General features: G+C 41.3%; 6 protein-coding genes across 7 annotated transcripts in view; 3 read left to right on the top strand and 3 right to left on the bottom strand.

The window, feature by feature from the left end:
* The window catches only part of znf469 (zinc finger protein 469), a gene marked incomplete at its 5' end in the record, with an annotated part of 12935 nt that extends 5705 nt beyond the window's left edge, over positions 1-7230 (top strand). The window contains one exon of the mRNA XM_079223221.1: positions 1-7230. This exon is cut by the window's left edge and continues 5705 nt beyond it. Coding sequence (XP_079079347.1) covers positions 1-6163 — 6163 coding nt within the window. The 3' untranslated portion in view covers positions 6164-7230.
* Positions 7231-26416: 19186 nt separating this feature from the next.
* kras (v-Ki-ras2 Kirsten rat sarcoma viral oncogene homolog) lies at positions 26417-36932 on the bottom strand. 2 transcript variants are annotated; one of them, XM_079223649.1, is made up of 6 exons: positions 36750-36932; positions 34358-34475; positions 33163-33341; positions 32563-32722; positions 31009-31133; positions 28775-28913 (listed from the first exon to the last, which is right to left on the bottom strand). In XM_079223649.1, exons 2-5 carry the CDS (start codon positions 34466-34468, stop codon positions 31014-31016), a joined length of 570 nt encoding a protein of 189 aa, XP_079079775.1. In that variant the 5' UTR covers positions 34469-34475; positions 36750-36932; the 3' UTR covers positions 28775-28913; positions 31009-31013. The 2 variants fall into 2 exon arrangements, with proteins under 2 accessions (XP_079079776.1, XP_079079775.1); XM_079223650.1 differs by lacking the exon at positions 31009-31133 and having other exon boundaries at positions 26417-28913.
* Positions 36933-40434: 3502 nt separating this feature from the next.
* Positions 40435-51906, top strand: rassf8a (Ras association domain family member 8a; the record flags this gene model as incomplete). The annotated part of the gene is made up of 6 exons (XM_079224045.1): positions 40435-40557; positions 45765-45966; positions 47878-48677; positions 48895-49092; positions 49723-49867; positions 51785-51906. Exons 2-6 carry the CDS (start codon positions 45864-45866, stop codon positions 51904-51906), a joined length of 1368 nt encoding a protein of 455 aa, XP_079080171.1. The 5' UTR covers positions 40435-40557; positions 45765-45863.
* A 4537-nt stretch (positions 51907-56443) lies between these two features.
* Positions 56444-58441, bottom strand: bhlhe41 (basic helix-loop-helix family, member e41; the record flags this gene model as incomplete). The annotated part of the gene is made up of 5 exons (XM_079223952.1): positions 58267-58441; positions 58106-58172; positions 57843-57950; positions 57630-57741; positions 56444-57396 (listed from the first exon to the last, which is right to left on the bottom strand). Exons 1-5 carry the CDS (start codon positions 58326-58328, stop codon positions 56444-56446), a joined length of 1302 nt encoding a protein of 433 aa, XP_079080078.1. The 5' UTR covers positions 58329-58441.
* Positions 58442-60050: 1609 nt separating this feature from the next.
* Positions 60051-67400, top strand: sspn (sarcospan (Kras oncogene-associated gene)). The gene is made up of 3 exons (XM_079223111.1): positions 60051-60389; positions 62348-62434; positions 64355-67400. The coding sequence occupies exons 1-3, from the start codon at positions 60189-60191 to the stop codon at positions 64712-64714; spliced, it is 648 nt and encodes a 215-aa protein (XP_079079237.1). The 5' UTR covers positions 60051-60188; the 3' UTR covers positions 64715-67400.
* A 1280-nt stretch (positions 67401-68680) lies between these two features.
* On the bottom strand, positions 68681-121489 carry itpr2 (inositol 1,4,5-trisphosphate receptor, type 2; the record flags this gene model as incomplete). Its single annotated transcript, XM_079223287.1, has 56 exons — positions 68681-69947; positions 71195-71356; positions 76836-76996; positions 77103-77268; positions 77450-77565; positions 79957-80227; positions 80346-80510; positions 80813-80988; positions 82416-82541; positions 82747-82939; positions 83055-83183; positions 84418-84537; positions 84650-84745; positions 85167-85277; positions 85560-85760; positions 85846-86099; positions 86820-87000; positions 87168-87355; positions 87733-87853; positions 98345-98474; positions 99096-99238; positions 99726-99907; positions 100056-100176; positions 100554-100682; positions 100860-100985; positions 101103-101354; positions 101449-101649; positions 101792-101914; positions 102040-102165; positions 102250-102336; positions 102828-102995; positions 103256-103421; positions 103574-103631; positions 103728-103851; positions 103947-104134; positions 104720-104867; positions 104982-105129; positions 105219-105470; positions 105623-105805; positions 106048-106167; positions 106580-106752; positions 107339-107497; positions 107766-107907; positions 108003-108163; positions 108341-108440; positions 108561-108712; positions 112444-112488; positions 113145-113240; positions 114077-114223; positions 114380-114463; positions 114685-114783; positions 115592-115750; positions 116702-116788; positions 116872-116990; positions 117109-117179; positions 121398-121489. The coding sequence occupies 56 exons, from the start codon at positions 121487-121489 to the stop codon at positions 69867-69869; spliced, it is 8079 nt and encodes a 2692-aa protein (XP_079079413.1). The 3' UTR covers positions 68681-69866.
* Between the last annotated feature and the right edge of the window lie 407 nt (positions 121490-121896).

Here is a 121896-nt window from a genome sequence, read left to right on the forward strand (position 1 = left end):
CTCGAACAGCACTGACCTCACAGTCGATGAAAACCAGCCAATTTCATCACAGCCAAGTGAACACACAGAAAACAGTGGCAGCGAGGCTGAGACGAAAGTCACATCAGAGGAGGAGATCACCAAGAATAGTAATTTGATCGAGTCTGCTCACTGCTCAACTGTGGTGACACATGACCCACATGTGGCTAAGGAGTCTGGCGGGAACAGTAAAGCAGCAGCAGAAGATGTAAATCAGTTATTTAAAAACAGTAGTGACGGTCCAGTACATTTAACCACCGCTGGCTATGAGGAAGCTGAGGCAGTGAAGGGAATCACTGGTCAGTCTGTCAGCCATCCTTTATCACCAACTCTACCCGACACCAGTCTAGAAGTTAGCGAGAAAAGTCTGGATGCAATTAAAACAGCAGTCGGAAAACGGTCACCTGATAACCATGTTAACCCTGAAGACATAGGTTCTTTACATGCTGAGGAAATACAATTGATGCTCTCAGACAGTGTAAACAAGGAAATAACTGTTGAAACAGCAAAACAGGATAATTTTATTGGACTATCTCCCTCTAAGAGCTGCAGCCCGGCTTACAGTACAGGTCCAACAACTGATCTGTCGGTGGAGATAGTCACCACAAACAAGCCCTGCAGTCCAATACTGATGGAAACCAATAGAGAGAGCACTAGTTGTTGCTCACCCTTCCGAGACACCCAGTCAGAGGGACAAAGTGATCTGCTGGTTCTCACCCAGTCTGATGGCATCATAGACGGTGATTCCTGCAAAGTTACTCCATTTAATAACTCGTTTAGTGACTCGGTTCTTGTCTTTCAGAAACAAGAAGAGATTTTAATTGTACAAGACATCAAAGAAGACCTTCCTGTTGATTTTATGGCAAGTCACCAAAACTCACCATGCAGAGAAGAGGTTGAACAGAGTCACTGTCTATTTCTACACACTGTCAAACCAACCAGTCATCTTTTACAAACCTCTCATCAAACACACATGCAGAAATGGAACATAGAAGAGGATTCATGTCAGTCACAAAGCAAATGTGATGATGTGTCTGTTAACCATGGCTCAATTAAACATATGCAATCCCCCATAAACGAGGAAGAAAACAGCAACGTTAAAGAAGCATTGAACAGTGAAGAACAACTGAACACCACAGACAAGATGGAGTATTCTTTGATGAACCCACCTCTCCTGGACTTGGGTATCATAGAGTGTGAAATCACCAGCTCTGAAACCTCCATTCCCTCTCCACTTCCAGTGACCAGCTCAGCAGAACCTCCAGAAGTGTCAGATGGTCTTGAAAAGAGAGATGCATTGTATGATTTGAAGCTCAGCCCTCTCAACTACAACAGCATTTCAGACGAACCTCCACAACTGAACCAATACAACTACATACCAATTTCACCTGCCGGTAAACCTGAAGAGCGTTCAGACATCAAGCAGAGTCCCAGAGATGACTGTGAACCGTGTGACCTGAGTGTTAATCCTGCACTGATTTTTAACAAAAGTGAAACAGACACAGCGCTATCACTAAACCCAGACCCTGCAGCTAAACTCAATTTATCAGATAAACAACTGGTCCTCCAGCAGAGTAGGAAATTCACATGTTTTTCATTGGGTCTCCCACCTGAAATAACAAGCAAAAATTCCTTAGGTGGTAATGTAAAGACAGACTTGGAGGTTTGCCATGATCCTGTTGGACCTGTTGAGCATTTGCGTATTCACACTGACCTGCTGAGAAAGGAGGAATCAGATAATTTAAATTCTCACGAGGCTTCTGCTGAGGACAGTACACTTATCAGAAAAGACACTTCAGATGGGCCGCCATCTCCTAAACCACTTGTCATCTGTGAAAATAAACAAATGCCTCTTCCACCACACCCATCAGAGAAGCAACCAACAATAGAGACTGGCCAGTGTTCAACAATGCAACAAATACACAACATAATATCCCAAAAAAAGACACAGAACAACGCTCAGCAGGGGAAAGAACTTTGTGAAATTTGCCTCATGTGTTTCAGGACCGTCCCTGGATTAAAGAGACATAAGGCCATGAAACATTTGGTCAGAAGTAAAAAGCACATTGGCTCGCAGAGCACAACATCAAGCCATCAGGGGACTATGGTTATTTATGAAGCATCACAAACTACAGAGAAAGAACATAAAGATGATTCAGAGACCTGTTACCCAAGTGAAATAAATGGGCTGCCGGAGACAAGTAGCACTCTCATATTTAAAGCAGCAGAGACTGAGTCAGTCCTGGAAGAAATGTCAACTAAGACCAATGTAGTGGCAGTGGGTGAAATAGGCCACCAAAACCCTCTGCTGCCAACAAAAGCAAAAAAGACCAACAAAGCTAGAAAGAACAAAAACAGTGAGGTAAACATAAAGCCAGATTCTTTCTCAGATGAGCTTCTAAATATATTAAAAACAGATATACTTCAAGCTATCACTCCCGAATTCAAAAATAGTGGACTACAAGATCTCCACAAATGTCCAACAGACCAGGTGAAAATCAATGACAAAACTGTTACTGACACAGATAAATTCCCTCACCTTATTACTTCAAACTCTGGCTCTGACAATACACCGCCATCTCCAACAAAACAGACAAATGTTCTGCAAACTGTGGAGCTAAATCAGATTACTGATCTGGAAGAAATGAAATGCACGAGCATGACAGAGATGGCAAATGGGGACGTTTGTACAGATAATAATGTCGAAAGTGCTATATCTGTAGACAAGGATATAATCAGGGAGTATGATGAGCCCAGAAAGAGTGTGTGCGCTGTGGAAGAGATGTGTGAACAGAAAGGATCAGAAGAGAGCCTTGCCAAAGAGAAACTTAGCAAAGTGGCAGCCGTCGGGATAAAATGTGAGGAAAACAGTGGCTCTTCAGATCAGGAACATCCTCTCTCCTATTTGAATTGTTCCCCTCTCAGTCCTTCCTACATAAGTCCAGAACCGAAGGCCTTACTTGACGACGACACCACATTCTCACTGCTGTTCCCCAGAGATGAGGAAGCAAAAAGGAAAAAGTGCCAGAGGGTGTACAAAAGAAACAAAAGACAGAAGCTATCGCCCAAATCAAATGTGACTGAGGACTACCCTCCCTCAGAGACGTTCATGCAAAGTAAAGATCAGTACATTAAAAACCAAGCAGAGCCAACGTTCACTGACAACCAAACTAAGCGCTGTGAATATGAGACGATATCAACCGATGATGCCATCATGTTGAATATGTGCCACAACAGCGCATTAAAGACTGGTGTTACCCAACGTGACCAGCAGGATGTTCATGAGAATGTAAAAGAGGTTGGCAACAGACCCTCAAATCCACACGAAAACACGGTTGATAAATCTTCAATTGATTGGAATTGCTCGAGTGGTTTCAGTAGCTTTGATTCAAGCTCAGCGGTGACCTCTGACCCCAGCACCTGTAAAGCAGAAGAGCCAACTGCACCTTGCCCTCTGCCCCCACCCTCGGCCCCCTTCACTGTAGAGCCATGTGTCACAAAGAGTGTTCAAACCTTCCACAGCATTGACATCCAAAACATCAAGACCACATTTCAACTTCCTGAGATTCAGTTCTTTGACTCCAAAAAAGATATTTCAGTGGCTCCTCCTACGGCAACTGTTGACGTGGAGAACAGAGATGATGAAAAGTCCAAGAAAGTGATGGAGCGGCGAGGCAGAAAACGTCAAGATTGTGGAATAAAGGTAAAAGATAAGCAGTACAAGTGCAAAGTGTGCTTCACTTGGTTCCTCACCCTGGGCGAGCTGAACTTTCACAAACTCTCTCACAACCCCTCTCCACCTCCAACCTGCTACATGTGTGTTCAGCGTAAGTTCAGCTCTAGGGAGCAACTGAGAGACCATCTGAGGGAGAAACATGCCAAGAACAAGACAGGTATCTGGACCTGTGGAATGTGCTTGAAGGAGATATCAGATGTGTGGATGTACAATGAACATTTACGAGAGCATGCCACTCAATTTGCCCGCAGGGGTCAGACTCAAGGCTCCATGTTAGGCATTTCAGGCTGCTTCATGCAGGAGACGGCTGTGAAGAACTTTATCACCTCGATCATGCAGCACCGCCCCAGCAAAGCCAACAGAGAACCCAACAAAGCCATTAAAGAACTGGAAAAGGCTGTTGTTGCAGACAACGCTGTGGTAGAAGGGAAAACCTCAGAGGGGGTAGAGCCAAAAGTTCACAAAACTAAAAGCAGCAGTGGAGCAAGTGGGAAGCAGAGCACATTTACCCCGCTTGAGGTCCTCCACAAAACAGAGACACCTAAAAGTGTGGAGATGCATCCCAACTGCAAAGACCCCTCGAGAGACTGCCACCACTGTGGGAAACAATTCCCCAAACCATTTAAACTCCAGAGACATTTAGTGGTTCACAATTTGGAAAAGATTTTCCTGTGTCACAAATGCCCTGTTTCTTATCAAGAGGCCCAGGAGCTAAAAGGCCATCTGAAGAGGGCCCATGAGGAGGTTGATGAGATAGATTCAAAACACACCACCCTCTACACCTGTGAGCTCTGTGCCGATGTCATGCATGTGATTAAAAAATCTTTCATCTGCAGCACCTGTAACTACACCTTCTCTAAAAAAGAGCAGTTTGATCGCCACATGGAAAAGCACCTGTCAGGGGGGAACAAAATATTTAAATTCCGAGGTGTTTTCAGACCTGTAAAAGCATTTGCCTCCAAAGAAGATGAATGTGATTCGCCTGCAAGTAAAAAGAGGAGAAACCTCTCTGACAATCTGCAAGAAAATAGCTCAGACAGTGGCATTGCCAGTGTAAGCTCTCTGCACTTAAATCCAAACTCCGAGACTTCAAAACCCTCTGTGTCCACAGTAGAGGACTCCACACAGACCATCGTGAATGAATACCACAGCGAGCCAAACAATACAAACGTGAAGACTGAGGACATTGCAGAGGACTACTCAGAACTACTTGTAGAGCTGGAGAACTCTATTAATATGGGCTCTTCAGAGTCTACTACACCAAAGAAAGAGGAAATTGACCCAGTCACCTCAGCTCTTCTCGATAAAGAAGGTAATAGAAAATCAATTACTGAACCATTTGACGTGAAAGAGGAGAATGAGTCACTCTGCATCAGAGCAGAGAAATCCTCTTGGTCAGCGTCTAAAGACAGTAGTAGTGGGGGAGAGGGGACTCTTAAGGCTGAGGAAGGCTCTGCTGAAGGTGCGATAGCTGAGACTGAAAAAACTGATTTACTTCCATCTTGTGAGGACTCTTTTGTTCGCCGAAGAGAAAGTCAAATCATTTCAAAGACATTTGAGTCAAAGCCTGAATTAGCTGCTGATGTGACGGACCAACAGAGGGATGATGAGCAGTGGCATCACTCATTAAAAGCTTCCAATAATGACAGCAAACAGTTGACTTTATCTCAAGGTGGGGAACAGGAAGGTAGCAGTCAGATGAAAGACAAAGTTACCTCGGCCAAAACAACTGACAACACTAAAAACGGCACTACAACGAGCAGCACGAAGGCTACAGAGTTCACGCCAGTCCTCCACTCCAAGGTTTCACTAAACGCTTCTGCCTCAAATGAGGACAAAGAATCTGTGAGACCACAGAAAAAGAAGAAAGACTCAAAATCCCCCCACAGCCTACAAAGGTTTTCCTCTCCAGCCACACAAGAGAACTATGGCGTTGACTCTCGGGCCAAAAAGAAATTCCGCTCCAGCAAGTGTGCAAATCCCTCTCTGCAAAGGAAGACCGATGGACCCAACGACTACCCTGTGCTGTCCTCTGTAAGGGACGACGTCGTTAGCAACAAAATAGTTTCCAAGTGCAAGACTTCAAACTTGGGTTTGCCGTCAAAAAGAAGCTTGCTTGATAGCTGCACACAAAAGAAAGCGGAGAGTGTGACTCCACTTAACGGGGATTACAAAGCCAAAAAGGGACCTCTGGGGCGGCCTTTGCATGCCCCTATTTCTAAAGTGTCTTCACTTCCCATGAACAATTCTTTGAATAAATCAAGGCCAAAAATGGGAGTTAGGTCAATGGAGAGCCATTCCTACAGGACAGCAGAGTCCCAGAACCACCTCTTAAGCCAGCTGTTTGGCCAAAAACTCACTAGCTTTAAGATTCCTTTAAGGAAGGACACATCAGAATCTATTAACTGAGTGGGGAGTGAGGGATCTGTGAATAGGAGACTGTACATTTCACAGTTATAAATGTTTAAGACAATTCCTTGTGGTGAATGAGATTGCACAGCTCTTTTCTGTGAAATGCTATCTTTAAATACTTACGTTGTCACTTTATGTCTTCTTTGTACATGTGTTTTTATTACACAAATGTGAGGACGAATGGAAGATATGAATTTTGGGTCAAAAATGAATAATGCTAGTTGGGAAAATCATTGGCCATCATTTTTTCTGCTTTTTCTTTGTTGGATATTATCTATTTCAGAGATTATATTTCATTTACCTAAAGGGCAGAGAAAAAAGAATACTTGAAAATACAGTAAAATATTTTCTTCTAAGAAATGCATGTTCATTTTGCATTGGATCTTATCAGTCTTATTCAGTCTTTCTGGAAAAGGACCAAATTCATAACTGACTTCGACTATTGTCTGTGCACCTTTCGTACATGCTTCCAACATATTCATTTTGTATACATTTTTTTTAACTTTACTGTACTGCATTGACATTCATCATATTAGCCTTCTGTATAAACATGGTGCTACATTGTGTTTTATTGTAATGTGAATGCAAATGTCCTCGGAAGGGAACATGAGATCTGTAGCAGTTACAACACATTCAACCAATTGTTTTTACTGGTTCTCTGTAGTTCATTAAAGTATTCAAGTACTTCATATGTAGGCTGATAAAACAAAAAATTAGGAAAGCTTCCATTGTTTCAACTCAGGTGCATACAAGGACATCACAGTCCCAAAACCTGTATTTGGAGTTCTTCCCATGCACTGATAATACCACACACAAATCAATCATCTGTGTCTGTTACTTCAACTGTCTAATTATGAATAGTATTTACTACTACAACAAAGGTGCTTTATCTTGTTTATACTGTACGTATCTTATATTGTATAATATTTTAGGTAGATTGTTTTGGTGCAATGCTTCATGTCAAAGTTTTATTTTAACAGAGTGAGAAGAAAGGGAAAAGCAAATGTAAAGTTGTTAAGTGGTTCACTAAGTGCCTCTTTTATAGTTGGTTAATAAAGATCTCCATTGTTCTCTACTTGCTCTTTTATTCTTTTGTTCATGACATGTTTTGCAAATGTTCAAACTTCCATCCCTGCGGACTGCAGCTGTCACCACGTGCATCAAACACTGCAAGCAATGGAAGCTGCTTGTGTCTGGAGGCAAAAACAGGTGCACACACACAACAAAGTTTGACAGATCAGCACTTAATTCACCACCTGAAAGTGGAGCATAGATCCGTGTTCCCTCTAAGCTGCGCGCGTTCGTGGCCGCGCAATAGATTTTTCAGACCGCGCACATTTCTCTGACGGCACAAACGATTTTTTTTCAGGGGTTAAAAATATTTTTTGCGCCAGTGTTTCTGAGATAGGAGTGAGACATCTCCGCAATAATAAGATCTTTGATGTGTCGAGTCTTCTTGGCCAATCAGCGTCCCGTTTCTCGACATGCGGTCTCTGTACCTCTGCTAGCGCCCCCCCCCCCCCCCCCCCCCCTGTCCTTCCCCGGGCGCCAGGAGTGAAGCTCGCCCAGAGCGCCACATGAGCTCGGGCCGGCGCTGTTTAGGCTCCTCTTGGCAGGCCCTGCTCCAGCAGTTATAGACTACCATGGCGAAAAGAAAGGCAGAGCAGGTGCCCCAGAAAAAGGTCTGCCTAACGTTCAAACATGAATGGCTAGATGAAAGTCCAAACGGACACAGGCCGGATGAAACTTTCAGACATATTTAAATATGAAGAATATGAAGTTATTAAATTGTTTATATAGGCTACCTTTAGGAAAAATGACACCATGTCAATTTAATAGGCCTATAATTATTGTTAAGCACTGCATTAGCATTTTTCTTTCAATGAAGTTCCACTTAAATGTTGTACCTGCTGAGAAATGACTAAACACTTTGATACTTTTATTTTTTTATATATATATCATTATCAGTCATAACCAGTGAACCAGTCATAACCTCCCCTTATTGAAGTTCAACAAAGATCCTTTAAGTTCAACTAAACTGACTGGTAAAACACCATCATTAAAATGTTCCCAAAGTCCAGCCATTAAAAAGGATATTGAATAAATATCAACCTTGTATACATATTGATGCATTTGCTGTCATCTCTTTGAATCCCCTATGGCTAACGCAGGCTTGTGGTCATTTTCGGCAGGTCGCGTGGTTGCGAATTGCTCACAGTGCTGAAATGTGCGCTCAGAAAAAAACATTTTTGCTCAGTGCTGAAAAAAATTAGAGGGAACATTGGCGTAGATGTATATTTACTACAGGGAAATGTTCAACAGTTACATTTATCCCCCCGTATGGAAGTCAGTACGAGAGCTGTTGAACAGGTGGCGAGGAGCGCTCTCTCTTCTGCCATGCTTTTGTCATGTTGCTCTCTCACCACGTGTAAAATGGCTTCTATTCCTACACGAATATGTTTCATCATCACATAGGAATAAAAAGCCATAGTACACAGTGGCATTCATGTAGAAACACATTGGGAGGAGCAATGTTTTCACACCGTTCACTGATTTATGATGGAACCTAAGAAAAAGCGATGTAAGACAAGAGGGGAGGATGATAGATTGGGGAAGAGAGTAAACGTGGACAGAGAGGGAAGAAAGAAGAGGTTATTTTATTTGCCAACAACTGAAGCTCAAGCCTTCAGCTATTGTTAATGAAATAGAAGGTGCAACTTTATCTTGGTAGGTAACTGTTGACTGACTGAAATTGCAAACACCAGCAGATTCTAATCAACAGGCTCAAAGTCATCAGTTTGAGTGTGAACATTCTTATTTATGGAAATGTGGCATTTTTCTTCTTCTAACATGCATAATGCATCTTAAGTCGCTGTAAGGTATCATAATGCATTAGGATGGCTTATACTACAGTATGTCCATAATATGTCACAGGGTCATAATCAACAATATTTCACTGGGGGTTTTAAAGTGCTATGAACATATTGGTGCTTTCTGTAAGAAGAATATATACATGAAAGAAATAATTCATGTGTTGATTCTGACACTATTGTGAGAGGCCTTGGCAGACGGAAGTGTGGAGAAAACAGAACCGCAGTGTTGTTGTTAAAATAACTTATCGAATTAATTTAGTAGGAATACTGGTTTGGCAGCACCCGCAGAGAGTATATTTTTGGACTCATTGATGACAACAGAAAATAATATGAAAATAACAGAAAACAGAAAATAGATAATAGAAAATGTCAGTGAATTACGGACCTGCATCCCTGTTACTTCTCTATTCCTCTCCACTCAGTAAGTCAACATTTCTCCAGCAGAATATAATTCAAATTCATGAAGGTATGCTTATGTGTTAAGTTGACCTTTGTTACAATGCATTAAAAGCAAAGATGTCAAATATGTAAATTCACCCTCAGTTTTCTTGACGTAGACAAGGAGGTATGATGAAGACATGTTGCCATTATAATAATTTTCCATTCATTATAATTTGTGAACAGAAATCACCTTAGTGTTCAGACAATTTCATAATCTTTTATTTATATAAATGGAATAAAGCACTTTTTTCACCATATCTAACATATACTGTTTTCAGATTTATTTTGGACTATTTAGATATGGGCTTCATAGATATACATATTGTTTCATGATTGACTGTACCATATTCTTGACTTAAAGATATATTACATCCCTAAATATTACTTACTGTCTGAGCGCCTACCATAAGTACCGTATATTAATACAAATGAGAGCAAATGTAGTCAATAATCACGTTACTAGTAGTTGGAATACACTGCCTATTGCAAGGTGTTTCAACACAGCAAGAGAGACCGAGGTGCCAAATCAAGTGCTGAAAAGTTAAATCAGCAGGGTATAAATTACTAATATTTTGCTGAACATTGTCAGATTGCTTGAAAATTCCTCACTGATACTCGCTGAAACATGCTGTGCTGCTATTAGTTGACATTCCTCTAGATATCTACATCTATATTTTTGAGAGTCACCATGGAAATATCAAAGTGGTTCACCAATTGATAAAATGTTTTGTGATTTTGGTGTAGTGCCTTCTTTTCATGTAAACCATTGAATGAAGAGAATTCCCTCACATTTGTAGAGTCACACTGCATAAACAAAATGAAAAGAGCCAGCGTGGGAATATGGATCACCATCTGTTGTTGTTGTTATCAAGAGTCCAACAATATACAAAAGGCTACAATGTTATTAGAGTTTTTATGCAAATATTGTAAAATGATCTCATTAAATATTCAGTTAGACAGAGGATGCATGGTTCAGATGCCAAACCGAGATTCCATTTGTTACACTGAAGGAGTCTTGCCCAGTCAGTAATTAATTGATGAGTGTGATGCTTGATTGAAGGTTGAATGAATAATGGCTTACAGGACGTTTGAGCCATCAAGACATGTAAATGAAATGCCTGCTGTGAATATGTCAAACAGAACAATCATAAGAGAAGCCCAAATAATGGTATTTTTAGTGTCCTTATAAAGATCTATTTTCCTCCTTGACTGAGCTGGTTTGTGTCACGTTGCGTTGGTAATTTATTACAAAGATGATGGCTTTATCCTTAAATGTACCTGGATTTTACCTGATCCTCTTTGGTGGGATTGGTCTCGCTGCACCTGTGAATCTCCCCCAGGTCTCCCGGTCAGCAGCTGTGTGTTGATTAAGACAAAATCAAAGCACAGAACTCAGTATGTTTTGTCACAGTTTAGCCCAGAATGTGTCGCACACAGAGTAAGAAGGAGCTCCACGCACCCTCCTGTCAGGCACCCGTTTATCATCTGATCTATGAGGAAATTCTCCTGAGGCACAGTCATACAGGAGCATGACAGGAACGCTTTGCACTTTGAAGTAGAGTGACATTATCAGTGAGTATGGTCTTAACATAGCATCTATTTTCTCTCCCTCTCACTCCGTCTATTTTCCTCTGCCTCCACCTTATTTCTCCTACTCTTCCTTTTCTCCCGCTTTTGTTCTCTCTGCTTCTGCCTCTCCCCATTTTTTTCTCTTTTATTCTCCTTCCCTTCTTGTTCACCTCACCTCATTCCTTCCCACTTTTTATCTTCCACCCTTCCCTGTTGTATTCTCAACTTTCCACCCACTCTCCTCCCTTGCTTTCCCTCCCTATCAATCTCCTCTCTCCCCTCACCTTTTGCCCTCCTCCCCCTGCTCCTCGCTGTGGAGCGTGCTGTTGTCTGCCTCTCAGGGAAGTCGGGAGATCAGGGGCAGATAGAAATGGGCTACTGGTCAGCGTTAATGACACACAGGTTGAGGGGCCACTGAGGTTGCCTCTTTTGGGAATGGGAGGTTTCAGTCATCACACAGAGAGAGAGATAAATAGATAGATAGATGGATGGGGAGGGATTTGTCGCATGAGGGGGAGGGAATGACTGAGCATCCCTCTGTGCACACACAGGGAGAGATCATGATCAATTTCCACTGGGATGATATCTGAAATCATTTGTGTTCGACAGTGAAAATGTGTATGAATAATTTAATATGAACACATCCCCCTGGTGTGAACAAAGAGGACAAAAAAATCTTTGAAATAAAGACATCAAACCAATTTTGTCCGACAACCATCAAAATATTGCCTACCCCCTTAAAATCCTCAAATGAGAAGTAAACCACACTCTCACAAGACTGGCACCTGAAATAGGAGTCAAAGGAAGTGGGGCAGTAGGCACACCAAAATGAATTACTAAGTAAATAAGCAGGTACAAATAAATCATAGTGAGGAGAAGATAATAAGGCAGACTAAACATTAAAGTAAAGTCAAGCAACCTTTGGATTTCCTAATTAATGGCCTCTCGGTAGGAAGTCGCGGTGCCTTACTGCCAACGTAGCCTTTATCTATTCAACCATTTGTCATTCCAGACGGCTCCAGAGAGGGAACAGGCTGTACACAATAGCTAAAAGTACCTGTTTGATGTTCCAGGTTTGCTGGAATAAATGGGGTCGCTCTGCAGGTTCTGTGCAAACAAATGAAAGCCTGCTGGTGTGTGTCTGCAGTGGCTGGAGCAATGCACCCAACAGCAGGTGTCTTCAGAGAGGCTGTCCTCACGGATGACACACAGCTGATTTTAAGGAGAGTTTGCTACACAGAGTTTGCAAGCTGTATTGGTTGTAACTGTATTTTTTCTAATTATACATGAGGTACCCAAAATAAATTCTATTTATACCTCTTTCCTACAGATCCATTCCACTTTGATATGCTGTGGAGTGAAATCCTTTCTTTCAATGACAGCCTACAGAGAAAATCAGCAGGTAAAAATATTTTGATAGCAATCTGCACTTCCTCGTGTGACATTTTGAAATCGACCAAACCACTTTCCAATATTGCTCATAGACCAACTTGGAGCACAAATTACCCTACATATATATATAAAGCAGGACCTGCTGGCCAGTAGGGATGCCTCTGATACTGTCTCCGTCCACCTACCCCTCCTTTCACTGCCTCTGATTACTTCTCCGCCAACCTTCATCCTCTTCCCCCTACACCTCTGCCTCCACTGTGCGTTCCCTGAGATTCTCCTCCCACTGTCTCTGTGGTTATCACAGAGAATCTGAAGGATCTACCCTGACATTTGATGTGGCACAAAATTGGATTTCCAATGTGATTCTCTACCCGAGCCCCTCATGGAGTGTAATCCACGCTGTGACTAATTGAGTGGCATGCCAACAGTCTGAGTGTGCAAATGGATGGCTGTGTCTGTGACCAGCTCTCTTTTTTGTTTGGTGGCCTGTGAGGCAAGGGCACACACACACACACACACACACGCACACGCACACACACACGCACACGCACACACACACACACACACACACACACACACACGCGCGCGCGCACGTCTCGGCTGTGCAGGATTCTCCAATACAAAGAGACATTTTACCCCTTGTCAATGTCACCTCTTGTTTGTGCCTTTTGGATGTGACCCTACATGTGCTGTTGTCTGTCAGCCTGTGAAGTTAATGACTAATCTGGCCAACGGAAAATCAATTTTTCTTGTATAACACAGAACATATCCTATAGACTGGCTTAACTTGAATGACGGTCAACAATGACATTAGTAAGAAAACCTGCAATCTTAAGTGAGAAATAAGGTGTCGCAGGTGCACATTTTACAAGATGACTCACCACAGCTATGTCACCTGTCTGACCACCACTATCCCAGAAGGCATTGCTTTACCCTGAAAAATCCCCTATGCAGAGAGGGAATAGGCTCTATAACAATGACGCCACAGACAGAAAAAAAGCTGTGCTTCTTTTCTCATGTATCTTCGCACAAAGCCCTTTACTCTAATCTCAAATCTCGGTCATGCCCTCTGCTCCGGGGACCCCAAATCTGATTTGTATTTGAATAATTTAAGCTGTTTTCCTCCCCTAGAGGACTCGATACAGCAGTTTCTTCTTCATTATAAACTTTCCACTGATGCTCCTGTGTGTGCATGTGCCCCCTCATTTGCATTGAGCCCTCTTCTTCCACAGCCCCGCAAAAATATACACACCCACACAAATTCACACAGACAGGCTGGGATGTAGAGGTCTACACTCAACACACACACACACACACACACACACACGGTTTGCTGTGACACGTTCTAAAAACAGGAAAATTACTTTGTACAAATGAGATGCCTGCAGTTATTTAAAGCGTAATAGCAGGCAGTACGAGACAAAAGGCACTAATGAATGAACTCAGAGATGGATGATAACATGGCATACGTACCTGCAGCATTTCATTCACCAGACTCTCCCTGCTTCTCTCCTCTGTCTGTCTCTCCCCCTGTCTCTCCCTCTTTGTGCCTGCCAGTGTGTTTCCAGAGGAGAGAGTCTTCACCATATCAAGTCGGGGACCGGGGCTCAGCTGCAGAGACTGACATCATCCCTTTCAGAAAAGAGGTTTTCCCCTCCCGCTATCTGCACCCTCTCTCTCTCTGTCTCTCTCTCTGTCTCTCTCTCTCTCTCTCTTTCTCTCTTTCTCTCTCTCTCTCTCTGTCTCGGTCTCCCTATCTCTCCCTCTCTCACCCAAACTTAACCACTCACTCACTCTGTACAGTAGTATACTCCTCCCATCTCTCCCTCCCCTGCTCCTGTTTTTTAATCTCTCCTCCTATTCTCTCTTACATTGGCTTCCACATATTGCTACTATTTTTTAAAGTCAACAGATGTGAAATATGTGAAAACTATGGCTCTATATACAGTAACAAGTGCTAAAGAAGTTACTATTCTCAGCAGCCAGGACTTGTAATGTATTTTACCCCTCATAATCAAGCATCTGAATCTGTCATCCCAGAGGAAACTTATCCACTCTGGGTTTTCATTAGAGGTTTTATAAATAGATGTGGTGGCCTGCAGGTCTTTCACAATTAGCGCCCCCTTTTCCTTTTTCTCCCTGCTCCTTCTTTCCATCCCTGTTTTAGATCAAGGATTGGAGGAGCACATCTGGACTGCAGCCTAATGGGGGGCTTGCTTTCACCTACCCAATTCTTTTAGATCTGCAGGAATGAAAAAGGCAAGGAGCTATGCAGAGGCAGCCTCTTTGAGTCTATTGAGATGGATGCCTGCTGTGGTGCCTGCGGTGGTGGAGATCTGTGTTGCTGTCCATGGTGCTGATTACGGCTGAAGGAGACATCACTACGGACAGCAGTGACCCTGCAGACCCACAGAAAATAGCCTTGAACAGAGCAGGGATGAAAAACCTGTTTCAGCATGCTGCAGAAACCTTAATAAATGCACATGCACAAGCTTCCACACGCACAGACACACACAAGCACACAAGTTCACACACAGGCAAACACAAACCACACATATAGAGACTTCCATCTACCTCCCAGCCTCCTCCTCTGGGTCCCTCGGGCATTTCTCTGCGTCTCAACTCATTTAGGCTTACATTCATCATTGTAAGGTAACAGTGGCAGGTGGGATTAAAATGGATTAGCCCTATTAAAGAAATGTGTGGTGCATATTACACCCAGACCCACATACACACATGCAATTGTCCAAAGAGCCACATGCATTCAAATATAGACACTGCACTATCTTCCGTCCTTAAAAACAAAGACAGCAGAGTATATTAAAATGCACATCCATGTCTGCACACAGACACAGATGACACAGTCTGGTAAAGGCACAAAGCAGTGAAGTAAAGGGCCAACAAAGCGGCTTGATGATGACATCCACGGCGGCAGAACAAGCGGGAGAAGTATAGATGTTGTGTATATTGCTGCTTTTCTGCCACTCACACTGTGGACTCCTTTTTGTTGTCTTAACTCTCGTCTCAAGAGGTAGCTTTTAGAATCTCGCCTCCTTGTTTCCATAGTGACACTTTCCCTCTTTTGTGCAAGAGAGTATGTGTGCATTTCAGAGACACACAGAGAGGGAAAAGACAGGCGTAGGGAGGGAGAAAGGAGGGGGATGACAGCGAGATAACTTGCTTCACTTACATTTATTCACTACAAAAGGAGAAAAGAAAAAAGAATCCACACAGCCAGTTTTCTGCATCAGGGAAAGCCTCCTCTGTTCACTTTTCATTGGCCGTCAGCAGTATGCTGTTTGACTTCTTTGACTAATGGCTCTGCAGCAGTTTGCCAAAAATAAAACTGTTGTTTCTATAACTGTCATATCATTGATAGTCCGTGCTCATTTTGTGTCTGAGTTCATTGCTCTGAATATTTGTGAGAATTTTTAATTGCAAATATGTGTTAATTGTAGGGGCTGCCAGTACTTCTGATCATTATAACAAAAGTATTTAATTGAAACCCATTTCTTTATTATCTTAACAGACTTTAAAAATATATATATTTGTGCCACTGAAATGTGGGTTTTGACTCAATTGTTGGCGCACATATTTGATGCTGTATTGTAGGCATCTGAAACCATCTGGCAATGTGCAATTATTTAATCAGAAAAAAGAATACCCTCATGTAACCCTAATTTTCTACCCAATAGTGTCATTCAGTCAAATTATCTGAAAGTTATTGCACAGCCGTATTGAATGTAAACTCCGGAAGCAATAATGAAAAACATCCAGAATGACCTTCAAGGGTACAACTATTACCTCCGCAGATAAAATATGGTTTGAACCTGCAGTGTGCTGTGTCTAATAAATTATTAATTATGGATATTAAATACCTGAATTTATCACTTTCACAACAACCTGGGTGGATTTAGGAGATTGATTACAGAAAAACAGGTGTAGGGGTGTGTGTGTGTGTGTGTGTGTGTGTGTGTGTGTGTGTGTGTGTGTGTGTGTGTACCCATTTGTAAGTGTATATCTATAACAGTTAAATCTCCTCTTGTCGCCCAGTTGGAATCGGCACAGAGAAAATACTTAGCCGATGGGCATATCCCTTCTTCCCACGTCTCTTTCCGCCAACAGCGTTCCACATCAGTAAATCAGTATCAGAGACAAGACGCTAGAGGCTCGGCTGAGACGCAGGGTTGACTACACATAAGAGGATTGTCTAAACTGAGACGTCTGCCGTCTTGAGCTGTCACAAGTCTTGTGTATATAAGGATACACCTGACAAACTTAATGAAATGACGGATGTGGTAAATGGAGCCTTTCAAGAAAGGATGAACTTTTGTTTGCCTTCTTAATCATTCACCAGCCTGCTAATGCAGCACAATTCAAACACGACCTGAAAGAGCACCTGCAAACTTTTTTTGTCTTCACAAAGTACCTCAACAGTTTTAAGTACAGTATCTACTCTCTCCTGTTTCTGAATGCCCCACAATAACTCACATGGCAGCAAAACATGATCTGAGTGCAATGGCAGGGTGGTATTAAATACATTGCAGCTGTTCCCCATGAGTGGTTGGAGGTAAGTGGTTCTTGACATTTTTTTCTGGTTTTGTAAGAAAGAGAGAAGAGCCAAAAGAGTAGCGAGGAAAGAAAGTGGTGAAATGAAACTGTTCATGTCAGCGGTGCTGACTGATGCTTGAGTGGCTCTGAACCGCTCTCAGCAGCAGGTTGAAGTCGTCTTACACCCAGTAATGTTCAGCTGCTCCATCAGCCCGGAGTTATCTCCATAAAAAAACTGTCTATCACCCTGACAGTGAGGCTGAGGCGGAGGTGTAGCACTCGATCCCTCACCATTTCAAATTACTGCAACCTACCTGCCACACACTTTACTGAGGCCGTGTTACCTTGTAAGGATTTGTTATCACCGAGATATTGAAGTTGCTCGTCCATGTGATTTCACATCTGTGTGTCTGAGTAAGAGTGTGTGTGACTCCAAGCAAGTGGTGCACGGACATAGAAGATACGACACTGTGTAGTCGTATCTTCGCTTTTCTATTTGGTCCTGAATCAATCCCCAGAGTGTAACAATACCTATTTCTCGCTGTATAATTGGACTGGATGACAGTCACATCTGAAGTCAGCGGATGAAAGCCTCTCCTGACAATGGTGTCTGGCCTGTGACATGACTTGAATGAGGAAGAGATAACGCTGCCACACACACACACACACACACACACACACACACACACACACACACACACACACACACACACACACACACACACACACACACACACACACACACACACACTGTAGGTGTCTAAGACATAGATAAGAAAAAAGGCACAAAACCTACAGTACACACAATTACTTACTCACTCATTCATCTCACAAATCAGACCAGCCAGTAAGCAGAGGTGATGGAATTATATAATTTGTACAATGATATGAAATCAGCCCTAAAGTAACTCTGTAAGTCGAAGATTGAATTTATTGCAGTGCATGCCACATATTTGCTTTGAAATTCTGCATTCTGCACGCTCTGCATAACGCTAGTGTGACAGACTGTAAGTTTGAATAGCTGCCAGTGAAACAAATTATTATTCCGTTTCCCCTGTATTCTGGTTTGCCTATTTTTATCTGCATGTGAGGGTGTGAATGTAATATCTTACCTCCTGATGCATATACGCCCACACACAAAAACATGTGAACAGGCTGTGAACAAAACATAGTGAATGCATCTCAATAAAGCACTCAAGGAGGTATTTGTAAAACCAGATGTCCAACTTGTGGCCCCAAAAGCACGACATGTCTACCCCTCTTAGTGTATTTGCTGTTCGCTTTGTTGCCACGGAAACCACCATTACCCAAACATCCCCACGCTGATGGTCACTTACATTAAAAGTGTCTTCCCCCCTCTCTCTCTGTTAAGCCCCTCACTTCCATCTCTCCCTCCCCTGACATCTTTTACACCGTCAGGTCAAGCAAGTAAACATCTCTAAGAAACTGTCACTCTTTTTGTGATAAGAACTGGATCCTAAAAAACTAACTAAAGCTCAGGCTAAAAAGGTCAAAGGAAAATAGAAATAATACTGAGAGTGTTCAAGACTTTTTGCACGACGAATTAAAGCCACTGATGGAACAGTATGTGATGCCAAAAATCAATAACGTTGCAAGGCCCAGAGTGAAATGATTTTCTGAGCAGAACATTGATTTATTGCCCCAACGTTGGCTATGTTCATACTCTAATGACACCCTCTGTGTCACATCATATACGATGACAAAGGTCTGTGCACGTGGATGTACAGAATAGGTAATGGAGTATAAAATAGCAGCCATAGATCAACATGACTCAATGTCTAAACGTGATTTTCCTTTTGCCCTTTAAATCCCCTTCACAGCGTGAACATGGCCTTAAAGAGGATGCATTCTCAACCCAAAGTGCAACACAACCCTAATTTAAAACAATGATTTATTTAAGTAAGAAAGTGTTGCAGCATGTGAGGAAAAGCCCTGCAGACTGGAGAGATGTGTATTAATAAATGAGAGTAACCTAAATCATGCACCAACGTAATCCAATAAACAGTGAGCAAAGTATTTTCCTCAAGCATAAGTTTGAGGTTTATCTTTTTACCAACAGCTTACTAATCACTGGTGCTGTGCACTCTGTGTCTGCAGCAGGTGGAAACATTATCTTGGGCAAGCACAATTTAATGAAACACAATACACCTGCAATAAATACTGAAGCTTATAAAGTTATGTTCATTTTGAGTATGATTCAATTATTTAGGAAGTGTTGAGGTTGCTGCATTACAATGGCCACAATTTGCTCTTACTGTATACAAACCAGGCAGGATATGAACATCTTGTTCTACATGCTTGTTATTGTCAAACACAGCTTCATTAAGATGTCTGAAGTTTATTTTTAGTCAGTCCAACATTCTGCACTGCTGGCATAAATACTCAGTAGCATCAAATGTGTATTAATCCACCACTGGAAATAGTCCCCAACACATGCACCATCTACTCCTGTTTAAGTAGCGCTTGCTAAAAACTACAGAGCCTCGCTATTTCAGGAAATGACTTAGCTCTTTGGAAAATAAAGGTATTTATTTGTAACCCATCAATCAGAATATTACGTAGATAATTATTACTTTACTCTGCAGTTCCCCTTAGGTTCAGCTCTCTGTTTTGTTGTTTCGTGCTGCAATTTATCGTTCCTAGTTTCCAGCTTCAGAAGACACCTGTATTTTCAACGAACAAGCTGCGATTAACCCATTGTATGTGACCTTCCCAGCACCAAATGGAAGATAGATACAATTAGCAGCTAGCTGGAGTCAAAAGCAGAGCTAAACAATGTAATCTAATCTCATGCTAATATTACTCTGTAGCTGCTGAATGTCTAAATGTCTAAATGTCTAAAGGCAAATGTTTGCTTACACATTTAACCGTCTACGGTGATAATGTGTCACAAGTGTTCTGGTTGTTCTGTTGCCCCCGACTTACGAATAATCAATGAATACAGTTTTCAAGATTTGAGCAGGAACCAGTGGACTTGTGTCCGAGTGCCTCCAACAGGGTGGGGCAGCCAGATGTTACTGAGAGACTAACAAATTGTTGGTTTTGTTTTTTTCATGATATACGCTAACAGTAAGACAAATACAGAATAGCACTGCTAAATTTCTGTTGTTTTGGTTTCCAGCTATATGAATTATAAGTATAATTTTCGAATGTGTCAATTCTTGATTTTTGGGGTAGATATTTGAGCTCAAACATGAACTTTTTCAGAAGTTAGAATACTAAAATAATTAGTGGTCATGCCACAAAACGCAGTATCCCATTTGATCTCTCACTTTATTGTTGATTGCAGAAAGCAATATACTGTATGATAATGATAATGAAAATGCTTTAATTTTGCATGATTTACAATCATTAATCCGCTGGCTGTGAACTCAGTTCTGATTGCTTATGGGGGCAGTTTTCCTATCTCTTAGCTAATGTTATGTTGGATCAAACTAGCTATTAATCTCTGCTTCTGCTCATCTATTTTCAGAAATCTCTTCACTGTGTGTGTATATCTGCATTTCAAAGCCATTTTCACATTTTCCCTCGAAAAGTAGTACATTTTGATGAATGGCTTGTTTAGACTAACAACAACAACAACAACAACAACATGTATTGCTCTTTATTCCGTCTGCAAAATGTATTAAGTTTGTGTGAGGAATGCGTCGGTGCATATACAATAACGTGAGTGCAAGGAAAACCATAACAAACACAAGACACAAAGCCAGAGAACCGGAGGTGAAGTAACAAGATGGGGCTTCGTTTCTCCAGAACCTACAAAACTATTAAAAGGTCGCAATTTAGTGTGTTCTTATTATAATAGTCAACGTGTAGTATGGCATTACAATTTAAACAAGTATGTTGTAGATGTCATACACAGTACCATTTATTTTACCTTTTAATGACATACTATTTACATTTTAATGATATACTGTAGTATAAACATTTTGTGACGTTTAAAAAAAAGTTTTAATTAAATTATTTGTATTACTTTTCTCACCATAATATACTATGACTTTTTATATACAATACTGAGATGTTCTTTTGACAAAGTATATGACTTTTTATTACTTTTTTAAACATACTATATCTTGCTTTTTTGTTTACTTTTTTCTACATATTATACTACTACTATTATTTACTTTTTTGACTTACTATACAATTACTTCTTTCATGAATTATTTTTTTAATAAAAAAAAAGCATAGTGTTGTATGTCATAAAATGTCACAGAACAGTCAAAACTAATGTGAAAACTATACTATACTATGTGTATTATATTATTAAGATGCCAATAAACATCACTAAAATGTCAAAGAATGCCATAGTATGATATACCATTGAGGTTCTAAAATGGTATAGTATTTTAAGTACTAAAGTCATTTAATAATATTTAATTAAAAAAGTAAATGTATATTGTTTGATCAAAATGTCATACAAGGTCGTAGAATAGAATGTCAGAAAACTGTATATATTTGTATATATACTGTATATATTTGTTTATATATAACTTTTTAGCAACATACTATACTGTGACTTTTTATGAAATTTTCATGACATACTATAATATGACTTTTTGTATGTCATACTATTACTTTTTGTGACATTTTAGTGGCATACACCAACCTTATCTTTTGAGAAATAATGCAATCCAAAAAATACAGTCTTCAAAATTACCAGAATTCACTCCCCACCTCTCTGAAATTGTAACAAGGCAGAATGTATTGCCGCTCTGATGTAGTGGGTTGCATTAGCCTGAAAAGGCTCATGCTATTGTATTCAGCGGAAGGGAAATTCAGTCCTGGGTTATGTATGTATTGGGTAGCATGTAAGTTATTTTTTAATGAAGTGAGCAGTGGGAATTATTTAATGATGTCAGTTTAGTGTATCCATCATGATATGCCCTCCTGACACATTGGTCAGCAGCAGCAGGAGGTATGATGTGGCTGAAGTGTAAGTGGCTCTCAGAATGCAGGATAGCCTGTCAGACAGAGGCCCTTAGGGGACCAACTTCACACTATGTCTGGTTGCAATAATGGCCTTTCCACACTCCCTTCTGTGTGTGTGTGTGTGTGTGTGTGTGTGTGTGTGTGTGTGTGTGTGTGTGTGTGTGTGTGTGTGTGTGTGTGTGTGTGTGTGTGTGTGTGTGTGTGTAGTCAACATAGAGGCTCATCTCTCTTGTTTTGTGTGTGTGGTAAAGCAAGAGAGGGAGAGGGTGTTGGTGCGTGGGTGTAAATCTCTGTCCGGCAGCACGTTGGGATGGGTGTTTGGGGACTGGTTGGAAAGCTGGCTCACAGGAGCTCAGATTGATGAAGTGATTGTGATAGATGGAGGTAATAAAGGCCTGGATGTCCTGTCTGTTGCCAGTGATGAGGCTGGTATGAATCACCCGTCTGGGGCTGCTGAACATGACGCTGCTCAATTCCCAGGCCTTTCACCCTGCCACCCCACTCCGTCCCTCCATCCCTTTATCTCTCTGCCTGTTGACTTACCATCATTATGAGAAGATTGCTGTCTGAATGGAACAAAGCTTCAACACTCAACATTATGCCATTACTGTATCAATCTGTGCTGATGCATACTTTGAAACATATTATGAAGCCTGTTTACCCATCCCGAAAAAAACAGCACGCACACAGTTCAAAGCGTTGCACGGTGTTCATTAATATTGTGCCCAAACATCACTTGTTGAGTGATTGCGATGCATGTGAGAGAAAAATCCAATCAACTCAGCCAGCCACTCCTCGTGAATAGGGTCATTTGACTAAAGAAGGGCATCTGAAATTGCAGTGTTTGTGTCAACATAACAAGTTAATGATCTCGGATGATAATTGGTAGTTGGATGCTGGGGCGCTGCGTTGTGGCCCGTGAGATTCAGTGGCAGGGACCTCCTGTGATAAAAGAAGCAGCATGAGGGCTTTTAAAGTGGCACGATGCTGTAGGCAACACAATTCATCACAGCCCCATGAATATTCATCCAGCTCTCTGTTTCCTCCAGGGCTGGTGAAAACACGTCTGTATTAAGTCTCTTCTATGTGCTTCGGTTTGAAGACACCTGAACCTTCTGGCCTCTCATTACCACACTACGCTCTCGCTGCCCCACACTCAGCTGCCTTGCCGGAGAGAAAAGCCATGCTTCATTAAAATAAAGAGGAAATTCTCTCGGTCTGTGCACTAACAAGGCAGAGGTCAGACAGTCAGATGATTGTGAATTCACCTCTCTGCACGCGTTCGCCGGGGTCAGAACTGATGATTGTGATTGAGATTGCTCTATAAAGTGTGCACAGGCCAAGCAGGAAGATGGATTTTCCAGTCTGGGACGTGTGGTTCCTGTCGGAGGCTTGTTGTTAGCAATTTAAGGACATTTTCCTTTTCCTCCCCCGCCCTTCTCGTTGACAGGAGCCCAGAGTGCCACCGATTGGTTTCTGGGGCATCTCTTCAGCGCTTTATCAGACCTGCAGGCTTCTCAGCATTGTCCCCAGATTACAGTTTAGGGATGGGGAGCTTGACTGACAGGCCTTGGCCTCGGCCGTCCCTGGGGGAGAAGGGAGGGGATCTGTAATGGCTGCACTGACTCGTACTTCTCTTACAATTTTCTCCAGGCTGGTTTCAGACTGTCAAGCTGAGCGAAAGCTCTCTCTGCATAATTCATTAGATCTCCTTTCTTTTTCACTCTCGGCTGCTATGTGGCAGGCAGCGTAGCCCCATTGTTTAAGAAGAAAGAGTAATAGAGCTTGTCGCAATATGTTAACATAGTTTATTATTCACAGCAACTGTTTGGAAACAATTTAACTTCTGCTTTTCCAGTGTAGAATAATGATGAAGGAAACAGAACATCCAGATGGCTACTAAGAAAAAACACTTATTTACTTGTACTTTTATTTTATCGACCAACAGCATAACATTTATTAATTAATGATCATCATAACTATGATAACAATAAACAAATTTGGCCAGTGAACTAAAACAGGAAACAGCTATACAGGTTGCTTTTACACAAAGCATTGTTTTGCAGCCAATTATCCCAGCATTGCCTGCATATGACACGTACACAGGCCTGTCCCTTTGAAGCATGTATACTGTCTCTGGCCGTGATCTAGCTGGCATTTATTTCTTGGAAATCTGCAAAGAAAAATATCTCATCGTTGATGCTACATGACGTTTCCCTTCAAAGAATATGACGAAACAAGCACATCCTCTCCCACACAACCCTGCATGTTGAAGCCAGAGGACAACTCCTGTCACTGTTGCATTAAAGAGCTCGTTGGAGGGACTTTATTAGAAACTGCCAATGCAGAGTTATGTTGCCCTCTAAAATGCCAAGCATGGATATAAAATGCCAAACACCTCCACAAATATCTTGACAATGTTGCTGTTCTGTGTATGAAACTAGGAATGGACATTGGATGGAAAATATAGAAATTGGACAAAAACAATGACCCAGAGAATGTATGCTTGTTAACGTGCATAAAATAGAAGCAAGAAATTGCACATTTATATAAAAGTGAACATAACTTATTTAAAGTTATAGACTAATATTAGTATTCTGATGCTACTTTGCAAAACACTCTTGACTTCTCATTTAAAGTTATGGAATTAAGAAGTCGCTGGAGCTGTTTTCTTTATTCTTTGTGCTGAATATGTTTGGCCAAACATATCTAAGCCATGTCCGTCATATCCCAAACAGAATTAAAGGGAAACATGAGGAATACAAATGAACTAAATTATACTTATTATTATTATACACTGCCTAACGAGCAGTGATAGTGTTAGCCTCACTATTTGACATCATGTCAAATGTAACTCAAAAAGGAATAAACCCGTAAATTTTCTCACTTTTACTACTTTTACAAGCTAACCATGTGTTTGACAGAGGATGCTGAGCTTGTGTTTCACGTTTTACATCGGCTGCTAAAATCCTGGTTGTCTGTAACTGTAGTAACGCCACACATCACCATTAAACCCAAGTAATCGAATATTGAGTTGGAGCCATTCCCAGCTGTCATTGGGCGAAGACAGGGCGTTCCCTCGCCTGGACAGGTCAGAACTGACACATAAAGAAAGACAACCATTCACATTCACAGGTTACTTAGAGTCATCAATTAACCTAATGATTATCCAATGTCACATTTCTTGGAGTGTGGGAAGAAGCCGGAGGAAACCCACACTGACACAGGGAGAACATGCAAACTCCACACAGAAGGGCTAGCAAACGCGGGATCAAAGCCAAGCCCCTCTTACTCACCACTACGCCAGCGTAAGTATGTTACAGCTGATAAGGTGTAGTCTGCCTACAGTGAACATGTGTCATGCAAGCATAAGAACATGTTCATAATGCAGAAGCTGTACTGCAAACACACATTCCAAAGGAGGACACAAGGTGTTTGGACATTGCCTTATAAGAAAGCGATGATATGTATAATTAAAGGTGCACAATTTCTGTGACGACGCTTCACAACATAAATATTCCATTAATGTCAAGGGTCATTTTTCTACCCCACCGCAAACTGACTTTTATTTTGAAGATTCCATTTTGTTCCATTCATTTCTCATTTGCATACAGGTTAAATATGTATTGTGAAAACCATGTGTAGGGCAGAGTTGTATGTTGTTCATTTAATGGACCATTTTTGGAACAATAGCAAGTGTGCACTTTAGCCTTTTGTCAGAATAATGCTTGTTAATGGAAATGTGAATAGTTTTTGTATGTTGATGTTTTTCTGTGCTTTTATATGCTGTATATTCCATACTCCACTCACAGGTACGCACATTGCCTCACCTCTACAACATTTAACTACAACACGGACCCCAATGGAAGTAAGTCTACTTTTGTGTTATACTTGCTGTTCTTTTTAACTGTTTATGTACATTGGGTTTGCAACCAGTTTTATGTAATCTGTACAAATATATGTTTAAGATGATAAGACGGACAGCCTCCTCAAGTTTAACAAGTCACCTTTGAGACCTGCAGTACTATGAGGAAATATTTATGACAAATAAGTGAATCAGGCTCATCATTTATGACATTTAAGCTCTTACCAACTTCAATGACAGTAATTAGATGATTTATTACCTAAATAATAGAGTATTTATCCGCCTTATTTTGATAGACAAGGAGTTATTCAATTACAATACATCACAAATACATACACTTTGAATACAACTCATTTCCTTCAAAACCTCAAAAATAATCAACGACAATGCATGCAAATAAGCATATTTGATCCTGGACTATTTTGGAAAATATACATTTTCAAAAACTAAATCTAGGCTCACTGAGCAGCTGGAAAAATAGCCCCTTTTGTAACCTGTCAAAATAAGTGAACAGTGCCATCTGCTGGGCAACATTGATATCATCTTAAAACATATAGAAATAATGAAACTGATAACTCATTCAAAATGTTGATTCACAATCTTATAATACTACATATTTAAAAAGAAAGACAAAGTTAAGTTCCTCTTTACTTTGTTCTTTATTACACATTAAATAGGAGTGGTGAGATTCGTGGCAAAAAATAGACTCATATGAGATCAGATCACCACTCTACACTGCCCACAACAGGTGTGTTGTAAAGTGGTCATTCATTCATCCTAGACCTGGACCCAGTCACACTCTCTAATCACATACACAGAGTGGAGTGAAACTCCATTAAAGCAACATTCATTAAGACACACCAACAAAATGAAGCACAATTTACAAAATATGCACCTTTCAGTATCACAACTATACAAAAGGTTGTTAAAATATGATCCAGGTATAATGATACATTTCAGAAATCAGCTGTTGGCACGCAATGAAGAGGAACATTTCAAACATTTCAGTAAAACTACTTTGAAACCGTATCGTTAACAAGAGGGTTCCATAATTAAAATTGCATCAACAGTTATTATCTACTTAATGGGAAAAGAGGTAATAATAAACTGGGTCAAAAATCATTAATCCCAAAAGAAAAAATGTATAATGTCTGGATTTTCTGTGTCAATAATTTTGCTCTCCTGGAACAGCATTTTGTCTATTTCTAGAGCACACACACAGGACAAAGTAAATGTTGGTTGGTCTCTTTCTACGGTCTAAATGTAGCACCTAATGCAAAAACAAAAAAAAGGCAAATAAAAATCCCCATGGGAACAGCTTGTAAATACGATGGAAATACAGGTTGACCTGGGAAAGAAACTAGGACTTTTAATATAAATTCAGACAATTTTCTTTAAAAACCAATTTTATGGCAATTATTGCCTCATTTACAAACATCAGTTCCAGTTACACCACCACAACACACAAGCTTTGTGAGAGAAAATGACAAATTACTTTGCTGGACAATCATTTCTGTTGAACGGCAGCCCACCAAACAATTTCAACACTTAAAAAAATGTATCCAAAAACTCTTTCAAACGCTCTGCAAAAAGGAAGAATCTGAAAATCCATTTGGACAACATTTTAAACAACCTCTGTGACTCCAAACCAAGAGAAATCTTCCTGAAAGCTGCATTCTGCTTTCTAGCCAGCCACAGACAAACGAGTCCACAGCTTAGGGAAATGTGCAAGGCAGGACACCTCTATGGCCAGTGACTGGAGAATCATGAATGCTCAAATTGAAAACCTAACAAACATTGAATAAAGAGCTCATAAACGGTCCTCATACTGTCACCTCAGTTGCGAGGATGTTGACAGCAGAACTCATGAACTGATTTAACAAATGGCAATGAACCGAATATTGTCAGGATAAATTAAACAATCCTGCTTTCGAGCCTCAGAGTAAATAACAGGCAATATTTGGCCAGTGAGGTCCAACAAGTTGCTCGATAGTAGCCATCGCGAGGCTTGAATCCCTGCAACATAAAATGACTCTGGCCAACACAAAACCTGGCTGCTAGTCTCGTTTTATCATCTAAAAACAGGTAAAAAATATGTAACTCTGAATTTGTCATTAATCAAGCTAAAACGGCTGATTTCTTACTCACAAAAGCAAGTAATAATTACTTTATATATGCCTAAAAAAACAAGACTGTATGATATCCACTTGAGTCAGAGTTCCTCATTGCTGGCTGTTAAATGCACCAAACAGAGGATGTTTGCAATACCCATGTCAGCTAGGACACACTGCATGCAAAGAAATAAAAGAAAAAAACAACATCTCATGAAGGCAAGAAATCACTCCCCACGCAGTACAAAGCATTGACAAATTAATTAATAGCTAATTAGGGTGTTAAAACATTAGGAAAAGTAAGAGTTTGCATGCATACTTATATCAGTGACATAACTAAGTCATACCCAGAGGAGGCAATTACACAGTGGCTGGGACATTTGGATCTCATCTGGCTGAATGTTGGTCTTTTCCTCATATCTGTTTCGTCTCAGAGAATCGGGATGAAAATTAATTCTTTGGCACCCCAAAATTAAAAAAGGGCATGACAGAATGTTTACAGGTCATGGCCTTTTAAGCAAGGGGGGGGGGGGGGGGGGGGGGGGGGGCTTGGTAATGAAAAATGTGTCAAATATGAGTTGTGATGCAATTAGCTTACAGCTCTATAGTTGTATCAAAATGATCCAAATCATCCTATAAAATCAAACTGTTGGACCAACACACATGGGAAACTGGCACTAAACTGAAAATAAAGCGTATTGGTGTCCAAGTAGCAAATAATAGAAAGGCAGAAAAGGGGCAGAAAAGGGTCAGGTTTAGTATTCAGTATGGTGGGTATTGAGAAAGAGGCTAATAATTTAGTGTAATGTACAAAATGTATTACTTTAACTGTTCAACATAGTTCTTTTTTTAGTCTGTCCTGAAAAGGGGGTGGTTATTCACATAAGTGTACACTTTGTCTTGGACTTCTTTTTCTTCTTTTTGCCCTCCTTGCTCATCTTCTCCTTATGCTTCCGGATTTCTCTCACTAATGTGTAAAAGGCATCATCAACTCCCTGGAAAAAGAAACAATAAAAAAAAATGTATTATTGAGTGTCAGGTTGTATTATTATACAGTCAGAAACCATTTAAAAGATTGACAGTGTTCTTTGATTCAGAGGTGATACATTTAAAAGCTGCTGAATTAAACAGTAATTCCACTCTTATTAAAACATTGGTCCAGATTAAACTCCAATCAATGCTCCAATCTTTAATATCAAACTGATGTGTAGCTTTGACTTGTATTTGTCCAAACATTTCCATATCTATGAAAGTTTCATTATTTTTTTCCCAATTCAAAACCAGAAGTTAATCTTAAAGCTCCAAAAATGATCTTGGATAATGTCAAAGTGTACATCAGCATGACACAGAGTGTTTTCTCAATCCATTTCAGGATGTGTGAGACACAGCTGAATAAAGTACAGATCAAATATAATTATTGCATTTCAGAGTGAATGTCAGTGTTCCCATTGACAACAACGCTGACAGTAGCTGCAGTTACATGAGCCAATTTCTTTACCACTGAATGTAATCGATCCAAATTGACAACTTCCACCGCATGTTTAAATGACCGCTAAAGTTGTCCCGTTTACATTTGCAATAATCTATGTGCAGTCCGCCAACACAAGCAAACTTAAAGAGTAACCTGCATCGAACGGTTGGCACCAATACTGGTTTAGTAGTGTGGGTTTGTACCGAAGCAAGAATTGTATAAAAATATTCTACCAACAAGAGTTATTGAACAGAAGGCGAGCATTTATCTCCCTGAAGCTAATAAACATAAAAAATAAAAAGTTCCCCTGGGAAAGATGCAACATTTAGAAAAACGGTAGAAAACTCAAAACAAAGAGAGTGGCACAACTTTCGCAGGTGATCAGCTTTGATTTAAGTCAAGTCAATTTATTCTGAGTGAGGTGTTAAAATGAGGCTTTTATATTCTTGCTGAGCTCTCATTTTGATAATTAGTGAATAAAAAGGCTCCATGTAAATCCAGCTAGTGTCTGTCGATGCCACGCAGAGAGGCAAGTGCGGGAATACTAGAACAGTTTGTTTAGTGCAATTAAAGTGATGACTCTGCAAGGAGCTGCACAGTAAAGAGCCTGAGATCACTTCAGGTTGGGAAAAAGACAGCAGGAAAGGAAAGACATGGGGATTTGTGACAGCAAAAAAAAAAAAATCAAACACACACACACAATTTCTGTTCACAACATGTCAGTTTTTTGGACCACATCCTTAGAACCATCAGAACATGATTTGATCCCAGATTTGCATAATCTCCTTCAATAACACACATTGGCTCCCCAACCACACCCCTTTCTTCATGTTGATTTCAGCAGCGTGGGACACTTTCACACCGATAGTTTAGTCTAAATCCGGGAGCAAGTCGCCTGGAAATGTGCCTTTTCTGAACATAGGTGCAGACCAAGTCAGCCTTAAGCCTAGTTTATGGTTCTCCGTCACGTCGACGGCATACCTACGCCGTCGACGTGACGCCGTTGTTGAGCATTCGAAGTTCTGCGTCGAGGGAACGCGTTGCCTGAAATACCTCACTGGTGTGCGCAGAGAATAACCAATTTTAGAGTAGTAGCAATAGTGTTCTGTTTATTTTACATTTTCAGACCGTTCTACTACTTCAATCATGCGCCACGTTAAAAACTGCCTGCTTGCACATCAGTATCCATTCGAAATGCTCATGGCCATAGTTTCCTTATGGAGCACCTTGATGAGGAAAGAATTACGCAACGTAGCCCCGGATCAGCACTAAAGTAAAAAGTGTGAAGGCAGACCAGCATGGTTAGGAGGAGGAGGGGGGCAGCAGTTGAACTCACGTTCAGACTCAAGTAAACCAAACCCAGTATGAAATCAGCCTCAGATAATAATCAGACACTGAAAAGGGGATAAATCATCAGCTGTTTCTGCCTTGTTAGAGCTCCACCACAGCCCCAGTAGAAACCAGCAGGTTGGCTTTGAGAACCATGAAGCAACAGCTCTCATTGCGTGTCCTCTCCCATTGCTTTCTCCACAATCCCCACACACAAACACACACACACACACACACACACACGCACACACACACACAGAGCTGATGGGCGCGTGGCTGCATACACTTACCCCTTTCACATCACAACACACTTTTTAAGCTTGACACAGCGCGGAGTCTTTTCTTCCTTGCTGAGCTTATTGAGCCGGTACAGCCTGATCTCCCGTACCAGATTGTAAAAGGCATCTTCCACTCTCTGCAGCATGAGACACAACTTCCCTCAATGTTGAGGAATACAGGAGGACATACTGTATGGGTGCATGTGTTACAGCTTACAGATACAAAAGGAGTGAGAAGACCAATGTTTTGAGGTGGGTCTCCCTGCAATGTCTGGCCTGCCTTATAAAGTGATACTCCGCCCAAACGTTATCTTCCAAAAACTCACCTCCTGTGACCAATTCATTTTCAAGCATGAAAAAATTCTGTTTACTTTCTTTGCGTTTAAAAATGTCAATGTTTTCATGGCAGGTAAACAAGTATCAAAGCGTCCCTTAAAATGTCCCACTCAGTAGCTTTCAAACAATCATAATTTTGCCAAAATGTCACTAAATACCCTTGTTTCCTCCCCCCCCCGTCATAGGAATCCATTTAAACTGAACTAAAATCAGACTGTAAACTTTAAAACAGACACCCTTTAAGCCTTCAGTGGCTGAGCGAGAGTGAAAAGATTGTGGTGGAGTATCACTTTACTGTCTCGCTTAATATAAAAGGAGAAGTGCATGCATTAGGAGCATATTTTGATTGTGCATCATATTGTAAGTGGGAGATTTCCCAGAGAAGTAAGAGGGAATCACAAAGACTTGGCAAACACTGGGTGGCTTTGAATGCAAGAGAATATTGCTGGTCCAACAGCAGCAACACAGTGTGGATAGTAAAATATTGGTATATTTGTGTAGCAATAGGTGAACGAGCTGTAAGAAATTAATCAGTGTGTCATTAATTTCCCAGAAGGAGCCGTGATTCACCCCAGGTCAGAGAGAGATCAGGAAAGGATGTGTTTACAGAGCACTCTGTCAGTCTGTCAGACACCTAAGGCCATGCACACGGCACACACCCTTTGATGAGACATGGCAAATCTTCCAAGAACACCCAGTCACAGTAACCAGTAAGTCATTAACCCCTGAGAAGTTACCGACAGTTTGTCCTTTCATGCTTTACACACATTTATTGATTATTTATAATTCAGGCTCCTCTGCAGACGGCCCTAATTATGTCATTTCATATATAGAGTATGTAAGACAAAGTTGCATGCAATCATTATATTATCACCCATAAATAAAAAAACATCTAATTAACCAAAGAAGATTTACAGTATAAAAAAGACCATTAGATGTGACACAAATCAACAGCACCACATGACTCAACTTTAATTTTTCTTGTGATCCAAGTGCAAAGTCAAGACTTTGCAAGGACACTCAAAATGACTATCAGCTTAATCTCTCTGGAAGAATAAAATGTGATTTCTTAGTGAAGTTTATAGGATCGCCTGTGCCAATCAAGCCAATACCCCGAGACCATATGCATTCAACTCTCCACAAACCCGTAGTTGAATACTCCCACAGTAAAACTGAAATGTTAAACTGTTTGAGTCTTGAGGACATGGCCGTCTTGAGCTGGACTCTCACCTGTCTGGTTTTGGCTGAGGTCTCGATAAAGGGAATGCCGTAGCTGCGTGCTAAGTCCTGAGCCTGCTTGGTGTCCACTGTCCGGGACGGGAGGTCACACTTGTTCCCCACCAACACCATTGGGACGTCCTCAGAGTCCTTCACCCGCTTAATCTGTTCTCTGGACATTGACAGAAACAATAGAAATACAATTAAATTAAAATTCCAACTGAGGCAATACTTCAATGGCAATATGAAAAAAAGCCCAAATAGAATTAGTTCATAATCAGAGTCAGAATATATTCATTATTGGCTTTTGCTCAATGCTGCAACCTATTACGACATTAGCTCCAATCTTAATAGTGTATAAAATGTTCTGCGCAGTTTTGCCATTTCTAGACAATGGGTAGTAGGCAAGAAATTAAGGGTTAGAGAGAAGGGGAATGACATACAATAAAGGTTGCCAGACTGACTCAAATCAGGGACATTGTGATTACATAATAAGCACTTTACACCCCTAGGCCACAAGGATGCCCTGAAATATCCTCTTGTTTAACTGCGATTAAAACCCTGCCTTCAAACCGAGTCCAAAGCCTGTAAACCTTTAGTCTCTTAGCTCACCTATAATGGTGAATGTCTTCAAAGGACTTGGTATTGTTGATGGCAAAGACACAGAGGAAGCCCTCTCCAGTCCTCATGTACTGATCCCTCATGGCGCTGTACTCCTCCTGACCTGCAGTGTCCAGGATGTCCAGCAGACACGTCTCTCCATCAATCACGACCTGCTTTCTGTAGGAGTCCTGAAGAGGAGGTCAGACAGCGATTAGAATTCTAGGGCCGAGATTTCCAAGACTCAACATACTTTGTATTAACCTTAGTTGTAATAATGGCTTGGGGATTAGAACAAAAATGAATATCACAAGTAATGTAGAGTCATACATAACATATAAGCAAGCTGTATCGTCTAAATGGCTTCATCATGCTGATAATATAAATTGTTATATTCTGTAGATATTCTTATGTCTATGACAGTTCAGGTTGTGCAAAGTCAGTTTAACAAATACTGTCTGGGAGAAGTGTCTGTGAGAAACTTTCCTCAAGGTTCCACGCTATGCACTACAACACTAACACCTGTTTATCAGCATGTTGACATTATGGAAGCAGACTGGTCGTTGCACCTCCCAGCCTTATGAGAAAAGATGAGGACACGATTCTCCTCCTTTTAGAAATGTTAGAGTCAATTAAATGTTAGATGTTCATGACGGAAAACCGTGTATTAAAGAGCCGAACTTCCGGCTGTTTGGTGTGTTTTGGACGGTCAACCTGCGTGTTGACTGGAAGACTCCCTGCTATTGCGATTGCAGCGCTTGTTACTTTGTTTGTGATCAAGGAAAATAAATTCCAAGAACGAGAGAACTTGTTTGGCTAAGTTCTTCCAGAGGCTACACTAGGCATCCAATAATTATTACGCGGCCAACAATGACATGATTGTATTGATGCGATTTTCCTTAAAGAAACCACAGAACTGAATTTAGGTGTGCCCTCTTCTAGCTGTAGTAGGTCACTCCATCTAACCTGCAACAGCCTATAAATAATGGATTTAAATCACAAGACTATGTTTACTTAACATGCATGGGAAGTTATTAAAAACCTGTTCTTATTAAAAACCTGTTCTTATTAAAAACCTGTTCTTTCAAGTCTTTCAAGGACTTGAACCTACTGCAAGGTTTTTCTCGTTGTTCTGCCCCCATACCGAAAAACATAGACACAGTACTGAACTAGAGAGAAAGCACGTTCACACATAAAGTTTCATTACCTCAATAGTGGGGTCATATTCATCCACAAAATGATTCTGGATGAGCTGAATAGTAAGTGCGCTCTTGCCAACGCCACCAGCTCCCACCACTACCAGCTTGTATTCTGTCATGATTCACCTGTGGGACCAAAAAATAAAAATCACATTATTTCCACAGACAGTCATCTGGCACAGCATCAATTCATCTGGGGCACCCTCAAATCAAAAGTGTAAAAGTGAATTACTCGGATGTGTAAACCTCTCTGCACTAAGATGTTATGTTATGGATGGTGAAATTAAACTCAAGTAGTAGGTTAAAAATATTTTGGCAATTAAATCTATTTGCTGCTCTTCATTTCTGTCTGACAAGCTACCAGCTCACTGGGAAATCTGCATCCTCCGGACTGGCAAACCGTTGATGTATCAACACAACTTCCAGAGTGTAACTAATACCGCCTTGTGTGGGAAAAAAAAAAAGTATTTTAATAACACTGCCGATTCACTGGAAAATAGATTTCATGGCAGTGTTTATTTTGCTTTTCATTTAGAAAATGCCCATCTAAAAATTCCACAAGAAGCTTGCAGAAGAAACGACCACAACACACAGAATATTAAAGTTTATGTGCAAGAGATTATGTGGAACTAAGGGAATATAAACACTGAAACTGCTACTAAATTCCAGAAATGTTGCCATATAGAGATCATCACAAGCAAATCCCTTAAAACTGTTTCTATGTTACAGATTATCAGGTGCTGAAGTAAAAATAAATATATATAGTTATGAATACACAATAAAATGCCTGGATCCAGCAACACATTCAGTGGTATTTTCTGAGTGGCAGAAACACAACAGAAACTAACCACAGGCAGAAATCCATGACGTTACATTAAGGGTCCCAAATTGACAAGCAACTGAGAGGCTCTCTACTGTCTTACGGCTTTGTGGTACAGCACCCATCAATAGTGGCAGCTGGCCTTTTCAGAAGTTACAGTACACACTGCTCAGAGCTCTGCACAGCCTGCAGTCAGGGAGGAGTTCCACTGAATAGCATTGGCCTTTTCTATACAAACAAAACCGAGAATGTGGTTTGATAGGTATTTGGCTGACATGGGTATACTTTTACTACACCTAAAATGCTTTCTGTATAAGAGATAGTCTGCCCAAAACCACCTGTGATTTACACATATTCAGCAAGGCTGTTCAGTGCATTAAGAAACCATCTTATCGTTGCATAAACAGATAAGCCAACTGACAATGTGACAGACCCTTTCAGAAACACTTGAAAGTTGTCGGCCTCATGCTTGCGATGCCTGTTGAACTATCATAACGTATCATGGCATTAGGCAGTGCAGGTGGCGTTGAATGACTGAATGTCACAGTTCATGTGTAGTAAAGTCTTGGCAGCGACTAACTGGGACGTAATGGAGGATACCGATTGTTTAAGGTCCAATAATAAGTTAATTCATTATTCAAATACGTTGATATATGCAGAATGTAGCTTGCAGTTATGCCTCAAACTGTGGGATAGTTATGATGCTGTAATGGAGAAAACAAATATTTCCTGAAAATATGACCGCCCCTGTCAATGTCGTTGTTTGCTTTGTGAAAACACCATCTGGATGGCACTGTATATACCGCTAGCCTTTAATTAAAACACATTAACAAGTTAATCCCAATAGAGGAGTGAAACAATATCACTCCATGATAATCACCAACACGGTGAGGACCAACGTCAACAGAGAAAGCGTGACGCCAATTAGCGGCTATGAATTTATAGCAGGCTACTTTGTACCAGTTCATCACCTAATGTGAATGAACCGAGGATAAAGCAGGCCCTTCCTTCAATAAAAGCTTCTGCGTGGTGTCCACGCAGGCAACAACACCCGCAGCAGGCTTAAAAGTCGAAAGGAATTTGATTTAAATCCACCGGTCTGTGCCCGCAGGTTTTTTTTTTGCCAGATTTGGTTGTGTGAGAAAACCTCTGAGCACTGTTTAAATAACCAGGCTGCTAGCTTAGCATTTGAGCTCGCCCACAGCCTCAAGAAATACGCTACCTGACGTTAGCCTCTGTGAGCTAACCTCATGTGATATACAAAGAGTAATTCGTTAATGCAGCATTGCCTGCACCGTGTGTGCTCGGACTAACTCGGTACCATTCATTCAAAGAGAAAGGGTGGCGAATCTGAATCCGCCATTGACAGGCTAGCCCAAAGGTCTGCATTGCAGGGCCAGACGTTAGGTTAACAATTGGGCGTAGTTTGCACTACCAGCGAAAACGAATACTCCCACTATAATGGTATTTTTCAGTAGTTACATGGCAGACAAACTGGCCCACGTACTAAATCCGTGAATACAATGTTGCAACGAAGCTCAAAGCGACACACATGCATTAATTGTATCCATTTGTTTTACCTTTTAGCGAGTAGAGTTCCGCGTCCGAAGTAGCGACCAAACAAGTCAAGCTGATAATCCTCTCGTTTCACACGATCTCTGCATTTCCTATTTCACACCGAAACGCCCGCATTTAAGTCAGTCTACCTCGTATCAGAAGCCAGCGCGAACATGCAGGGAAAAAGTGGGCAAATTAATCGATTGAACTTTCCATTTGATCCAGCGTCCGGCCTTGCTGCTCAGGTTGGCCTCCTTTAGCGAATATGGGCGGATACCGGGGCGCACTTTACCCAGAAAGCATAGCTGGAGATTTCAACCGGTTTGGGTCATATCCCTCGACTTTGTGTCGCAATGTGGGAAACAATACTCTTTCTTGTGTTCTCTGTAAATATATGATTGGTGTTTTGTACAGGTTTTGAATTAAAACAGTATATTTATGTAAACCCTGGTGGCCTCTGTTGTTAATGTGCAAGTTGTGTATGCTATATGCAAACGTTACGATGTTTTTCAAATGAAATCTCATTGGAAACCAGACAGAGTGATTCACATTTATGCTTCAAAGATCACAAACAATATCGTAACTATATAGGTTACATGGTGTCGCTTTCAGGACGTCTCCTCTCGGTATCGTGATCCCTTGCTGCTGCCTGCTGCAGAGTCAACAAAGCCTAGGGGGCGACTCCACTATATATAGGCTCTAAATATAACTGAGTTGTGCTGGAGGGACGTCATTCCCAGGCAAGGAAATGATTTGGCAATCCCTTGTCAGTTTTCCAAAGTGTTCACTAGGCTACCTCCTGCGCACTTGATGCGCATAAGAAACGCATGGCTCAAAACCAAAAAACGGGAATAAGGCCGCTGTGGGCAAAGCATACATTTAATTTACATTATATCCAGTTAGTAGATACGTAATTATTACACTACGAGGTTTTTTTCGAGGGAATGTCTATTTTAAAAGTCAATGAAATGCTACGATTTGTATTGGGTACTATCCGTGAAATGTAATAGCCTGCAGCAGCAATACAGAAAATAAAACGGGTGTAAAAGAGAAGAAAAGACAAGAGACACTAGAGGTCATTAAACTTGTCTGGCAGTTCTCCACGTCGTACAGACTCTATTACAACCACAACTATGTTTCAGATTGTAAAAATAATTATATTTATGTATGTCTTTTATTTTAATTTTACTTTTTTACAATTTTGGCTATAACGAACACCTATTGTATGCAGAGATTATGTATTATTGTATAATTTTTTTAGACTGGAATTTAATATTGATATTCCTATTTTGTGAGAGGGTCTTTTATCTTAATCTCAAATAGATGCACTGTGCTGACTGTATCTACGTGTAGTTAGATGCTAAACAAAAACAATGAATACATAAAAATAATAGGACATGACACATTGTTAGAGATGCCCAACGAGAATGCAACAGTATGTGAAATACAATGTACATAAATGCAGTGGCGGGCCATCAGGTCCTGCTAAGCCTTCTCTGTTGGCCTAAACAGAACCCCAAAGTTATATCTATTTTATAATTTAATTTTTGTATTTTATAATTAAAGGTTATATCTATTTTATAGAACAGCTGATCCACTGAAGGCCCAGGTAACACATGAACAAGAATAGAGGGTTTACCTGTTGGTACAATAGATAAACACAACTTGCAAGCAGTCAATATATATATATATATATATATATATATATATATATATATATATATATATATATATATATATATATATATATATCCAGCACAGAATATCCTTAGAAGAATTGTATTTGTATAAAATCACTAAAAAAGCAAGAGTAATTTAATTATTTATTTTGACAGATAATATAATATACATGATAAACTATTTATCTAACAAAAGTAACTTTTGTATGCAGCAGACAAAGATGTACCAGATAACAATAGTGATGGCTGCATTTCATTTTCGGCATGGTGAGCCACAGGAATAGCCATCGTTAACGTCATTAGTTAGGCTTGTGATTTCCTGCTGCTAAAATGTCTGCCGTGAAAAGGCTCTATAATGGCACAGTTTTGAGAATGATTAAAATGGCAGTTATCAAAGTGTTTTTTTCACTTGCATGAAATGCCCGTCTGTGAATTGAATAATATATATTTCAACCACAAGAAGAGACTTCCTGTCCAATGAATACAATCTTGATCTTGACCAAGGCCAATAGTCCTGCAGACTTAATGACTAAAGACCACTAAAACCTGCTGCGGTGATTACACCGCTCATAAACCGACCACATAGATGATAAAAGAAAATATTTAAAGACTTGACACATCCAGCTGACATATTTTAAAACAGGAAAGTCTATTCGTCACAAGAGGGCAGTATGTTTCCACTCGTCAAAGGTCCATCAGCTGCTCCAGTTTTAATTCATCTATATCTTTTGAAAAAAGTTTATGCAAGTATTTTCAGGTGGGAATATAATTATTTACACACACACACACACACACACACACACACACACACACACACACACACACACACACACACACACACACACACATATATATATATATATATATATATATATATATATTTATACTAGTGTAAGTCTGGTTTTTAGTCCAGTAGGGTCTAAATATGGTGTGTTTTACATCACTTATTTTCATGATGTGTAACAAAAAACATGTTACTAAATGTGGCTATTTCATATCACCATCCAATACATGCATCATGAAAGTGTGTGCTCTTCCATTTCACTTGGATCGTATCGTACTTAATGGTATCCCTATATTATTTAAAACATGCTCCTGCCTTTTCAACTGCATAGTATTTTTCGTCATTTGAATTTTAAATTCATGTGTTGCAATTGTATGATATGACATTAGTATAGTTGTAGAGCCTGTAATTCTGCAGTGCCTTTAAAAGAATGCAATGCACAACTTTATTTAAGCTGAAAACAGATTATGAACCACTTCTACTCAATCTGTATACACTCTTAGTTATATCCTCCAGGACTCTCAACACCTCTTGTTCATTAACAGATGGCCAGAGAACATCCAGAAAGCACTCAAGCACTCGATACATGTTGTATATACATATTTCTATACTTGATATATTTGTAACAACGCATAGTGCACCTTATACAGTGAAACTGATTGTGCAATACTGTTGTCATATGTGTGTGCCTTATTTTATACATTTCTTATGCTATTAGCATTTACAGCAATGTTTTGTTCTACTCTTATTTCTAATTATATTTTTTTAACCTTAAGTTTATTGTAATTCTGTGGGTATGGAGGACGTAGCAAAATAAGTTTTTCATTGTACGGAGTAATTGTCTGTTATCTGTGCATATGACAATAAAATATCTTAAATCCTTGAATCTTCTATTCAAATCTAAGTTTCATCCTATATGAGACCTTCTGATCATGGGATCCCCCTCACCCCACAATCCCTCTCCCCTTCAGAGTGTATTGCAGCTTTAAACAGTCCACAATGCCTTGCGGTGTCCCAGTTCCAATGCGATGTATTTACCAGCAGGAGTAATGAAACGAGTAGAGGGTTATTTTCCGCAGCTTATTGGCGAGACCGCAAAAGACTGACGCACAGAGGGGACAGACACAAACTTTCGGATGTAGGACCGTATAGCGTCAATTATCTATTTTTCGAAGCGTCCGCAGCTTTATGTTGAGTTATTTTGTCTGGCAGCCAAACGGTACTTTGTCGCAGTTCTCTGGAAGTGATTTACTGGGCAATGGTGAAGAAGGACACATTTAGCGGAATTGAAGCCTTTACCTGTGTTTTCCGCCTAAACTTCAATTTCGGCTCGGGAACACTGAGGTGAATCCTATTTGCGCTTTAAAGGTAAGACCATTACACAGACCTAATAATAGCTAAATGTGCTGCAGCGGGTCCTGCTGTACTTGTGAGGCTGAGATAACGGAAACATTTATGTAGTAGAATAGTTAGGCTACTCTCTGAGCCCACAACAGCCCATTATCGCCATTTCTCCAGCCTCAACACCAACAATATGAGCCAGAGGTGCGTTGGCACTTAATGCTCAAAGATGCTAATGCGTGATGTCTTCCAGGATGTTAGATGCCGAGATATCAAGCGAATACTGCTGTGAATGTTGTCTGTATCTGATGGGGAGAAGTTTAAGATTAGTTCAAGGATGATTCGGACTTTATCATCTTGTAGTAGGCCTGTTGTAGTTATGAGCATGCTTAGATGTGAAACCTTCACTTAACAATGTTGCTTAATGTTGCCTTGACCTTCACACATTGCTGTCTCTCATAAGGTTCAACATCTTCTGTAAATATTACGAGCTCTCCTGGTTTCAAAAAATGTCCACACATCAGTAATCATAACATAATGTAGTTTAAAATCACTTATTCTACGTGAAGTTCCAGTGCTTAACGGGTGTAGCAGAGCCAACCTGTGGAGTTGTGGCACTCAGTCAAGGTTTTATATCTTACACTTCTGATCTAAGAGGATAGCTTTAGACCAGGCTGCAAAGACGTACCTAGAGACTGGACAAAAAAGTTTCAGCTGCTGCTGTAAAACCATTTCAGTTCTATAAATGTGTGTATGCAAGAGTGTGATTTAGCACCAGATGATGTTTTGCAAACCACTGGAACATGTAAACCTTGGCTCGAGGCCCCCTGTTGCCCCATGAAGGAGCCTGCTGCCTGCCCGGCTGGCTCTTCAAAGCTGGCTAGTGAGCAGTGAATATGGCAAGGGAACAAAGGCAGCATTATTGCTGGCCGAACGTGCCTTCCAGATGTTCATGATTCTGCCAGCACTGACCTCCCAAATGGGGGAGGCTGCTCCAGCGCCTAATAGTTTAATATCAGCCAGGCACAGGGAGAAAGAAGCAGGCTTGCTCCAGGGCAGGGGCCACTGGAGACCTCTCAGGAGCTGTGGGTGTTGCTTGCAAAGCGACTGGATATGGGTTTAATCCCAAACACCCGGGCTTTCAGATTGGAGCTTGAGGAAACATTTTGAGTTGGAGCTAAAGATTATGAGGAAGTGCTGAGCAATGTCTCCGTCTTTGTGTATATCGTGGGGTTTTGGTGCTTTAGGTAGTGGGGCCACAACACGTCCTTTTAGAAAATTTCAGACAAGAATGAAGAACCTCTATAAACCGATCTATGTCTATTTTTGTTTTTCAGATATGTCCACTTAAGGTTTTCAATTGTTCAGAATGTTACAAACTCAAGCTTTTAATATTCATCCAGGTTAAACTCACTTTAGTTTGAATGCAGTGTGTTGAAGTGTCATTGCATAGCTGCGGCCGGTTGCATCGCCATCAAGATCGCAGAGCGGACAGACGCATAGCTTTCTTGTCTCTTAGTCATGGCCCGTTGCATTCTCATAGCCCAGGAATGCATACCCTGGATGTTATCAGTTTCCACTCTCCAGGATCAAGGCCTGTCTCCTGCAACAGTCTTGGCCCTACTCTATAATGTCTTATAGTACACACTCCACACTGGCAAACGGATAATGACAAAGAGCTTCTTTCTCTGGATCACACTGCGAGACCCTAGCCTTTAACCACAGAGGTCCCATCTTGCCACAGTGTCTTACATTTATGTTATACTGTTGCCTCCCCAATTTGTCTTAGGTATCGTGATTATACCGGGATTTAGCACTTGATGACAATCTAGAGGAATTGAAAGCCAGGAAATACATTTATCCTGTTGGTTCCAACCGATTTACCACCAGTGCCTCCGCAATAAACCAGCATCTGTCTTTGGTGGCTCACAGAGATGTATTCCACAACTGATCTGTTACCAATTACAGCAAAGTATAAATTTCTATTAATTGCATGTTGCTCTACAGGGAGTGCAATTTGAATTAAAGTTTGGTTGGCAATAAGCAAGGAGGTTTAAGTACTAAAACAGACTGCTGTCTCTTCGGTCTGCAAGAAGTATCCCATTGTCTTTAATTAACGTCAGTGTGGGGGGAGGGTTGCATGTCAGAAACCTTCTCAAATGAATTAGTTACTTGTTTTAATTAGCCAATTAAATATATATATATATATATATATATATATATATATATATATATATATATATATATATATATATATATATATATATATATATATATATTCTTTCAATTGCAATTCATGAGTGAACAATGGCCAGCAACAATAGAATAGGAACAAGTTTGCAAAAGGTAATACTTGGAACGTTGGTGTTTTCCCGGGATTTTGCTCAACGAGGTTCCATTGCTGCCCTGCAGGCTTTCTCCTGAGTTGAGCTCAGCCTTTGTGTTGAATGCCCATTTTGTTTTCCTCAAATACCCCCTTGTTCAGCAATTTGCTAAACTGCACGAGGCACTTTGTGATGCCAGACATACTGTAAATCCCCAAAAGAAGCTCCTACAACTCCTACAGTATTGCTTCATTGTGCCTGTTGCAGCAGTGTAGTGGTCGTGATGGAACACCCACATTAGCATATGGTAGGTTGTTTACACCAGCAGCCAGTTGGAGGCCTTTTCCTGCCAGCTCAGTGGGCTCCTGTAGGCCTGGAGAATTGTCATCAGCAGCCGAGCGGGCAGGCTGCTCAATGCTGCTCACACACCTCACTGATCTGAGTCAACACTACTGAACCATTACAAGACTGAAACAAACATGCTCTGGAGTCATGAGGAGTTTGATGTTTTTGCTGCATTTGATCGACTCTCAACTGAGCTTTAATAGAATTCACAGGAATGTAAGCCCTCCTCTGTCTCATGAAATGCCTCTCTGGCATAAGATGAGCTGCACAGATCAGGGAGCGGGCATCTCCCCAGGCTGTGGCTTTGACGGGCCAGAGGAGTGGAGCTTGCAGAGCTCAGGATGGCACTCTGCCCCACACCGCTGTGCCTGCATCGTCAGTTGGGTTTTCTGTGTTAATGTTAACGAATAGAAATGCCACGAATCTGGACCAGAGCAAGTGACATTTATAAATGCCCCGCTGAGTCTTGTTGAGCTTGCGCAAAAAAGAGGTATCGAATCAGCCAGTTTATTTGTCTTTACTGCACATGAAATGCAGTGTTTTGTTTGAATAGTTGTCTCTTCTGTGTGGAGGGAGGGGGGAGAGGAAAACCATTTATGCTGTGGTCCTTGTAAATCCATCTGACTCAGTGTTTTTTATACTGTAGGATTCTTAAGCACCTTCCCCTTCCCCCTCCAGTATATCCAAATCGCCTCCCTGGCTGATCCACTATGCCTGCTTTTCATCAAGACCCACTCAAGTCTCTATTACTGTTTCCACATCCCGCTGTAAAAAGGGTTAAAGAAAATGGTGACAGTGTTTTGGGTCCCTGCCGATTTTTTTTTTTGATTTTTTTGTTGCAGCATGTGTGTGTGTGACTATTTTCCTGTTCCTCTCCATCCTTCTGCCCCTAATGCCATTTAAGGGCAGAAGGATGAAGACAAAAGCGCTTTCCAACTAGTGTGAATACGCCAAGAAAAGAGTGATCAAGAGTCCAGGCCGCAGACAAAGGTGACATGCATACAAACACACAGATATTGAATGTATTGGATTCAAACTAGTTGAGACCCATACAGTACATTTACATTTAACACACACTTGCATCTACAACTATACATTTTTTTTATACCTACCTGAGGTTTTATTTTGTTTGTTAGTTTATAAACTTTATTAATTTGATAATGATCCTGGTCATTTTACAAGCAAACATGCTGTTTTAACTTTCTCAAATGTGAGGAGTTGCTGCTTTATGTAACACTTTGGGATTTTGGACTGTTGTTTGTCCGGCCAAACAAGCAATTTGGCGATGTCACCCTGAATGGGAATTTTTGAAATAAGAAAAGAAAAAAGTAAACAATTCATCAATCAACTGAAAATAAAGATATAATAATCAATAGTAAAAAGAATCATTAGTTGCAGCTTCATCTCTTCTTCTAACTCTACAAATGTTACCTTGCAGCACTTCCTATGTCTTTACTATAGTCAGAAAAGCAATTTGTGGTGCATAGGACAGGCTGGTGTGGATGACTTTGTGGATGTGGATAAGGACTACGTGGGCTGGGGGAGGAGTAATTGGTGGGGGGTTGGTGAACAAAAGGACCTTTTGACACACTAGTGTAGGTGCAGTGAAGGTTAGATCCATGGAGAGTGATACAGATCTGGGGAAATGCCATTCATTCTTTCTCAGTTACCCTTAAAGAACATCTTGAAGGATCTCTCACCCTTAATGGGTATTTCATATACTGTGTTATGTCAGTAGTTGTTCAACACCTTTTTAATATATTCTTTGTGAATCTGATAATGAAACAATTTTCTATCTATCTATCTATCTATCTACCAGCTGATTCTGTGAATCTTTATAATGCAGTCAATCAGTCAGTAGCTTATCACATCACACAAGCTTTATGAAGAAAGTGCATCTCTAATATGTTGTTAATGTTGTACTTGTAGCATAGTATTAACTGCTCTTCTAATAACTCAGTAAGGAATAAAGGACATAACTATATTACATATGTTACAGAGCACTGAACACACCTGTGACATCAAATATAAAACCCTACTCTACTCCCTCTTGGGAAGTTATGATTAATCTGGCTCTCCCTTTTTCCTTTTTAATTATATTTTAATCCCTTCTCTGTTTCACTCTCTGTTCCTGTCCTCTTTGTGTCACTGAGTCAATCTTCCTGCTCTGTCTTTGCTGTTTTATGTAATTCATTGTACAAAAGCAGGAACTGGGCTTGGGAATGTGCTGGCAGCCTCTTCCTGCACCCCTAACAGACATGTACCTATTCATAGAGAAGAACAAAACAGGCGCGTTATGGCCAGCTGGTCCTGGCATGCCTGGCTGTACAGGTCCATTCTGAACTAGACTATCCTTTTACCATAAGCCACTGCTAAAATAGTTGGTCTCTCCCTTGTATTTTCTGCTTATTTGACTGCGTGTGTAGAAGCAATACCACAAGTGGAACTGTCTGCATTTCTGTGTGTCTGTTAAGACTTTATCCTTTAAGGCAACTGAAGATTATAACTGTGGCCTTGAGCACATCCTGACTAACCGCTTCCTGTTTTCCTGTGTTTCCTCCCCAGTGAAGTAGCCAGAGGGGCTTCAGCTGCCCTGCACCACTGGAGCCTTCAATAATGTCGGGGCAAACACACCACAACCGGCCCCATCGCTTCTGACCCAACATGGAGCTCAAGGTCTGGGTGGATGGAGTCCAGAGGGTCGTCTGCGGGGTCACTGAGGCAACCACCTGCCAAGAAGTGGTGATTGCTCTGGCACAGGCCATAGGTAGATACTTTTCTACTATAAAACCACACCTGAGATACAAACACAAACAGACCTGTTATCTCTACTGAGTTGCATATTTGGGTTGACTGGGTTTTTAGGATAATTAAATTAAACAGCCTACTGAATATTACATTCACAAACTACTTCTTAGTTGTTGGACTTTTTTGTTTGTACATGAAAGCTCTTGAGTCTTTTTTGATTTAAAAGATTCAGAATATTTATGTATGTTGTAAAACCTTGTGTCCTGAAGATGCACTTTTGGGTTTTTAATTCAAATGTAGCTAATTGAGTGTAAAAGGGAAGAGTTCCCTCTCTAGCATCGCCACCAGCTGGTCGTTTGGGTTTATCATTAAACTTGTTTTTGTGTTGGCATACATATTCTCTACTATCTCAGGTTCAAACTGCACCATCTTTTCATTAAATACATTTGAGAAGTTGAGAATGTTCCTCGATTTGGGTCGCAGCTTGTCATCCAGGGGTGATGGTGGGTCCCAGAGCCAGACTAGTTGATAACCATTGTATTAGATGACAATGGGGTGGTGGTTTTGCCAGGAACATTACATGACAACTTCCGCATCTGCATTGCTGAATTCCTGATACAAAGCCACTTTTGTCACATAGTGATGTATAGTTCTGTTGAGCTGCTTCTCCACATCACACTCATGAGGTGCTGGTGAAATCCGGCAATGTATTTTGTTAGAAAAGACAATATAGGCTGTTGGCATACTCTAACCAGAGCATAGCTCCTGTTGCTAACCCTAGCTTCTGTGTGCTGCCTTTCCAGCATGGACACAATCTGCTTCCCGTTGGTTACAGGTTGATCTGACTGTGTACCTAAGCTATGGTCTTACAAGATAGATCACTAAGTGCTAATCCAAACATTTTAATTTTCTTTGTTAGTTAACATGGAATTCACTTTCATGGTATTCTGGTAAACCTTTACAGTTTTCTTTACACTTTGAAGGTGCAGAACTAAAAAGTAGTCTGTTTATAACCCACAACTGTAATCTGAGTGTAAAGCTCACCAAAAATGTAAAATTGCCATTTGTTAAATTTTTGTAGTATTTGAGTCTCTTTGCCTACACACACGCTACGATACAGTTGGTCATAGTTAGAGGCTTTATTGGTAAACTTTCTTGGATCTCAGCACCCCCTTTCCCATATGGCTCCTCCAGGAACGGGGGCACTTCAGCAGGCTGTATTGACATCACTGCTCACAAAGAGCAGGGGAGGAGGAGGGAAAGTCTGACTCATCTCTCAGTCTCCTGCCAAACTGAGAAAGCAGCACTTCTGAGCCCCCTCCACTGCATCATTTTTTTACATTAGAAATGTATAAACCATTTTAAGTGATCAGACATCAATATTGATTTAGAACTTTGCCATTTTACAAGTGTTTCTGTATACACGCTACGTGTTGTGTTTAGGTTTCCTCTAAACTGCTCTAAGCAGTTTATTCCTTATAAACATGACATCTTATGTAATGTGAAAAGGTTGCTTGTGGTGCTGAAGCCACTGTTTTCCAGCTTGCATTTTTATGGCATGGTTGAGACTTAAGGCTCTTATCTCCCTTTTATAAAGACACTGAGCTGTTGTCAGAAGCCACACTCGGACAAACTGGTTGAAATGTTGAGTGTTTCAAATGTTAGGTGACCAGAAACATGACTCCGTCAGGATTACAATGTTGCTCTGTGTCTGTTCAATGTGTAAGACATTTTTGCTAAAATGTTATCTTTACAGCTAGATAAGATTCCAGTATATCATGGTTGCATTTCAGTAAGTTTGTTTTGCAATCTGTTACCACTTTAGAGGTCAAATTAGCGTTTAGCAGCTTCAGATGAAAGTAATAATCCTTGCAACTTGGCATAACCATCTACCAACATAAGAATTTGTTACAATTTATGTTTTTTACAGGTCGCACTGGGAGATACACTCTGGTAGAAAAATGGCGTGACACAGAGCGCCACCTAGCCCCTCACGAGAGCCCTGTGGCTTCTCTGAACACCTGGGGCCAGTATGCTGGGGATGTCCAGCTGATCCTGCATCGAACGGGCCCCTCCTTGACTGAACGACCTCCCTCAGAAGGACCCCCTCTCAGGGGGCCTGAACGTGGGCTGCACCGGCAGAGCCTACCTCCCCTCGCAAAGCTTCGATATCCCAATGATCGCTCCCTCCGCCGCCGTGAACCGCGGCGTAAGTCTCTGACCTTCACCGGTGCACCCAGAGGCCTCAGGGAGATATTGAGCGGAGGCCGAATCGGCGAGGCCGAGGCAAAACGAAGACTCCTCCTGGGAAATGGTGGGAATCACCACCATGTAAGACCAACCATCGGGACTGCATCGCCTGGCCTGTGGGCCTGTCGCATGGAAGATCTGGTCCGACTGGTCGGTCTACAGAGAGAGACTCTCAACGTGCTGGAGAAAAAGCTGGAGGCCTATGAGGCTGAGCTCCAGGCATGGGCTGAAGGCCGAGGGGAGCGAGGTGGAGGGTGCATTGGGGAGCCAGGTGGTGGAGGAGGGCTGATAGAGGAGATCCTGAGGTTGGAGAAGCATCTGAGGAAGAATGACGTGGAGATGGAAGAGGAAGAGTTTTGGGCCACTGAGCTGCAGATTGAGCTCGAGAGTGAGAGACAGCTGGAGGAAAGACTGCAGGAACTAAGTGGACGCCTGCAGGGCTGTGAAGTGGAGATTGAAGAAAAGATGTCAATGGTACAGGTGTGCTATGTGTGGGGAGATATTGAATATATAAATCCTGTATTTTAGTAGCAACTTGTGGGGAAATATTAAATTAACCAGCTACAAATCAAGAATAAGAATTTGGTTAAATTTCAACATAGTTGTTTATCTTCAACCAGTCGTTCTAGGGATGTTTATATATTATAGTCAGTGCCTTGCCTCTTTTTTCCTTATCTGTTTAACCCTGCCCCACCAGAGTGTTGAGGCCGGCCTGGAAGAGGAGCGGCTGCAGAGGCAGCGGCAGGAGACCCAGTGGGTCAGTGAGGCAGAGGCTCGGTCTCAGGCGCTCAGAGCCAAAGCAGAGCTGAAAGTCCAGGAGAGACAGGCTGTCCAGCTGGAGAGCAGCTGCAGAGCAGTGGACAGGTCTCTTGGACAAAGCACCAAGAAACTGCAGGTAAGACGTATGCACTCATTCAAGTACTTATTTTTCACATAAACAAAATAGTGCTGCAGGTTGATAAAGACCATCCATCAGTAAGAATGCATTTCAGCATCTGTCCACCTGAATCGTCCCTCACAGTGATGCTGAATCCATGCCAGGTTTTTTTTACACTTCAAAGTTTACAGGTCTTTGGGAGTACTACTGCATATGTAAAAATAGTTATATGAAGCCATCTGTGACTACAGAGGGAGCTGTCTGAAATTGTATAAATTGTCCTAAGCAATGTCACTTTAATGTAAATTTAACTGAGATTGACAAAGTTTGTTCTCATCGTATCGTTTTATTGTTTCATCTAATGTACTGTTTTATCAGGGTTTAAATGGGACCTTAGTTTGTCTTGCTTTGTTGGGCCTCACTGTGAAGCTTTTTGTTTTATTGCCTGGCTTTGTCTTGCAAAGCACTTTGAACTCTGTTTGTGTTATATAAATCAAGTTATTCATATTATTATAAAGGACTTGGAGATTTAAATGAACATTGCCACCCAGTGTCTGAACATCATAATACTGTAACGCGCGCTCATACGTATAATCTGTATAGTTGGTAACGCTCATGTTTGACTCTTCTCCTGCTGTTTCTTTGAAGGATATGCAGCACGAGCTGGAACAGCTGACTAAGGAGCTGAGGCAGGTTAACCTGCAGCAGTTCATTAAGCAGACCGGCACCAAGGTCACGGTGCTGCCTGCTGAACCCAGTGAGGATGAAAGTACTCACAGCAGTCATGGCATAGGTAATATCGTTTTCTTATAAACATTCAATGGGTGGACTTTTGTTCTCTTGAGGAATATTGGAGTTAAAAATTTAACTCGTGCCACAGGACATGTTTAAAGTACAGGAGTACAGTCACACATAGTGTAATGTACTGTATGCCTCAGCATAACTTGCTCTTGATTTTAAATGACTGAGTGAGAAAGTAGGAAACTGACCTTGTAGATACAGTGTGTAGTCTGTGGCATTGGGGCCAGATAAGCTTCACCAAAGTTATACTTGTTCGTCCATGTTTATACAAGGGTCCAGTCAGGGCTGCGTAGCGTAGGCTCTGTGCGGACGTACTGTCCAGACCGCGATGTCCGCAGTAGTCCGTGTACGCGTCTGTTAGGGTGTACAATCGAGGCTGAACTGATCTAAACTAGTCTGACCCGAGATAAGCATGGCAACTTAATTGTATGGTAAAGTGCGTGCTGTCTAATTCTGCATTCTGGTTACCTTTTCAGATTGATGAAACTTATTTTTTATTAAAGTTTTATGAAGTGAGTTAGTAAAGTCATTCTCTGCCGTCTATGCATTCTTGTTTTTCTACAGCCTGCTGAGAGAAAATGACTCAGCTTAGTGTTCAGGTGTGAGAATGTGTGAGAGATTGTGATAGAGTAAATGGGGAGTGGGTAGTGGAGAGAACAGTTTTAGTTTTTACCTACTCCAGTGGCAATTATAGTCTCCATGCCAACAGCTGCCTGGATACAGGCAGACCTGCCGTCATTCATTCACCTACGTTCTCCGTCTAACCCTCAATTCTTCAATCACGCTGTCACTCTATCACATGCGCAGCAGTTTCTGTGATGGGCTCTTTGGACCAAAGCGCTGTCTACAGCAGACGAGCAGAGATCGCACACAGAAACTAAGAAACACTGAATCATGGGATAACTGTCACCAGCTGGTTATTTCAAACTTCACAATTATATAGTAGCAATAACATAATTAGTGAGTAATAGTAATTAAGACTGACTTTCAGGAGAAAGTTTGAGGTCAGACTTGAGCGGTGCATTATGTGTTGCTACTATGTACACAACCATTAAGAGCTGCATATCCAACTTGCAAAACAAAGTTTATCAAGGGACACTTTTGTACAACATGTACAAACTTTAAAAAAACAAGCCTACAAGCGCATAAATTAATGTATACATGAAAATGTACACCCATAAATATTAAGTTAAACCTCCCACAATACCTATGAATTATGTTGTATTCCACATGCCCAATATCTTAAAATCGCATGTTAAGGAATAAAAAGTCATAATTGTGTCTGTAAATGCTGCATATGGGATTTCATGCTGAACTTAAATCTGTGAGGAAAAAACAAATCCATCCAGTCTCCTCTTAAATGGATTGCATGGTTGTGTGAAACATGGAGAAGTGGTAGTAGTGCCAGTGATGGTTAAAAGTTTACACACACTTGATTTGATTTTGGTTCAAATCTGTTACACAGCTAACACAATCTTAACTGGAATGTGTCACCTCACCAAAGAGACCATTTTTATTTTATTTTTGTGATTGCATGACATATACTTTGTGATTGCATAATTTATCGCAGTGGGTCTCGTTATTAAACTTAACAGTGATGGATTTCAATTATGAAACGCAATGAATTGAGTGATCGTGTCCTTGCAGTAACCTTCCGATTCATGTGTGTAAAATCAGCAAGGGCTTTTGTGGCTGGCCATAAAATTCACTGCATCTGCTGATTCTCTGCATGGCTCGGTACTGCCCCCTGGTGGCACCACAGCAGAGCTATCATGTAGCGTCCACAGGACTTTGTTGTTGTTTCTTTTGAAAATGCGACTATATATCTTTAGCAACAAACCTTTTGAAATAATCTTTTAAATAGGTTGTGTGTTTTAATTTTCTCTTCATATGATTTATTATTTCTAAGATTTAGTTCCCCTTTCTGGCTCCCTGAAGCGTCCGGTGTCGTCACACCCTATGTCCAGTCACCTCCGGATCCTCCACAACCCTCTCACTTCCGGCCTGAATCCAGAAGGGATCTACGTGTGAGACAGCTCACACGTAGAGTGAGCTGTCTCCTTTCCAGAGGCCATTTCACCTCAGAACACATTTGTAAGTGGATATCTTTGTACAGGATACCTCAGTAGCACACTACTATGCACTGTTGTCTCAATCACCTGAAGGCAACCTCGAGTGTGAAGACTCAAAAAGTGAAGGAACAATGTTGATCTTGAAATGCAAGCCGTGGGCACTTGGTGGGAATGAAAGATGGTTGGAAGGAAGGACACAGAAAAACACAGCAGCAGCAGCAACAAGTCCATGGTGCACAGTCTCTGGAGATATTAGGACTTTCTCAACATCAGGCTGTTGTGGACTTCCTTTATAAACATATCCACTTAATGTACTTTAGTAACTGCTGAATGATTTGTATTGTTTTCTCACTAGCATCATGATTCAAAACTATTGCCTTTTAAATAATAATCCTGAGAATCTTGGGATGTGAATTCATTAAATATATCTCTAAAATCATATGTAATTTCTGTAGTGAATATGTTTTAGCTGGCATGACGCCTGGTTCTTGTATAAGTAATGAAGGATCCACGTGTGTCTACTATAGTAAACCTGTCTAGAATCTATTGTTTTGCATATCCAAATGTATTTCTGTTGCTCTGACTCTCTGTTCATGTTACAACTATGCACAAATGGTAATAGTTTTGTTACTGAAGAATGTTCCTGTGTGTATGTACCAAAATGATTGCTTACTGTAAATGTTTTCTTACTTTACAGCTTTATTTAGTGAATTATTATATTTTATTACAAAGTTATAAAAATGCAGTGCCCTCCTTCCTGCAGTAATACCTGCATACTGAGACAGTGTAAATTACCCTCTTAAACTGATTTTTGTTGTTGAGATGACGACAAAGTATATTTTTGCCAAATCTATTATGCTTGTTTCTTTCTGTGTGTGTGTGTGTGTGTGTGTGTGTGTGTGTGTGTGTCAGAATAGCCAAGGTATAAAGCCCCTCTTAGGCCGATGTTCAGCTGCTAATCACATCAAAGTGCCTTATATTCATTCCACAGTTGGGTGTATTCAAATAATGTACAGTAAAGCTTTAGTAGACCCATTGAAGCAACGATCGTAGTCAGTTTAGATCAGCTGTTACTAGATGTATTAGTGCCACATTGCTGCACAGAGATAAATGGCAATGCCACAGCTTCAAAGAGGAAACTATGTTTTATCTGTCAGTATTTTGTAGAAATGGCAATGGAAAGAACAATATCTATAGGGCGTTCCACTCTGCTACTGTATTATTGTCCACCATAATACTATATGCTGTAAAATGCATTCACATTTATTCTGATTTATTTCATCATGCAACACATACTCTATACTTTATTCACCAGTTTATATTAGCACTGTCACACAGGAATAAACAAGTGTGATACAGAAGAGAAGTCCACCCACAAAAAACACAACAAAGTACATCATCACACCAGTGTGTCTCTCTGCTTTTTAGTTAAAGGAGGTCAAATTATTAGTCTATGGTAGTCTATATATTGGAGCGGATTTTCCCTTTAAGAAACCACTTGTGTGCTTTTTACACCCGGGGATGAGACGTATCTGTAGTCACTGTTTACAACCATGTCTGTTGAAAACTCTTAAGATGTCGACTGTACATAACCTGTTTTTATTTTTCCCTGCCTTAATATACTGCAAAGCGTTGACACATGTCTGGATGTAACTGGCTGCTGATATAACATGAATTGCATGATTCAATAAACCATCTGAAAAAATGAAATGTGTCACAAATAACTCTTTGCCAGTGGATGCAAATGAGGAACTTGCACTGTATCCTACAGTAGATGCTCCACATGTTTTTCAAACTTTCTGCCAGTAGATGGAGACATTTACTCAGTATTGTTGGAGACATTGGCACAACATGGCTGGGAGAGAATTATGAGAGAAGCCTGAAATGATAGGAAATGTTGTCAGTGTATAAAATGTATATTAATACAATTAAACAATGCTACTTTGATTGATAGGTGGTTTATTAATGAAGGGTGTCTGGTAAAAAAAAGGCATGAATGCATTTGCTTCAACTTTCAAAGATTAGCGAATATACTGACAGACATAATGAAGTTTGTAAACAGAAGAAAAAGGAATACTAAATAAAATGAGGAGAGTTGTGGCATCACAACATGTAACTTATTGAAAAAGGATCAACAACCTAAGGCAACATGCATGTTCTTTCTAACCCTTGAAATGCATTAGTTGGCAGTAATTGGACTTCATTGTTGCCAAGATCACTAGAAGGCATAAAGTCAGACACTTACATTGTAAGGCTGTTGAAATTATGCATAAGGATTAAATTATATTGCTCTAAATTGGTTAATGGGAACAACAAAGTCTGGATCTGATCCGTCTTAAAGCCTCTGACAAGTTGGGAGGAGGCCCCTTGTTTTTCATCAGCCTGTACAGACTGAGTGTAATCTCACTTCATCATCACATGACATGTGTTTAAAGCCGTAGCTTACTGTACACTGTACATTCCTCTGCTGTGACCTGTCAGCTGATTAGAGTCTTAGTAACAATGCATCCACTGAACTTTCACTATTGTTTATTCATAAAACTGTAAAGTGTTGTCCTGTGCATGCATTACTTGGTGTCTTAGAGTGTGTATTGTTTCATATGACCCAAACATTACATACGTAGGCATTTGTTGGAACAGTGTAAAAAATACTCACTGAACTTGTCTTGCATTTGCTAACCTGTTAGACTGTTGGCACGAACATAAGTGGTAAAAAATAAATTAAAAAAAGAAGACGCCTGCAGATTTAGTTTTGATATTTATTTTACAACTCATCAGCAATAATTTATAACAGCATATGTGTAAAGCATTAACAAAATGTGCAACAGTTGCTCAGTTAAATCTTAAAAAAAATCCATAGACTTTTACAACATTGACATAAACATGTATACTTTATGGTATATTCACAAAAAAATATTTACAGACACACATGCCACTTTATATAACAGTTGATAACAGATTGGAGGCAAAACCAGCTGAAGTAAACTACAAAAGCAATGTCATGTATGCAAAATGCAATGAAAATCATCTGTTTATTCGGTCACATGTGAAACTTAAAAAAAAGCTGAATATAACTATACTTGCAGGAATTAATCTCATAGAAAACAGACCAAGATAAAGTTAAAAGTTCCTAAAACGCCAATGATCAAGTGATGGTCACTTGAGCGCAGCTTTGTAAAATATTTGAAAAGCAAGGTTTTACATAATCATAGCATATATCACAGAATCTGGGATAGTCTGGTGTGTCATGGGGTGCAGGGTTTTCAAATCTGATTATGATTTGAATCATTTAGCTTTGAAAGAGCCAGAAATAAGTAGTGTTTTGTCAAATCAGGCAAATGACTTAATGACCACTTTACTGCATGAAATCATCACAAAGCATGTGGTATCTCTGCCCTCTTTTTTTATGAAATCATCTTTTTTATTATTATTTCAAGACAACTCAACACAATAAAAAGGTTCTAATATCACTACAGTGATTGACTCTCAAAATTATGAGGTGACTGTTTCGGAGAGTAAGAGCAGAAAAAGTGCACTTTACGCCTCAAAGAGTAAAGATCATCCTACATACAAACTTTAACAGCTGGGAAAATACAGGTACATTCAATATCAAAGATCTATAAGGTGCTATCCTACAATGTTTCTTGGAGGAACAGGAGGTCACCGCATCTCGGTGTTGAAATGCCTCATTCAGGGGACGTACAATATCAGGTCAAGGAGCCCCTTGTGAATGAAGGGTTTCTTCTTTTCATTATTCTGAATGATTGTTTTTTTTTCTTTCCTCACAAGAACAAACAAGTAAATGAAACCAGAGTATACTCTGTAAATGTGTCGAATGAGTTGAGGGCAACCAGGCATAATACCTTTCCCATAATTCGCCATTTATTATCTTTATTATGTGTAAAGTAGCTGTTCTTTGTATGTATTGTTAATGATGGAGATACCATTAATTTCTTCTCAGGAGGGACAGTCATGTGCCTCCCATTCAGCCTACCCCATGCAAAGTTGAGGATGAGGTACTGGGGGCGTTCCACTTCCGGGGGCACTTTTATAGCCTCATTTACATGTTAATGAATCAGACTGTCTTCCAGGTAATAATATGTACAGTCAGAGTCAGTCATAATAACCTTGGCAGAGGTCAGTTGCAACTTCATACATCCAAAGAGACACTCTGATTGGGATATTGCGCACTGTTGTAGTACTCAAAGGTTTGGCACCAATGCTGCCACTTCAAAATATTTTATCAAAGAGGATAAAAAACTAACTCCAGCACAACACTGCCGTGTATTTGTTTCAATCATTGTCGATAATCATTTAGTTTGACTTAATCTAGCATCAGTGCAAAAGGCACACTCAGTCACAACTGTCCCCTGTTTAGCCAATATATTGTACATGAGAAACTCTTCTGTGAAACCTCGTTTTGTAGCCTAACTTTAAAAAAGGAAATACATAAACTCCTCAGCAGAATGCACGGAAAGGTAAGACGGACAAAGAAATTAGCTCGTTTGACAAGCAGCAAACTGATCATGAGGACTGTTCTTGCTCTCTTGGGACGTTTCCGCTACGTCATCCTCCTCCCCGTAGTCACTCGCGGGACTATCCGCGCGCTCCTCTGGTGAACCCAACTCAGCCTCGCGTGACTCGTCGCTGTCTGGACTGTGGAAGTCCTTGGACTGAGCAGAGGCTCCAACGTGCACAGACAAGCCAGGGAAAGCGGCAGCAGCCGCTGCGGCCGCCGCCGCTGACGCGTGTGCGGGATATAGCCAGGGGAAAGGGGACGCCAGGGCGGCCGCCGCGGGGTACACGTACTTTTCAATGTTGCTTTTGTCGAAAAAAGGCATATAATTCGCCGCGGCCGAGGGGTTGATGAAGTAGAAAGGCATGCAAATGGGTGTCTGCTGTCCCACACCGCTTATTCCCATCAGAGAGTTCATAAACGCCAGATCGGGCCTCGTGGGGTCTGTGCCCCCTAACCCGTTCCCAGGCCAGTTCATCTTTGTTTTTTTGGCAGCGCGGTCGTCTCCGAACTCTTGCTTGATCTTCACGGCCTTCGGTCCCAGCGCCTTATTGCGCTCACATTCTTTATCTTTGACGTCGCTCTTTTCGGCTTCGCCCCCGTATCCACTGTCCGTGTCTGTGTCATTCTCGTTGAGCTCCCCACCTTGGGTCCTCTGGATGACCGGGACACAATTAGCTTGGCTGTCGGCTTTCTGCCCGTCCTGTGCGTCCCCGGCGGGTAGCTGCTGCTGCTGCTGGAGCGGCGGCGCGCCGGACTGGAACTGCGCCAGCACCTTGTGAAGGTGGTTGATCAGCTGCGCGCACCTCTGCTCTCTTGTCGTCCAGTTCTCAAACTGACTCAGGTACTGCAGGACCTCTTTGGCACAGGCCTGGAACCCAGAGTGGAACGCATCCAGATCTGCATGAATGGAAGATTTCATCGACCGGTCCCCTGTGAAAACGTGCAGTTAAAAGATCATTATTCTGTAAATTGCAGCACATCATAAGCCAACGAGCAGATAAAATGGGCGCCTGTCAATGGTACGTTATACAATGTGGTTGTGGTACTTTCAAAATGCGCATTATCCTCTATATAGCTTTTTTTTCTATTTGCGTACATTTACGTACTCTTTCTAAAAGTTCCATACAAAACGTTTCTATTAACTTCGGGTTTGTTCAGCTTACCATTCTGCAGAGCAATGATCTTCTGGTGCTGCTGCTCAGTGACAGCAGTCAGCGCGTTCAAATGTTTCAACGTTAACTCCAGGACAACTGCTTTCTCCAAGTGCCCCAGCGTCTGTGGAGAAAAACAAAGGTTCAGTTGGTTTACGACTTGTCTTCTCATGTAAAACCACGGTCGGTACGCGCGTAAAACGTTTTGTAGTGTCATAAACTGACCGACAGCTTCAGATGTTCGGGTAACAAATCCTTTAGCTGGCCGATACATTCGTTGATTCTGTCTCTCCTCTTCTTCTCTATCAACCGGTGTGGTAACTTGTATGCGTCCTGCTGGCAGAAATACAGTACATTGTATTGAAACACAAATATATAAGTAACAAGTATGTGCATATTCCGATGAGCTTCATGCACACAAAGAGGTTGGTTAATGAAAATAACAAACTAAATATTGAAATTGCCGTAGTATAATAACACACACGCACCTTCCCACCATCCTCTCGTTTTATTCCTCTTTTGGATTTGCACATGTAGAGAGAGGGGTAATCCACCCTAAAGCACAGAGCAAAGTGTCCGGTTATTCACCAGGTTGTCATAACAGTTTACCAGACAGACTTTGACAGAGTTTGCCCAAAGCGACACTCACCCTAAGAAATCTGCGTGCTCCATGAACTGCCTGTCCTGTAAATGCGGTATTCTTTCATCCATCACTTCTCCGCTGCTGGTTATCCGCTGTCGAGCTTCTTTGGGGAACGGTTGTTATTTCCGCGACCCACACACACGGACGGCTGAGGGAGATGATGCACAGTGCGTGTCCTCCACTGGAGCTGCGCTTTAGACTGCTGTCTATAGTTCCCTGAGCTGCCACTTTGCAAAGCCGTCGGTGCTGTGGTTAGAGCGCACGCGCGCCCTCGGTGGGGAACAGCTTCCGACTCACGTGTAGCCTGCACCAGCACAAAGTCCGGTAATTAGAGGTGCTCTGTGTTATAGCAGCTATCGCCGCTGTTCGTATAGCTATGTACCTATGTAGTCCGAACACTTTTCACCTGGTTGCTGAAACGTGATTCGAGCGCACAGGCGTAAGGAGACAAACAAAGCTACATCATTATCAGTTCACTAACGTTGATGCATCGAGTATAATAATGTGGGTCTCGAGTCGTATAAGCTGATAAGTGACCGGATAGGCTGTAAAGTCGAATGTGATCGACAATTAAACAGAAATCGCAAAACTATTCAGCACACATTCACAGTGTAGAGGTCCCAAATGCTTCTCTATCATTAAAATAAATACATATATATATATATTCTATTTTTCTCCTGTTGTTAATTATAAAAACAAAATTTCAACAAGGAAATTCCTGATCTCACCAAAAGAGAATGTGATGCATGCTAGTATACACTGAAAACATAGAGGTTAATGTGAAGTAAATACAGTCAGAGCGTAAACAAATACTGTGTGCGCGTGCGCGCCGTGCGCGTCCGTCCCTCTGTGTTGTTGCCCGGAGCAGGGCAGGGTAACCTATTCATACCATTCAAAGCTGCGTTGTCAGTAACCATGGCACCGACCCAACTGTGTGCTCAAACACGTGCGTCGAGGCTCTTTATTAATCTCAGCATGGATGCTGCTCTCCCACCTTCATCTGAGTGTCTTTGTGGAATAAAATAATACGAATCATAATTTGACAAAGATCAGCGAGATAATTGCTAAATGAGGTTTTGTGACTTTGACTTTTTGATTTGTCTGATCTCCCAAAACTATTATTATCCAAAGAAACATCAAATGTCTCAAATATAAATAAAAGTCACTCAATCTGTGTTGTTATTGATATATTTACGAGTGATACAAAAGAAAGCAAGGTTCAGAACTATCCATTAAAATGTATTTTTCGAAATTATGAAAGTTTGATAAATGACTCCAGGAAGTTAATCTGATTGTCAGTGACACCTGTTCCTCTGTTGAGAACATTTAAGTGCTCAAAAACACTCAAATATGAGCCCCCGTAATGCCCTCACATGCCTTATGATTACATTACCTCTTTCTGTAAGTCATGTGACTCTTTCTGGCTGGCAGCATATGGCTCTCTTGTGTAACACTGCTGACAAAGAATGATCCAATCACTTCGGCTCTCAGATGAAGTGTGACCTCCTCTGTGCTGGCTTTTCATTAACTCATACCTGCTGATTTGCCTCTGCATTTTCCCTTTCTTGGCTTTAATGTATAAGTACAAGAGAAATCGTCTCACAGTCGTCTGTTGGAATCCCCCTTTGTGACTTTCTGCCCCCCTTCTCTCCTCTTCCTTTCCTCCACAGTATGCTGCCTGCTCTATATGTGGCACTGGAATCCAGTCCAAATGTTTTCCATATTAGTTCAGAGCCTTCTCTGTTTCCAAATAGCAGCTAGGCTGGGCTCTGGTGAGAGGAGGCCTTGGCAGCGAGGGGAAGGAACGGAGAGAGAGAGAGAGAGAGAGAGAGAGAGAGAGACAGCAGGCAGGCTCATCCACCCAAACACTGCAACAGTAAAAGGCGAGAGTACAGGAAAAGGAAAAGAGTGTGAAGAAAAGTGGAGAAATGGGGCAAGGGCAGAAGAAGAAGAGAGATGAAAGCCCAGCGCCAGATGACGGAAAAAAATGCAGAGTCTGCCGCTTCCCTCTGCTCGTCGCCCTGCTCCAGCTGCTGTTGGGGGTGGCCGTCACAGTGGTGGCCTTCCTTATGTTGGCCATCAGCCCCTCACTCCTGGCCAGGGAGACGCCATACTGGGCTGGAATCATTGTAAGCTCCGTCCTTACGCTCTAACATCAGCCACTACATTCACATGTTTGCATGGACCCCGAGTCTATAATTTCTGATACTTCTGCATGATTCTCCATTTCCCTCAATGTGTTGTCCAATGTTCACCACACTGCATGTCAACAGTGGCCTTTACCACCTGCGGCCAGACAGTCACTATAGGCATGGGAAGCACCAGTATTGTCATGTTCTAATAAGTCTACATATTCACCTGGATGGATACACCTCAATCTACAATCCGTCTCAGTCACAATAGCCTGCTTGCACCTGTTGTTGTTTAATGTCCAATGCTGAACCTGTCTCATCTGGCCTGATGAGACAAACCAGCAAACCACAGCATGTCCTATTGTGAAATGCAATGTTCATTCTGTACTTTCTTCCACCCCATCACCTCAACATGTAAACTCTTTGCATGATAATTATTGTATGGAAGTTGCAGTTTAAGTTGATACATTTAAAGTAATAATTTAGAAGATTCCGAGCCTTGAAGTCTTTAGACTGTGTTGTCTCGATGGGTACATTTGCATACAACTGCTGTACCAACATACAATGACAGACACCAGTACAGGTCTACCTTGAGGCCCGGATCTTCTCAAAGATAGCCCATCTGCACATTAGTGTTCCGTACCTGTCCCTACATGGTGGAAGTAGGTGGAGGTGGTGATTGACATAATGGTATATTCTTGCCAAAATATTGTTATTTACATGTTATTTTCACCCAAAACAGCAGATGTCCGTTACTTACAGTTTTGCAGTACAGCCTGGGCTGACAGGAAGTCACAGTGAGCCTCTGCCTTTTGGGGGAGTCAGCAGCCATTTTAATCAAGTTTGACTGACTTGTACTGGTAATAGTTATGTTTGTGGACACCTGTAACCAGTAAACATGGCCAAAACACGGATGGATGATATGGTATTCCTGACTCATGTCATTTATTTGTATTATTCTTTCTGGCGACTAGGGCCTAAGTTGAGGTTAAATAGCGGCCTATAGCCAAATGAGGTTACACAATGGTAATTAAACCTAAGGCCCACCAATAGACCTTGCATTAGTATTAAAACTTTGATTGATAAATAGCACTATAGGTGAGAACAAAAATAGGATTTGGGGATTTTGGCATGAAGTCCCTTTAAACAAATTGTTGAGGAGCTGAAGCGTTAGAGGAGAAGTAAACTGAAATGTCTTAGACAGAATGTCAGTGAACATGTCTCTGTGAAATGTGTAATATAAAACAACAAAAACGTACATTTTACATTTAATTTAAGGTCACATTTGGGTTATAGAGAAAAATGTGTTGCTCCTATTTGGATCCTATCCTAGCTTATCACAGACGCCATCTGCTCTCGAAAACATCCCTGGACACAACACATCACGAGGTACATCCTCACGAGATTCAGCCAAGTGGAAAACACTGAGGTCATCAAGAAGTTTCCAGAGAATCCTGAGTGCTTAAAACCTGAGAAAAACATTTAAATAAGATGCTGCACGCCAGTCACAAGACTCCAATTGCTCTGAAGAGATAGCGTGAGTGTGTCTGTGTGAGAGAGAGAGAGAGAAAGGAGAGAGAGGGACAGAGAGAGAGGTAAGGAAAGAGAGGGAGAGAGAGGAGGGAGAGAGAAAGAGATGGAAGGGGAGAGAGAGAATGATAGAGAGAAAGAGAGAGAGAGAGAGATAGTAATGTAATCGGATGACTCCTTAGGGCTGAATCATGCAATATTGAGAGACACCCCGGAGAACCTGGCTACAAAATACTTTCTGGAACAAGATTCTTGTTTCTATACTGTGTCTACCATAAATACTGTGCAACATACAGTAGATATGTATATAATAGCAACAAGGGACAAATGCAAGTGCATGGGGTGATTGCAAGTATTGTGTTGATATTTTCATCGTCCAGATATGAGTGACTCTAATCAAACTGTTTTCTGATGTGTTGTTGCAGCTGTGTTTAGTTTCCATCCTGGGCTTTATCCTGTACTGCATCACCTACCTCCCTGACGAGAGAACGACTGGTCAATTCATTGGCAAGGTTAGTCCACGCACCCTATTTGACACATTGTGTGAACCAAGTGAACCAATCAGTTTGTGAAAGACAATCAGTCATGCCATGTATGGCGTCAAATCAGGTTCCTCCATTATGGCACAATATGTCTCTTTGACTTTGATAACATGTATATAATATCTTAGTTGCTGTGAAGGCATGATGATATGGGTCAGTGTATTTTCAAGACAGAAAAGACCTTTGCAGAGGTGCAATGTTTTACTCACCGAGATACTGTACTTGTTAGATGGCTGCAACTGTAAATGGCAAAGAGAGAAATACTATTAACTGCATGATTGTTAAGAGCTCTGTGGGGATCCCTGTGAGTGAACGAGTGCATGAATTATTCCAACTTGATTGTATAGCTTTATTAGAAGCACATCAGAACATATGCAGTTGGAATTTCAAGGCAATTAAAATCAGTTCTCCATTGTTAGTTTTTTTTTTCTGTCTGGCTCGCGTGTGCATACCAGGTTCCATGCATACCATGAAGATCGGGTTTCAAAACTCTTCAATTGCATTTTGCTTTGAAGTGCAGGTAATTTACTAAATGGTCTTTGCAGAAATGCATGATACAAATATCTGTGTATGTATTCTGCAGTTTTAAATACTACCAGACTGTTTGACTCACCAACATAACAGGGGTTTTCTTCAGTTACTTCTTAATATACAAAGCAGACTTTGGTAATGGTGCATATGTCTTTTTTTGTTGAAATATGACAGTCGATCTGTTGCACTGGACTTTTCCTAATTTCCTCATCCATACGGTTGTATAAAATAATAAAGTCAAATAAAATACTTCTTTAGAAATATGTATGAACAGCTGCAATTAGTCTGTAGTGTCTCTTTCTCTAGTCCTGAAAGCAAATGTGCTTTAATTTAATAATGCTATTCATTTGAATAGCTCAATGATCAAATGGGTTTACTATATTTTTCTTTAGTTTAAGAATGTATGGCTCTACAGTCAGTTTATTAATTTTTTTAAATACCATTGGCGCAAACAAGTCAAGTTATTATGTTATGTAACTAGAGACATTTGGAAGTTAAGTGTTACTCTGTTGCCAGATAAAGGTCCTGGCTCTCTGATAACACTTTTAAATTAATATAAGTTTTTTTAAGATGCTCAGTTGAGTTTATAGGCACTCACTGAAAAATATTCCAGGACAACATGTGAACTATAAACAACAACAATATGGTTGTTGACTCCTTTCAGTTTCAACCTACTTTGGTGTTTCAGATCAGTAGATGATGTTCAACACAGTGCTTGTCGATTGCTCTTGCTGTCCATCCGTTTCTCTGTAACCAACCATACTCCAGATTTCATAGCGCTTTCAAAATTAACATTAATGCCATTTCAAATTAAGCACCGCTCATCACTTGCATAATGCCATAAGAACCATGTTACTAACAGCAAAATACACCAGTGAATGAGAGCTCCTGTTATATAAGCGAAGGATTAAGATAAAGGTTTAGTGCTATTGAGATTGTGCAATTGCATAAACAACATAAAGCCTCTGTCACATTTTTACCAGTGTATTTTTAGACGTTGTCTGTTGTTCAGCATGCTCACAGGTCGTGCACTAAAGGTGGGAAGCAGCTGTAGCTGTAGGGCAGCTTTGCATGTGCCATGTCTCCTCTGTGCTAAGAGCTGGGCTGCTCCTCTAAGGGTCAGGCCTGGCCTTGTAGCATTGTGGGTAATCTCTTTGAATCCAACTTGCCATAGGCACTGAGCCAGCATGTCTGTCTCTAAGCTACAGTTTTGGCACTGGGTTAATCATGAGACAACAGACTAAAGCAGGAGCCAGAGTTGTAGTATAAGAAACACGAGTGGAAGACAAGAAAAGGTGTTCTGATCAAAGCTTTGGAGGTAAAGTGCTTGACCTCTGACTTGTCCTCTGCCCTCTACAGATCCTGTACTTTGTCCTGTGTACAATCGGCCTGGTCATATCCGTTCTGGCTATGTCGTTTGCTGGACACCACTACTCACAGACCAGTGGCTTCAGCTGTGAGCAGGTGGGAATGGACTGTGTGTGCAAACTGGATCAAAATGACCCAATAGCGCGCACCTTCACCTACGAGGGAGTCAGCGACTGTGCTGGAATCACTGGGACGCTCCCACTCTACTTCCTGCTCCAGATCGTGCTGAACCTGGTCCAAGCTCTCGTGTGTGCCGCCGGTGCCTTCATCATGTGGAAGCACCGTTACCAGGTCTTTTTCGCCGGCCTTCAGATTGGCTCTCCCTCTTCCCAGCAGTGGCAGAAGGTTTAACACTGTGATCAAAGAGTTGACGGGATGACTCTGATCACTAAGATCAGGTTGGAGGGTGACGCCAGCAGTGCAATTACACTCTGAGGGACGGGAACATTTGCCTTTGTGGTGTGTGCCAAAGTGTCTTTTCTTTGATGTCAGTTTATATTAACCCTTTGTGGTTTTTGTTTTATAATGGCTTTTTGCACACATTTTGTATACCATATATATATTTCCATTTTCAGATGTCATAAAAGACAACTTGAATAAGATGAATAAGAGCAAAACAACTGTTTTCTGTGTGTAGCACGATAATGAATTTTTCACAATGTTTCTAGTTCTCTTGACATTTGCTCTTGTGACATATAGCTCATAATCAGAAGCACAACACCAAAACCAAAATAGCTGATTTGTTATGCACTTAACTACCAAAATGTAAACAGTCTTTCCTTTGGTTTGGATGACTGAGATTTAATGATCACGATTAGTTGCTCCAGTGATACTTCAGCTGGCATAGTGCATAATCATGTTGTCAAGATATGCTTTGCAAATAGTAAATGACACTGCCTCATGCTTTGTTTTCCTTTTTCACACAATACAACTTTCAAAAATGATCTAAATGCAGTAGCAAATATTACTTAGAGGATTTAAACAATACATTTAAGTTTGTGACTGTAATTTGCAGCTGCCTGCTTAACTTATTTTCAGTGTTTGACACTAAAAGAAACTAGGTAGATTAATCCCACAAGTTTGGTTTCTTTTGCTATTATACAAAGTTATGGAGCTCTGTAAATATTGCATAAAATACTTAAAGAAAAACAAAAGTTAAGTATTTTTCAGGTGATAAAAGTAACCTCTGCAATATTTCAAACAGTCCAATAATATGCGCTTAAAACAGCTCCCGACAGCAGTAACACAAGCTGGGCATGAGACTGGATCCAGACTGAGCGGGGCTGTGGCGTGTGAGGGTGGAGGCCAGGCCAGTAGCCAGCATGACTCAAACAGCCTGTTCGGAGTCACAAAGGGAGGGAGGAAGGGGTCGGGTGAGGGAAGGGGGACTCAGACAGGCAGCTGGATGGAGGTAACTAAATCATCTCACTGTGTTTACTGCGTTCATTTCACTCAGATAGGACAGAGCAAATGAGGTGACATTTGTTTTTCTTTTTTCAAATGCTTTTCCCTATGCACAAGTTCAGCTTTATTTTATTCTTACTCTCATCAGGTGCTGACAGCCGTCTATAGGCCTACATGCTGAGCAGGGAATGGTAAACGTGAGGCAGTTTCCGCATTAGATGAACCATGTGCCCAGAGAGGAGGCTGTAATTAATGCGCAATCTTTGTGATTGATGGAAAAAAGGTTGATTGAGCGGGGATGATGTAAAAATATTGTTTATTTTTTGCGAATATGGTGTTTCGTAAAAGAACATTTCATTTGGGTGAAAACAAGAAGCCTGTCTTTCAATATCTGTTTGTGGTTACAAATACAAACCGTTGTTTTTTAATGTTTTTAATGTTAACAGTCAATTGTTATTCAAATTAATTGATTTGCTTTTGTGGTGAGCAACATTATTATTAGTAAAGAGTGAAAACTGAGAATCACTGAGCATCTCTTAACTATGCATCATAACCATTTTATATCTAAAGGTAAGGCCTGCATAAAGAATGAATTCGTCATCCATATTAACAACTGTATTGTTCTTAAAGTTATGGCAGAGTTCAAACGTATGACTAATACGTGACATCATAAAGAGACAACGGCGTCTCTGTCTGAGCTTGTTGTGATCATATTATACAAGCTAACTGTGACTGCTCAAAGTGATTAACTGATAGGTGTCAAGGATCGCTCTCTCATGACAATTCTTTTTTTAATTTTTTGTTTACTTGAGCAAAATCATGACAATTTATTTTTTCCAGTGAGGATGGAGCGTAGTTGTATAACAATCAGGAGAGAATCACCAGGATATTAAAATAAGTAATGTATTATTGTGTGAATTATTTATTAATTCTATTTAATAATGCATTTATCACACTGTAGAAGCTCACACTGTATATGTAGTATGAGCTTCTACAGTGTCATAACCATTATGTATGTATACTGCATCTGCGTGATGGAGGGATGTTGATACATCATGTGACTACAAAAGGCTCAATCTCGCAGCCAGACACAGGAAGTCACATGCCAGTCATCACGGGGGCATGTTTATTTATAAAAAAATGACAGTGAGAAGGGACCTTCCACCCTCCTCCTGATAAACCGCTTTCTGTTTAGTCAATGGATCTTTCAAGGCAAAAAAAACCCCAGAATGCTATCTGGTGAGCACTGACTCTTCTGTGAGTTATTAGAAGAGACTGCAGAAGACAGAAGATCAATATGTGTATTGACAGTAACGACAACAACTTTTCACAAATACTGCATGTGAGATACAGTATTTTAACTATGCAACTAACAACTTAAATTGTATATATTTTGTTTATATCCAATTAAAAATATATTTTAGTTTAAATTCAAAGTTTGAACGTTCATGAATGTTCCTGCTTGATGTCCTTTTGGTCCGGTCTTCTCAGTGCATCTAAGTCAGATCGCCTGACTCACTCAGGGTAAAGCCTGCCTTCAGCCACAGAGGTGTTTAGGACATTGCCTTGTGTTTATTGACCTTCTCTGGGTGCTTTCTCACTCCCACTTCTACATACACACAGTGACGCACGTGACTCCTGACTGTGGTTTGCAAAGAGATTAAAAATGATGACCAAAATGATCCAAATGTGTCAGAGGTTGTGCCGCCCCAAAGTACAAAGTTTAACGTTTTGTCTCCATGATCAAATGGTCTGTTCAAGAAGCGATGCTGAAACGAAGCAGTGCCTGTTTGTTTAGCATCACACTTCGGCAATAAGACTTTCGCCAGACAGTAATGATGGTCCTGGTATTACCCTCTCTTCCTTCTCGGAGTCCAATACATTCCAGTAATACTGCCCTTTACCCTCCTTGTCTATGCAGTGACAGCTGCTCGCCATTATGGCACTGCGTGAGCTAATTTTAATGGCTGTCACAGGCAGCAGGAGAAAATACAGGCCTGCCAGCGTAAACAGCAAGCTGAAGCCAAGAAGGATGGGCTTCTCTGTAGAGGGTAAATGGCAGGACGGGATAAAAGATGGGTTGAGGCCTCTCTAGTGATTCGTTTATGATCTCAAATATGTTACACAAGCGCAAACATACAGACAATCAACCAGCCACAGCGTTGAATGATCCATTTCAAAACAATTACCGAATGCTAAATGACCTACGTTGTGAACGGATGTACGTACGACAGGCTTAAATATAACACGTTTCGCACCTAAAAAGAGAACTTCATTTCTTTAAGAGTTTACACAGTGCATCGCACACTTACTTTTTCACATCTTCTAGAACAGTGGTTTCCAACCGGTTTCGTCGCATTTGTACAACTACCACTTATAGGGCAGAAGCTGGATGCATCATTTAACTACCAATTACATATATCTATTTAAGCCATTTATTTCTTTACTTTCAGCCATGGTACAAATAACCCTGACGGGGAATGGCTGTTCCAGAAAACAAGCCTGCGCTCTGATTCTGTATTTTGATGAATTTTATTTCAGAAAACAGTATCATACTATAACAGCAAAACCCAGAGTGCTGGACTGATGTAAGAATGCAATCTTAATTCCAGTCTGGTCTAGTATCTCTATCAGCTGTTAATTAGCTGCAACAAAATGTAAAGATGAGCATAAATGAGCAGTGACAGCAACTTTGAATTCATTGTACGATGACTACCCCTGATGCACAAGTTCAAATATGATCATGTCTCCAGAAGACAGGTCTTTTCCTCCGTCATGAAACACTACAAGTACACCGAGTGTGGGTGGGTGCAGAGGGGCTTAGGTTGAACGATCATTCATCCCCAAAAACAGAGACTGAGGCTCAACTCTGTTAGAAAGCTGCTGACTCAAAGCACGCAGATAAGTCTTGTTACAAATTTATTACAACATCTGATCACATAAAACACAATTTTCTATACACTTTGTTAAAACAGAATGACAGTTAACATTGAGTGCATGCACTTATAATCTGCCATTAGTTTGTGCAAGTTTAAAACACAAGGTCGGATTTACCAATCAATTGCAGCCAAAGAGAGACTATGATTTACACTTATAAAATTAAACTTTAAGAAACAGTGGAAGATGAAGATGGTATGAGCAGATGCAGTAAATATTACAGTATTGGCATCTCTATAAACATGATATTTATATTCTAACAAATAACTGTAATCTTACCATCTTCAGTCTACTACATTATGTACCGATATAATATTTAGATTTAAAAGAAATGTCAAGTAAGTTCTGCACAGGTAATCATTTTTTATTCACATTTCTGTTATTTATATACTCTGTATAAATTTATTTAAAAAAAAAAGAGAAATGGTGCAGCGAATGCATTTATAAACATAACACAAAGCAGGCAAAAATAATACCCCAACTAACCAATGTTTCCAGTTACAGGCTTAAATTTTTGTACTTTAAAAAAAAGTGCACTTTCAGCAGTTGCAATGTACTGTTTAGAAAAGTTAATGAGTAAGGCAGCATGGCACCAAAATAATACTCCAGCTAGGAACCGCACATTTTGTCATAAATACCATCCGACATCTAAAAAGGTAAAAGGGGAGAATCTTCCCCCTGGAGACCAAAAGCCCCGAACTTCTCAAACACTGCCAATCACGACCTTTGTGTCCGCTCTCGTGACGTGACCGTCCGCAGACTTGACAGCACTTAAACATTAACCTCACCTTAACATTTCCCTCGACCTCTGTCTGGCACACTAACGCTACACTGGCAGATGTGTGCCGTGCCTGGCCAATCATTCACAGAGATGAGGTTCTTGGTATGAGGGTGTGTCCAGGCGGCAAGTAAAGCATACTTCTAGTGGCTGAAAGAGCACATAAGGCACAGTTTGAGTCCCATAACGCAGTGATTGTGTCATAGAAAAGGCACAATGTCAAACATTTGCGTCAACCCTTGCTGAACTCTTTCATTGAAGTGAAAGTATGGCCATGTATTGTTCTTAAGGCTGTAGTTTGCGTGTCTGCATTCCTAGCTTGTTTCTACTGTAAGCCTGCAGTTGAGTTGCCCATCACTGTGTCATGGTTGAGCCTTGAGATCCTCAGTGGGCCGAGCTGAGATGGTTGGGCTGCGGAGGACCCAGGAATCCAAGCCTCTGCTTGTTCTTCCTCTGTTCCGTCATCTGTGGAGGACGCAGAGAGGGAAACAAACATGAGACTGAGATATTACAAAAGAGATATTTCCTCATGTTGTATGCAAATCGCTTTGTTTAACCGCTGTTATGACTGGAAACTCCCTGGGAAACTTCATTAGCGGACCTTGTCATGTGTTGTGCAGAACAGTTACCTGCAAGTGTGGCAGAGAAGTTTTATGAATCAGATTAGATGGTGAGATGGTACCATTACATTTGCCCTGTTTTCAGTCTCATAAAAACGTCACAAATGAAGGCCACTGATTTCGTAAACCCATAAACTGTAAATGCAGATTAAAGGAAATAGAGTATGCAGTGCAAAACTCTAAAAACCCCACACACACACAAAGAGCAGCACACACACATACACAATCTGAGTCGTGATAGTGTAAAGCGCCGAGGTCAGCAGAGGTGGTAATGAGGAAGGAGCTGCAGGAGCACTTTCCACCAAGTCAGAAACGGTTGAGTTGCGCTGGTGTGAGACCTGCAGGCCTCTCCCTTGTGACTGCAGAGCTGTGGTTTGGTCTGCATGAAATCACTCGCATCTCAAAGTTTCTGTTTATCACAAAGGTGGAGCGACATCCTCGCAAACCCCATGACTCCATATTAATCACTGTCGACTACTAAAGCTTTATTGTAGTTTTGGTCAACAGCAGGTCACGTATTATTCCAGATTCAGAGATAAGGCATCTGTGTTTTGCTCAAGGGCACTTCAACAAACAGGGAGGGAGATGTTGATTGAATTGCTTCGTGAGGTTGAGAGAGGTTGTTTTTTTTTGTTTATCGGAGTGTGATCCTTCCCCAGTAGGAGTTGTTTTCACACGCCTGGCAGAAGAGGAACAAGGACAGGCCTGTGACTGGAATCACATGCAGGGGAGGCAGGTGATGAGAGTGATCAGTCACACTGCAGCAGCATAGCTAGTCATCCAGACAGCCAGAGGCTCACTGGCGGCAATCAGTCGCGTTGATCGGTGATGCGATAGTCACCTATCGTGCTGTGTTCAGGAGCACCAAAGATCTAATATAATTAATCTATGTTATTGAACTCAGTAAAGAGATGGATAGCAAAATGAGACTGCTGACGGCACCTGCTTTGTGTGACCTCTTGGTGTTTTTAGGGGAAAGGATTTTTTTTTTGCTTTAGCTTAGTCATCAGGCATTCAGTTCAAACTACCACAGTATTCAGACCAGAGCTTTTCCCACCACCGTATGAAACATGTCCTGAAGTGGCACTGTACCTGATCCTTGAGCTCAGACAGCTGGCCACACAGCTGAGCCACCAGAGTGACAGTGCCGTCCAGTTTGTCCTGCAAAGAGCGGATCTCATTCTGCTCGTTGTCTCCCTCGCTGCTCAGCAGAGACATGGCTCTCATACGGGGGAACCACTCCAAGTTCTTCTCCTGGGAGGAAAGATGGGATGTGAGAGACGCAGTGAGAAAGGTGAAAGGCATAAAAGGCTAAAATAAAGCTGACTCAGGAGGTCAGACAGACGGCCGCAACACTATGTTGGCACAAACAACGGCAAGGCGGATTTGCATAGACGTGCACAGAGTATTACAGAGCTAAAGCCAGACGGAGAGTAGACAGAGAGGTATTGGTAATTGGAAACAGGCGTGGAGGTGTAATATTAAACATTCAATCAGAATGGAAGCGGCTCTCCATTTTATGCTCGACAGTGTAAAATGTTTTAATTGCACTGGTGTCTCTTGGATACTGTGGATAGCAATTATACACTAAATGAACAGTAACTGGCGTTTACATTCTCACCCACTCCATAGGCACACTGTTGATGTGGGAATGAGTCACTGTCGTCTATCAAGAACACAACCGGGAGTATAGTTATCAATATGTGTGTGTGTGTGTGTGTGTGTGTGTGTGTGTGTGTGTGTGTGTGTGCATGCGCTCATGCAAACTGAGATATTTAGTTTATCATGTGTTTTTCCAACAGCGCAGTGGACAGAGCAGAGTAAGCAAAACGAACCTATGGGCATTATGTAATGGACTTAAGTGCGTTTGTGTTTGTATATGTGTGGGTGTGTGTACTGTTGCCGTGCATCTGCATGGATATGTACATAGCAGACTGAGAGCAAGAGTGTGTGTTTTACAACACGCATGCTCTTGAAAGGGAGATAGGTTTCACAGAGACAGATTGCCATCAGCTGATCTTATGTAATATTCCTCTGCCAGTTCTTCTGATAAAAATGACTTAAAGGTGCCGAGAGTGGGTTTTGACTGGCACCACATTCAGTCCAGTGGGGGGAGTGAGGTATTCTCCCACCTACTCTTATATAAGAATACACTATAGCGACAGAAAAACTGATCTGCGTGTGAGACAATGAGGACATGGAGTGAGAAGAGTCCCAGGGTGGAGAGGACAGTGTGGCTTATTGGTTTGTGTTCCCTTCATTATTACGTTCATCACACTTTTCTAAGTGTGACACTAATGGCCCCGACATATCATGGGACTGATGCTTCTAACCTAAACTCCCTGTGAAATACCATTAACATACCATTGCTTAATTGTAATATTTAAGTCAGTCAAAATCTGGAAATTGTTGTAAATTCTGCTCTTGTCTATAAAATGCATGGCATGTAGGCATATTTTAAAAATAAATACCATTCACAAGAACAGAAAGGCACAGTAAAGCAACTTTTATCAGTAAGTTCAGGTTAAACATTTTGCTGTTCAGCTCAAAGTTGAGGACTGGAAGTGGAGGTGAAAACTAACGGATTACAAATACACATGGTGTTCTCTACCACTTCTGCATCTGTCTTTTGACATGTCCAGGCCATCTTTACATTGATGACGCAACTCTTTTAACTGCAAAATAAGTGGCTGCCACTTCTAACAACATTACTGAATTGAAGAAAGGTCGTCAGTGGGGTATATTTATGTTGAAAGTTCATAGTCAGGATGCCCCGGTTGGCCCTTTTGCAGTTATCAAATGTAACCAAGTAAATGTAAACATGTATTTCTGACTGATTGCTTTGCAAAAAAAGTCATGTCTTAACTACATTTGTATTTTGGTTGTTTAACACTTGGACTACTTTGTACTTTTGATTAGAAAACTTTTTCCATCCCCGACTACAGAGGAAGCAGTTCGACTGATTAAGTATGACTGCTGAGCTACACAGTATGAATCAAGTCTTCCTATAAGAGCTTGCGTGAGAATCTCGGGCTAATTTGGGCCTCAGGCATCAAGGGGCCAATAAATAAAAAAAAGAATGGTTTCCTTTCTCACAGCTTAAGAAACACAGTGAAGGCTCTGTGAGCTCAAAGACCAAACTGAAGCATCACTGTAACTGAGGACTATCTGATGCTTGTTTTATCAAGTCATCCATAACTGATGGATTGGGTAACCACCAAGATTCAATAAAAGAGACCTAAGAGACGTTATTAAGGGTGGACACAATATCCTGTTTGAACGTAGTCTGTCATGTTGGTTGAAGCATCATCTACAGATCAATGGTATAAAGTTAAGCAGTGACTGTGCAGAATCTGAACTACCACAATCACATCTCACTGCCGGTCATTAGACTGTACAGTAGTCCACTGTGTGCTGAATGAGTCAAAGCTTTAGTGTTGCTTCACTGATCCATTTAAACACCTCAGTGAGCATGAATTTACAGACATTCATGTGCTTCTCACTCTGCCTGCCGTCGCCATACCGCTGATGAGTTTCACCACGTACATGCACGCTGTGCAGAGAGCTAGAAGGTCAACCAGAGAAGTTAGGTTTCTGCTGTAAACATACTGGAGGAACAGCTGTAGTCACCAATGTCAGAAACTCGAGTCCAATTCCAGCAAGCTTGAAAAATGTGTGTTCCTGTTGTAGGCGTTATTCTTTACTGCTACTACTATTGCCACTATACAACTACTTTTTTAAAATGTCCCCCCAATTTTCTCACATTTAGAGATGAGAGCAAATGCAACCCTGAGACAATACTTGGTTAATGTAGATGTGGAAAAGATTCATCTACACATTTTCTATAAAACCTCAAACGGCGAATTTTGTGAAATGAAGGGTTGAACGAATATAATTTATAGTTTTGAGTAATTTATAAAAAAAACAACCCTATTTGATGGATGCAATTTCAAAACTGTGAGGATTTGTTTGATACATACATTTTCAAATTCAATACCTTTGGGTTTTTTCCTGTGTCAGAAAATAAAATACATTTGAATAGATTTCAATGGACTGCGAAAATACTTATTTATTGGTAAATAAACTAAAAGAATAAATAAATAAATAATGAAATTTGATGTAGCTATAGCGGAATCAATGTTATGCTCACTGTATACATTTTTAAATGTTTATTGGGATATAGATTACACATCACTGTATCTTTTTGGGCTGTGTTAGAGAGTAATATACATTATTTATTACCTTGCATGAAGTAATGCACACTTTGGTCAGGAATTTAAGCTTAAAGTAGAGTGTCCAGAGATACAATGATACAGCACACAGTGAGTGTACCAGACGAGTCTGCAGATAGTATCACTTACCACAGACAGACACACACAAACAAACAAACTCTTCAGCTGAGTAGTTTCTAAAGAGCAGCTGCTACTGCAACTACAATTACAAGTACCTTTTCCACTACTTTTGTTACAGATAACGTATTTTTATGTGTGTTGTAAATTAGATGAAGGACTGATGACGGGGGACTATGTCTGTGTTAGCGAGAGAAAAGGACAGGAGAGCACGTGCCAGCCAGGGCTGAGCTATTAGCAGGCCACTTGAGATGGGTTATATAACAGCGATGTGGCTGCTGCAATACCTGCTAGGCCTGTAGTCGCTGTCATGATTTTGCACACAACCACCCGCACACTAATTCCCATCCACACGCACAACACACCAACAGAACAGACACTCAGTGTAACACGATCCTACTCTTTTGCTTCGCACCACATCACTCTACCCAACCAGGTGCACTCATTATGATGTTCATTGTGCGTGTGTGTGTGTGTGTTTGAGGTCATTGGGTTTCAACTCTTTTTCCCAACAACCTCAAACGCACACACTTATTTCTATCTAAACATCAAGTCAAACTCTGGGCTACGGCGTTGAGAGGGCAGATGGAGCCGTCTCCTGCAGAGCCAACATGATCACAGACTTCAATACTTTTTAATTCATCTGTTTTTTCATTACAGCTTCTGTCATTGCACCACTGCTCTCTCTCTCTCATCCAGAGAGACGTACTGTGTGAGCAGATTATTCTTGACTATCAATTTAGTATTACACTTTCATAAAGTTGCTGAAATGTTCACTTTTGTCACATTTCTTTCATGTTATGTCACCTTTTTCACATGGAATAAATAGATTCTGAGGAGCCACCTCTACGTTTTTGGAAGTGTGCGCAGGCATTTCTTCCTATAATTTGGAACATACATACATTTGTCTGAGATAGTCTGCCCACTGGTAGGGCCCTAACCTTTTAGTTCCTGTATATATGATTGGTTGTTTTTCATCCATAATCATCATATTTTAAAGTTATTTGTAAACAGTCACATGTTGATTATGATGGAGGCCACAAGCAAATACATGTTAGTCTGACCATCAAGACTACTTTCCCTTCTTCATGAACCATACTAGTTGTGTCAGAAACCCTCATTCTAATATCTGTCCTGCAACAGGAACGCCTCTTTCATTTTCATTTTTAAAAGACTCTGGAAATAAATGTTCTCAAACAGCTTCTTCTTATAAGTTACAGGGTCTTAGATGAAGTCGGCCACAGTTAGATTTGGCCTGTTGAGTTTGTGACTGTTAACCTTAATAAATAATGACAATGGATGCTTTTTCTTTCCCAAACTAAATGTAAATGTTCCTTATTGAGACAACATACAAAACCATTGATAAAAACAAAAACTTAGCAGGGGAAATTATTCCACCATTTCATGGGAATCATGAAAGAATATTATAAAACACACGAGTGCTAAAGTGTGTGTTTTTCCCCCTGAGAGTATTTCTGCTCCTGTTAGGAGGTGTTAATATAAATTCCTGACTCATCATTACCTCATCACAGAGATATACCATGGCCTCGCATCAGAGCGTCGACCTGTTGGAAGACCTGCTGATGCATATTAATTCAATGTCTTTCACCTGTTTATAATGCAAATTGTTCATTATAATGCCACCATTCTTATGCCCATCATGGCCAAATGTTAATCACAAAATGTGCCATTGCGCTCCGAGGCTTCATTTGAATCCATTAACCTAACGGCAACACCTTTAGTTGCCCTTACATCCTTCAACTTCTTGTCTGTGTGTCAGTGCAGCAAGTTGGTGCATTGATGATAATAGACCTGGACTGGGTTTAATTACTATTTAACCACACTGTGGCCCAGCAGGTTAGGAGCTCAGAATAGTGAAGACTACCTGAGAACAGAGACCCATCTCTCTCCAGCAGCGAGAGGGAAGGAGAATAAATTGAAATGCCTGGCACAGGCCTAGAGGCTCAGTCTCATTTTTCGATCGCTCGTCTGCTGTAGAGTCACACGCTTCTCTGGCACACTGTGCAAGTCTGCAAAGTAAGGAAGGCTGCAAAACTTTAAGACTCCAACACTGAGACATCTGTATGCTGTCTGGTACGGCTCGCCAACAAAATATGAATTAGGGGGTGAAATGAATATGCTTGTTTGTCCACATATTCCTGGAATAATAAACAACATCTCAGTGGCTTTGGTGTGTCATATTAAAAAGAAGTTGCCTTCCTTTGAATACCTTGCAAACACACAATTAAAGAGCTTCACTGTAACTTAAGCTACAGTATTTCTGATGATAGAGCAGCTTGTGTGGTGCATAAAACTGCATTGCAAAAGGTACTTAGGGACTATTTCCTGTGTGTGTGCGCAGTATGTAGGTTTGATCTACTGACCCCAATCATCTGGGCCACGTAGCTCTCAGGGCCGGTGTATTCGGTCGGATCCTTCACCCTCACAAGAACCAGGAAGTAGAGGTAATGCCACATGTTGTGCTCAGATTTTATGTGTTCCTCGAAGGACACCGTCTTGTTGTCAAATTTGTCCCTCTCCAACCCTGCAAGACATGAGCTTTAGTTAACATTAGTTCTTCTAAACATACTGTTCTTTCACTTCGCTATCATTTGCATACAGTATTAGGTCAACCATATAGCCGTACACACCACAGATGAAACAGGTGGTTTTCAGGATCTCCTCCTTCCTTTGTTTCTCACTTCTCAAGTCAGCGAAGGTGTCGATGATAACACCAAAGATGAGGTTAAGAACGATGATGATAACGATGAAGAAGAACAGAAGGTCGTAAACCACTCGGGCCGCAAACAGAGGCTCCTGGATGGTTCAGTTATAGTAAAAATATGGAGAAAATGCATAATTTAACTTTTACCATCCCTATAATTGTTAAAACAGATCCTAAAGCAGCTCAAATTAAATGTATTTATACTTCAAGTTATTACAAACAGACATTAAGTAAAAAGAAACTCAGCAATAAGTGAACACAACCCCGCCAAACCTCTTTGGAGGGTCTCCGGAGAATGTCTCCCACACCTCCTCCATTGCGTAGTCCCTGGTTCAAAACCGTGATTATACACATGAGCAGAGTGTCACACACCCGCTCTGTCCCATCGTCTATAACCAGACACACATAATGGGAAATGCATAAAACAGTAGACAAAGGATACATTTGCAGAATTGGCTTCAATTTAAATTAGTATCTACATTTGTGTTATAATATATACAACACTTTTTTATATAGTACCTTTGTTCTCCTCATTTGAAGATTTTAAAGGATCAACTAAATGTATATACAACTCATAATCAGAACATCTGACTAAATCAAGTCAAATCATACAACACAAATGTAACCACTTGTCATAGGAACAGCTGATTATGCTGTGACTAAAGATCAAATGGATACTTTAAATTCGCCTCCTCAAATGAGAGAATGAAACAGAAAAAAAATGATTCATATCTCAACTGTAATGTACATATACTGAAAATAGATGGAGGGGAAGGATGTGGATGAGATCACGTTGTGTGCCCCTATGGTGCAGGTGATCGAGGGAGATGCACGGACACAAAGAGGAGTGTGAGTCACCCCCTCTGCCTCATCAAGTTTCTTTGTGCGCACGCCTGTGTATGTGTGTGCGTGTGTCTCTCAGTGTGTGTTTATGTGTGCGTAACCTTTCAGGAACTGACTACTGACAGAAAGGTAACAGATACACCTCGGTCTAACCACTAAATTGTAAAACTTGTCCACGAAGCAAGTTAATAATAGAAAATTAATTAATTAATTTAAATAAAACTTACCAGGAACATTTTTAGGTGTTGAAACAGGACAGCTATCTTTTATACATGAGTCAGCAACTCCTTTGTTACTCAATAAATCCCCTTTTCCTTTTGAAGAAAAAAAAAAGAAAAAAGGGAAATTATTTGAGATTGATTAATGATAACAGTACGATAATTTACAAAGAAGACGATTAAATTGTGTTCTGACATTAAAACTCCTTCCCGCTAATTCTCATCAGCACCGGTAAAATCAGCAAGAAAGATTTAGTCAGACGTTATGTAAACTGAGGCAGCAGCTGCTGGGTGGGCGGTGAAGTGCTGCTGAAAGAACCTGAACAAATCATTTGCACATCGGTAAAGCCAGAGCGTCAGAGAAGCTGCGCTTGAGTGTGATAGGCTCAGGCAGACGGGCAGAAGAATAACTGTTCACCTGGGCCAGAGTGTCTCCAAAAGGCCTTTGTCCCTAACAGGACAGAGAACAGAGGGCAGGGCTAGGAGACCAGCAGCAGAGGAAGAAGAAGAAGAAGAAGAGGACGAGTGGAGGGGACAGGGAGGCTGAGGCGGGGCACAGGGGCCACAGCCCCGAGGCAGCACAAGTGTGGACGCTCCTCAGCTCTGATGGAGCTCCGGTTGTGCCTCAGCAAACAGACAGACAGGCGTGAACCCAGCTGGTTACATAACCCACCACTGCTCCGCTGTGTCTGCTGCGCTCTATTCAGCAAAACACAGGATGGCGCGGCCACCAGGTTATGCAACAGGTGCACATGTGCTAGCAGGTTGTCTTCCTGAGTCTCGGTGCACTGTGCCGGAGCTCATTAGCACACCTACACTATCCAGTGTTTCAAAGCATGTGCCTCTATGTATACACAGTATACTATATATGTCCTAACATTTTTATGTGGAGATTGTGTGTGTGTGTGTGTGTGTGTGTGTGTGTGTGTGTGTGTGTGTGTATATATACATACATACATACATACATACATACATACATACATACATACATACATACATATATATATATATATATATATATATACACATACATACATACATACATATATATATATATATATATATATATATATATATATATATATATATATATACACATACATACATACATACATACATACATATATATATATATATATATATATATACATACATACATACATATATATATATATATACATACATATATATATATATATATACACACATATATATATATATGTGTTTATACAGTTGTTATTGATAACAAATAATACTTTTGATTATTGTCCAGATAGTTCAGAGGTTAGTGTCAACAATGTTAAAGTTTCTGATATACTGCACGTGGAGCCGCCAACTGACTTATCGGATATTTAGTTCAAGGTTTGAAATTCATTATCTTCTATGATGTACTATCTTTGAGTTATTGATAAGTTTAAAGCAGAAAAAGAACAACACATAGATGTTTATAAGCGCACTGTAAAATATGTCAGGTTTAGGACATGTTTTAAGGCAAATTATTATAATTAATTATTTAAAAAACATATCTTAGGAACAATTAATGCAGTATATGCCTGACAGTAAACAAGGAGGGAAATGGGAGATGACATGCAACAGAAGCTCAAACTAGGGAAATTGCAATTATACATGCAGCGTCTTAGAGCACTACGCCTTGTGAATAATCATCATTTATTTTGCCAAGACAGGAGTCTACTTGTGTCTACTTTACATTGTAGAAACTGTTCGAGATGCAGGGTCTAGTCCCTTCACTTTGCATGGCGCAGTAAAAAAGAAAGAAAGTGTTTAAACAGGTTAAGAAGTTCTGACCTGCTGCAGGAAGGCGGTCCACCTCCATTCGGAAGTCGTCCTTGAGGAAGAGGAAGCCAATGATAGAGAAGAAGTAAACGAGGAAGATGGCCAGAACAGCAGTCAGAATAATCGAGCGGCCATTTCTCGTCACGCTCTTTATCACATTGAGCAACGTCTCCTCTCGGATCACTAGGTCAAACAACTGTGGAGGGAGAAAAACATCAGTGAGTAGTCAGCAATTGAACAATCAGAATGTTTATCTCTAAACTAATCAACCAGTCGAACTGTCATGGAAATTAAGTGTGTGAGAGATTTCTTACCAAAAAGCTGTAGAAGAACTCGTGCACAAAGAGGCCCAGGACGCAGATGATGGCATAGCCCAAATGGTAGATGAAGAGCATGTCCATAACAACTGCTTTGTAGCCTCGAGTGAATGTCCCCTGGTTGCCCACAAAGCTTACAAGAAAGACCAACTTGTTGAACAGCTGAAAGAGAAGAAAACAAGGTTCAGGGATAAAAAAATAAATAGCCAATAGCTCTGATAAGATAAGATAATGCTTGATTAGTCCTGCAGTGGGGACATTTGCAAGGTTATAGGGGACAAAAAAGGGGGCATAGTAAAAAAAACATTTTAAATTTGGAAATAATACAAATAATAAACAGTAATAAATAAAAAAAAGTTAAGAATATTATTATATATACACAGGCAGAATCAATATAACTATAACGATGTGTGAAGAGGCAAGATGTCCCCCAATAACACAGGCTCAAATCTTCCATTACTTACATTGACAGCACCCAGCAACAACAGGGCAGGAGCGAGGCCCATAGTGTAGATGGCACGTAGAATGAGGGAGACCAGGAAGAACAAGATGCCCAACGGCTTGGGTAAGACAGGAAGTAGTGCGGTGAACACCCCCAACGCCACCCACAGCGAGATATTCCAGAAGGGCGACAAGGTGCCTGGATAGAAGAATAAAGCTTAAATCAAGGTACCAGTGCACAAGGTCAGTGCTCTGAGGCGTTGTGGCATTCCTCTAATGAATTATTCACCTGAGCTAAAAGCGTCACTTAGCACAATACAATCAAAGGCAACACTTTGTAATGACAAACATTGGTCTGTTGGCCTCAACTTCACTCAAACCAGCTTCTTCAGCCTGCACTGTAAATCCCACAACTGACGCTCACCATTCTATAGGAAACTGCAGTGTACTGATGATTTATTGATTAAAGAGGCTTCCAGTAAAACACTTTGAGTGTTTCACCAGTAAAGCGGAAATAAACAACATCTGATCACACTATGAAGAACAACAGAACAATACAATATTATATCACTGCTCCATCTTGAGCACAATATGTCTGACTATAACTACATGCGTTGTATTCTGTTAAGTTAATGTGTTGCTTGGATGCTTTCTTATTCATTCAGCTGCACTCAAGCAGTGAGAAATGGACTTGGGCGCAAATACAAAATGTATATAAACATTATTCTAAGCAGTAAGAAGATTTCCTTCCATAACTTATAATCACCTACAGCATACATAAAAGTAACACTGCATCCAATCTGTGATTGTAAAACACGACTACGACATGTCACACTGCAACACACAGCTCTAGGAGCTGACAAACATTAGTGAATATAGGATCTATAATTATTTTTTTGGTCAGGGTTGCAGTTGAAATAAGGCTTGAATATTGTCACACACACCATGATATTACATCCTTAACACAGTCAGATATATTGTGCTCTAGATGAGAGAGTCAACGATTATTTCCCATCAGTCTTATTTGCATGTGACCGTTTAAACTGTGTTGACTTTTCTTTGTATTTTTGTAATATGAATAAATGATCTACGTACTGAGCTCTGATTGGTCAGTGGGTGGTGCTTCTATACAAGTTGATCTCATATCTCCTGTGTTAGGAGCAAAAGTAAACCTCCGTTGGGGAATTGAAAACCCAGTTAACCCTGACGTTACCCGCTAACCCCACATCCTGCTTTGTAGTGCAGGCCCCAGGTGCAACTAGAACGTGAGGGAGTGTTCAATGACGCACATTTTGTTCAAGAAAACCCTATCCTGACAAGTATGATCCTCGAGATGCTCCGAGCTGAGTTTTTCAGTCCCGATGCCGATATCAATACCTTTGCTTTGGGCATCGGTTCATCCGATCAGTGTTTAATCAATATGCCTCACTGTGTGGAAGTGACTGGGATCATTCTTTTATGTGTTCATCATCAGGCTTAACTTGACTTGTCATAGTTGGGGAAGCAGAGTTACCAAAATAATAACAATGTATGTCCCAATAAGGCAGTGAGCTACCAGCACCCTAAGCAGCTTTTTGAACTCTTTAAAACATAAATAAATAAAAAGAATAAATAAGAAATTCTTACCCTCATCACCATCATCGCCAAAGGGGTAGAATACAGCCACAGCGATATTGAGCAGACAGGCTAGGTAGAAGGAGATGCTCCCCCAAACAGAGATGTGTCGTGAGAACCAGAACAGAGTCTTGTTTTCTGCACAAACAGAACAGGAAGCATAAGCATGGGGACACAAACTCAGCACACAAACAAATGAAGATGCGGCAGGCCTTTCAATTTATTCTGGAAATAACAATAACCAGACACTCAGGGTGATCATCATGATTTACCATCCTGCAGCCCACGTCTGCTGCCACCATCATTATTTTGCAAGCGCTGTATTCAGAATGTAAAGACTTACTGCGGATCTTCTTCTGCCAACTCATCTCGTTGTAGAGGTTGTCAAACTGCTGGAAGAAGTCGTTAACCTTGCTGCCCTGGTCGTCTCTCTCGGTGGTGGTGAACACACGCACCATGGACTCTTCCGTGAGGTACTCGCAGATGTTAGGGACCGGAAACACTATCTGCTCCATGGTGCGGTCGTCACGCACAATCTGGCAAAAAAAGATATCCAGCAAATCCTCATTACGGGTTTATATAGGAAAAATGTGATGTGATTAAGTTGTAGAGATTCAGACGATAAATTGAGGAAGCGATGATGAAGTTTACCTCTATCTGAGCTGTGTGATTGGCATAGTAATGGAGTGCGTTATCCTTCTCATTGTCGGGGTCCACCCCTAAACACGGGCCCAACCCCGGCCTCAGGCTCTGCTGCAGGATCTTATTGTGCCGGGCCAGCTAGGATCCAAAAACAAAATGTGACTGTTTTATGTGCATGCCACACTCAAGACAAGATCTGCGTCAACACCATTATCAACAAGATTGTGACGTAAGGCTTTAAATGTGTACACATCATACAACGCAATAGAGTAAAAACAAGAGGTTGCAACTTGGAATGGCGATGGGAAAACAGAAGAGCAAAAAGCCAAATAACGGAGGAATTATTATGCTCCCTGACAGGATAAACTAACAGTATATATTTGCAGATATCGGGTCAAGGTAAATAGAGTACATTACACTATAAAAACAAGACTTTACTTGAAGACAATTATGTTACTTATCCTTATTGCCCTTCCTCTCAGTTATATGTACATATGTATTGTTGGTACAGTATTTTGGTTGCTTAAACCTGGAATAATCGATTTTCTTGGCTACTTGGGAGCAGCAGCAAAAAGGTGTGACACTGGCATACCACCACTTTTATTTATAAATAATTTCCAAAAGAGGATAACAGAAACAGAGTTTTTGTCATGCTTTGTGTAAATCACATGGTTGCCAGTAAAAAAAAAAAATCTCACACACCGATTACAATGAATGGCAGCTGCAAATACCAGATACTATCTTCAAAAAAGATGCTTGATAAGCTCAATTCTAAGTGTGTGTGTGTGTGTGTGTGTGTGTGTGTGTGTGTGTGTGTGTGTGTGTGTGTGTGTGTGTGTGTGTGTGTGTGTGTGTGTGTGTGTGTGTTCAATTTGGGAAGTAAAAAAAATATATATATAAACAATGTCAACAGTCAAAAAAAACTCCTTGTCATGATAAAAACTAGTTTGCCGATTGGACAAAAACACCCGGTTTGACACTTGGCTCTAAAGAGGCCGAAGTGAAAACCAGCTGGACCTGGTCTGCTCTCGCCGGCTGACATAAACTGTAGAGAAAGGCAGACACAAGATCAAACGACTTTCTCAAAAGGCAAAACGCACCCGTCTCATTTCTTTACTGCCGCTACCCTCGACGAGGAAAAGCACATTTGTTTAGTAATACAGTGACGACTGCCTGCTTCAGTGAACACCTACAGTCTACCTGTCTGCACATCCGTCACATCCTTTAAGCTAATTTTAGAAACTGGCAGAGCATTTCATTCATAGAAGAGCAGTTTCCATCATTTAGTGCCGAGGATACACTCAAATAGGAGTCCTGAGGAAGACAGACAAAGAGAGAGGAAATGCAGTCATGCCATTGGCATTTTCCTTGCCTGGTGGGCCAGGATGTAAATGTTGTGTCCGACGTCTCTGGGTTTGATCTGGTCTCCAACACTTTCCTCGTCCTCCCCGCTCTCTAGACCCTGGGCGTAGGCTTCCTTCAATACATCCACCTGATGCATGCAAGTTAGGAAAGGTTACTGCTACTTAAAGTTACTGGTCAACCAGTTTTACATACTAGCTATGTATGCTTGTGTGTTTACATGCTGCCACACACACACTCACCAGTTCGGTAGGTCTCATCTTGTAGAGAATCTTCTCTGCGTTCTCGCTGTCATGGCGACTCTCCATGATGGCCAATAGGAGTTTGGAGGCATTGTTCTGCAACACAAAGCTTTACCAATGAGCCTTTACATTTTGATCAACTACAACCTACAGAGGCAAGTCATTCAGGAATTAATGACATGATGGATGCAAATTTTAGCAGAATTAAACCATTTGAATGTTGTAAGATTGCAATGTTCAGCAGTCTAACAGCTAGATACAATTTGAAGCCAACAAACAGCATAGCCGTCACATTTAACTTTTTCTAAAGAATAACAGTCCGGTTTTGCCATATTGGTCTTTTAAACACTGAGGATTTGGTCAAACTACCTCTGATTATCTTGTTCCCGTTCTCTTGCACTCTAAGGTAATTACTACTATAAAAGCAAACCATAAGTATTGCTACAGTAATGGCTTTCAATGCCAGTGCGTCATAGCGAGCCGCCTCTCAGGGCTCTTGGAGGCACCTGCTGCTCACCTTGAGCACCAGCACGAGGTCCAGCCGATGCTTCCCCAGGGGATTGATGGAGTTGACAATCAGTGCTATGATTATGTCAATGCCATTTGACTCATGCTTGGCTATACAGCTCTGGAAAAATAAGAGAAGTATAGTGAATGTACATTAAATAAAAACAAAATACATCAGAAGAAGATGTGCCTGTTTGACACACACACACACACACACACACACACACACACACACACACACACACACACACACACACACACACACGAAAAGAATAGCGTTCGATCAATAGTAAAACACAACGGGCACGATATCGTATTTGGGAATACCAGCCAACATATTGTTTGTAAAAAATGTAACTAAACTAATAATCGGCAACGACAAACTAAACAATCCTCCACCTACCTGGTTTTCATGGCAGGGTCCTTGAGAGTACTCTGTGATAGTTTCCAGGGTTTGGCGAACCAAGTCCACATTACTTTCATTAATGTAAAGGCCCAGTAGCCCGAGGCCTCCAGTGGTGCTTCCACAAATACAGTCCAAGAATTGAAGAGTCTCACACACCAGATTGTAGTTTGTCTTGTTGGCTTGGTTGCGCAGAAAGTTCTGGAGCAGAAAAACAGTCGATCAGCAGTCAATTTAAGAGAGCGCTCGGACCTCAAGGTTCTTTCTCAATAAAGAGGGCCAGTACCTGCAGGTCTGTATTGTGGTTCTCACAGAGCAGCTGAAGGTAGCGTAGGATTGGTTTCATGATGGTGATGGCTTGACTCATCTGAGTTACTTCTAAAACTTCTTCTGCCCCAAGTATCTCACTGTTCTGGCCGAGGCCTTCGAGGTCGGGATCCAGCTCCTTTCTGAAGGCGCAGAAGGCCTTTGAAGTGACTGAGGAGGCCTCCTTCAGCTGCCCTCGCATGTCCTCCCTCATATGAAGCCCCGATTCGTTCCCTAGAGCGAAGCATGTCGGCATAAAGAGATATAAAAGACTTGACTCTGTGTTTAATTATTCCACAAGACAGACACATTTGAAAGAAGACGTGTCTTTGTAAACTGATAGACAAAAACAATCAACATGCAAAAGGTTACCATTTCAGAAAATGATCAATGTCAGACTTCTTTGACGTTCTAGACATACTAAAAAAGAAGTGGGCGACTATTGACTGGGGTTCTGTAGCATGAAAGTACCCAACATTGATACAATGGCCTTTCGATAGGCTTGTGATGTGGGCCGTCACATGGCCCCTGACATGTGACTGCAGGAACTGGCAACAACAGTCAGTCAGCAGAGCAACACAAATCATTCTGTATTCATCCACCACTATTGTTGAAACCTGTAAAAGCATTATGGTTTTAAAATGTATATTTGAGCCTTTTAACTCAGTCCAGTCCAGGCCAGTTTCTATAGGAATGCTTAAACTGTTGTACTTGGTTGTACTCGAGACGTGACGGTTAAATGTGTATTTACCAGGTACATCCAGCATTATTATCCAGGTGGTTCACTTTATATAAACTGTACTTTCAGCCTCAATTTGACACAGCGGTTTGTTGCATTTTCCAGACAGCGGAGGCGACAAAATAAGTTTTGGCCACACTCGAGAGTAAAGCCAAGGAGTCGTGGTGTGTTAGTTATAATTCCAAAGGATAAAATGCATCAATACTAGACTCTACCTTTCTTCAACCTGATGTTACTGACGTCAGTGTCATCATCCCTTTTTCTGCAGCTGAGCTCAAACATGTTGACGGACACGGTGGCTCGGATCTCTTGCTGGGCCAAACGCATGCGGTCGTAAAAAACTTTGAAGAACCTTTCGGACTTCTTCTGCTTGTACAGTTGGTTATAGAAGGAGTTCTGGGTGGGAGGCAGAGTAGCAATTAACAGGAATCTCAAATCGGAATTTGTGAGTGTGTGTGTTCTGGGTTTTCGATGATTAATGTGGACGTAAATAATTCAAGAGAAGAAATATATATATATATATATATATATATACTAAATGATGGAGTGTCTGTGTTACTCACCTGTATCTGTGTGTTTCCGCCCTGGAGAAGGGCGATGCCCAACAGGATGCTCTCCTCAAACACCCGATCATTCTTGGTGTTGACGATGAGATCAATCACCAGCTCTGATGCCCCAACGCTGTCCAAGAGACACTGGATCTCCACCACACTACTGCCTGGCTTGTCAGAGTCCAGAATGGGAGAACCTCCTGCAGAGATTAAATATAAACATTTAACATAACTGTGCTCCAAACAGATATTACTGCACACATTGATACTCTTTTTATTCTAATCTATATTCCACGGCTATTTGTACATGTATGTTATTCTATCCATCTATAGACAAAGAGAGAGAGGGAGAGAGAGAGAGAGAGAGAGAGAGAGAGAGAGAGAGAGAGAGAGAGAGAGAGAGAGAGTTATTTTTTCATCTATATGGTTCTTTAGGAATCACTTTTAGCCAGATTCAAAGCCTGCCAGCAATTGTCAAGCAGCACCTCTCCTAAGAAGCTGTCATGTTAGCTGCAGTTGTTTCCTCCGCAGTGAGCAGTTATGCAGTGTCTACTGGGTTTATTTGGGGTTTCACTACCTCCGGATGACGACTTGACAAAGCTGCCAGATGAGCCATTTCCACTCCCGAGCTCTGACTTGGAGAGAAGCTTTTGATTTCCATAGTAGCGTGTGAGGAGGATCTTTCTTAACTCGTTTCCCTGTGGAGAGAAAAATCATGATGTTAAAACCATATCACAGTCTGAGAAGGTACCAGCCTCAAACTAGAGAATTCACATTTTGGTCACATTTTTTTTTTAAAAATTGCATTTTCGTTCTCGAAATGATGGACATGTTAGCGAATGTCCCATCCAACAGAACATTTATGGTGTATTCACTGGCATGAAATCCACTCAATCACTAAAACAAGAGCGCTGAGCAGATTTCATCTTTCACCTAATAGGAAGGATCACCGTCGGCCAACGATGCTTTTCTTTCTTGATGGGAGCAATGGCTTCCAGGAGGAAGAAATTGAAGCCTCTCATTGAGGAGCATGACAACAATAGCTAGCCAATAACTCGATTCTAAAGAAGCATTTAGGAAACATTCTGGCAGTCAAGACAGAGAAACTGTATGGGAACGTTTTTTAGCCTACAGTATATTACAATTTGTGATAGATAGTCTTTTCTGAACTCTTATATCAATGCTTTTCTTGATCAAGAGGACCACGATGAGAAAGTTTGACTTTTTTTTAAACAAACATACAAAAAATATACAATAAAGAGCTACTTCAACAACTGAGATATCTGTGAGTGTTAACATTGCATTCAGTGATTGGACAAAGAACATCAGTGAAACTCTGACAAAATGAATACCAATTGAAAAAATGCACAATATCACACACACATGCTTGTGGCTTGTGTGTGATGATGTTTTATCTGCATTATCTACATAAAACCAGAACCAGTTTCCTTCTAGCTAAACGTTTATTTAAGGGCTGTATTCTTTTCTCTCACAAACATCTTTGTGCATCTCTTGTGACATTTGACACAGATAAGCAGAAATGAGATTAAAGGATTCATGGAGATAATCTCCCCAGATTGGTGGTTGTGTAATCGAAGTGCAAGAGTGATTGACAGGTGGATGACATACATTGTGCTCGTCACCACGCAAATGGCCTTGTTTGATGACGCCGCAATACCATCATTATTGATCAACAGACAGGAAGGATGGATGAATAGTTGGACAAACAGATCAATGGATGGGTGGAGCAAAAGGATAAATGGAGCCACCTGTGGTCTCCATTGAAACATGTTAGTAGGACAATCAGCCTTCCCCTAAGATACAGGTGGTGGACAAAATAATCAAAACACAAGCATCCAAGAAATTATCCTAAAAAAAATGTTTCATTGTAAATCAAATTCAAAGTCATCTTGGGCTATTGTCTTCTGACATTTTATACACTAAATGATTTATTGAAAATGTAACATGCAGTTTTCCTGTGTCATTAAGTCTGAAACCCTTTTTCTTAGATTGCATTACACCATCTTGAATGCGTTTGCGTGTGACGCACAATTCAGGCAGCGATCTTCTGGCCTCTTTGTCCCTTAGCAAGTTTCCTTACTGTGATCCTCACACCTCCATTCAAGCTGAAACATACTGCTAATTGGTATTCAGCCTAATGTGACTCAATTGTGTATCTGCCGTTGTTGTTTACAGTTGTTGCTTGTCTATTGCAAACCGTGTGAATCTATAATGTGGCACAGGAGGGTAAAAGTCTCTGCTTAACACTGAAACTGAATTATCAGAGAGAGATATTGGTCACTATGGATGGTATATTTTCAACAACACACAAAACTGCATTATGAGTCAAATGAGGCACCTCCATGCTTCGCCCAAAGGCTGCCCGGTTACAGTCCAGCTGAAGAGCCTCAAACTAAGTGCACTGAGGAGTGAAGGATTGTGGAGGAGCACGTGCGGCTGATGCTCCCTGTGTCAGTAAACACTCCATCTCATCTGCAGTCAGCAGAGACACTTGTCTGCCTGCACTGTCTGGCTGAGCTGTCTCAAACACACACACACACACACTTCTCGAGTTGAAGGTGAGGATTCATTGAGCTAGCCTCTCTAATTCCCACACAGTAATGCATGGACACAATCCCAGTGCAACTACAAACTCTAGTACTACGCTCTGTCGGTCAGCGCATCCAAATGCACGCTCTTAGACTGATTGCAGAATGTATCATGTTTGACTTAACATTTCCTTTTTCTGACAGAGGACGTGATGGTTTTAAACCACACTCAGACACCAGTGAAAGAAACACTCCACGGGGGAAGTTGATACTAGAGTTGGGGTGACAGGTTTTTGCTCTTGTTCGCCTCCCTTCTGGGCGATGCAGTCTGCTGGCTAGGTTGCGCGCGCGCACACACACACACACACACACACACACACACACACACACACACACACACACACACACACACACACACACACAGAGAGACAGAGAGACAGAGAGACAGAGAGAGAGAGAGAGGATGGTGGAAGAGGAGTCAGCCCAGCCTGACTCATCTGCTTGCTGCTGCATTGACGAGAAAAAACTCCAGTCAGGTGATGTAAGAGCCACGAGAGCAAAAGAAAGAGAGTTAGAATTAGAGGTAGAAGAACTGACAGAAGTAAGAGGAGGAGGGAGGGGAAGTGGGGGGTGAGGGAGAGGAGGAGAGGAACAAACAAAACCCAGCGAGGAGCAGACAGTCATGGTATTTTAAAATGTGCACCGGCACGCCACACTGCGGCTCTGGTGTCCAAGCTGGGGATGAGCTGCCGATCCCCACCTCGGGCATCCTCAAACCCCCTCTTCGCCCCTCCCTCCCCCGGCCACCTCACGGCTCGGCTGTCTGCAGATCTCTCTGACTCCGGAGAGATGCATTGAGAAAAAGACAAAGACAAAGCCTGCCCTATGCTTCTTTAGGGGGTCTAATAACTCTCACAGGCAGCGGAGGGCAGCACCGGCTGTGAACCAAGACGGGCACTGCCAGGAACGGATGGGGGAGGCTTGAGCCGCTCAGGTCAGACAAGGTTGATTATAGCAGAGACTCAGGACATAGAGGAGAATGTTACCCAAACAATCAGGGGTGGGGGGGTAATAGTTTTCTTTTCTGTGTTACTTTTTCGCACAACAGACACCTGAGAGGACTCTGGGTGTGTGCCTTTTGTAAATAGTGGGGAACACTGATCAAGTACACTGTGACAGAGTACAAAAAGAGTTTCGCCGAAGGCCATTTGAAGGCCGAACAACAGCCAGCAACACCCAGCAACTTTATCATCCAGAAGCAACATTTAGGTCCCAGCAGAATATGCAGTCAACACACTTTGTTCCGGAGTGTTAAAGTGAAGCGCGATCATCTATTGTTGTTGTAATTAGCACATGATACTTAAAATTAAACGGAAACTATCTGATCAAGCACAGTATAAAAGCATGTGTTGCATGTTATCTAACAAAGACTTCATATGTCTCTCAGGAGTCTGTGAGCTCCTCCACAGCTTGGAACTGGAGGGAAAATAAAAAGCTTAAAGTGGGAGCCGTCTGTAATATAATACATATCCATATCAATGTGGCTTTGCAGGCTTTCTCACCAGGGGAGTTATTTCATGAATAGGACAAAATCAGGAAATCAAGACACATACACATCCTGCTGTTTTAGCACAGGCACTTTGGGAACATGAAGAGAGAGAGAGTGAGAACACAGGCAGAGCTGTAGCTGCTATTGATGATAGTTAGGTCATGTCATCTGTATTTTTCTGGGAATTAGTTGGTTGTTTTTTTTTGCCGTATTGCGGGAGATTTTTCAGGCAGATTTCAGTGTTTTTAGACCCACCTTTTTATTTACTCATTTAATATTTTTCCACCAGAATTTCACACCTGACAGCATAAAGAGGACTTTAAAACAGGATTTAGACATTCATATTTTACTAGGGGAGTCCCCAAGTATGCAATCGGGTACTATTATACGGAAAATGGAGAAAGAGTTCAGAGGTAGTATTGTAGTTAAGAGTTTATATTTTAAGCAGTTATTGTTTTCATCGATTTCCCCGAAAGAACCGCTCCATTTAAATGTATTTTGCTGAAAATATAATTGAATGTGTGGTGGTGGTTTTTAAACTCATGATTTCTAGAATTATGGCTACGTCCAGGGTGAGTTTTATGGTGCTACTGTTAATAACAAAGTTAATTATTCTTAATGCACTTTAATGCTGGTTTGTGCCAAGCGATGCCGCTCAATTAAATTAGAGTTAGGCAAACAGAAACATTTTATGTCTCTGCTCTTCCTCGATCCAATTATCTCCCTTTCTGCAGGATATGAACCGTTTCCCGGCCCACAGTGACTACAGGTAGCTCTGCAGCAAAAGGCTCTTGCATGCTATACGCGTCTGATAAAACTCTGTCAGTGACACTCGTGCACCGAGACATGCGCCAAGTGGCGCCATAATTTCAAGCTGCAATTCCACAGCACATCAAATGTTTTCAGCAAGCAAACAAGCATATCAGGAAAAACAAATTAAGCCCACATGTGAGAGCAATTGGTCAGACTGGTTCAGGGAAATACAAGACCAGCAGCGTAAACAACGGTCATTGGACTGTTAGCTTGCGGGTTCATTGTGGAAGTGTCATGTGATTCAGTAACATTGTTAAGTGCAGATTGTGTTGTTTGTTAAGAAGATTGTAATGTTGGAGATGGGTTAGCTGATAAGGTAAAAGCGAGGGTTGTTTGTTTTGTATGCCTCACTGGTACCCATGCATGTATACAAGGTGAACAACAATAAAAAAATAGCCAAGGTGTGTTCATGTTCATGTCTCCCAAAGGATGAATTGTAATAATATAGTAAAATAATAGCATCTGGTGCCATTATGAACATCTTTATTTGCCTAGTACTTCGGTTAATGACCAAATTATAGCAACGCTTGTTGTACTCGTGTTTAGTGCTGATTAGCAAATGGTGACCTTGGTAAACGTTATACCTGCTAAACATTAGCATGTTATCATTGTCATTCTGGGCACGTCAGTATGCTCACATAAGCATTTCGCTCAAGAAGTACAGCCTCACAGAGCCCCTCGTGCGGCTGTAGACTCTTTAGAGTCTTTTTCATTTGAGATGTTGAATCATCTCCGTAGTCTGGAGTTTGTTTTACCATCAGAGTCTGAGAGCATCCACTCCTGATTACTGGCATATGTTGTCATTATGCAAGACTTTTTCTACATTACATAATTTTCCGGTGTTTATGCAACGTCAATTCATAATTAAATGGTCTAAATAAGTGAGTCAAATACAAATTTACAGCTTTAATAGCGACGTCACTAATTTCTTTATTTTCTTCTTCCTTTTTTTTGCCCAGTGGAAAATCTTTCAAAGGGAATTCTCTTATCTTGGCGTTTGAGGTGATATTGGGTCACTGAAAATAAAAATAAATGTTCAAATATTTCTTTAACTAAAATGTGCATCACATCCTGTCACGTCAAGCAGCTTCCCCTGCAGGTGCTACTCGTGATTCACAGAGCCCCGCCCTCGCTAAACTATCAACAGAGAAAGGTAGTTTAATTCTGACATTCGGACGTATTAATTAGCTTTCACTGCCAACAATGCTGCTGACCTGTATGCTTGATATGTGGCGAGGAGTTAGCCAACAACAAAACATTTAATGTTGAAAGACTCTTCCAGAACAAGCACACAGCATCTGATGAACAGTATCAAGCTGGAGAAGAGCGATTTCTCAACTGCTGCAGCAAACTGAGCAAAGTAGATATACTTTCAGGAAGTGGATCAAGTCTCCAAACTCCACTATTGCTGCTGGTTCTGTGGCAGCTCATGAGACACTGAGGCTAGTAAAAACGGATCTGTCCTCCTCCGTGATAATATAAATCGTTAGATTCTGTAGATATTCTGCATTTCATTATTCTTATGTCTATTAGAGTTCAGGTTGTGCGAGGTCAATTTAACAAATACTTTCTGTGAGAAGTTTCTGTGAGAACAGTCCGGTTGTCTGTTCCTCAAGGTTCCACGCTTTGCACTACAACGCTTACACCTGTTTATCAGTATATTGACATTAGAGAAGCAGACTGGTCGTTGCACGTTCCAGCCTTGTGAGAAAAGATGAAGAAACGATTCTCTTCCTCTTAGACAAGTTAGAGCCAATAGAAATGATAGATGTTCATGACGGAAAACCGTGTATTAAAGAGCCGAACTTCCGGCTGTTCGGGTGTTTTTGGACGGTCAACCTGCGTGTTGACTGGACGATTCCATGCTATCAAGATTGCAGCGCTTGTTACCTTACTTGTGATCAAGGAAAATAAATTATATTATTATAATTTCATAAATACAACAAACTATAGTTTTGTGTACATATAATATAACTATATAAACAACTTCATAAGCTTTGATATCAAATAGCTTTTGCATCTCCAGACACTTTTTTTTTTGGTGGAAATAAAGGGCAAAATGGCTCTTTGGATAGAAAAGGTTGCTGACCCCTGGGCTAGTGCGGGAGATACAAACATTTCTAAATCATGTAATGTGGAAAGGGGAAAAGTCTCAAACTGATGATGATGTACAGCAAATGTCAAAAGCAGGAAAATTGTGTTGGCAAAGAGGAACAATAGTCACAAGTAGATATTAGAATATAAAATTACCTTCACTAAGTTACACATCATATCATTCATTCTGTCCCCGTCATGTGCCTCCATGAGCACAAATAACCCAACTCACACGCAATCAGATTCAAATAACGCACTATGAACTGTAACAAAACACTGTTAACAATGACAACTAATCTCATTCATAGAGGCCACAGATGCATGAGGCCCTGAAGTCAAGGACTATCACAATTTCACGGGTGTTTTTTACAGGGCGTCTCTTTTCTCCGCGGCTGAGGCAGGCAACGTGCTCCTGGTCTGAGGGCATTTCTACACAGGGTACATCGACTTCCCGTGCCCAGTCACGGCCAGACCAGACAGACAAACAACAATGTGCTAATCCCTCGTCGTCATGGAAACCAAAACATAATACTCAACTAACAGACACCTGACTGATGGAAGTGAGGGCCAGAGTGAAGGAAGGAGGGTAGAAAGGAACGGCGGTAAAATATTTTCATGACAAATTTTCTAAATAGACAAATTATTATTATCTTTGGCATTAGATAAATATTTATGAAAATGTAAGGCATTCAGGTTCCAGATCAAGATTACCTAACTTCAACTGTCTGACCGTGTCAGCCTGAATCCAGCCAAAGGTCAAACCATAAGAGTATCCGTGAGCTCATCCAGTCTCTGTCCGCCTGCCTGACCCGCTCCATGTGGATGAACCTAAGCCGTGTTCCACTACTCCCATCAGTAGACAGAGAACACGGGAAAACCCTGCAGGATGAGCTCACGCAGGGACAGCCAGCATGGCATTGCATGCCTAGAAGTGTGTGTGCATGTGTGTGTATGTGTGTGTATCTGAGTGAGGCTTTCCGTCTACATGCATCTGTGTGATGCGCTTAGTATCAAGAGGGTGGTAATCTGTAAATCTGCTTTGCCTTGGGCAGGTGGTGTGAAACTTGACAAGCAAGGCAGAAAGAGAGGGACAGGAAGAGAAAGAAGGACAGACAGAGAGCGTGTAAATGACAGGGATGAGTGCGAAAGAGAGGGAGGAGAGTGTGAGAGTGAAAAATTAGTTATGTAATGTAAATCAATCATCTGTGAACAAGAAGACACTGACATGCAGATACACATGACAGCACACCATGCATTCATGTGTTCACGGAAAACAACATCTAAAATAAGCACGAGATTAAAAAAATAATTAATTAAAAAACAGGATAAATCTAGAGGGATTCTATATTTTCTTATTGTCAACAAAAAGTACTGTCAGGGTATCTAAACTCTGATGTAACATATTGGCCTATGCTATGAATCATCAATTTTGTCCAAAAAGGACAACAATAAAAGTGACCGTTATTATGATGAACACGAGTAGTGCATTTCATTTGGAGTGCGTATATCGAGTCAATGTTGTCCACAGCATACACATTGACATACAAAGTGCTAGTGGCATTTCTTAAGTATTTTGGGGGGCACTTTGAGTTCCTGAATCAAACTGGGGACATTGCAAACATAGCATATTGTAAGCGTCTTAGCCACTAGAGCACCATGGTGGCATTTTCATCTACACAATTAATTTCCTTGAATCTGGCCGCTTTAAATACTTAGTAGTGCATCAAACATGTATTAATCCACAGCGGAAAATCGTCCCCAATAAATGTATAATTCAGTCCTGTTTGACTAACATTTGTGAAATACTACAGTGTCTATGTGATTTAAGAAATTAATTGGACGCTTTTCTTTTTATATACTATTGCACTAGTATGTACATAGTACTGATGTACTGATATACTATGTATTTGTGACACACTTTTAAAGATTTACATCTTCAGTGGCAACAAATGTGCTTGCGGCCGAGTAGCACAGACAAGGTAGGGAAGTCAGAAGTATTGATAGACAAATGGTTGCCTTGTTGGTTTTTCATGCGATTTGAAGTATAGAATAACACCAGCGTTATTCTATAAGTGCCAAATTGCATTAGATGAGAAAATATAAAAAATCTAAGTCTATAATGGTACTTTATGCATATTCTCTCCAATGTACATATTTATGATAGAGTATCCTTTTTCAGGTCTATTATCCTGAAAAAAACTGTCACCAAAGACATCTTGAGGGCAAGTGGGAGCAAACACATTTATGGATATGCCGTTATCTGAAAGCCAATAAAGTGCAGTGCAGCAGTAAGAGCTAACACATCTTTATACTGTGGCCGCTGTGGATCTTCCCACCGCTGCCCGACCAGCGCTCCTGGCATGACCCAGGCAAACAGAGAGCAGAGCCTGGGTGGGACTGGAGGGAAGCGAGATAGAAAATAACTCAGGCGGGCAGACAGAATGCGATGGACTGAGACAAAGCATGGAGGGGGCAAAGGAGGAAGAGGGAGGCAGCGAGCGGACAGAAGAGTGAGAGTAAGGAGGGAGGGAGGGAGAACGTGATGGTCCACGTGACGCTGGCTCAGGCACTGCAGGCTGTTACGTAACTGCACCCCCTGCCCTGTCTCCTCATGGACTGAGCAGACTCCGCTTCTCTCCAATCCCTCACCCTGCAGCCGCTGCCCACTTTTTTTTTTCCCTTCCACTCACATGGCTCCTCACATGGCTGCCTCCCTCCCTCCCTCCCTTATTCACTCTCCCTCCATCTCTTTCTCTCACTCTCCTCCACCCACTCACTGCACCCCAGGGGAGCCACCAACCTCTGCTGCCGATGCTGTCACTCTGTCTCTCTCTCCCTCCGTTTTTGTCTGTCTGCCTCTCCCTCTCTCATTATTTCCATCAATCGTTTTCTCCCACTCTCTCCCTCTCTCTCTCTTGCTCTCTCTCTCTCTTGCTCTCTCTCTCTCTCCTGTGCAGTGAGGCTGCAGCTCCACGCTCAGGGCTACAGGGATATGACAAAGAGAGGCCACAAATACATGCTTGAGCACACTCACACACACCTACACAAACTGACATTTCACATATCGTTACCGCACTGTCTGGCTGCTCGAATGCGCCCAGCCACCTTTTAAAAAAGTGATTGTTTTTCCACTTTAAATTCCTCCGTCTTATTCCACAAAACTGTTGCATCATTTGCCTTTCGGAAGAAAAAAACCCAGCTTGGCTGACTGGCACAAGATGCAAACACAAGAAGGGAAAACAAAACTCTGACTCCTCAAGAAGCTGTGAGTGACACTGGCTGGCAGATACTATATTGAGAAAGGTAGTCTTGACAATATTACTAATGCGAGAGGGTAAAGGAGCATACATACATATGTTCTAACAAGTGATGTTGTGGTGCAGAAAAAAAAGCCTTTAAGACAGCATTGTCGGTAAATAATCATGTTGCATCAAATCCCACATTCTCAGAGGACAGCAACACGCGCTTTCACCCAGTTCACTTCAGGACAACATTTAGTTTAATAAACCGAGTTGTAATAAATTCTAAACAACAGGGATGTTTTGGGGTGGTTGTTGTCCGAATTGAGCAGCTCATTTTGTGCTGTGCGAGTTGCACAGTCACCTCCTCTCACCACACAGCTGAAACAAACTCTCCTAAACCTTCCAAAGGTGATTACAGATCTGACTTTTTTGGCCCTCACCCTCCAGCCCCTCCATGTGCACAAACATACACACAACCACCTCCTTCAGTCTCCTCTACCAACTCTTGTCATTCACGTTCCAGGCCTCTGGCTAAGCAGCAGAATATGTCCCCACCCCCCATACTCGCTGCAGTATTGATTTGTTTGTTTGGTGCATGCCCCCCTCCTCTTCCTCCTCCTCTTACTCCTCCTCTTCATTCCCTTACTTCCTCCCACCTATTCTCCCTCTGTGCGAATGTGTCCTCAAGTGCCTTCCTGTCTTATGCAACATAGAAAGACCCACAGCATACTGATGAAGGGGAGTCTGGGCTCTGGGCCGACAGACCTGGGAGAAAACAGGGCTACACCGCACTGGTGATGGTACAGCAATGCTGTAGAAGATTGGGCTTCATCAACAGACAATGTTAATTTTTTTCTACGCAACAGGGAGATTGTGAGAAACTAATACATTTTGTTTGGGAATTCTGAATAATAATTACAACCATATTTCCTGTGACATTCCCATGCAGGGGCAAGTACTCACAGCCTCCTGAAAGCATTCCTTCTTGTCCATCATCTCTCGGAGTGTTTGCAGGATCTTGATACAAAGCTTCTCCTCTTTGTCCATGAGCTTCTTGGTGTGTTTGATCAGTCTGACAGAGTGAAAATATAGGTACTGTATCATTTAAAGTTTAGTCCTACCAATGCACTCACTGATTCCCAATTCAAAAGATATATTGAGGTAAAGATATATTGAGGTGTAATCTCGTTTTTCTGCTCTTCAGGGAGGTCACACAGCAGAAGCAGAGCAACAGCACCCCTGGAGGTTTGATGTATCAAACTATATATTTCAATATCCAACATGTTAATTTGAGTAGTTTACTGACACGGACAGAATAAATTAACTTTTTTTTCCTTATATATTTATTATTGTTTATTTTAAAGCTAAATATTGGTATTTGTAATGTTCCATTTATAATTTCAAATATATATATTTGAAATATTCTTGAATTTCCAAAGCCTCCACAATTACTAAATACATAATAGTAGCTAATTAGTGAAGGTTATAGCTAATCCTACCGACCTGCCAATCTTCAACTTGGCAACAAATAAAGCAATAAATAACAGCTATCAGCAACTTCTGTCAAGAATCCTAAATGTCGACCATGCTGTCGCTCTTCTCTGTAGCTACACTCACACTTTAAATGAGTCCTCCAGGCTTTCAAAAAGTGAGGAATGTGCTCTTTGTTCCTGTCACAGGTTGTGTGACTTACTTGGACATGAAAGCTCCGCTCTCACAGCGTAGGCGAGCGGCCTCTGGAAACAGCAGCTCTGGGCTATGGAGAACATCCACCAGCACAGAAAACTCTGCCTGAACCTTCGGACTGAACTGCTCCTCCAGAAGGGACACGACCCCCTGTGCATCACAGACAGACACACAGAAGGGCTCAATCAAATGCTCCCCTGTAGAGAATGATTCTGCCAAAGAAACTTTTAGAAAAGCCCTCAAACTACTACATTTAGACACTCCTGTATTTTCTTCAGCCTCACTAGCTTTAGGGATGGTAGTCCACCATCTCAACAATTGCTTGCTGGATTGCCATGAATGGCCAGAGGATGTGACCTAGTAACTTGACGTTTTCTCTATTGCCAGTGTGAGGTTGACAATTGTAGTTGTGAAGGGAAATGCTAATATTGGATGGATTGACATACAATCCATGTCTTCTTCAAGATGATCATAATAATTGAATGATCCTGAACTTTATATCTAGCACCACCATGAGGTCAAAATGTAATTTGTCCACTTTAGCATTAAGCTCAACACTCTGCTGTGCCTTTGTGAAGTCTCAGAGACGCTAGTGTGGCTGTAGACTCCGTGTCTTGTTTAAAAAAAAAAATAGCACCTGGAGCTTCTCAATGATGTTCTTGTAGTCAGGGCCACCTAGATTCTCCTTACGGGGGCGTGTGCGGGCAGAGATCCTCCAGTCCTTGGCTGCTCGCTGCACCATGTTCCTGTGGACCTTCAGAGACAAAGTGTTGACCTGACTGTCCAGGTCCACTGGGATGGCTATGGCCCGTGCCTTAGCTGGGGAAGAACACAAAGGGTTGGATGTCGGTGTGATTTTGTGTACAAAATCAACACAATAAATACATTTACTGCATTTTATTCAATATGTCAATGCCTCTTTGTTTGTCATTGGTGAAAGACTGGACAGCAGAGTAGCAACACTCACCAACGTCAGCCAGCGTTTTGATACAGCTCTCAATATTAGCCTTCTGAGCCGAGTTGATCCAGGTGCAGTTGTAGATCCTGAAAGAAGACTGAAGCAGCTTGATGAAGACAGACTGGTTTGTCTGTTTAATGGAGAGAGAGAGAGAGAGAGAGAGAGAGAGAGAGAGAGAGAGAGAGAGAGAGAGAGAGAGAGAGAATGAATATTGTCTTTGTTTTTAAAGTGGCATGAGTGTAGAGAAAGACAGAGATAATCCTGACGGGAACACTTCAATATTGTGTCTGATAGGAGACATCAGTACAGACTTCAGCGTAAAGCACCTCAAGCATCTGCTGTATACAAATGTCTGCAATAAGACAAGACAGTCCCAGGTGATGGTGCAGTAAAAGTGGTAGTCTGCTATCAAATAATTTTACAGTAAATTTTACAGTTAAGTAAAAGAAAAGGATTTGGACATGCCTCTGCATATTTCACCTGCTAGTCAGAGGTGAAAAACAGTACCTGCAGGTTGGAGTGGTTGACAGAGAAAGGTGAGCTGAAGAAACCCCTGACAATGGCCATCACCGTCTCCGTCACATACTTCTCCAGGGCCAGATCTGCATGGTTACGGTCTGTGGTAGTGTTGCACACCTTAAATACAAAAACCACATCGAGTACATTTCTGAACACACTCATCCTAACGTCACACCGCTATCTTTTTCTCTGCACATGCAGTGAGGGAATGGATTTAGAAAATGAGTACGCCTCAATGTATCTATGACACATACAACGCCTCATTAGAAAAGTAGCACTCTGACGGAGCCTTACACTGGACATGTCCACCAGGAAGTTGTCAAAGAGCTTCCAGATATGGTTGGAGGTGTAGATCTCCTTCATCTCTACCTCTGTGTCCACGTAGCAGTGATTCACAAAGTTCACATAAGCAGTTTTGACCTAGGGGATAAGAAACAATAAGATGCTTGGTTACTTTCAGATAAAAGAGAGTAAACAATGTTCCCAAAGATGCAACAAAACAAAAAGTACCTCCACCATTAACTCGTCTAGCCTTACCTCTGGTATACAGTGGACATCAGTGACAACTTTGACAATGTCGTCCAGCGGTAACAGAGAGTTGCATTTCAGCTCAGTGTAGACATTCTTGCCCTCGGTGCAGGCAGCCAGTAGCTCCACAAGCATGTTGTGGTAGGCCAGAGCTCCATCTTCATCGGTCCGCTCTCGCTCGGAGCCCATCATCTGCAGCAACACTGAGAACGAGGAGCGGTCGTTGTAGAACACCAGCACATCTTCGCCTCCGTTCACCAGCTGGACACACAAACAGAGACCCAAAGAAAAGTGTTGTTATACTAACTAATGAATAAACGTACAAACGCTTTCTTTTGAAAACCCCTGATCTCACCTCTGTCATGACTTTGTCCTGACATTTCTTCACATACTTCCCATCTGCTTTCACAATGGTTTGCAGGAACTTGAGGTACTGAACGTGTCTTCCGTGTGTTTCAATGCAGTGGACAAAATGATGGACCACGCGGTCGCTGATCTCATGGCACAGCTGGTAGTTGTTCATAAAGATGTGATGCATTGTCTCAGCTTCAAGCAACTGGTTAAATATAGGAGATATGATTCAGTCGTTTAGAGGAAGATCACCTTCATAACAGTATATTGATTAATTTGTATGACAGGAAAAGATCTAACATCATCAACAACAACAACAAGGGAAATGTACAGCAAAGTCTATATACCCCTGGAGTGAGGAAGAGGTTCAGGTGTTTATGGAGCAGAACTTGGTTCTGATGATTTCCTCTGCAGAAGTTTTGCAGAAACGTATGTGCCAGTGTCATGATTTCATTCATCTTCTCATCACTCTGTGCATAAGCAGAACCAAGCAAATAAAATTAAAGATTATAAAACAGAATATAATAAACAACAAGAAACAATGATGTGCAAGTAACATCAAGTTTAACGAGTCATTCATTTGGCTGTTACTCACCTTCTCATAGGGGATCTGCAGCAGGTCCAGTACCACCGTATGGGCCCCCATGTTCTTCAGCAGCCTCTGCTGCTGCACACGACTCTTCTTACTGGGATAGCATAGCTTACTGAGTCTCAGTAGGATCTAAATATCAGACACCCACATGTATTACAGTTGCACTGCAGAACAAAGAGATGAATAAACTGGATCTAAAGACATGGAACCCACCTCTTTGACAATGTTGTAGTTGTTTGCTTTGTTGCCGTCAATTTGAGGTTTATTATCTCCATCCTGTACTGGGCTCAGGACAACCTCCTGACAAGACACATACATGAAGAAAAGCCTTAATAAGGGGTTAAGGGTTAGGGTTAAACAGTTCAATTGTCGTAGGTTTATGCCACAGTTAACTAAAGCTCCACAATTCTTGCGTTCACTCCAAACGGTTTACCTTTGGCTGCAACAACCGTCACATCCTGTCAGTGGTGGGAAAAGTCCCTACACTGATCATTATCATTGCCACCGCTGCATTATTGTAACAATAATGACGTAAAAACACACTACATTATACAGGCCTGACTAATAAAAACATTACTATTTATTATTACTTCACACTTAGCCAACAAAACAGCTTTCCCTCAGCTTTGATTAACAATAACAACAAACAAAGAAGCCATTTGTAGTGCAGCTGGATGACTGATGGGAGGTTTAAGATAAATATAGGAACTTCCTGTGGAGAAATAAATATCACACTAAAATGATATTTTTTGCTTTTTGATGCCAAATAGCATTAAATGATGGAACAGCACCTCGATGTTCTGTTCTTGGACCTGCCTGACCCCCAGGTCTTCGCTGCTGTAGACTCCGCTTTTCTCCACCCACAGCTCTGACTTCTCAACAGTCAGACGCAGCTGGTCCAGGTCGGTCTTGATCTGCTTGTAGTTATCGACATCCTGCTCTGACACTAATAACTGGACCTGAATAACACACAGACACGTACACACTAAATGAGAAATAAACCAGACATAGAGATATTAAAAGAACAAATGTGTGTGAGAGCATATCTCTGCCAAGAAGTCTCAGCGCGCCACTTTAGAAAGTCTGCTTGTTGTTAAAATGCGAGCTAGATTCAGGTTGAGGAAGCTCTCGGTGAGACAGTTTACAACCACTGCTGTTTGGCCCTTTGGAGAACCCCCCAATCCAAACGGATGCTGGAGTTTAACTGCTGTGTCGCTACCTGTTTGAAGGCCTGCAGGACCTCGGCTCTCTGACTGAAGTGTTTAAAGATGAGCTGCAGCGAGCCAGACACCAGTGGGGGGTAATCTTGCATGATGAGATGGATCAGAACCCTCAAAAACGTCCTGCCCCCCTCATCGTCCAGCTCCACGGCACTTAATTCTGAGCTGAAATCCCAACAAAGCTTAGATAGGAGTTTTTAAGCTGATTTAAGCAAAGAGACTACAGAACCAGGTATTTCAAAAATAAATCAACTTTATATCTTTAATTCATTTCTCTGTGTGAATGTTTGGTTATATTCAAGCACAGCGTCACCTACCTCCCTGCAAACATGCTCTCTGCTTTGGTTGCAATCTCATCTATGTCTGGTTCAGAAGCTGGAGACAAAAGAAGGTGAACAACAGGACAGTGAACACATTTAGAACGTACAAATAATATTTTAGTATTTGGATTAAGAGAAAATAAAGTCTCACGTGTCATTGGGATCAAATCATTCACAGAAGAAGAGCTGTCAATTACGCTCTTATCCCCAAATTCTTTCTTGTAGATGGACAACAAGTATGTGATCCTATAATCCAACCTCACACTGAGGATGAACTGACAGGGGGGAAAAAAATAGATTTTTTTATAATGCCACATTTCACCAGAAATTACTTTAAATTAATTAAGTACATGCAGTGGGTGGCGCTTACTTGCAGGATCTCAATGATCTTCAGCTTGGTGTCCATCACCACGACATCCTCATTGTCCGGCAGGAAGTGTCCTCTCCCGTAGCGCAGGGATGGAGAGGTGTCAGGGAGGCTGTGCGGCACACCTCGACTCATCATAATCTGAGTCATCATTTCCCCAACTCCGTGGATCGTACGCAGGACATTGTTGCCTAGAGGAAACAATCATCTTCACACATTTTGCATTGTGTGTGTATATATGTGTGTGTGTGTGTGTGTGTGTGTGTGTGTGTGTGTATGGCCTACCATTTTCATCCATTTACATCGTTGACATATTGCAGCTCAAGCCTGTGAAAGCTCAAGCCTGTGAAACTTCCATTATACCTTACCACTCTTTTTATTTACCACCTGGTCCACCTATATTTTTTACTTTGATTAGCAGATTTGTTCTTACTTTTTCTGATTTGTAGAAGTCTTTGACCTCAAAATTATAGGTTTTTATTTCTGTAACTTCATGTAGCAGTTCCACTGCCACCCAGGGTCTTTATCAGGTTTAAAAAACAAAAGTTTAATACTAAACTCCAATGCTTTCATGCATAGCCTTGCTCTTGCATACATTTGTTAACTGCTTCCATATTGTCTATCTAGAAACGTGAGGACATTGATCCCCGTTCAATTATCTTAGTCCCTGAACTAAGTTCAATTTGACTAATTAGCTTAAAACTTTCTAACTATTGTTGAAATCGCTACGTAAAACTCAATGGAATAATGCCCTTGTGCTGTGTAACTGCACTGACCAGTCTCTGGGCTCTTGTCGAGCTTGTTCATGAAGGTCAGTGGGTGCTGGACAATATCCAGGATGGCCAGCAGAGTGCGTGTGAGACGCAGCAGCTCACTAAAGCTATAGAAACCAAAGTAAACCAGGTTACGAGCGAGATTCACCACCTGGAAGACAGAAGTCAATCATCATAAGGATTTAAAAAAAAAAAAAAAAAAATAGCCTTTACAATGGCACATAAAAACACATACATTATGCACAATTTTAGACTTAATTTGTACCTCTAGCGTGAGTTCATTCTTGTGTTTATCTCCAAATGGAAAAGGCTGGCTGACCACATCTTTAAGATATTCTTCAACAAACTCCATGGTGTGAGCAAACTTTCTCTTCATCTCTTCTCTTGACGTGTCAGTGGACTCATACTCAAACCTATGGGAAAGCACAATCACAATATACATGTGGTGACTGGTGAAATATGTCTGTACATAACACACATAACCTCACAGATGGACACTCACTCATGGATGGTGATCTTGGAGGGGATCTCGGTCCAGAGGCGGGCATACCGTACAGGCACCACGGCCTCCTGTGGGTCACGGTCCACATGCATATGCAGCATGAGACGGCAGAAGGAGGCTCGGAGGTTGTAGGGCAGGCATTCGTCAAACATGCAGCGCAGGATCAGATCCACAGGTAGCTGACAAGTGATCTGGTTGATGGCTAGGTACTGACGGTCCAGACACATTTTAGCAAAGAGGTTCAACTGATCCCTACAGAGGAGGCAAGGGACATGTTTTTGTTTTGGACATGGGAAGTCGAGGGGGAAAATATACAGTCTTGCTTGTTTGTTTCAGCTATTTTTGTGTTCCTGAAATAAGGTGTAGCACACAGGGGGAACTAAAACCAACAATGCCACCGTCACCTGTAATAGTTGATAATGTCTACATCCATCTTGTGGTTGCCCTTGGCATCCTGGGCCAGGTGGCGAATGAATTTGCCGTGAGGCTCCTTGTGGCTGTCGATCCAGTAGAGCCAAACCTCCTTCTCCTCCACCTCCTCCTGCAGCAGAGAGGACTCCAGGGTGGTCTCTGTGTTCGGGATTAGTCTGGGCGGGGGGGAGAAAGGAGGGCGAGGGAGGAAGTGTGACAAAAAGCAGTTAGTGGAAAAATTGCACACATTACATTCTGACGTAGAACTGCGGCTGCTGAAAATATCTATTTCACAAGGAGGAAGCAGCTTTAGAGCGTACTGAATGTGCATGCTTGTACATGTTTAAAAATGAAGGACTGAAATATGACAGGATCAACTTGAATGTTTTAAATATAGATACCACAGGGTGTGACTCACTTGGTCTGGATGAGGATATCTGCGTTGGTGGGGTTCAGCATAAATTTACAGATAAGCTCCTGTGTGACGGGGATGGCAGTCTTGTTGGACACGCAGAGATCAGACAGATAATCCAGGAATCTAGAAGAGTAGCACAGACATGAATCACCACGTTTTACACGCAAGGTTTCAGAAAAGGAACACATGAATTGAAGTGTGTGCGTTCCTGCCTGTACATAACATATCTTTCTTCCCCATTTTTCCATGTAAAAAATATTATCTTGCTTTATATGGACAGATAATCACCTTTTAATATCAATTTGGCACTCACCACAAAATATGGTGTCACACTGACCATATGGGGAAGGTTAGAAATTAATTTCTAATAAAAACTGAATTTTAAAATTTCACAAAAGTAGGGTTAACTAAGTAAGATTCACATATTGTATTGTAAGTCTTAAGACTACCCATGTCACATGTCAGACAGTCCTATATTTAATGTAATGAAATAGTTCCCCTGAGTCATCTACTCTTCTGGAGGTGCTCGTCGGACCTGGGCTCTCTGTTGCGCCTCAGGAGGCTGACGAAGGTCTCGATCTCTCTGGCTGTGATGTGTTTTTCCAGCAGCTTGCGGTTGTTGTGCAGCAGGGCAGTGATTGTGTCCTCAGCCAGGATCTCATAGCCAATCTGAGACTGCATGATTGTGAACTTTTTGGCTATATATTCCTATATGGCACAAAAGACATATGGTTATAAACACTTTGGGATGGTTTTGATGAAGCATGGGTAACCATTGTTACCGGTCATAACTGCAATTGATGAGTTAAATGTAACAACGCCCAAGTGAGATTATGCAATAACTTAGTTTGCTTGATGAACACAAAATTAACTAAAACATTAAATGTATGATATCCAATAAAAATAAATAAAAAAGATGTGACTTGAAAATATTTAGCAATTTTACTAGATAGCATTTCTTTATAACCTTGGCTGACTATGGCCTCAAGTGGTGGTCATGGCATAACAGCATATTAAATGGCCCCATTCATGGATTTTCCTCAGTTGGATGAATATATTTATAATAATAAGTGAGATCACACAACCAAAGAGCACTGCTACTTTCTTGATTAAGGGCATCATTACAGCAGCTGTGGTCTGAAAGTCTGGCAGAATCTATACGGATATGCTCCCAATCCACATCCATCTCTCCATGCTTAAACTCCCCCACATCTCTGTTATAATTAGCATGTTAACGAGCCTGATGACAAACTCACTGAGTACTCAATATTAGACTGTAGAAGACGGAACATGCCTGGTTCTTGCGATAGTCCTCTTGGGAGTGGCGTAGCACCCTGTAGCAGAGTCTCAACATGTACTTGAAGTGAGCATAGCGCTGGTCTCCCAAATCCTCCAACTTGAGCATCGGACCGTCACCCTGATCTGTGAATGGAGCCTTCAGGATGCCAAAGATCTGGAGCAACATAATCCCACACACAAAGATGAAGAACCAACCGAGCGTCTACGAACTATAGCAGGGGGATACTTTGATGAATACACTTCTTGAGTCTAATCAGTGGTTGTAAAATATAACACTAATGGCAATACAACACAATTTAAAATCATACAATCCTGGGCCTTGTCTTAAGTTCTGATCAATATGTGTGTGAGTGAGAGTGAGAGTGTGTGTGTGTGTGTGTGTGTGTGTGTGTGTGTGTGTGTGTGTGTGTGTGTGTGCTGACCTGTGCAAGGATGTTCTGTTCCCTCATGAGTTTCTGCCTCTCTCGGTTGGGTGTGGAGGTGACCACAGACAAAACATCCTGGCCATTGTTTGGTACCACACATACAAAGAACACAAGGTCCTCCAGGAGTTTAGTCACAAACCTGAAAAACATATATGAAGGCAAAAAATAAGCTGAAAACATCAAACACGCACACCACCTTGTGCCACCTATGTCGTCATGCTCAGGCATCTGTACCTCCTCTCATTCTGAGCTATGTTGCCGTACTGAAGCTTCCTCACAGTGGACTCCAGGACCTTGCTGGCATCATTGGCAAAGTCCAAGTCTCTGACCTCCGACAGGGGAACAGATACGATGGCGAAAGCTTCTTTGTCCTCTTTAGTGGGACAGGTGCCAATCTATTATGACAGCCAACACGAATCTCAATAGTCTCAATAATGCATTCATGACTGTTTTACTTCTTTCACAATTTTGCATGCCTAGAAGTGTGTGTGTGTGTGTGTGTGTGTGTGTGTGTGTGTGTGTGTGTGTGTGTGTGTGTGTGTGTGTGTGTGTGTGTGTGTGTGTGTGTGTACCTTGAGCATCACCGGACGTTCCTCCTCTGTATCGATGGGGACGTTGGTGCTCGTTACCCAGGTGTTGGTGCACAGGTGCCTAAGTCTCACATAGGAGTTCCTAAAGAAGTACGAGACAAGATTTTAGAAAAACTGCTCTGCGAACTGTGAAAAAAGCCCCCTGTGGAAACAGCTCCAGCTTGTTGTTGTTGTTGCTGTTGTCCCCATGCGAGTAACTGACCTGGGCACGAGACAGTCGGCCCGCTGCAGAGTGGTGGCATCCAGCTCAAACAGAGAGGCTATGTCATTCCCATGGGGAACAGAGACCAGGGTGAAAGCAATCTTCTCTGCTGCTTGATGCTTCCTCTTGGAGAACAAAGTATCCGTCTCATTCTGCAGCAAACACACACACACAAGCACGTACATGAGGATACACACAACCATGCAGACACGCAGTAGAAGTAGAAGAGTGTATGCCGTCTAAAAGCGCATACAGGTAAAAGCCAGTAAATTAGAATATTTTGAAAAACTTGATTTATTTCAGTAATTGCATTCAAAAGGTGTAACTTGTACATTATATTTATTCATTGCACACAGACTGATGCATTCAAATGTTTATTTCATTTAATTTTGATGATTTGAAGTGGCAACAAATGAAAATCCAAAATTCCGTGTGTCACAAAATTAGAATATTGTGTTAGGGTTACATTTTGAAGATACCTGGTGCCACAAACTAATCAGCTGATTAACTTAAAACACCTGCAAAGGGCTTTAAATGGTCTCTCAGTCCAGTTCTGAAGCCTACACAAACATGGGGAAGACTTCAGATTTGACAGCTGTCCAAAAGGCGACCATCGACACATTGCACAAGGAGGGAAAGACACAAAAGGTTATTGCTGAAGAGGCTGGCTGTTCTCAGAGCTCTGTGTCCAAACACATTAATGGAGAGGCAAAGGGAAGGAAAAACCGTGGTCAGAAAAAGTGTACAAGCAATAGGGATCACCGCGCCCTGGTCAAGATTGTGAAAAAAAAACCATTCAAAAATGTGGGGGAGATTCACAAGGAGTGGACAGCTGCTGGAGTCAGTGCTTCAAGATCCACCACCAAGAGACGCTTGAAAGACATGGGTTTCAACTGCCGCATACCTCATGTCAAGCCACTGTTGACCAAGAAACAGCGCGAAAAGCGTCTCACCTGGGCTAAGGAAAAAAAGAGCTGGACTGCTGCTGAGTGGTCCAAAGTCATGTTTTCTGACGAAAGCAAATTTTGCATTTCCTTTGGAAATCGAGGTCCCAGAGTCTGGAGGAGGACAGGAGAGGCACAGGATCCACGTTGCCTGAAGTCTAGTGTAAAGTTTCCACCATCAGTGATGGTTTGGGGTGCCATGTCATCTGCTGGTGTCGGTCCACTCTGTTTCCTGAGATCCAGGGTCAACGCAGCCGTATACCAGCAAGTTTTAGAGCACTTCATGCTTCCTGCTGCTGACCTGCTCTATGGAGATGGAGATTTCAAGTTCCAACAGGACTTGGCGCCTGCACACAGCGCAAAATCTACCCGTGCCTGGTTTACGGACCATGGTATTTCTGTTCTAAATTGGCCAGCCAACTCCCCTGACCTTAGCCCCATAGAAAATCTGTGGGGTATTGTGAAAAGGAAGATGCAGAATGCCAGACCCAAAAACACAGAAGAGTTGAAGGCCACTATCAGAGCAACCTGGGCTCTCATAACACCTGAGCAGTGCCAGAAACTCATGGACTCCATGCCACGCCGCATTAACGCAGTAATTGAGGCAAAAGGAGCTCCAACCAAGTATTGAGTATTGTACATGCTCATATTTTTCATTTTCATACTTTTCAGTTGGCCAACATTTCTAAAAATCCCTTTTTTGTATCAGCCTTAAGTAATATTCTAATTTTGTGACACACGGAATTTTGGATTTTCATTTGTTGCCACTTCAAATCATCAAAATTGAATGAAATAAACATTTGAATGCATCAGTCTGTGTGCAATGAATAAATATAATGTACAAGTTACACCTTTTGAATGCAATTACTGAAATAAATCAAGTTTTTCAAAATATTCTAATTTACTGGCTTTTACCTGTATAACATACCGTTAAATTGTTAATATTAACATGTAGATTTTCTACTGTCTCACTCTCCACAATCGTTAAATATACAGGACACAACAACACAGTCCATATTCTAGTCTATAAAAGGAAGACGCATGCAGTGCTTGTTCACACAGGTGTGTTAACACTGTTGCAAGTCGATGGATGTTACTTTAAGGTACGAGCTGCAACTAATCATTACCCCCCCGATCTCAATTTAAAATGGTCTGCAAGTTGTGTGGACACACAGATATCATTAGATTAGATATTTACAAAACTAACAGACATATTTAGAATTACAAATAATTAGGTAGCTAGGGCGTATGCGAATGTACGTTGCCAGATCTCTCAAGAGTGTGTTGCTGAGACAGAGAAAGGTCTCAAGCAAAGTCCATTTTATCCTGATTAGTCACTGAAACCCTTTTAGTGTCAGAATGTTCTAAAGATATGTGGCCTGTGCAATATGGGTCTTATTGTTTATTCTGTTGTTTTATTCTATTGTTTATTAATAATTTGTTTTCAATTCATCGATTGTAATGATTGGTGAGTCTCTAAAATGTCAAAGATAAATTGCAAGTAAACATTTTCAGAGCTTAAAGTGATGAACAGAAGATGCATTTGCAACATTTTGGATTACCGATCACTATTATTGATATCATCAATGATCATATTTGGATCTTGAACAGTTGGTTGGATGAAAGAAGCAATGATGTCATGTTAACTATTTCCTGACATTTCTATCGGCAAAATGTTAGATAAGGTAAATAATCTGCAGACTACCAGATAATGAAAGTAATTAAAAATAGTAATAATATAAAAGACAAATTATCACATTGTTATAGCTGCCACCATAAAAGTATTTAGTATATGACTTTAAATTATGACATCACACATGATGAAAACGTCAATATGTTATCAATTTGTCTGTAAACTGTTTGATTAATTGTTTATTGCTAAAGGCAGCGCACACAGCAGGATCTCTTATCTTCATGTCCAAACTGCACACACATTGTATATCTTGCTATATTAAAAAAATACAGCCTCATTTCAGTGAGCTTGTTTGTTGAGTATTACTATGGCTACGAGAAGCTGAGTGTTTCGTATTAAGTTGCCATATCTGTTAAACACACACTCACGTAAACACTGATAAATGAGCTCAACAGTTGATAACATCTATAATTGAGGATGGACGGATGTGAGCCAAACGATACCGTCACAGCTTCTTGCACTAATGAGGTATCAAATGTAGCCAGAGAGCCATGACTTCTCCGTGTGGTGCGTTAGACACTGCGGTATGTAAGCTGGCAGAGTATGCGCTGTGCAGATGCAGCACATAGAAGGCGAGGGTTAATTTCTCCCACTGTTCTCTGCATGTCAATGGGAAGCTCCCCAGAGCTGCCTCCACGCCTCAGCTTCTCAATCCTCCCACTCCTCTCCCCCTCCCTCTGCTGGTGACTCACCCCACCAGCTTAGCACAGGCGAGTGGAGCAGAGCAGACAGCACGTCTGCCTCCCCTCCATCCCCTCTCGCAGGGCACCCCCACACCCAGACGTTATGTAAGGAGCCCCCTGTGTGTCTGAAACTCAGCATGTGCATGAGAAAGTGTGTGAGGCTGAGAGAGCTGGTGTGCGTGTTCCTTGCACTACCAGAATACAAATGTGCGAGGTAGCTAAGAGCTGAAAGAAATGTCTAGATATAGATTCAGAGTTCGTTTGCGAGTGTTAGAGAACTGCCGGTATTGAATAACTAAAAAGGACGAGGAGACAGACGTGCCTGGAGACAGTGTTTAACTGCCGAGACCGTTGTCGTTTCCACTAAAACACTTTTATAATCTTCTTTCTTGTTCACCAGTTCATTCTCCCTTTTAGTCCATCTGACTCATCTATGGTGTAAAATGATATTTGCATTGCTGCCGTCTTGAATGATAAATATCAACTTAGTAGATCAAATAAGGTTAAAAATTGGTTAGTAGTGTGTGACTTTGCAGCTAAATGTGCTTGTTTGACTGACTCACCTCTCCTTTGGGCTCCACCGTGCCGTCTTTGAATTCAGGGTTCACCTGCAGAGAAATGAGGGTCAGTCAGTGACCTCAAACATAGGACGCTCTGATGATCATCCTGTTATTGTCACCCCCATCACTGCAAATCCAAACTATTCAACAGCAGATGGGTGATATACGCCATATTAATGGGAATACTGCCACCTACAGCACATCGCCTAAAATCCCCTTTGACTGTGCTTATTCAAAAACTAGAAGATTCTCTCAGTTTGAGGCACAGACTAAATGTATAGCTACTCTAAAAGTAGTGCATAATTAAAGTAGGGATGCACCCAGCTGACTTTTACAGATCCAATAGCAATAGAAATGCCTGGGCTTTAGGTAACGCTTGATACTGAGGACCGATCCCAGTGTTTAACCATTTAACTTGAACACTACTTTTCTTGTAAACTTTGAAATATAAAATGAAAGTTAAAAAAACTGATATAAATGTATTGAATAGTTTTTTATCATTAGAATAAAAAAAAAGTACACCAGCAACTACAAATTCCAGTGTATAATGTACATAGAAATAACTAAACTGAATAGTTTGGCTCCATTGTCACAGATAACCAAACCAGCTATTTGAGTTTGTATCAGCCCAATATTGGCGCATCCCTAAATTAAACACAATGATGAAATACACAATGTAATGGAATAAAAAGAGTAAAACTCACTTCTGCTGCGAGGTAATTCCCAGTCGCTAGGTGTTTGAAGCGGAAGAGACTGTTCCACTGGCCGGCTCCACCTCTACAGGGGTCATAGTGAACAACCTGCCATAGAAACATTGAATAAGGACACCTAGAAGCATCAGTTCTAGTCCAGGTATGTGGTTTAGTGTCAGTCTGTGCTCGCCTCCAACTGGTCTGATATAGTGCAGAGTGACTTCTAAAACATTGCTCAGTTTCTTAGTAACACTGCTCATTCAGTTAATGGTTTTGTTCCGCAGACAGAACGGCTCGTTATAGGATAGGATTGCTTTCACAGAGGATAACCTCTTTTATTTAGAGCGCTTATTCAAAGTGACAATAATGCACAAACTAAATGCGTTCTAGTTTAGCCTATCACCGCGGTGTCAGAATGAGAGTCTATGTGCCGAGTACAACAGGAATTTGTGTTAGTCATACTGGTGCAACAACATGTCAACAACTGATATGGTAGCATAAATGCATTCTGGTGCAAACAGCACAGGGACAACAGGAACTTCCACTCAGTGCCAGCTGATAAAGAGGAACATACAGAAAGTGGATTACAAAGCACCAAAGGGTTAAGTGGCAAACAGTATGTATTATCAAACAGGAAATGATGGCCTAGATGTGTGATGACAAACGTGTAAATTCAAGGACATGTAAAATACATAATTTGCTGATTTATGTTTATTTAAACTGAGCTGGGCAGTGTATGATTTAATTGGCTTTAGAAGGTTATTCATTGCGTTTATGTATGGCTGGTTGTTATTATTATTATTATTTTTTTTAAAAAGGACACAACATACATTTTAATTTGTCCATAAACTGCACTCAAAAACCCCAATGATTCTCTTCTGATTAGCGTCAATGATGATCTCAGAATTAAAGCGCAATGTTGTTAATTCCAGTGTGTGCTTTACCTCGATCTCCCAGAGGGCCTTGGAGCTGGTGGCGGAGGTGGCAGACTGCCGCAGTGTGGTCCTGAGGAAGACGTGCTGCTGCTTCTTGTACTCGTCACCGGTCAGAAACTTCTCCTGCTCAGCGTGAAACAGCCTCACCACGTCCCCCTGACAGAGCACACGAGCAAAACATGAGACTGCAAGATAATGCAAGATAATGGCATGCAAGATAATGGCATGCTGTTTGCTCTGAAGACAGGCAATCTGCATGAAGCCATGCTAAAAGATGCACGGAGGAAACCTAGAAGCGATAAAACAACATACCCCCTTCAGCACATCTTCCCGGTAGTCGCTAAACTTCATGAACAAGGTGACCTTCCAGCTTGTGTTACAGTTAACAGCATTGACCTGCAGCATGAAGCAGAGAGTAAGGGGCAAACAAATCGTGAAATGTAGATTTTTATCCCACAGTTAAAGGGACAAGAAAATAAAGCATTGCATTAAACACTCCTGAATAAACTAAAGTGAAAAGACAAAATAGAGGTATTTCTCTTGTTTTTCCTTTCTTTATTTGACTACAGCTTTGTATTTCAGCACAGATAGAAACAATGTAGATGAACCAGTCCCACCTCTTTGCAGCCGGGGTTGTCTAGCAGCTCGATGTTACTGGCATGCAGAGGCTGCCCTGCGTTCACTGGCATCAGCACCACCTTATCTCCAACCACCACCTTGAACCAAATTACAGAACATCATATGCCAACACAGTTGAAGACGCAGATTGGAAAACTTCCACAATTGTTTAAATGGATGAAACAGGAAGTAAGACTGTGTCCATGCAAACACCCTCTTAATTAAAAAAAGAGGCGCTATGTGCAACAGCAATAGGCTGAGCTTCAATGAGAGAGTGATTGAGTGTTCACGGCACACAAGTATATTCATACCATGGTGAGCAAACATGAATGCAGCATATGGTGACTGAAAGTACGCTGCCTGTCATTGTATCATCGCTTGCATAATGCATGCTCTCTAACCCAATCTAAGTTACAATAGACTCTACACAGTATCTCATGTTAACCAGCCACACACAAGCACAATGTGGCTTCACAAATGTGTCGCTCATCTCACTTATACCAATGCTGTATTTAAAAAAAAACATTTTAAATACATGAAACTGCATCAGTGACAAAAAGTAGATAGAAAGTAAGGACCGACTGGGTGCTTTCAAAGCTCGACCTAAAAGTCTAACATGCAATGGGAAAGCCGGTGCATCCATGCTTTTTTACATGAGATTCTGTGTCTGACCTAATAATGCACAAACACCATGCACAATCAAGAGCAATACCTTTAACCATAGGATGCTAAAGCCAAAGAGGGAAGGACAAAATCAGAAATGTTACTGGGACAGGACGAACAATTAACTGACAGTGTATAGGATGAAAAAGTCGGACGTCTGCTGTACTTGTAACAGAGAGGAATGTCAAACTGAACTTTAAGTCGAAAAGAAATTTGTGTAACGCCAAGTGGAGGGAGACCTACATTATCTCCTTCGCTGCGGAGCTTCCAGAAGGGCTGAATGTAGAACCAGGAGCCCTCGTTCCCGGCTGGGTCCAACGAAACCCGCATGGCGTTCTTCTCAAGCAAAGCAGGAAGACGCTTGTTCACCGTCAGGTACTTATTGCTCTTAATGTGCAGGAGCTAAGACAGAAGATTCAGAGTGTTTAAACACTGCAAGAGCAGTGGTGGAGGAAGTATTCAGATACTTGAGTAAAAATACTAATACCCAACTGTAAAAATACTCCAATAAAGACTAAAGTTCTGCTTTAAAATGTAACTTTAAGTAAAGGAAAACATATCAAAAGTACTCAATGCAGCAAAATATTTATTAGATTGTTATTATTCATGTAATAATGTGTGTTTGTATATGACTAACTAATGATTATTTCCTCAATTAAATTAATTGCTTCTTTGGTTTATAAAAAAAAAAAAAAAAGAAAATCCCATCACAATTACCAAAAGGGATACCTTCACAAAACATGTTTTGTCCAACCTCAAAATAATTCAAATAGATTGAATGAATTGTAGTGGAGTATACATTATAAAAGGGGCATTCAATTAAATACTAAGTAAAGTGTGTCACATTAGTATTCTCTATGTTCTACCACTGAGAAGAGAAGATGAACCTTTTAGGAAAAAGTAGAGGTAGGTTTTGCCTCAAGGTAACTTATTTTTTATTTTTCAAAAGAGTTGTTTCACTATTTTATTCAATGTGGCATCATTTGAAAAAGTGTGTGTATTACCACACAACATATTTTCCAATTCCATTAAAAAAAAAAAGGTCAAATATACCAGTGTTAAGTCAACACTAACAAACTGCTTATTGAAAGAGGCCTGCTCACTGAAGGAACAATGGAGACTGCTTTGAACGACTTTTGCAACAGCAGTTAAATATGCTTATGCTTTCCTCAATTTAACCCCTAAAACAAGAGTTTAGCCATCAGTGAAACCGAAAACTATTATTGTGGACTTTTTCAAAATGGTCTGAGCCATCAGCTGGCAGTAACACAACCTCAGTAAACACAAAAAAACTAAACAAGCCTCTGGATTAAAGACAAGCTGACAGGTGTTTGCTGAAAAGATGGGCTGTACCTGGATGACATTACTGTATTTCACAACTTCTCCAAGGAGCTTCTTGTTCTCCGACTCATTCTGCTTCTGCTCCAGTTCTGCTGCATGCTGGGTAAAGAGACAGAGATTTACTAAAGCTTCGGCCCAAATAAATATGGAGATCTAGATGCAGATTGTGATTTAAGCTCTACCTGTAACTTCTTAAACAGCTCTCCCTGTGTGTTGTTGTTTCCTTGTTTTCCTTGTTTTGCCTTCGAGAATTGCTTCTGGGCCGAGTACCTGTTCATGGGACACACCTTGAAGAGGCAATCTGGGGAGGAGGAGAGGCATTCAGGAACACAGGAATCACTCTGTGACTCAAGTTAAGTTGTGTGTCTGACTGTGTGTGTGTCTCCTCGAGCCAGTGTGACTAGTATATTACTACACACCTCTGAACTTTTTGGGTGGGTTGGCCAGGTTTCCAGCATCAGGCTGGACCACGCACCTGTCATCGACAAGCCTGCAGAGAAATCGACAAAATATTAGTAGAATAGTATTTATTCATATTTTAACCAGTATTCACTAAGTCACACACCATAAAAACAAAAGACGTACATGACACAATGTAGTCCAATTGTGGGATCACAGTCAAATGCAAACACACAAAGCCAAGTCTCAGATTTCAATTAAAACCAATCGTTTGAATCTGTGGGCTCAGAACCACGCTTGCTCTACAGTTCACTGGCCTCCTGCAGGTGGAAACGCTCAGCTGGCAACACAAGAAAGAGTGAAGGATCCGTTTACCATCATGTGCATCTTCAGAAAGCTTTCCCGGTTTCAGATCTGACGCTCTGAACATTTCTGGACAGAGCTCATCTAATTTAACGTCACTTTGATCTCCAGCCCAGCTCAGGGAAATTTGCTCAGTCTACAGATTGTAAATAATATAAACCAGGCTAACATGATATCCAGGTTTCTGTGGCTTTTACAGAGTGAAAAAGGAAAATGGATGGGTAGAGAATTATCTAATTATTCATAACAAAAGATAGTTTTCAACCGATATCAACGTGGAGTGAACATTGTTTTGGTTATTGAAGAGTGTGCTTCTCTTTTAAGTCAACTGTAGGTTACTAGAGCATGTATCGACTTCTGCCACCAGAAGAAGACATGTGGTTTCTGTGCAGGGTTGATTAGAGGGCATTCAAGGGGGGAAGTCCACTTAATAACTGCCATATTTCCTACATTGTCGCCTTTTATCTGCTAGTTACACAACAGAGATGTCTCACTGACAGGTTTAGTGTCGCACGGCAGGTTAGTATAATTCACACGTTAGACTGGCATTCCGATAAATTGAGGAAGCTGAGAACAGATATGTACTGTAAAGGCAAGCGCTGACATGCCTGAATGTTGCAAAACAGCATTTAGTAAAAAGTAAATGTAGAATACCGGTCAGTTCTTTACTTTGACTCATGTAGGTCTGGACTGCCTATATTAAAAAAAACTGGTTGTTCCAGTCAGTAAATGTTATGTTGTTAAACAGCTGAAATAAATCCATTGGTCTGCAGTTACACCTGCCTTCATTTAGTCCTGGAGTTACTCTAATCCTCTTTCAGGAAATTGGTTTATTTAGGAAAGCCAATGTGAGATAATCTGGAGTAACAGTAGACTTTAGTTGAGATCTAGGTGTAACATACGCGTGAAAAAACTGTTCTCTGTAGTCAAGGGTCACATTGTTTGAGGAAGTGTTCATTTGGGTGTGTTGTTTGGGACATTCAGTGTTTGTAGGTTCTTTACAGTATAACAGTCACAGATAGCTGTATACCAGAGAAAAACTGCAACTTCAATCTGATAGAATATATTCTATGACACCAGCCGGGAATTTCTATATCAAAGCCTCCATATCATCCCATTCTCTTTATCCCGCTTGCACCAAAGGCCGAGGTGCACAAGCACATCCATTCATCCCGTCCACTGAGGAGAAACATAATGCAATGCAAATTCCTCCAATTCATACAAAGCTGGCAGACCTGCTGAAGTGAGCAGAGCCATTTCCTATTTATGCCACAGCACTTGATCAGTGTCAATCCACAGGCCGTGTACTATTTCATGCAACGCTGTATCAGAGTTATATCTCAATGAGACACAATAGAGCCCAACAGGAAGCAGAATCAAGTGCTAAATGGCTAAACAGGAAGGCTCTCTGGAAAAGGCACTCAAGCTCATAAATAAGTCATTTTAAAAATCGGCAGAGAGCCGGACTTTAGTTCAAACAGACGAGCGAACTCTCAGCCAGCGCAAGATCTTGCTCTGTAACCGAGTTAAACATGAACCGATGATACCACGCTGGACACAGACAAGCTAAATTTAGCTCCATTGCTGGTGTTGAGTGAACTGAGACGACAACACAGAAAACATACAGCATGTAACGCAGAACAGCAGGTGAGGTATGCGTGTACTGTCAAGTGTTTTCTAATGGAAAAAAATAATAGTCAACCAAGGAGTGACTCACCTGTAAGAAAACTATGACAGATTTAACAACCAATGCCTGTTTTTGCATGTTTCAGTGGGCAGCTAAAGCAGCGCAGTAATCTAATTGAGTCATGCACTTTCTCATCAAATGTATCCTGAGATAATGTCACTTATTATGGAACATATAAATCAATGGTAAAATAAGTACATAGAAGAATATTGAATGTAAATAATGGACACAGAATCATATTTGTCTTATAATGTGTCTCTCATAAATACACTACAGATCCACAATGAAGTGGATTACTATCAAACAAACAAATATCATTGATCTCCAAAATGATCCTTTCTGATAATAAAATATGTGAGAAAATTCAAGAGGTCAAGGTTCCTAATGGTTCTCGATCAGCCAAATAACTGTATAAGGATTTTAAAAGGTCACTTGGCGTTTGAGTGTTTGCAATGAAAGGTGTGTGAAGAATTGGCAGATTTAATGTTATCCAAAGCAAACAAGTGCAGGAGCAGCCTTGTGTAGCCGAGGTTGCATTGTGCTCAGAGAGGCTGTGGCTCAGGGAGCTCTTTCTCTGGGCCTTGAATACTCAGCGCTCCTGTCAAACTACAAGAGTTATTGAAGCCCTGATAACAGTTTCACTGCTTTGCTTCACAACAACAAGAACTGGGAACAATCGCTGCTGTGCACTTTTGCTTTTTGAAATGTAGGTGTGTGCTGCTGCCCTGGCACCGGCCTTTACAGTTAAGGGAGCCTTTCGGACAGAGAAAGAATGTTGGATGTGTGCACTGCAGCAGATAGTGGGGCAGGGAACATTGTTGCGTACAAAAAGGTTGCAAGGCAAGGTGCCAACATGCTTTACCTGTCATTTGCCCCAAGCAACCGTTGATTGTTTTACTCCTCCACGGCATTGAAGAAGAGGCTTTAACACCAGAGTATGCCGGCTGTTGTGTGAAGTTATTATTTACAAGAGAGATTTAAGGGAGAATAATAAGAAAGAACGAGTGAGAAACAGAGGGAAAGGGAGAGGAGGTGGGTGGGGCTCACTCATTCCTCAGGGCCAGTCGATCTGTCCACCCTTGTCGGAAGGCTCAGAGGCCACAGTGCACCTGGAACCACCGAGGTATTTCACCTTGTGCTGAGGCTTTTAGCTCGGGAGGAAATACAGCCACAAAGAAACTGCTGGTGTCATTTTTTGCACTGCTGTGTGGAGAATGACAACATGAAAAGCAGTTTCTATCACACCTACACACAGCCTCAATTATGGAGTCAAACTGACAACTGACAATATGAGATGAAACAAAGACAAACTCATGTTGACGCAGTGGATCCAAAAACTCTGTAAGGTTAAAATGACGCAAGTCTACTCCCCTCATCATAATATATATGTATGTATATGAGCAGTCAGCAATCACAAGTTTCAAAAATGTAATATAAATGGTCTGCTATTTCTTTTTTCCTGTTCCATTACTTATCTTGTGGGCCCTCAAATTTGAGTGATGGCCCACTGAGGAAGTCCTGGCCCCCAGGTTGGTCACCAATGCTTTAAATGATGGCCTGGTGACTGCATCTGGAACTCCAAATCACTCTCTCCTAAATCGCAGTATGGCTCAGATCTCTTCTAAACTTGGCTGCTATCATGGGGCCCCGCGGACACCTCAAAGTGTACACAACACACTCTCCACATAGAAACGGTTTACAGCTTTACTCAAGTAAAAACATGTCAGATATTAATATTAGAGGACAGAATGCAGTGCTCTTGAGGGTCAGTGAACTCACACACAGACAACATATCTTAATGTCTCCAGGGTGAAGGTGAAGGAGGAGTGAGCAGCATTAAAATCCACCATAACTCCTAATCATCACTTTTTTTTTTTTTTTAAATGACTGGGAACATAGAGACTCATTATTCTGCAGAGGACCTTTCTGGCAGCTCCTCGCATCGCCCCCCCGGTCCCGGGCCGGGCTCTGGGGACCACAGCATAACACAAGTTCCGCTCGTGTACCTGCAATGGGCAACACCGTGCCCTGTGTGGGAAGCACGCTGCTTTGCATTCCGGGTACATTTGCGTAAAACGTGAAGGATTTCCTGAGGAGCAGCGGTTAGCGCGCTGACGGGCCTTACTGGCCTCGGGTCGCACTTTTAACTTTTACAGCGAACAAGTGGCAAGAAAGAGAGGCAACGAGTGGAGTCAGCCGTGAAGTGAAAGTACTCAGCGTTGATCTCTGCGGACTCCCCTGAGAACATGAGGAACTTACCCCAAAGTACTGATGAAGCCATTCACCGAGCCCTCCGCGCAGAGAGACACAATGTCTCCGATGTGAAGGAAACTGGACCTGTGCTCTGACATTTTCACTCAATACACGTTTTACATGTGTCCCGGTTTCTCCATTTGAAAACGCTGCTACTTCTTCTTCTCTTCGTGGGGAGAAATCCGCACGTTAGCGCGTCTGCACTTCAGCTGCAGTCTTCAGATTCACCTTCACTCTTCCAGCTGCACATTTAAGCAAGTCGATTGAAGCGAAAGTGCAGGAAAAAAATAAACTGGTGTCGATTTGTTTGGAGACAGCGCGGTGTTTTGAGACTTATTCAACTTCTTCCTGTATGTCAGGCAGACCGGAGGCTGCTCTTCTTCTCATCCACTTCAGGGGGAGGAGACTGCTGCTGTCAGGCTTTCAGCGGATTCTGTTCAGTGACATGTTTTTGTTTTTATTCTGAAAAGGCGTTAAGAAAATACACATCTCAGTCTACCTACAG

The sequence above is a fragment of the Taurulus bubalis genome (genome assembly GCF_910589615.1).
Source record: "Taurulus bubalis genome assembly, chromosome: 9".
NCBI lineage: Eukaryota > Metazoa > Chordata > Actinopteri > Perciformes > Cottidae > Taurulus > Taurulus bubalis.

What these genes read in the sequence shown, in the direction of transcription:
- kras (XM_079223649.1), bottom strand. Translation starts at nt 34,468, where the DNA reads ATGACAGAATACAAGCTGGTAGTGGTGGGAGCTGGTGGCGTTGGCAAG. An exon ending in AATATGACCCCACTATTGAG is followed by an intron (nt 33,342 to 34,357) that starts GTAATGAAACTT and finishes CCTCCTCTTCAG; the next exon opens with GACTCCTACAGAAAGCAGGT. An exon ending in CCTCAGCCAAAACCAGACAG is followed by an intron (nt 31,134 to 32,562) that starts GTGAGAGTCCAG and finishes CTCATGCTGCAG; the next exon opens with AGAGTGGAAGATGCCTTTTA.
- sspn (XM_079223111.1), top strand. Translation starts at nt 60,189, where the DNA reads ATGGGGCAAGGGCAGAAGAAGAAGAGAGATGAAAGCCCAGCGCCAGAT. An exon ending in CATACTGGGCTGGAATCATT is followed by an intron (nt 60,390 to 62,347) that starts GTAAGCTCCGTC and finishes GTGTTGTTGCAG; the next exon opens with CTGTGTTTAGTTTCCATCCT. An exon ending in CTGGTCAATTCATTGGCAAG is followed by an intron (nt 62,435 to 64,354) that starts GTTAGTCCACGC and finishes TGCCCTCTACAG; the next exon opens with ATCCTGTACTTTGTCCTGTG.